The sequence below is a fragment of the Argiope bruennichi genome, chromosome 8 (genome assembly GCF_947563725.1).
Source record: "Argiope bruennichi chromosome 8, qqArgBrue1.1, whole genome shotgun sequence".
Lineage (NCBI taxonomy): Eukaryota > Metazoa > Arthropoda > Arachnida > Araneae > Araneidae > Argiope > Argiope bruennichi.
The window spans coordinates 110,261,993-110,406,171 of NC_079158.1; the positions used below are offsets into that span (position 1 = coordinate 110,261,993).

The 144,179-nt window shown below is 29.8% G+C and overlaps 3 protein-coding genes across 3 annotated transcripts; all 3 read right to left on the reverse strand.

The window, feature by feature from the left end:
- Positions 1 to 4,013: 4,013 nt before the first annotated feature.
- Positions 4,014 to 39,180, reverse strand: LOC129981154 (nose resistant to fluoxetine protein 6-like). Its single transcript, XM_056091857.1, has 15 exons — positions 37,473 to 39,180; positions 36,514 to 36,686; positions 35,061 to 35,151; positions 33,056 to 33,161; positions 31,480 to 31,691; positions 29,570 to 29,746; positions 26,548 to 26,641; positions 25,971 to 26,063; positions 21,639 to 21,801; positions 19,045 to 19,124; positions 14,290 to 14,436; positions 13,553 to 13,679; positions 6,727 to 6,901; positions 5,451 to 5,593; positions 4,014 to 4,231 (listed from the first exon to the last, which is right to left on the reverse strand). The coding sequence occupies exons 1-15, from the start codon at positions 37,867 to 37,869 to the stop codon at positions 4,112 to 4,114; spliced, it is 2,298 nt and encodes a 765-aa protein (XP_055947832.1). The 5' UTR covers positions 37,870 to 39,180; the 3' UTR covers positions 4,014 to 4,111.
- Positions 39,181 to 40,054: 874 nt separating this feature from the next.
- On the reverse strand, positions 40,055 to 74,097 carry LOC129981156 (nose resistant to fluoxetine protein 6-like). The gene is made up of 15 exons (XM_056091859.1): positions 73,629 to 74,097; positions 68,195 to 68,367; positions 67,996 to 68,080; positions 64,189 to 64,294; positions 61,219 to 61,355; positions 57,833 to 58,009; positions 56,166 to 56,259; positions 53,991 to 54,083; positions 52,585 to 52,750; positions 51,636 to 51,715; positions 51,322 to 51,465; positions 49,562 to 49,688; positions 45,887 to 46,064; positions 43,294 to 43,436; positions 40,055 to 40,232 (listed from the first exon to the last, which is right to left on the reverse strand). Exons 1-15 carry the CDS (start codon positions 73,957 to 73,959, stop codon positions 40,113 to 40,115), a joined length of 2,154 nt encoding a protein of 717 aa, XP_055947834.1. The 5' UTR covers positions 73,960 to 74,097; the 3' UTR covers positions 40,055 to 40,112.
- A 13,273-nt stretch (positions 74,098 to 87,370) lies between these two features.
- Positions 87,371 to 110,378, reverse strand: LOC129981155 (nose resistant to fluoxetine protein 6-like). Its single transcript, XM_056091858.1, has 15 exons — positions 109,730 to 110,378; positions 108,235 to 108,407; positions 108,067 to 108,157; positions 105,030 to 105,135; positions 104,212 to 104,420; positions 103,227 to 103,403; positions 102,380 to 102,473; positions 101,684 to 101,776; positions 99,563 to 99,725; positions 98,591 to 98,670; positions 98,321 to 98,467; positions 97,121 to 97,247; positions 95,700 to 95,874; positions 94,039 to 94,181; positions 87,371 to 88,750 (listed from the first exon to the last, which is right to left on the reverse strand). Exons 1-15 carry the CDS (start codon positions 110,049 to 110,051, stop codon positions 88,616 to 88,618), a joined length of 2,235 nt encoding a protein of 744 aa, XP_055947833.1. The 5' UTR covers positions 110,052 to 110,378; the 3' UTR covers positions 87,371 to 88,615.
- Positions 110,379 to 144,179: the final 33,801 nt, after the last annotated feature.

Below are 144,179 nucleotides of genomic sequence, written 5' to 3' on the forward strand. Positions count from 1 at the left end.
ATTAAAGTAGGAATTGCATTAAATTATTAAAATTTGAACGAATATTAAAATTGGCGAACCGGCTGGTCACCAACGGCGGCTAGTATATTATAAAGTAAGAATAGTAAAACAGAATTATTTTTAGATGAAATGAATGCAATGAAACGAATCCATCAGGATAAATTAATCTGCCCATATTATCTTTTAACCAAATGCTCATTGTCTGAAACTGTATAGTGATATAATTCATGCATTATATACGACAAAGTGTATAGAGATCTATAAAGGAAATTGGCGTTTCCGCATCTGTTAATTTTGTTATAAACTTGATACAGATCAATATTTTAGATTCAAAATAATTCTAAAAATGTGTTTTCTGGCCTCAGGAAGGTTTGAAATGTGGATATTCATCAAAAACTTGTGTTATAATCTTTTACTGATTATAGCACATTTTCTTCGTATTGTTACGAAATTTCCGGGGTCCGTTTGGATAGTGGGAGTTATATGGTGTGAAGAACGCTCAATCACCAGGCAGCAGTAGAAAATAAAACAATGATGTTTATTTACACAAAGACACACTGGACAGCACAAAGAGGACAACTATATACAGCACAGAAGACTATTATCTTCAGCCGAGACGTGCAGCATACAACAGCATACACAGCAGCATACAGCAGACTCTACTGCAGACAGTAGAACCCAGCTTAGTTCAGCACTAGCTTCACTCCGTCGCTGCTCCGCTTTTCTTTACCATCGTTTCCGACTACTCTTCAACTCCACTGATCCACGACTCATTTCACCACTACTCTGGTTCACTCTACTCTGCTCTGCTCTGCCGCTTCCGACTTCTCCTCAGTTCACCGCTCGACTCATCACTGCCCGGCAGCTGTGGGTGCTTCCTTTTATAGGTCTCAGGAGGCGGGGCTAGAAGCCTCTCAACCAATCACGAACGTTCGAGGCGTATCTCCGTTCCTACTGGACGGTTCGGGAAAATTCTCGGTGTTTCGGGTATAATCTATTTTGGCGCCAAAATCGCCAAATTCGTCGCCAAGTCGCCAAATGGTCGCCAAGATCTGTGACCTCCTATGGAATTAGCTATGCTGGAAAGCCGCATCACAGGTTCGTAACAGTATACTTCGTACACGTGAAAGTAAGGAATGAAGGCCAAGATGTTAATTAATGTATTTACAGAATCAGTTTTTTTTTTTTTTTTTTTTTTTGTAAAGAGGAAGAAGACCACTGCTCACTTCCTGGGATAGATATGAAAACCTACTTTGCAGGAATAATTCCAATCAAAAGGGGGGAGAGCGAGGATTTGAAAAATTATTGAACCGCGCCTTTTATTCCTGAGATTTAATTGAATTCTACTCTATGAATTTGAGATGGACGATATTTGAAGAAAGAAGAAGTGAAATCACTGGCAATAAGGAATAGCCAGGGCATCATAATATGTTTATATTATCCAATCTTTACAACATATCTAAAATTTACCAAATAAAGTTAAATGTTATTAAAACAATTGGTTTTAACTTTTAAACATGAATGAGCTCAGTAATTTCATAATCAGTAAAACAGACGATAAATTTGTTTTATAACTGATATCCGATAACTGTAAAGATAAGGCATTTTTTACTTTCCCCCTTTTTCGTGAAATTTTAAAGAAATCTTTCACTTTCTGCTTATAGTACCGCTTTTACATTCAAGAATTTTTCTCGAAAAATCATCTTTTAATAAATTTAGAATGCCACAAAATTGTAATTTTGCTTTTGAAATAAGAGTTTCAGCCACCTATTTAATACAGAGACTTGTAGCGGATTGGTATGAGCGGGAATAGAAACTGGAACTTTTTTGTTTGCAGCATAGTAACATGACCACGATACAAGATCAATTGCTCGAGTAGCGCAGCTGTTAACTTGCTTATAAGCTTTCACCACAGACTCCCCCTCCAGTGAGCCGAACGATATGGCTATTGAGTGGTGATGTATTATTAGCTGTTGATTCTAATGCCCCAGTACCCAATTGAGTAGCGCCAAGCTGCATCAAGTGAGTCCGACAACTTCGTGTTGCTGCTGCCTTTTTGTGTTGCAAGGTCAAGTGAATCTAACGACTTCGGGTTGCTACGTCAAGTGAGTCTGCCGACTTTGGTTACGCGTAGTTGGCGCCACAACAGTTGTGCGAAGGTTGAAGATTCATCGTCCGAGGTCACCAATGTGGCGGATTGGTATGGGCGAGGATAGAACCTGGGACCTTGTGGCTCGCAACCGAGTAATATGACCACGATACAAGAGCAATTGCTCGGGTAGTATAGCTGTTAACTGACTTATAAGCTTTCACCACAGACTCTTTAATTGCACACATAAAAACAACCCATCATGGGCGATACTAGCAGGCTTCTTGTTCTTTAGCTCGGTGGCTTAGGTGAACCTTAACGGTGCTCCTTGCATGTGATGTTTAAATTTGAATGAATCTCTTAGCTACAAATGATTCATAGCTTTCTCTTAGCTACAAATGACTGCAATTGTTTTATGATTCACAGTAAGAGAATTTATTATTTACTTCTTCCTATTCGCCTTAGTCTTGATTTCCGAATGCAGCGGTTCTCTCGGAAGTTCAGCTTTTCGATGCTAAACAATATATAATTTGAAAAAATGTAGCAATGTAATATATACCTCAATTTTTAAAATAAATTCTTAAAATTAATGCGACAGCAAAGTAAAAATTCTCATTCCAACTGAGGATGCAATGTAATAGACTAAAAGCATAATGAGATTTTTAAAGTTACACAGTAATCTTTTGTACGATTCAAAATGATTTTAAAATAATTTTATTAAAATATATAAAAGCCAGATGTTTAAAATTTTATATTATAAACATGACTTATTGTGTACAGCCGACCACCCCGCCACTACTGAACGTAACTGTATCGACAGGATTTGTTGTGGCCGACTGCTTTCTTTAGTAATGTCCATCCTTACACTTACCGATTCATCAAACTGACATTCTCTTCGAGGTAATTGGCCCCAAGCCACAAAATAGTGAATTACTGACATTCCTCCTCATCTTCCTATTAAAAAAAGAACAGGCCATCCCTAAAAGAAAATCTCTGCGAAATTTTAAATATTTCTCCAAATTCTCGTTTCACAGCAACAGAAATCCGAACACTTTCAAACTTTCAAACATTTGGTTAAAAACTAACAATTTGTAACATCATGTCCTTCAGAGTTTTAAGATTATCTAGTACCATCAGTACTGTACTTAAGGAATAATTTTCAACTTTCAGATACTTTCTTAATTCCGAGATTTCTAAACATTCCTTTAAATAATGTTCCGATTCTTCCACAGATGCATTTATTTTCCTGCATTCTTCCAAATATTTGAAAATATGCGGGACACCTCCCATGAAGTGGTATAGTTTGGATTACCAGTGGATGGTTTCTTCTTATTTTTATTTCTGGATTAGGAATAAAGTCGTAAGTTACTCTTCCTTTTTTGGACATAGTATACCATATGTCAAAACGTTGTAGCTTTATTTCTTCTCTTAATTCCCATTTTAAGACATTATTTGATTTGAGGACAATAATATCAACACTACCGCCAACTTTGCACGTTTTGTCACCTTTTCATTACCGTATATCCCAATATGGGCCTTAACCCAATTCAACTCCATCCACTTGTTAATTATAAACATGACTAAAGGAAATCTGGAGTGAAAAAACATTATGAAAACAGATTTTTCTCACATGACAAATTTCTTTGGAAGTGATATACAGGCAGTTTTATAATTATTTTTCTTATTCTGGATGTATAATTGCAAACTTACATTACATTTATAAATATCTGAAATAAAAGCTTTGAACTTCCATGTAAGGAATAAATGAAATATGAAAGGGCATTGACTCTTTTTTCTAACACTTTCAACTATGGAAAATTAATTATAATTTTTTCTATAAAAAAAATCGGTTGCATGTATGTAATAAATATTATTAAAACTATGTTATTTTTTAACATATATTAAATAAATTTTTATTAGAAAATACAGTAAAATAAAGATATGATATTTATTCTTGGAGGCAATATATTTCACTACATTGTTTCATTTACACAATTTCACATCCTAATATTTGATACTTCGTCACGACGCTAGTTTATTTCTGATAAGTCTTTCCAATCTTATCACCGGCGATTCAAACAACAAAGATGTTGCCACGGCAGCGCCATAAGTTATAACAAGCATACCTAGATATAGCAAGACCTGAAAGAAAAAAGTAATAAATATAAATTGTATGAATTATAAAATATTGGAATAATATTAATATTTTATCGAATATAATTGATCAGATTCTTATTCGTTTCTTTATATTATATTTTCATTAAAATTTTTATAAACACCAAAAATCTTCAATAATATTGGATACAAACGTGGATACCGAGAAGCATTGAAATGTTATTTAATACATAAAAAAAAACATTCTCACGAATGTAATAAAATAGAAAATTAATCTAAAATAAATTCTTAAATTTTAAAAATACTTTGAAAGACGAAGCTAAACTGGCCAGTTAATTAAAAGATCACCGTCTAGAACCAAAAAATATCTAAATTCATCACTGCGAAGAAGCATACAAAAAAGTACTCATATTACTGACTCTCCGACCCGCCCGAAGGCACACGATTAAAAATTCTGAATGACCTGACAGCGGCAACAGTAACACTGGCGGGAATTGTGGTTCAGTCTTAACGGCCATCACCGGCCTCTGAACAACCCTTCCCTAAGGAAGTACGTCCCGTCATCGATGGGAGGAGTCAGACCCCCACCAACCCACCACCTTTTCGAGTACCCTCCAGGGTGGCAAGATCCAACCACCATGTTTGAAGCATCTCATCCTCATTTCGAGGTGCCAGCCCGGGTGTTCACATACAAAAAATAGAAGAAAACACTTATCACACCTAATATCAAATATAAAAAAAAAATTCAAAGCAAATTCCAAGGAGAAAATTTTTTAAAAAAATTAATAAAAGAAATTAAATAAAGAAGATTCGAGTTTCATAATTGAATCAGGAAAAAATTTTATAAATCGTTCAAAATAGAATGCAACAGTTTACTCGAATAATAAACATAACTAAGTAAATAAAACTTTTAAATGATATAAATTAATATTGCTTTTTGCTCAATATAATTTTTTTCTCCAGTTATCTTTAATATAATTCAAATATTATATGCATTTATTAAAATAACAAAAATGAAAAATAGAACTAAAAACAGTGATAGTGCCTAGGAAAGGCGTTTAAGAAAAAAATTTGTCTCAGACTTTTGTAAGCTTATAGCGTTCTATATATATATATATAAAGAATGACAGTTTAATTCATACATATATTAATTTTGATGTTTTAAAGCTAAGTTAAAAGTATTTTAATCAGTGCGAGTTATAAAAGTCAAATAAATGCATGGTAAAAAGAAAACGATCATACATACAGCATTAATATGGCTAAAGTTAGTTAAGGTCCTGACTGATGTAAAATATGTTAACACAACAATCAAATGAACAAGATAAGCGCAGTAAGTTAAACGGCTCAGTGGTATCAAAGCCTTCCATGATAGAATACTGTTCACAACTCCTGAAAAAAATAGAATTTAATTTATATTATGCTTTTAAAGATGATGTAAAATGCTATAAGATGCTTTTAAAGATGTAAAATATGTAAAGAAAATAATGTATAAATTATCTTATACAGAAAAAATTAAATCCAGTTTCATTTATATAATTATAATAATGATAATTTTTATTTTTAGATTCACTTGTTTCAGAACGAAACAATGATCTTAAGAAACTTTGCACTTTCTTAAAATATATTGAAATATTTTTTTTTTGTCAAATTGCTTAGCACTTTGCAATAATTGAAAATAATGACTCATTTTAATTATTAATACAATATTATTTTCAATATTACAATATTTGTAATTAAATCAATTATTATTTCCAATAATTGAAATATAGATCATTATGAATATTTGCTTATTACTTTATAATTATATATTAAATTAAAATAAACATGAAAATTCAGGGAAAATAAAAAATTCAGATTTAATATATATGGTTAGATTGAAATATATTCATGTTTCTTATCTCATTTAATATATTTTGATTTCCATTTTATAATAAAAGAAATTGAACGGAGCAATTAAAAAGCATTTATAAAGAAAAAAGGAGCTATGTTTAACATTTTTAAAGCACATGCCATTTGGAAAGCCGATAATAAATTACAGGTAAGGTCTGAGACGCTTTTATAAATTTATTGTATAAACCTGGCCTTCATTCACAAACTGTAGTTTGGTTTCAAGCGGGGTAAAGATTCTACTCTTTTTCACAAAAACACACAAGATAAGAATTCTCTCAGACAATCAGCAAAAAAATTCTCTGTCATAACGTATAAATTTATTTTAAAATGTATTAAATAAAGTATGTTAAAAACTGGTTCAGCGCAATGGTAACATTATAAAATATTATCCCAAACCTGCGAAGTTTAAAATTTTTGCAGAATTACCTCTGCGCTCTCAGCTTAAATAATTTATAAATTATTTATTTTAAATCGAGTTAACTTTGGCTGATAGTAACTATCAAATTTAGAATCTTTTCTACTTTAAACATTTTATGATCTTTTTATATAATATTTAATATGTAATACCTATATTTTTATTTAAAGTATAATTAAATGATTCTAAGAAAAACAATACCAAATAGTTAACTCACCTCCTTGTCCAATGACACACACAAAAATGACCCAACCTAATCCTAATGCAAAACCGGTTCGACTGAGAGCATTGTAGAAACATGCTTCCAATGTGGTGAGATCTAAATGATACAGACCAAACTGGCAAGTCAATGTTATGCCAGATGCAACGATCCAACCCACTGCTAAAGTTACCTGAAGAAGGAATAGGAAAAGTTAATATTAAAAGCTGACAATATCTGCTTATTTTAATGTAAATGTCTGCTACAATGTATAGGTGTGTTTCTCTTTCTAAAAAATTGATGCTCAAATAATTTTTTAAGTAGAGGGTGTGGTCTCTTTAATTAAGGTGTTATCCCTTTCCAGCAGAATAAAATTGTGGCTCTTAGGTAAGGCCCAGAAGGCAGTGCATGGCTTTGGCGAACAATGATTACAAAATATTGATCTTTGACATGAATTTAGCATTTTTACTGAATCTATCATGTGACCCTTTTCAATTTTATGATTATTAATCCCTGATATTTAACAATAGTAGGTGTCTAAAAACAGAATATGTGTGTGAAACGCGTTGTTTCCAATAAATTAGAACCAAAATTTGAGACGAACGTACAATTGTAATCATAAATTCACATACCAAATTTCATATATTTAAGTCATTGCGTTATAGAGTTATCCCATTTATATGCCATTGGAAGCACAGACATAAAAATAATCAATCTACCGATGAATTTGGTCAAAAATTCAAAATTTGTGTACTAAATTTCACTCATTTAGCTCTCTTAATTTTATAGCCTGGAAATATGTATTCGATCGATCGAAATTTGACAGAAATCTACTACACCCCAACTGAAAACGTTTTTGTATTATCCTTGTCACAGATAGACAAATATTAAAATATATGTTTTCAATTCAGGAAAATCAAACGTGAAAATTAGTTAAAAAGTCTAGTTTGAATTTCTTTGGCAATTGATATATTTTTTGCATACTTCATATACAAGAAAGTAAGAATATAAAAATTATTTAGTTTTAAGGGTCTTCTAGCTCACAGAGTAATTTTTCGGGCTTAAAAGTCTTGAAATTATTTTGAAGTATTTACGCATATTTAAAATTCTTCTCTTCCATATTCAATTACTTGGCCGATTTTGTCAATTTTTATTTATAATATATGACATATCATCAATAGTCGCTTGTTCTCCAACATCCCTCATCTCCGAAAGAAATCTCAAAATTACAACTTCGTTGTATATTTTTCTATGAAATAAAAAACCCCACACCAGATTTCACTAATCCCAGTTACTGACTTAATTTCAATAAATGTTGGTTTATATGAAAACTCATGGTCTTTAGGTTCGTTATTATTGGTAATCATAGGTACAACACCATCCATTTTTGAAAAATATCGCGAGATGAAACTTTGGAAGACTCCAATTTCAGCGACTGAATCCTTCTCAGCAATTCATTTCATCATTTTTCAAGCAGAGCTAAGCAATCAGAATTATCTATATTTGTTAAACTACTTTTTTTTAAAGGCTTTAATTCGTTATGATCAGATTTAGTTTATTAAAATTAGCTAATATCAATAAATCAAACTATAAATATGGAGGAACTGGTCTCGAATGGTATAAATGTTTTAAATTAATAAAATGACGTTTATTATTTGCTAAAGAGAGAAAAACTATATTAGAAATATAATGACAAGTATTCTTTATGTGCAATGGGATATAAAAATGTTCATTGGCTGATGGCATTACAAACGGTTTTAAAATAATAGCTTTACTTAAAATTTCTAAAGTATCTTGTTAAAAATCCCAGTAAAATGATTTTGTACAAATTATCATTTCTTATTTATTTGATAAGTACAAATTATTAATTCAAGTTTATAGTGGTTCTTTATCTACCTATACTCCCTACACCATATATACGTAATCCTTTCACCAACAAACATTTTCCATGTGAGAACTTGCAAGAACTCTGGAGCTTTGACAGTTTAGGTATCTGTTTTGAAGCAGAGGGTTTTAGGTTCGAAACTCGCTTCCCCCGAAACCTAGCTGGGTTCCATGACCATAGATGCCCAAGTACGAATACTGGAAGTTCAAGTAATAAGATATGGAAACAAAGCGTAAGTGGGTCGGATAAATAAGATGTTCGTTGGAGTCACATATCTTCTCAATGGAGAGGATGATTCAGGTCTCGTACTTTTCGTCTGATCGCTGTTCAAAATAATGAGGTCTGTCCGGGATAACTCTTGCGATGGTTTAAAGAGGGTACAAATAGAACGAAACTAAGCAGGATGCAGAATGGAAGTTGAGGTTTGGAAATTCCATAAAATTATTTTTGTTCCAAGCAACATATGTTTTATTCTGTGCTACTATCTACGTAGTAATTATGCTGATAAATAAAGGATTTTTTTTTCAATGAGTATATTTTTATATATATTAGCATATTACAATGGGTAAATATTTTGTACAACATTTTCTTCACCACAGACTGCAATAATGCTATCAAATAAGAGTTTTTTTGTACTTATTATTGTACTTTTAATGTTACGTTATCAGATTCTATATAATAACCTATGCTATTTTCACTCACTGAATGTGATTTGCGATTTTTTCTCTTGATGTCCATTGCCCCTATAGCCACTTCAAGAGAATAACTCCAACAACCCGCTGTATAAAAGAACACCATCGACAATCAATGCCCCTGCTACCAAAAAGAGGTAGCAGCTTATAAAAAATCAAGGGACTATTATTAGTATGGACAGTATTAATTTTGAAAATTCTTCCTTTCCCTTTAACATCGCGACAGCCTCTACTCAAGACCCACTAAAAATACTCCAAATAAATTTAGCTAGAGCCAAAGCATCTACCAACCAGCTTCATTTGACAGCAAGCACGATTAAACCGGATATCATCCTAGTGCAAGAACAATACCACTATAACAACGAAATCCCTGGAATTCCAAATTCATGGAAAACGTTTAGTTCCACTAACCAGAAAACTGCAATTCTCATCCCGTCAGCCCAAATAAAACCTGCTCTATTGGCAACAAAAGTCAACGTGGTAGCTGTAAAAATTCAAACATCCTCCTATCCCATCACAATAATTTCTGCCTACTCCTCACCAGCACAACTCTCCAAGAAATCCAAGAGATCATTACCCGGAGGAAAAGATTATCATCGGCGCTGATCTCAATGGGCACAACACCCTTTGGGGGTACAGATCCAATGACAACAGAGGCAATAAAGTCTTGGATTTTATCTTAGCAAATAATTTATACATCTTAAATAAATCAGAGTCTCCACCAACTTTCCAAAGAAATAACAACATTGGCTGGCCAGATCTGACATTATGTTCCCAATCAATTATAGACTCTTCCATTAACTGGGAGGTTCTGGATGATATTTCCTTAAGTGATCATAGATATATACAAACAACAATAGCATCTACTATAGCTAACCAGTTCTACAAAAGATACAAGACACGCCATGGGAATCATCCTAGATTTCTCAATATACTTGGTAAAGATATTTATTATCTAGAAAATAAAATAGCAACAGCAAGAAATTCCAGAGAGCTAAATGACGCTGCAATAGTTCTTCAAAACTCTATTATTAATGCCTGCTACAAAACCTTTAAGATCAAAAAACAGCTTTTGTTAACGAAACCAAACTGGTGGACAGAAAAATTGGAAATTCATAAAAAGAAAGTAAGAGCACTAAGAAAGAGAGCACAGAGGGCACCAGAAATTGAAAAGCAGTGGAGATACCAGATCTTCAAGAAAGAAAAAACAGAGTACAAAAAACATATTAAAAAAGCAAAAAACATGGGCTGGAGAAATTTCTGCAGTTCAGCCTCCAACCCATATGGAAGCATTAAAAAGCCGCCTTCCGGAAATCTGTTTTCCCATCTCAAATCCCATACGTGATGAACAGTGACCCAAAAGGAAGTCTGAAGGAAGCAACGCAAACCATCTTGGACCAGATTTTCCCATCTCCTGCTATTTCAACTAACTATAATTTAAACACTTCAACGCAGCCACTTGACCCTCCATTTTCCCTCCAAGAAATTTTAATGATTATAGACAACCTTCCGTCAGGTAAGCTCCCGGTATTGATGGAATTGACAACCTCCTTCTTAAAATTATACACAAGCGCTTTCATAATATCTTCCCAACTCTCTTTAATAAGTGCATAGAATTAAGTTGCTTCCCAGATTCCTTGAAAATAGGAAATATTATTTTATTCCAAAAACAAGGAAAAGATCAGAGACTGGCATCTTCATATCGACCCATTTCTCTCCTGCCAACAATCGGTAAGGTGCTAGAGAAATTAATGACCCAAAGGTTAACTTATCATCTTGAGACCACTAATAGCCTCAGCGAGCGTCAACATGGGTTTAGGGAAGGTAAATCAGTAGACACAGCCATCCATGAGCTGATAAACAAAATTCAAGCTGCAAGAAGAGAGGGCAAGCATGTCTTAGTGCTCTCTATTGATATAAAAGGAGCCTTTGACAACTTGCAACACAAAGAAATTCTCAAAAGTCTGGATGAAAGTCCCTGTCCTTTAAACATCAATCGCCTCTTTCACAGTCTTCTCCAAAACAGGAAAGTGACCCCAATGACTCCATAAGGTAGGGCCATGAAAGATCAGAAACAAGGCTGCCCTCAAGGATCCTGCAGTGGTCCCGCTCTCTGGAATCTCGTAGCCAACGAAATTCTCAAGCAGGTCTGGCCAGAAAATGTACACATCCAAGCCTTTGCAGATGATTTTGTACTGGTTATCGAAGCGGACACAAAAAATGGCCTGGAAAGAGAAACTGAACTTGCAATAGCCAAATTTAACTCCTGGTGCTCAAATAATAAACTTTCCATCTCCACGGAAAAAACAACCCATATTTTATTCAGCAAAATTGCGAGAGGCCCCAGAATCATGTGGAATGGAGACATCATTAAGAGAAATAAATCTATTAAATATCTAGGAGTCCACATTGATGACCAATTAAACTGGCTAGAACACATAGGAAAACAAGGAGAAAAGGCCATTAAAATGCACCAAAACCTCAAAAGAATCGCTGGAAGCACAAAAGAGTTCTTTACAAGACAGTAGTTGAGAGAATGCTCGCCCATGGTTCATCAGCGTGGTGTCTAAACCCAACATATAGAATGAAGAGGAAGCTCTCCACCATTCAGAGACCATTTCTTCTCTATATTTCAGGTGCTTACCGTACAACTCCAACAGCAGCGCTACAAACCATTCTCGGCATTCCACCCCTGCACCTGCAATTACAGTTTGAAGCCAGACTAATGACAATATATCGCCTAAGAATCCCTCTTCCTCATAATATAACAGAGATACAACCAGAAGATCTAGAGAAGAAAGCAACTGGTTGGTCTACTCACCCTTCACAGCATCTCAATCCCAACCAAATTTCATTGGAAGATGAAGGAATAAATTTATCTCAAATAAATAATATCAATATCTTCACAGATGGCTCAAAAACAGAACATGGAGTTGGAGCTGCGTTTTGTGTTCTGTTCAATGATACCTGGTCCTACCACTGGTCTGCCAAATTGAATGACAACAATACCGTTTTCCAAGCTGAACTCACCGCACTTCATGAAGCAGTAAAATATACATCTCAGTTTTCAAACAACAATACTTTTAAAATACATGTTGACAATAGAGCTAGTATCATGGCATCTTCAAATCCAAAGAGCACAAACCAAAAAGCAAGAGAAATTTTTGGTGTCCTGCTTTCAAAACCAACAATAAAAATTTCATGGGTTAAAGCACATGCGGGTAATATAGGCAACGAAAAAGCAGATCAACTGGCAAAGGACGCAACGCAAAATGGGCAATTTTATATGCAAACAAAGATACCAAAACCACATATAAAAGCCCTCCTTCGGAAAGACATGCTTGAGGAATGGCAAGGATATTGGAGCAATGGTGTCACAGGCAGAAAAATTTTTAATATCCTACTTTCAGTCAACCTTAATCCCACTAACTGGAACAGAGAGGAAATTATTTTCTTCTCAGAACACGGCCCTTTTCCTGCCTACCTCAAAAGGTTCAATCTGTCTGAAAGTGACCAGTGCAGTTGAGGTGGGATAGGCACCGCACTTCATTATGCTAGGAATGCCTCCTTACAATCTCCTGGCATATGAAAAAACCATCACCAAGCCATGAACAGGAATGGCTGAAAAGAGTCGCCGGCAACTTCCTTTCCAGGCAAAAAATCCACAGTATAATTAAATTTATAAGTGGAAATAGAGATCTATTCTTGCCTCCATAGCACTCAACATCAAGTCTCATACCAAAAAAGACTAAGGGAAAAAACAAGCACAGCAGTCTCCTGTCACACATTTCAATCAAACAGAGATTGTCTTCATTTCCATTTCTCAAATCATTTTCCATCTGATTTTTTTTAACTGCATCCTGATCTACTATAACATCAAAAAATGTGAACACAGATTATATGTATATTTTTACAAATTTTATCTCTCAATCTGCATTATATTTCTAAGTTAATTACTACAAATTATATTTCTAAGTTGAAAAATTATTAAAACGGTCTCATCATAATATAATTTCTTATATAATTGTAAATTTTGTAAATAGTTATTTTTGTTTCGTTTTCCTACTGTAAATATTTTGTTAATTAAATAAAATTCCCATAACATGCCCACCAAACCGTTCAGTGACCAGAATGGTCACGGATACGGGGGTATGAGACGGCGTTCTGTTCTGTATAAAAGAACATCGACAGAGAGTAGAAACTTCTTAATATGAATGCCATTCTCACAGTTGTTGCACAATTTTCTTGGGTTAGTAAGCTGACTTACCCAATTAAGGCTAGGTGACTTGTTCCATTTCCTTTTGCATATATAATATGCCAAAAACAGTCCCACTAAGTAAGGTCCTATTCTTGTATAAGGCTTGTAATAAATCTTATCAAAGGCACCGTTGATTCTGAAATCAGAACGATAAATTTATATAATCTGAAACGAATAATTGATATTATTTCTATGAATATCTCTTATAAATAAACCACTTAAACTAATCATCTTTAAAAAAAATATTTATTTAATATCCGCTGCTATAGCAGAAATACAATAGTCCCTGCTTTTGTTACAATTTTGGATATTTTCAATTAAATTTTGATTACCTTACACAATTAAAGATAACATTTTTAATCTTATGTGATGATCAAAACTGGTTCTGAGAATTTACTGCCATTTGTATTTTATTAACTCCCAACTTTTATTAAACTATTTTATTAACGAGAATGAATGTAAATCATGCTCAGAGAGACAGCTCACGCCTTAAAGATAGTTAATACAGAAATTAGAATGAGGTCTTTAAATATCATTTACAGCACTGTTTATTAATAAACTGACAAACGATTTACATGGATAATGATTGTAATTACCGGATCTTATTATAAAAAAACCATTACAAAACTTACATGTAATGGTTCAACTGTTTTTGAATAAAAAAGACTTTACATCTGTATTTAAGATTTTCTTTTAAAAAATAATTTCAATAAAATAAAATAAATTATCTGTTAAAAACCTCTTACCTGTTTATAACATTCGCAGCATCCTTGGATAACAGATTAATATTCCCGAACCCTGCGATTATGTCATATTCGTAAGTGAGAACAAAATTGCATGCAAATGTAATCGAAAAGAACAGTCCTAGCAATGAATATCCGATTTTTGGCCACCTGAATGAATGAAACACATTTATATTGCTTTATTTATAGAGCAAATAGCTCAGGTTGACAAATTTTAATAATACTTAACTATATAAGATGATTATAAAAGAATTCTTCAGTTTTACGAGTGTATATATATATATGTAATAATACAAATTAAAATGACATTGTATAATTGTAGTGAGCGAGATATTTTCGAAATTTCAGTTTTCGGAGCAAGACGTTACAAGAAGCGTTCTTCGTCATCAAATTCACTTCAAATTTTGATTAGTTTCATTATATTTATAATGTTACAAATCTGTAATTTTGCTACCCGACGCGAATAGTGTCATCGTGGAAAAACCATTGTAAGATCTGTTCTGTGCGTGCTGAGCTTGTCGACCATTTGGCGACGGATTTGGCGAGTGTGGTGACTAAATGGATCATACTGGAAAATTCGAGAAGTTTCAAGATCCATCCAGTAGGAAACGAGATACACCCAGAGACGTCTTGATTGATCTGGAAGATTCTAGCTCCGCCTCCCGGAACTATAAAAGACAGGCACTCTGAAACTGCAGTGAAGTCGTGTGTATCGTCAGAAATCGTCTGTGAGAGCAGTCGGAGTAGCCGACAAGTAACAGGATTTTGGTGGATTAGACAGCAAGCAAGCTGCTGAACTAGCGATTAAATGCGCTGCGTCATTACGATTGATTGGCGGTATTTGTAGAAGAAAATTTTGTAACAATATGCTACTTTGAGACAACATGGAGCATCTTAAGACGGATCTTGAATCACGCTCACATGATGAGAAAGCCACCTAAAACATCAGCTTTCTTCTACGTTTCTGCACTATACTGGTACTGCTACTTCAGTAGAAATGAATTTCAAATATATATATATATATATATATATATATATATATATAAAGAAGATATTTATCATTTTTTCTCAAAGTTGAAAGTTGAAAAATGTAGAGTTCTCCAAAAATTTTCTGCCAAACCTCATATTGATAATCGCCAGACATTCAAGGCAGCTTGTCATCCTTTTCGTTCCTGGTGTAATTTTTTCGTTCATTTCTGTTCCTGCAAACCCTTCCTTCACATACATTCAAGGTAGTGAGCATTAACAAAATTAAATTATTTAATGCCAGTAATCACTCACTCTCTTCTCCGTTTCTACAATAGTTGTTTCCAATATTTCTTATCCTATATTGTCGCAAAAGAGGGGTCCGTAGATAGTCATCGTGGCTCGGTGGTAATGCACGCGCTTGCAACGCACAAGATCAAGGGCTCGAATCCTAGCCAAGTCGCATTAATTAAATTGTTGAACATTAATCTGAAATTCTTATTATTCTTTTGTTAATATTCTAGAACTTTCTATAACTTTCTTTATGATTCTAGATTATTCTGTAAAAGTATAAATTCTGAGTTTCACAAGCAGTGGGGTCAGTTCTTCGCCGCCGCGTAACGAGTTGCTAAAAGCTAATAAATTTGATTTAGTGTTACTTTGTGACCTGTTATTCTTTGCATATTCGTGACAAGTTTGGTGGAGGCGCCGGGTAAAAACCGTTTAACCGTGGATTCTGGTAATAGTGCTCGTTTAAGAGAATTTGGACTGTATTTTCCCGAATAAAGAAAACAACAATGCCCGAAGAAGTGATACAAACCCAACCAACAGTATTTACGCCCTTATACCAACAACTCAGAAGCCGTCAGTATTTCGGGGATAATTTGGAAAAGATCCTAGCAAATGGCTCAAAAAATATGATACAGTGGCTAAATTTAACAAATACGACGACATGATGTGTTTAGTAAATGTTTACTTCTTCCTGGACGGCACAGCAAAGCAGTGGTTTGTTAATTATGAGGATGCCTTGAATTTTTAGGAAGCATTTAAAACTGGACTAGCTCAACTTTTCGCTGATCGGCAGAAATATAAGAAGAAAACCAAGGAACGATTAAAATATCGAGCTCAACGAGTAGATGAGAGTACACAGTCCTACACACAAAACATCTTAGGACTTTGTCGAGAGGTAAATCCTCTGATGCCAGAGAACGAAAAGGTATCACACCTGATGAAAGGAGTGGCTGAAGATATTTATCAGGCACTACTATCAAGAAAGATCGCAACGACAGCAGATTTTGTAAAACGATGCGACTACATCGAGGACATGAAGCAAAAAAGGGTTGGAAGACGAAAATTCGAAACACGTCCCAACATGGTACCAATGGCCGCTAAGGACGAAGAACTCAATCTAGTATCTCTAATGCGCAGGATTATGCAGGAAGAAGTCCAGTGGATGATTAGACCAACTGAGAAACCTTCGGATGTACATCCACAATCATTGGAAGAGCTAGTACAAGAGGAAGTTGAAAAAGTTTTGGCACCTGTTTCTGCAAGACCAACGGAACGCAGCCAACACGTCAGTCAACGCCGAGCTTAACCCTGCTATAGAGCAAAATCCTCGGTCCATTCCATCGATACAACCTAGAAAAAAAGACTTATGGAGAACTACTGACAACAGACCAGTTTACTTCCATTGTAGATGTCCAGGACATGTTGTACGTTATTGCAGGGAGCTATTTTCAATAATTATAGCGCCCTCCGAAGAATTCATTGACTATGGAGCGAATCGATAGAATCCCACAGAATTTCACCCACTTTCCCGAAGAAGGTTACAGATGTCAATCCTCACCCAGTCCATCTCGATGTCGATCTCCGACACGTAGCTCAAGATCACCGTCGCCCTATCGCCCATTGAGTTAATTTCCTAGTCGTAGAAACGAGGAAAACTGAGCGAGGTGACTTACATGTGAGGTGAGACCGCATACGATGAAAATCCTCATCTGCCGCCAAAATGTTTGGAAACCACCTCGATATAATGATAGATAATGAGCGTACACTTACTCTTGTGGATTCTGGAGCGTCTTTCTCAGTCATTTCAAATAAGTATCGCCAACATTTAAAAGTTATGTTCTCTGATGACAAAAATGTCGTTCTTAAAGTCGCCAATGGAAGTTTTGTACATCCAATAGGAAAATGCGTCCTACGAATTGCCATAAACAACCTAGAATTGCCGTTCGAATTTGTAGTTTTTCAGCCATGATGTTATACTTGGACGGGACTTTCTAGAAGTCTCGCAAGCAGTCATAGACGGTGTGGTCAAAGATAGCTGTTTTTTGAAGACGTCTGTCAAAAACGCTCAGTGCTAGATACTTGGAAGTTGTATGCCATAAAGGACTGAATTTTGGTTCCACTGTTTTTAACTAGAGTATCAGTATCGGCAGCACATATTGGTAAAGACTTCAACATACTTATAGAAGGCAACAGAAATTTACTATTCGCAAAGAATATTGCCGTACGTACTACAATCATCTTTCACCATAATACTAGAAGAAAAATCCGCCATGAGAAATGGTTGCATTGCAAGAATTTCACCCTTGTGTTCACAAGAGTTTGTCAAAAAGAACAATTGTGCTGATAGTTAATCGTCCCTTCAAAAGCTCTTGTGATTTTCTAGGCGTTCTAATCATTTCTGGGAGAATGCCAAACACATCTGGTATTCGGGTGTACAAGAGAATCAGATTGCTGATCAGTTAGACAGACAGAATCAATTTACCCAAATATCGCACTAAGAAAAATCTAAAAATGTGCTTCCTTAAAATTTGGCACAATAGAAAAAATCTTTCGAAGACAACACAGGAGACTGTTCTATTTGTATTCTATATTAATATTGACTGAGCTTCTTTCAGCTCAAAGATTAATCAATTTATCACAATAATGGGACATTTAGGACTCTTGGTTAACCGGTCTCGCTTATGTTCACATGATAATGGCGTCTGTGGAGGCAACGGTTATCCAGATCCAGACATTACACGCTGCCCTGTAACAAAAATTTCTCATTTCATCAAGCCCAGTGAAGACACCTTATCACCCTCAAGCCAGAATATTGTCCACAACAAAAGATCTATGGGATTAATAGGGTGATTATGAAGATTCTACAAGAAAAGAGATTTAATATCATTGGCAAAGAATAACTTTAATTATATCCATTAATCGTAAAACGATTCCATGTGATATATTAAGTTACCACATTTTATATTTTACCACAGACCACGTTTTATTTGTATTTCTCTTTTATCGATGATTTTTCTTTATTGTGAGATAGTGCAGTTTAATTGCAAACTTTACCAAAATAGATTTCCTCTTGGTAATTCAATGGTAATAATATCGAGAGTTTAGAAGGTCATGACAGCCGTTAGTTTCGACATAATCCACGTACGTGTAATTTTTTTTTCTGGAGATACGTAAAACATCTTTTTTATCATTATTTATTTTCAATTTGATTGCTACACGCTAAAATTGGAGAATTGGAAAGGAAAAAGAAACTTTACTGACGTTAAAAAATCTTAGACAAGTTGAAATATTGAATGAATATCATCCAGGCGTCTTGCAATAACCCACTTTTATGATAACAGCGGGATATTTATAATTATGAAATGCTAATTTTGAATCGAATGATCAGACCAAATTTTTATTCTTTTCGATTTCAAAATACAGTTGGAGTCTTTTTTGTAACGTTCTAATATTGACAAAAATAATTCTGAGCTTTTAAAATGAATGAAAATTGCTACGTACCTCCACAAACTGATCAGGAACAATGGACTGATTACATAAAATTGCATGTCATTAGCTAGGTACCAAGACCATCCCATGCACTGTAAAATGCAATTTTTTTAAAAAAATAAATAAGAATTAACATATTAACTGAACATTGCTGAATATCTTTAAAATTCCATTTAAAGTTTAGAAATGACATTAGGATTTCCATTCCATAATGTTCCTTAAACTTGATTAAAATAATACATATTTAGAGTTTATGCTGTATTAAATTTAATTAAAAATAACTATTTATAATTGAATACTTAAGCAAAGTATGAAATATCTTATTCATTTTAAAATCTTACTATATTCCTTGAAATTGATATGGTTCGATATTTTCAACTTCAAGTGATTGAATGAACAGATGATTAAAGTAGAATTCAAAATGCTATTTCTTTTTATTTTCAGCTTTCGATTGCAAGTTTGTTTCCTCTTCTAATTTTCAACACGTTAATTTCTCTCTAATTTTTTTTAGTATTCAATATTTAATTCACTATTTATTTACTATATTTGTGTACTTATTAGGGTTTATGGGCATATGATTCTTTTGTATGAATTGATGCAACTTTATACAAAATTCTAATGAGGTTACTTCTTTTACTTCTTTTTAATATAATATTTTTCTGTCAGGCATAATATTGGTAAATTACCGGACGAAAATATTTCGAAAATGTTGCAGAAAATATTCTCTTAAAAAAAGTACAAAAAGGAAGGGAGAATTTATTATTGTAAAAGATTGCTACAGCTCGACAGATATATATTCTTCCTTGAACAGCGAGACATTTAAATTGTAATTCACAAATTACAAAGATGGACTGAATCAAAGCTGACGAAGCTAAGAAAACAAATCCATCATTATCATTTTATAGTATTTTGAACTAAAGATTCAAAATAGTTTATATATATATTGGAACAGAAAATTTATCTGAAAGAAACGCTAAAATATATAAAAAAGACAATATAACTGAGTTCTCTTTTTTTTACCATCGCAGGGTTACTTTTATAACGTTTTTTCAAATGGACATAGCTTGCTTTCTCTTTCCAATAAAGTTCTTTTTCACTGGAGAACTTCATGATTCTAGAGACAAATCTTTACATTGGTGTTAAAATCTTTTTTTTTAGTGAAAAGAAGCTCAAGGCTCTTCTCTTTCTCTGTCTAGAAAAAAATCAAGCATATTTGTTTTTCCTGTAGTTTCAGACTTATTTATAAAAGTCTTATTTTTCTGAAAAAAAAACTACTGAAAAAAACAAGAGACGCATTCTTGGCTTAAAATCACTGACTTCTAAAGTCAGTGGGCTTCTCTATGACAAGTGCCATTATAAACAAGAACAATGGCGAAGTATATATGTTTTCAGAAAGAGCCAAGCTTCCAAAAAGAATCAGATATTTCATTAAGGGCCAATCAAATAAATATATATATCATAGTACTTCTTCCGAAAACTATTAAAAAGAAAAATAATCTTTGTACCGAAATATCCTATATTTCCAAAAGATAAAAACTTTAAATGTAATATAAGGAAACTGTCGGAAATTAAATGACGCAGCTAGTTGATCGTCAATCTGGTCAATTTAGTTCGCCAAGAAAGCATATAATGAATAAATATGAATGTAAAATTATAAAAATTGTAGACGGCAGCTCGTTGATCTTTCTATTTATTCATGCTTAGGTTTAGTCGCGCTTGGATAATCCATTCAATTTAAGCATAAAAAAGCACGTCTCAGTTGCTAGGTGCTAAAACAGGCAATAACGCAGTTAAAAAAAATGCGGGTTTATTTTCACCCTCTCTTAACCGTTACACATGGCACTAGAAAACTATATAGATAACTAATAAGTTAAAAATGCACTTGATAAAGAATACAAAACAATTTTAAAGGAATGCAAATTTACGAAAATATAATTGCCTAAAAAACATCACATTAAATCATAAACAAAAAGATAGACATATCAGCAGGAAGCAAGCAATAACGAGAATGAATCTTTTCAATTTAAAAGTGCTGGAATTAATTGTTGTCAGAAATTATAAAAACTTCATCTGGGATTTATAACATTGCGCTGTTGTGTGTTTGTAATTTTACATTCCACTGCCTCTCAACTGATTTTCTTTTACTTAATTTAACGATAAAGTACTTCCTGCAGCTGTCTCTTTTCATATTTGCAGTATCTATACTTTGTAATAAAAATGATTTTCTTCTTGACGCGTGAACCACTTTTATAGCTAAACGTCTTTTAAACCCTCCTGAATACAAACACGAACAGCAAAACATTTGTTCTGACTGCACGAAAAGAGCATTTTGTTGTTGCCTTTGATAGCAGTTAGATTAATTTTATTTTTGTTTTCAAATTTTGTGAAAAGTTTTAATAATAAATTTAAAAATACTCATCAAGAAAAGCAATTTCATTTTAAATAAACTAGTTTAAATGAAATCAATTAAACACTTCCCTCTTAATTTTAGCACATTATGAATTCGTCAGAAATTAAAATTCCTCTTAGTATTACAGATGGCTGTGGAGGATTATATATACTTTTTAAGTATATACAGTCGTCTACTCTGAACTGATTATACTTACATACAAATTGTCGGACTGGAAATTGTTGATGTAAAGAATATTCCACCACCAGTTATTTTTGCATTCCACAACGACATCATAGTCAGGCCAAAGGGGACCAGAACCCAAAAATGGACTAAGAGTTGTATAAAACGCTAGAACTATCATATATACTGGCGTAAGCCTACAGAGTAAAAAAAAAAATTAATAACTAACTATTCTTTTATCAATCAATTAACACTGAATATATTTAAAATATACTATTTTAGACATAACATGAATTTAAAAAAGAGTCTGAAATACAAATTTATTTAGTATAATTTTTTTACATTTCCAATAAACGCATACATATTATTATGGATGCATTGTAAGATATTTTAAATTTGATATGTTTAGTTGGAAAAAGGGGAAAATATGTGCTACAATTTTTTTGGAAATCATGTGAAAGATTAAGAATTGTTTAAAACAGTCGTTGCTAATGTCTTTTTAAAGAGCCACTGGAATAAGTTCACAACGATTTTCGTGACGGAGATATACCATGTAATGCGGACTAGTTAGAAAACTATATCCCTCGCTGTGTAAAGTACGAGTTTGATTTAGTAAAGAACCTATTAGCTGTGAATCTGAATATAAATCCGAGAAACTTTTCGCTGTACTTATGAAAGGAGAATTTAAACTGGGTAGACTGACTAGAAAGAGACTACTATTGCTGTTGGTAAACTCTATGAAAAAAAATTTACATTGTATGTTACTTAAGGTATCCGACTAGGTTCAGAGTGAAAGTTTTAAAAAATGATGCATAAACATTTTTTATTGTATCAGATAGTTAAAACATACTTTAAAGATCATTATTAGAAGAAAAAAATACACTCATTGCCGTTAGATTTTGGGAAAAAAGTGCTTATTTAACGAATATTTAGCAAAATTGTCAATGTTAAGAAAAACAAAATAAGGTAAAAAATAATGGAAATATTTAATTTTTATTTTTTCTATATATATATAGCTCAAACTATATAAAATGTAACAGACCTCAAGATAAAAATTATTTTAATAAATAAAAAGTTTATGAGCATTTGAAGTCGCCGTTAATGATTTTTTATCAACTTTTTTCTATGATTCGAACTTAAAGTGTCTGTAAAATATGTCTAAATAAAGCCATCGTAAAATTCGCAGTGTATTACAACCCTAAAAAGTTTGGATACACGCATATTAAATTTCATGAAATTTTATTGAATTGATTTTGAGATATTATTGAATATAATATGAGTATAAGATGAAATATTATGAGATATCCGTGAATCAATCACAGTCTTCAGAAAATTCGTCTACATATTGTACTTATAAAAAAGTTCACGCGAATGTGCTGAAAACAAATGAAATTTTCACTCTTTTTTTTAACATAAACGTTAAAAATAAGCAAACTACGGCTAAGTAGGCAGAGAATTAATATAAACATATCAAATATTATTTTTGAGAATTTTACGGTAAAAATAAAATAAATTACTCATTTTCGTTTAAAAATACCACTGTTTCCGATTTCATTTTTATTTATTGTGTATTATTGAAACTACTGTATCTATAATTCTATCTTACATATATTAAAAATAAAGTCTGTTTTAGAATCTACGAAGTTTGGACTTAATTTTCAGATCATAAAAAATTACAAATTTTTCGATAAAAGTTCGATAAAATAACTATAAAGTTATTTTAAAAAAATATTTGTTTATTTTTTTACTACAATTATCCTATATTTGTTTGTTTTATTTACAATTATAACGTTACTTTAATTTTATAAAAAAATTATTTAATTATTTCTTTTAACAATTTTAAAAAAAATTACAAAAAAAAAACATATTTTTTATTTTATTTTTAAAGGAAACGAAACAAAATATACTAATCAGGTTTTAAGTTGATTTCTTTTTTTATAGGTGTGAAAACATATCTTCAATTTACTCGCCCGAGTTATCTCGAGCAGATGAAAAAAGTTTTATATTATTCTATTATATTTAAAGTCCCCACCTTCATATTCATTAACTGAAATATCTTTTGCACTGCACATTTTGTTATCATATGACAATCGCAATTTTTATTATTCTTTTTTCTCAGCTGTCACAAAGACTATTGACTAAAACATCTGCCGTCCAGTCGCATCATCCAAAAACAAAATTCTCCAACAAAACTTTGTGAACTTCCAATAAAAGCAGAATATTTCCTTTCTTTTTGAGCTACAGGCTCTAAGGCCCGAGTTTTTGCGTGATAATAATTAATTACAATGTATAGGAACCTGAAATGACTCGGACTAATCAGGGGAGTGGTTAACAAAGTTCCACCTTAAGTTAAGTTCTAACATGGAACCGACACTTGCACTTGCATATAAAGGATGTCAAATGTTAAGTATTCTGCGTGAATGAATTCTGTTTATTCCAACTATATTTTTATCGTAGTTATTATCGACGAGATTAAAATTATTAACTACATTGTATGAAATGTTTGTGTTTTGCCGCGTGTGTGTGCCGTGCGAATTTACTTTTTGCCGCGTGTGTTAAATTAAAAATGGAAACAGCAGGAACATTTAAAGGATATGATTCCTATTTGAAGTTTTAACAACAGTGACACAAAGAGCTTATTATCATACATTTGCATTTCTATTATTCTCTTTTTCAGTATTTACATGATTACATCAAAAAAAATTTATCTTTTTTAAGATGATATTCTGTGTTAAATTTTCATTAGTAATTAATATGTAACGTGACTTTAATATCTGTTACTGTATCTGTTTCTGTTTGAATTTAGCCATTTTCAGATAATTCTCATTTTGATCTCAACTTTGTAAACTACAGTTTTTTTTTTTTCTTTTCTTTTTTGCGTTGCTTTATACATTGAATTTTCGATGTTGTTGTTGCGTATGGTTTACTGGCGCAAGAGCCGTATTTGGCTATACTGCGCCAAGCATACGGTAAAATCAGAAGAGACATTTAAAACAACACATTTTAAAAACAAGTGCCAGTAATTAAAATCACGTAAAATGCGTCGACACAAATATTAAAAAACTGTTTTAATGTAAGACAATGATTAACGTAAATTTAAAATAATCCTATAAAAAATGCATTTAACATAAAAGGAAGAACAAACAGATGAAAAAGGTGTTATATGTAGTTGATGAAACCAATAGCTCTTAAAAACTTAAAAATATTTGGGTGGTATTTTTCACCCAAGTCTTGCAAGTTCAGGGAAGACGAGTTCAGGGCAGAAACGAGAAACGAGAAATCAGGGCATTCAATTAAAATATGTTTCACACTAAAAGCAATATCACAAGTGGGACAAATTAGCACCCTTTCACCCAATATAAGATGACGATGAGTAAAACGGGTGTGTCCTATACGGAGGCGAGTCATTTTCACATCAAGCTCTCTTATCGGATGGACAGGATATAAAACCAATCTTAGGCTTGACGGAATGAAGTTTATTCTCGGTCTTCGGATCCCATGCCATTTGCAATGTTGAGTAAATATGTTTAATGAAAAATCTCTTAATGTCACAATATGAAAGTCTATGGGACAATAGAGAGTCTGCAGATTTTGATATGCTTACATGACTCGGGATCCAACTAAATAGAATATGGAAACCTTCATTTTGCAGAGGACGCCAAGTAAGATTTTCGAATATTATTTATAATATTTTTTTAATTCCGTTACAAATAATTGTAATTTATAACGTGTAAATTAGTCTAATTTACGTACTTCTTAGACACTGTTTTTAAAATTAATACTAACAACAAATGAAAAGAGAATTAACATACCTAATTGTATGTATTAAAGATAGACAATTATAGGTATCCTAAAAATGACGAAGTATTTATGGGCTCGTTATTTTGACACAAAAAAATAAATATTTTCATACACGTATGAATGAAATATACCTTTCGTGACACCTTTAATATAAATTTCGTGAAATATACCTTTCGTGACAAGTCGCATTTGTGACTTGAATAATTTATAACTTTAATTAAATACAGTGGACCTTTTTATTATATAAATTAACAATGTTTTTTTTTAAACTAAAGATTCAAAGTAACAGTTATTTTTCTACAAGAGGGTAAAAAGCGTGTCACCAACTTTCCGTAAGAATTACCTTTCCATAAAATGTAGAAATTTTTTTTGTAGGAACTAAATCATTGTTTTGCTGATTGACGCATGAAGTAGTTTTCGCACGAACTGAACAAAACATACAAACTGTATAAATGAGTCAAGGGATTTATTCCTCTACTATAATATAAAAATAAATTTGAAATCTACCAATTTTTTTTACAATATACATTACATTTTTTGCATGAATTCTTAATTAAAATCATACCTTATATATCGATGGATGTAAAAATAAAGCCATGGAATTTTTCCATCGGTTTTCTTTGCTTGTTGAAAGTATAAATACCCAGTTAAGAATCCACTGGAAAATAAATTATTTTGAGATAAAAAAAAGTAATTTCATGCCATTTAAAAAATTGATCTGATGTAAGACTTAAGACGTGTAGTCGTAAAATACGAATTATGGGTAAAATAACAAAATAAGATTTTTTAAAGTTTAAATTGAATAAAAAAATTCGTACAATTTGATTTAAACGGCGACCGCGATAAGTCGCCATATCAGGTAAAAAAAACAGCTAAAAGTAGCCAAACTGTGAGCAACCATAAACGGTTTCACTTTGGCGTTATTCTTGGCGTGGTTTAAATAGCCGTGGAAATCAAGACGTACGAAATATTCAATAAAGATTTAAAAAAAAAAAAAAGAGAACAAATTATTTTTTTAAAAAAAATTCAACTTTAAGAATATTTTAAGAATCTATATAATTACAAAATTTAAAATTATCTTTTAAACGAAAATAATAATGGATTTAAATAGCTTTATGGAAGTGACAGTCATAACTTCTCACCTGAGAACAAAAAAGGAATCTACAGAAAAGAAGCCATTGAGAATTACTTGAAATGTCCATCGATCAATTAAACCGATGGCATCAGCACTATCATCTGCAAAAAGAATCGGAACCAAAAATGAATTAAAACTATGGTTATTTCTAGCATAATAATTATTAAATATTATATTTTTCTTATTTCAACGTGAATGTTATTTTATCGAATCAAGATAATAAATTCAACATTATCCTTAATGAAAAAAAAAAATTATTCTACCTTTCTCACTTATTACAGGTATGTAAATTTGGAGAATAACTAGGCCTTTTATTTCAAATCATATCTGAAGTTCAGTTTCATTAATCTAATGCTTTTGATAAAGGAGGAGACTAATATAAACATATCTTAAAATACAATACTATTAAAGTATTAGATGTGGTTAGTTTAATCATTTTCCATAGTTTAGTTTTTAATTTCTAATTCATTTCTTTCAATATTAAGAATTTTTGAAATTTATTTATTTAATTCATTACCAGGGGATTGAACTAGTTTGTAATTGTGATTTATTTAAAATTATTGAATTAACTCAAAATGTTTCTGAAAATATGAAATTTAGTATACTGCTATCAAAAACACACGTATGTTGAATTCCAAACGATCAAACAAGTCAGGAAATGTTTGCAGAATTGATTCTAAAATTCCATCTTTACAAAATAATTCATTAAAAATAATTCCATTTTCTGAAATAATTCATTTTAAATAAAAGCTATTAAAAACAAGTCTTGTTCCCTGAAATATGAGCAAATTTAGGATACATTTTCGTCTTTCGGTAATTATTATTAACTCAACTAAAGAAGATTATAAAGAAAACATATGGAAGAAATTCTTTAACTTTTCATAAATTAGAGAAAATTATGAACTATTTAAAAGGAAGCAAATAATTTTGTACATTCTAGGCAGAGATTATTCTATAAAGAAAAAATATTATAAAGAAAGCTTTAAATATATAAGCTAAAGAAAGTATACGACTATAAGAAATCATAAGACTATATGAAATAAAGCAAATTTAGGATACATTTTCGTCTTTCGGTAATTGTTATTAACTCAACTGAAGAAGTTTATAAAGAAAACGTATGGAAGAAATTCTTTAATTTTGTACATGCTAGGCAGAGATTATTCTATAAAGAAAAAATATTATAAAGAAAGCTTTAAATATATAAGCTAAAGAAAGTATACGACTATAAGAAATCATAAGACTATATGAAATAAAGCAAATTTAGGATACATTTTCGTCTTTCGGTAATTGTTATTAACTCAACTGAAGAAGTTTATAAAGAAAACGTATGGAAGAAATTCTTTAATTTTGTACATGCTAGGCAGAGATTATTCTATAAAGAAAAAATATTATAAAGAAAGCTTTAAATATATAAGCTAAAGAAAGTATACGACTATAAGAAATCATAAGACTATATGAAATAAAGCAAATTTAGGATACATTTTCGTCTTTCGGTAATTGTTATTAACTCAACTGAAGAAGTTTATAAAGAAAACGTATGGAAGAAATTCTTTAATTTTGTACATGCTAGGCAGAGATTATTCTATAAAGAAAAAATATTATAAAGAAAGCTCTAAATATATAAGCTAAAGAAAGTATACGACTACAAGAAATCATACGACTATATGAAATAAAGCATATAACTATGCATATGCTACAGAAAGTAAATGACAATAAAGAGAGCCATAATAAAGAAAGCACAATAATGACGATTATAAAGAAAATACAATTTTGTAAACGTTAGAAATATGATACATGATTATGTAAACGAAAACATATGACAATGTGTAAGCAAAATAAAGTTTTATGACTATAAAGAAAGGTAATTATAGCTAGAAAATGCATTCATAATTTAAGTAATTTTATCAGTAAAATGGGGATGAGTGCGTTCTTATGAAATACGAATGAAAAATAAACTCACTACTGAAATAATATGAAAATTTTAAAACTATTAGTGCTCATAGATGAAAAATAAATTAAATTCAAATATTATTATAAATTCAGTTGTTTTGGGAACATTAGCCATTAAAATAATATGCATATAAAAACATCAGACATACTGGAGGTTATATGTAGCAGGAAAAAAAAGAAGAATACGATAGTTTCTATGATCTAGCGTATTTAGTTAAATCCATATGCCAAAAATAAATGGGAAATCCGATTGCTTTCATTCATCAAAACAGTTCGGAACATCTTAGTAACTTCGGCGATAGATGAACATTTATGTTTCGTTTAGAAGGAAATTTCCAAGAGCCTGCCAAATAGCAAAAAGTAGTCGCTGCTGAAACAAACAAAGGTCAGTCAGTGTTTGGATAAGGTTGATCAGAAGTACAGTCAAGCTTTCTTCATGCAGTTCATGTCCATAATCTTGTCACACTTTACCGCACTATGCCATTTCCGAGCACAATGCAAATATTTGAGGTTCTAACTCGCAACGTTAGGGTTCATAGCCGAGTAACAAGACCACTAGACAAAAGTGCACACGCGTGTTCGGCAGTTGTTATCTGGCTTATGTAGTTACCCCTGCATGTCAATAAACTTTTACTTGATAATCACTATTTATCCTGATCTATTATTTTGTTTCACTTCAATTCTATTTTATAATTTTTGTTTATGGGTTTTCTAAGTAATGGATTTCACTCATCCTCGAGAAAAATGTGCAAGGATGCATGAACTTTATGCCCTGCTGCACTTCAGCCGTCCGGGGCCTCCAAGGAAGCAATAAAATCATTCTACGGGATGTATTTTCATCGCGTGGCCTGGGCCGATACACCTTGCAGCATTTCGATAGGATGTGTTGCAGAAAAACGAGAAATGGTGCCCTTTTCAAGCATTATAATTATGATTATTATAATTTCTTTATACCACGCATAAGAGAAAGTAAAAATGTTACTTTATATGAATTTTTCCTATCCTTAAACTTTCGACATTATTTATATTTCTTAAAATTCAGGAAAAAAAATTGAAGAATAAAAAAAAATGATACTTACTTACAATGGAAGACATAGACGCATACGTGTGGCCGAGAATGACCCAGGTCATACTCAGAAAACGAATGCCGTGGAGGGAAGGTAACTGCCCTTCAGCACTAGCGGTATTTAGTATTTTTTGGCCATTGGTGAAAATACAAAAACAGTTGAAAAATGGCTTGCTTTTCTCTATACCAGCTGAAATAATTTTAATAAAAACACTTAAGAAAACATTTTTATAAAATAGGTTATTTTTCTGTTCTCCATTCCATAATTTCTTCTTTTTTTTATTTTATTTTATATTTAGCACCTAATTTTCTATTATGAGTATTATCAAATCTTAACACAATTTTTTCTCAAATTCCTCGCATAGATTTGAAGTTTAATTAAAAATAACTGATTAACTGTTTATTAAGGTCTAAAAAGATTTATATGCTACATTCTTACCAAAACACATACTTGTGCAAAATTTAAGGTCTCGAATATATTTAGAAGGAAGCGCCGAATTGATAACAAAATAATCTTTCTAAACATGAAATATGTAAAGATAAATAAAAGTATGTAAAATGGAAGCCGAATTCTTCATTGCTTTCACTCTAATATTTTCAAAAAAAGGAGTTTTAGGAAAAATTTAACTATAAATTAGTAATATTAAAATTTAACTATCTCTATGAATTGCAGCTTTTCTTAGATATTGCACCTTTGCTAATGAGGTGATTTCATAAATTTATGGAATCAATGATTAAATCTGTATTAGCATTCATATTTATTTAGTTATGAATTTGTTTACTTTGGTTTTGAAAGGCATTATTAAAATCTATACAATTATATTTGTTTCGAACTTCCTTGTAAAGCAAACTTTCTAAAAAAGCATTAATTAGATTAATAATTAAAATAATACAAATAATATAAAATTTAATAAATTTTTTTATAATAATTACATTAAAAAATTGTTACATTATTTTTCTCTTTCTAAACTATTCAGTTTGAAATAATTAATGGGATTTTAGATCATAAAAAAATAATTGAAGTTCGTTACTTTTATATAATATTCAGTTCCATGATTTTCTCATTTTGAAAACTAAATAGAAAGCATTCTGTGTATTATCTCAGCATTTTGCATGACGTATAAGAAAATGAAGTTACAATATTGCACTGTTGTGATTTTAAAAATGTTGATGGGAGATTTTGATGTTGATTTTCTTTTTCCAATTCTTGATGTAACGTTTATTTTGATGCGAGCAATTAAACTCACAGAGAAATACATTCTAATTTATCTAGAATTCTAACAGCGTCTTTTCAGTTTCTTTTTTCCTTCACCTCAACTGCTAAATGTTTCTTATTAATTTCCCTCCTTGGAAACTATAAATGCTGCTTAAATTATTTTTTAAGGTTTTTAGACAACAATTTCACCAGTAATTTGTAGTTGTAATTTGTTAATTATTAATGATTAACTAATTGAATAATAAATAATAATATAGTAATGAATGTCATTTATTAACCATTAATGATTAATGATGCCATTATAATTTGGATTGTATTTTTTTATACTACAGCTGCTCATGTAGTTTCCATTAACCTACAATCGCATCTCCATGCAGGGCTTTATCACAGCGATCTTAGAAAATCTTGTGAAATGTGTTCTCTTTGTCGGTCATCGTTATATCTCAAAAGTAAGTGAGATTCCTCATTTTGTAGCATTAAAAAAGCTACGGGACTGAGAATGATCTAAGGAAGTAATTACTACCACGGGTGGAGTAATTTGCGTTGACCTTGAATCGTGTCTTCATGCATGACGTTATTCTAACGGTCTCAGAATATTTTTGAAAGTATGTTCCCTTTATTTTATACATCAAAAGGTAAGTGCAATTTCCTGTTTGTAGCACTAAGTAATACAAGAATGAGATATATCTTGGTAAATAGTTACTAACCAGGCAATACTCTTTTCTCCTCTGTACCAACAAGCGTAACATCGTCAGTCTCCCCTTGAGATACATTTTCGACATCAGAAGAATTAACCATCTTGCCAAGATCACTGGAATCACGCTCACATGTCTTAGAAAGCTTAGCCTTCAAATAATATTCCAATGCAGTTATGGAACTTCCTATCAAAGCCAGAAGAGCAAATACGGAGAGAAGACATCTGAGTAAATAAGAAAAATACAGATTGACCAAAATATTGTTAGCAATCAATAAATGTACAGCATTTAATACAAATATATTGTACAACAACTATCTCAAAATATTTAAAATGCCATTTAGAGTACAATAATTGTGTAGGAATCACAAATTGACTACACCGATCCACCCTAAGGCATAATGATTAATTTGAATCACTGGATCGCAGCTACAGCATTTGGGACATCATAAGGACCATCACCGGACACGGTACAACTCTACACATGGAAGGTACATCCCACCATCAGTAGGAAGTAGCCGATAATATAACATTTCTGGACCCACCGGGCGGCGAGACACATCGGAAACTTTTCATCCTCATATATGAGGTGCCCCTGGTGGGTAATAATTGTGTGAAAATTTTACATTTTGTCATAAAACCATTTGTAGCTCCAATAAATATGATGACATGTAACCACAAGGAAATATCAACATCCTGCTTTATTATCTGGAGTAATTTGAATCACTGAATCGCCACGAAAATTAAAAAAGAAAAAGTGTTAAATGCTTTATATAACAATTATATATGGCTTAAGCATACCAAACTCATATAGAAATAGGAACAGCCACCGGAGGGGTGAGGGTATTAATCCTCACATCATTTTGATCAAGAGAAACGACAACCAACGACCATATTGGTAACTTTTCATTCCTATGCCTGAGATGCCTTCCAAAGGGATTATGAAGCTGTATTGCTCAAATTACTACCAACGAAATAATATTCTATAGCAGTAAATACGAAGTAGTTTAATCCACCAAATAGGTAAAAATAGTTTAAAAAAGAAGAGCAATGTGACTTACAGGCTTTTTTTTTATGGGGAACTTAATAATAATTACAAATCATGTTTAAAATTGCAGACTGCACTTAAAATTTGTAAAATTGATTGGTATATATCTCTTTAAAAAGATTAAAAGAAGATTTATTGGAAATGAAACATTTTTTTTCTAAAGGTTTTTGTTGCTGGGATTGTTTTAATCATTATATCATGTAAAAAGCTAAACATATCATAAACTTTATATTTTGATTTTTATTTATTTCCAGTTACGATTTCTATTCAGTATTTTATTACAGAAATATTTATGGTTAATAAATAGTTTCTTTGAGAGAAAAGTTCTTTTTTACCCATAATTGCAGACTGAATTATAAATCCATCAATTCATATACTTGATAGGATTCCCATTCTATTGTTTACAATACATTATTCTTTTTTAAAAAGTATTTACACTTTTTACAAATTATAATAAAGTTGTGAATTAAAATATTATAAAATAATTTTGTAATTTAATCAAATTATATACACACTTAAAAAAAAATGAATAATTAATTACATGACAGCAATGGCTCCTGTAGTTAATTTCTTCGGCGGAACTTTGCAGGTCAATGTTGCGTTACTCAATATTGACTCCAATCTTTCTTCAAAAATCGAAAATGAGTCTGAAATATTAAGAGGATTAAGAAATATTTTCCATTATTCTATAAAAACACATTAGCTTAATAATTTTAAAACTAACACAAATATTTCTAATATTTAAATATTTATAAAAGTTAAAAACAATCTGATGCAGCAAATATTTAAACAAGAAAAATAATGATTTACAGGAAATTCAACATTTCTATTCACATATTACTTAGAATTTTTGCAAATAATTAATGAATAAAAGGATGCAAGGCAGGACAGGCAAGAAACCCAGTAATAAACAAAAAAAGTATAAAATAGATTTATTAAAATGTAACTCTTTTATTTACAACAGCATAAAATTGCAATACAATGAACATTTAAAAAATGCATTGCTCTTGTTCATAAAAGCATAGAATACAATATCTGCAACTCTATGTCAATAGCAGAACAGGAATAGAAAATCAGAGCGATATCGCGAGTAATATACACTAAGCAGCCAAATTATTATGACCATCTCCTCCATACAATGTTGGGCCACCTTCTGTACTTAATATTGCATACATTATTATTGGCATGAACTCTATGCTATGTCAGCAAGTAATTTGAGGAATTTGAGACCATATTGGATGAACTACACTTTCCAATTCCTTAAGATTTGATGGTCGTGGATTCAGTTGCCTGATAAACCCTTTGATCTCATCCCATATAGTTTCAATTGGATTGAAATCTGATAATTGTACGGGCCAACTGATCGAGGTAAAGTCAATGTTATGCTCTTTCAACCATCTGCTGATAACTCTAGATTTATGACAGGGAACATTGTTTTGCTAGAAGAATTCCACCCCCTGCATGGAGCATCGTTACCATAACATGATGTAACATAACAGGATGCAATTCATTTCCAATAACTCCTAAATACCTTTCGGCATTCAGATATTTTTAACAATTTTCAAATGCCCCCATACAATGTCAATTAAACCTCCTTCAAACTATAATATTGTCTCTACCAGTTTGAAATGTTGTAGCAATGCAGTTGGGAGTCCATGATTTTTTGCTATTTTCTCCATGTTCACATCATACCATCTAAATCTCAGGTGTAATTGGTGTAATCATCATCATACCAGGTGTAATTGAAAACGCGATTCATCGGATCACATGCCCCTTTTCCAATCATCTACTGCCCTATTCTTTGTGTTCCTTTGCGAACTGAAAACGTTCAAGGCAGACAGTAGAGGTTTTCGAACAGATCCTCAGCTTTCATCGCCTATACGGTGAAATGTGCAATGAACAGGTCGTTTCAAGATCTTAGCAGTTGCTCCTGGATTTAAATTCCTCGCAATGTGACGTGTTGTAGCTAACTGGATAACTCTCGTCAATTTCCTTTCAGATCGAGGATTCAGTAGCCTGCGATGACCACAAGTCTGATGCTGAGACAAAGTTTTCTGCTTGATAGTCCACTCTATGTAAATATTAATAACTGCTCTCGAACGCATTCCTAGTGTAATCAATTTACGGATACTGGTTCCAGTGCTTTGAACGCCTACAATCATTCCACTTTCAAGCTCAACTTAATAGTTTTTTCCCATTTCTTCGCGAGCAACACAAAGTAATTGGTGCTTCACTTGTCCTGCTACTGGTAACAATTTGAAAGTATGGCGGATCTGCGTATCAAGGGGGCATAATAATTTGTCCACTCAGTGTATATTTCAATATTACCATATTAATCTCAATGTAGAGTTCGAAGTGATAATCATATTTAAAGTTCTGATCATATGAAAGTTCAATTATGAAAGTTCTTAATCATAATTGAATGTTCTGATTTCTCAAGTACCCTATCTTTCACATTACAAGTTGACAATTTCCAAAAAAAATATTTAAAAAAAACCCTTTATATATGAAATATAATTTAGCATTTTTTTACAGTCTGTACTTACCATTACTTTTATAATTTTGTAATATGCTAGAGACAGTTCCATTCGGATTGCAAGAATCGGGTAAACACACAGCTGTAGATATAGGAATAGACTGGAAGGAAATAATAAAAAATATCGGATGATTACAATACAACATTCTAATATTTATTAATTTATAAATAATACCATGCTTTCATTCCGAAAAATAAACAAACCGACTTAAAGAATCTGTTTATAAACGATATGCTGAAAAAAGAAACTGTATTATTTGATTTTGCATATTTTAGTCAATAGTCTTCCGGAGAAATTTCGAGTGCAGTTTAATTATATTAACGTCCTATTCGGAAACAACACGATGGCTATTTTGGAAGGGAGCTCGAGATTTTGAACCATGGTCAGATGACGAGGCTGACACCAGAACTGGCATCTCCCTCTCCAAACTTCTCCACCACACGAACTGGAGAATATTTGGCTCATAGATATCTTACTTAATGTGTGCCGGGTCCGTGTGCACGATGGATCTTCAGTGCATTCGAGTCTCGAAAGTAGAACCCTCCGGAGCGGAGTCCGAGTTTTCACCACTGCTCCTGGAAAATTTTCGAAGTTTCTATATTTATAAATTCAACCTAATCCTATTTATGTCATTATAAAAACAATCGTTGAAATGCTAATATTTTATTCTTTTCACATTATGGCAATAAATACATCAAGTCTGAAGCTTGCTATGCAGCAGGTTTGATGCATGATAACGATGATGATGCTGTGACCAATAAATCTGTCATAAACATTACAGCGATCACTTTTTAGACTTCGCTCTTGGCTACATTACAGATTTGTCCACCGTCTACTGAAATACGCAGGTTCCATTAATTTATTTTTTATAAAAATAGAATGTTAAATTTTAATGTTTTTAAAAGAATGTTTTAATTAAATTTTATTGTTTTCAAAAGAATGTTTTAATTAAATTTTATTGTTTTCAAAAGAATGTTTTAATTAAATTTTATTGTTTTCAAAAGAATGTTTTAATTAAATTTTATGGTTTTCAAAAGAATGTTTTAATTAATTTTTTTTTCAAAAGAATGTTTTAATTAAATTTTATTGTTTTCAAAAGAATGTTTTAATTAAATTTTATTGTTTTCAAAAGAATGTTTTAATTAAATTTTATTGTTTTCAAAAGAATGTTTTAATTAAATCTGATTTTTCGAATAGAGAAAAGTCTTCTGATAATTAATTGCTATTCTGCTCAAGTGCCTGAGCTTAATAAATAAAACCTGCCAAAATTGCCAAATATGTTGTAAAGAATATACATGTAAAGAAAGCATGCAGAAAACTCAAGGATAGATATTTATAAACGTAAGGCATTTATCAAAAGTAATATTTACTTTTATAGTATTGTCATACAGAGACAGAAATGAAATAGTAATTATAAAGAAGTATCAATATTCTAAGAAATCAGAATACATTAACAACTTACCACATTTCCTAAATTTAAAGGAACTTGGAGAGTGCAGTACTTCCCACGGAAATTTCCCACGCTTGCATTTTTCTGGGGCACAGATTGAATACCAACACATTCGTCATATGTCCCAAGCCATTTTATGTTCCCTGCTAAAATACCACTCTCCGGTTTGCCATAAGAATCCAGCACTTAAAAATTGAATAAAAAGATTTGAGTATAATTTTCAAATTTTTATATGACACAAATTGAAAAGATAATTAATAAATTTTGATATAAATTAAAGTTGCAATCAACAACAAATACTAAAAATTACTCATATGCATGCATTAAATTCTGAATGAGAAATTTTTGAATGACTGTAAATTACAAAGAAATGCCGCACTATTTGGCCATGGAGAAACAAAATACTTTGCTTTCAAAGCTGCAGAAAACATTATGTAATAAATAATTAAAGCAAGCGAAAGAAATTTGCATTATTTATTTTAGGGAACCCTAGGATTTCTATATGCAATTTCAATATTTTCGATTACATACTAAGGATTAAGGATTACATGCAATTTCAATACTTTGGATTACATTGCATGCTAATATTTACCTTATATAATAAATTAGAATATCAGCTTAGAAGTATTTATTTATATGCATATAAACATAAAAAAAGATTATATATATGCATTAGAACATGAAACAAGACATAAAGTTTTTATATTTAGATATTAATATGTAATGCACTTAGATTAATTTTGATAATAAAATAATTTCATTAATCAAATGGTTAATAAAAATAATAAATCCATTGTTTGTTTTTTATATAAATTCAATTCATACCAATTACAAATAAAATGCAAATAAAATAAAATATTCAGTAAAAATACTAAATCCAATGTTTTTTATATAAATTCAATTTATATCAATTACAAATAAAATATAAAATAAATTTTAGAAATATAAATGTACGGTATAGATATATTTACTTTTAAGTGCCCAGTCTCCAGGAGACCGAATGTTTTCATACAGATATTTCAAATCTTCAGTGCACTTATTTGAGGTAACATCAGAAAACGAATCCGACAAGAATTCTGGTTTAAAGGATTCCGAAAGAGACTTTTCGAATTCTTTTAGGAAATCCTTATCCTCCACAGAAATTGATTTCAAACTTTGAGATATATGGACATGTTCTGCAGATTTCTTAATTAATTTTAGTAAATCATAATTATGAAATAAATCTTGATTTCTTCGATTTTGGTAACTGTCAGCAAGCGAACTATGAATATTAAGAACAAGGAAAGTAAATATTTCATAAATAACGAACTTCATCTTCCAAAACGTCCGAATTTTCAATCGGAACACTTTTTCTTTTCTCAACACCATAAACAAAAGAAATGAGTTATGTTTTTGTAATTTAATAAATAATGAGAATTTATAAAGCAACGATAAGATATCGCATTAAAAGATAGAAAAACTGGAGTTGCTATCAAAGCGACTAACGCCCCAAGATATTAAGCATGTGATTGCTTGAAATATAATCTTGAAACAGAATTTCCTTTTGTTGTTTCACGTATTCGTATCATAAAAAAGATAACAATTGGAATAAAAATAACAAAGAAAAAAATGAGTTTTACTGGCGATGTTCTTCTCTTTTTTTTCTTTTTCAATAACACGCACGCAGATTTTATTCACATTTAAATTGCACCACTGGCTGAAATCAACTGAGATGACTCAAGCTATGTAATTCCATCCAGTAGTCGAGGATATAACCTTGAATTTGCCTTTTATTTTCTGTTTACTTAATTGAATTTCTAACTTCCCCTAAACATTTATCCTTTTTAGTACTTCTAAATACTCCTTTTTATCTTATTTTATACTACCGCCTTTGGCGACCAGCTGGCTCGCCAATCTTAATGCACGCTAAAATTTTAATAATTAATTATTCTATGGAATTCCCATTTTAATTGCTTCTTCATTAAAATATTTTAAAACTTTAATTTTTATATTCATTTAAGTCACTCATATTATTATAAAGGCCTTCAGCCGTAAGTAACATGTGTCTCTCTAATTTTCTGTTAGCTTCGGTAGAATTTATGCTTTAAATTAAAGTGGAACGGATTAAACTGCAATTAATATAATAATATTTTTTTACTGAAACGAAGCATTTTTTTTAAATATGAGTACTGAAAACAGAGTCGCTGAGAATTTAAACCTTATGGGCACTAAAGAATATTTTTAATTTATATAATATCTCCTCCATTTTTTCCTCTTTGCTATTTGTTTCGATCCCATTTTTATGATTAATTTTGATTTAAGTATTCGTGAATTTTTTTAATTAGTAGAATTCAGGACCTTTATTGTTTAAAGTTAATGTTACTGTACTTTTTTTATATCTAAATCACGTAACAAATTATATATTTTTTACTTTATTTTTGAAAAACTCTGCCAATGTGCATGAGATTTTCTACAACAACTTTCGTTAGTTCATCAGGGACGATCAAATCTAAGGTATTGTTAACAGGATGACAGCTCGTCCAAACGTGTACCTCTTCTAATATAAAAAGAAAAGCACGATTTAAAAATACTTGGTACTCGAAGTTCAAAAGAGCCAAACAGATATGGATTCTAATTAATTCAAAGATTCTGTCATCAGAACTAATATGACATTCACACGTCAATGTATAATTTCAAATAAGATATATTTTATTCATGAAAGTTTTTATTGCTTTTCTTGTTTCCTAGATTTTGAAAGCGGCATTTTTGCTTTTTAAAGCTCTACTGGGGAGGGGGGGTCAATACATAATTTTGTACACAGTATTAAAAAAAATGCAATGCACGACAATACGTGCTCAGTTCACCCTCGTAAGAACGTAGCTCGAAATTATGAAGTCATGTTTTGTCGACAAAAAGTCAGACCTCTCACAGAAAAAAATCCGCAATAAAATATTATTATCGCAAATAAATAAACAAGTCCCTTTTTTATTTCATTAATTTCGTAATTTTAGATGGAATATTCATGATATTCAAAAGTGAATATCCAACTTTGCAACGCAAAGCAAAGTATTAAAAAAAAACTCTGTTGTCTGTCAGTAATCAAAAATAACGACTGAAGGTTTAAAATTAACTGCGGGCCTCTCCCAAAATAGGAACAATATCAAGACAGTACGGTAACTGATTCAACACTTTTTTATATGTCTGGTGCTTAAATTAAAGCTTAAATCAATCTCAAACGAAGATGACCTTTCTAATGCTTCAGATTTGTGAACAACATTTACAATGCTAATGTAATAAATATTTATCTTATGGAGAAAATTAGCCACCAATGATTTAAAAATCGTTTGTTTAAATTGTATGCTAATTTTAATTAAAAGCAAACGATGATGATTTTGTATATAATTATAATTTGTACAAAAACAATTTTTATGAACAAAATAGTTTACATGAAATTATTTTAATTCAGAACAACGCTTTTTATATACACAAGTAATTATAATTTATGAAATAAATTTCTGTAACTTTAAAAAGTGAGTCAAAAATGTACAGTATTAAAATAAATAGATGAGACAAATTATAAAAACGAAACGTTCATTTGTTCGTTTTTACAAAGTTGATATTTAATATTTTTCTCATGATGCAAATTTATTTCTTATGAGTCTTTCTAATCTTATCACAGGCGATTCAAACAACAAAGATGTCATCAAAGCGGCCACATAGGTAACGACAAGAAAGCCAAGGAACATCATGACCTAAAAGAAAAAAAACTTTTGTGAATGATAAAAGTAAAAAAAAACTAATAGAATAAATCTTCACAGTTATTCATGTTTATAAGCTATGCATAATTTAATTAAAATATTTAACCAACGATGATTCATTTTATTAAAAAGAGGTGCAAACTAGTTTGTTCCAAATTTTTCGTTTTTGCAATTCTAAAAGAGTAACTAGAATATTTGGTATAGTAATGATTTGGGATAGTAGCGGATGAAATTATAAAATTAATCTCTTAACAGCAGTGTATAAGCAATTTGATTCTTGCATTTCTAAAAGAGTTGCTGGAGCATTTGAAATAATTGAATTAGTGTAGATGAAATTATTTAGAGAATCTCTTAACAGTGTTTAAACAATCAGTTAGACACCAAAAAAAAATACCAAAATAATTATGCTAATTAATTCATTTTGTGTCATAAAAAATAATCTTTAATGTATTATAAAGTAAGAATAGTAAAACAGAATTATTTTTAGACGAAATGAATACAATGAAATGAATCCATCAGGACAAATTAATCTGCGCATATAATCTTTTAACCAAATGCTCATTGTCTGAAACTGTATAGTTATATAATTCATGGATTATCTACTACAAAGTGTACAAAGAACTCTTAATGAAATTGTCGTTTCCGCATCTGCTAAGCATAGCGCAAACATAAAGTGATTCTGTTAAATTTTATAAAATTGGGATCAAAAATAAATTTAAATGGATTTAGTTATTTGATTTCACGAACTTTTCAATCTATATAGAGTGGAACACATTATATTTATCTGACTTTTATTTTTACAACCATTTGTTATAGACACACACAAAAAAAAACTTTCAGATGTGTTAAGAAACAGTCATGTTATAAACTTTTTGAAAATAAAAAATAAAATCAATTTTATGAAAATTATAAATTTAACTTTTTATACGGTCTTCTGTTCTCAATATTTTAATAAGTATTATACTTTTCTTAAAGAATATAACACAAAAAGTTTGACTACTGTTGGACAAAAATTGACTGAGATTTTTCATTTTAAAATTCGGACAAAGTATATTAATAGTTGCGAAATTGTGATTTCCGAAATATTCTTACACCTGATTTGTAAATGCATTGTATGCATAATATAAGTTCTTCGTGGGCATTTTTCATTTTCAGTGTAGATTAACTATTTAATTTGAAGCATTCAATACATATAATGCAATCTAATGTCCGAATTCTCATTTGAACAGAATTAAAATTTTGATTTTTCTCATAAGAATCAGTTCAAATTTTAAGATGAAATTATCTATATCTCTATTTATCTATAAAAATTGACTGAGATTTTTCATTTTAAAATTTGGACAAAGTATATTAATAGTTGCGAAATTGTGATTTCCGAAATATTCTTACACCTGATTTGTAAATGCATTGTATGCATAATATAAGTTCTTCGTGGGTATTTTTCATTTTCAGTGTAGATTAACTATTTAATTTGAAGCATTCAATACATATAATGCAATCTAATGTCCGAATTCTCATTTGAACAGAATTAAAATTTTGAATTTTCTCATAAGAATCAGTTCAAATTTTAAGATGAAATATCTCTATCTATATTTGCTCTACAGATGATAAAATTTTTCTTTTATATTCTTTAAGACACATGTAAGCTTTTAATACATATTAGCCGCCTTTGGCGACCAGCTGGTTAGCGGATGATGTTTATGGTTGTGTTTAATGTTATTTAAATCATTTAGATACAATTAAATATCTATGATTTTACCAAACTGTCAGACATTAGAACCGTGTTACTTTAATTGTCTAACATAAATTTTGTTCATTGTATACATTAATATTTTCGATGAAAACATTCATGTAACATTCTACGGCATGGATTAAGAATGCATATGCCCGCTATATCTGTCTCTTAAATTTCTCGGTAATGTAATATCATTCTTTTATCAGTTAGTGCGTCTGAAAACGGTTGTTCAAATAAGCAAACAAACTAGACAAATGAAATTTGATACGAGTTCTTCACATTAGATTGTTAAATTTTTCGGAATTTCAAAAAAAATTTTAGTTCCAAAATGTTCACTAGAGGGCGCCTTTTCCGGAAAAATATTAAATTCAACCCAATAAATGACCAAAACGGAATACAGAAACAATATTAACAATCCAGAACCGGAATTATGAGTAATAAAATGAAAAACCGGAAAAAGTTGGCAGTTCTAGAAAAAAAAAGGCGAGATTTGCATGTTTGCGAAAAAGAGAAAGTTTTATGCAAAAAAGGTTAGGGTATGAAACGTTTGCAGACGTTGTCATGTTTTATGACCTTGCAATTTCTGGTTATGGGGTCACTTAAAATGTCTGATGTATCGTGCAGGTGTTGCGACGTTGAATGACTTAAAGAACTCCATAACGCTTCATGTGCGAAGCATCACAACTGATCAGTTACGACCTGCTGTTGAACATACTGTTCAACAATTTGAAATTTTGCAGGTGAATGAGGATGGTCACATGGAGCACCTTTCCCTACAGCCTCCTAAACACGATTAACAACTGCTCCTCTTGTGCAATGTCGTCCTAATCTCTTCTTGTTTTTGCAAACTAAACTGTTTTTTCTCCTCAAACAGCGTACTGTTATTTTTTCCCATACCTTTACTTAATGTGGTTCGATGTCAAGGTGATCAGAAACTAGTTAATAAGTGTTAATATTGTCTCTGTATTTTGTTTTCATCGTTTATTGTGTTCAATTTAATTTTTTTCCAAAAACGGCGCCCTCTGGTGGGTACTTTGGAACTAATTTTTTTTTTTTTTTTCAAACTTCCGTGAGCGAATTTCGAGTATAATTTATACACCAAATTTCGTTTCAATCCGTTCATTCGTTTGCGTAGTAGAATGCTGTCTATAGGGAAAGTTTAATTATAACCACTCTGTACTTTATTGCGGAAATCATGCATATCAATTTATGCATGAGATTTAACGAAACACAGCCTATACCACTGGCAGATTTGCTGGTCTCTAAAGACGTTAAGACATATTCATTTATATTGATATAATTTTAAAACATTATACGTACCACATTAACGTGACTAAAAGTTAACATTGTCCTCAATGAAAAAGCATAAGAGGTCTGAACGAGAGCATGAACAAGATAAGCACAATACGTAAGGCGGCTCAGAGGAATCCATGCTTTCCAGGAAAGAAAAGCATTCACAAAACCTGAAAAAAATAAGCGTATGTTATATTCCATGAAATTCTTCAAAACAAAACTGCAAGAAAAGTGAAATAATTCTAGTAATCATATAAATTTCTTGAAAGATCTAACATAATGCTACAAATCTGTAATTCTGTTTTCCAGCACGGTTAGTTCTATCACTGGCAGGGCCGTTTTACGATCAGCTCTGTTGGATGCTGATCGGATGTCTTATCAGTGATCAAAGGGCTTGGCGACAAATTTGGTGACTATTTGGTGACTTGGCGGCAACTTTGGCAACAAAACAAATATTACTTGAAATTTCGACATTTTATTAATCAAGCCAATAAGAATCGAGATACGCCTGATTGGTCAAGAAACTTCTCGGCCACCTCTCAGGAACTATAAAAGGCCGCAGTCTCAAGCTGAAGGCAGTTTGTTCTGAGTTCAACTCTGGTTAATAGTTGAATGAGCTCTCTCCCTGAGTGCTTCGAACACCTTACCTTTGTTGTGCGTTCTTCTGTGTGTTGATTGTGTGCGTCTCCGGCCGTGAATTTGTCTGTGTATCAGTGACTTCGTGTTAATAAAGTCGTCGTTTACCACCGAGGCCTATTGACTGTGCGTTTCCATACATCCACTACACGAATCCGTTAACTTTAAAGACTTACAGGTGAAAGCTCCGTAACAATATTAACTCGTAATTAATATCAGCAAGAGTGTAATCAAGAGGATTTTAATTTCAATTTTTTACTTTCTCATATATACAGTATAAAAAAAAAATATACTAATCGTTAAAAATTTGAACTCGAGATTTTGACGAATCTCCATTTTTTAGAGGTACCTGAGTTTGAAAAACCCATTTTTGGAAAATGTCTATCTGTTGGGACAAAGATAACTCAAAAACACTTTGAGATAGATCGTTGAAATTTGGTACACGGTCTTTACACCAAATTTACAGATTTCTATCAACAGAGAAAGTCTGTCTGTCCGAATATAATTGAACACGATATTTATAAAATGAAGAGAGACAGATCAAATATTTAACATCTATAGTACAGAAAGCTGTCAAATATTGGACCAAATTCCAAAATTTTGAGGTGACCATTTCCACTCACACAAATAATTTCAACACAGCACATTTTAAGGATGGAAAAATTTTCAATTACTATTTATTAATATTACTTGATTAGGTTAAAAAAATTTTGACAGATTTTTTTTCTTAGCTGCTCAAAGTTGTTTCGACTGGAAAATCTTGAAATATTTAATCAAACGCAATATGTGTATTTAAAATAATGAAACATTTTTTCACAATGTTTCCCCACTTTCTATTTTATAAACTTTTTTTTATTTTTAATGATTCATTTATGACATTTAAAATTTTTTCTTGATTAATGAATTCTATTAAACTGTTTAAAATCATGAGTAAATTCTTTATTATCCATGGGAATATGCCTAATTTTATGTAGCATAAATGTGAAATAGTGTTCTCAAAGGTTTCGAAGTTTTACTAGACAAAAATTATTTTTTATCCTCGATTTTCTCAATAGATTCTTTCACATAAAATTTTATGTAACTTAAAATCGCGAAAATATAAATTATTGTAAAAAATATTGAAAGACACTTATTCTTTTTATCTTTAATTATTGATGATAGTACTATTACTTTTTCTCTTTTTAAATGAGAAAATTCTCAATTTTTAATCGCATAATAGAAAAAGTTATTCAAAATATAATAATCTGAACCATGTATAAATATTTATATCAGATGCATAGATATATTCTATATACACGGAGTCTTCAAATGTAAAGGTACGAAATGACACTGTGGGTATAAATAAATACTTTACTCAAAGTATACACCATAGGCTTGAGCTCAACGATCCCATTGATTAACGAGCCGAAAGATTCCTTGTTCCAGAATTCCTGTGGCCCTGACGAGACCCAGTCCTTCAAAGCATCCTTGAGTTCGTCGTCCGAGGTAAGCGATTCCCTTTCAGATGTTTTTCAGGGGACCAAGCACATGAAAATCGCAGGGCGATATGCCCGAGCTGTAGGGCGGATAGTCGAGCTGCTACCACTTGAACTTGGTCAGTTCCGCGTGTGTGACCCTGGAGACATGCGGACGCGCGTTATTATGGAGCAGAACCACATCCTCCGTGAGTAGCCACGGCCTTTTGTTGTTGATGGACCTGCGTAGTTTTCGCAGGTCCTCACAGTACACGTCGGAATTAATGGTTTTGTGCTCGAGGAATTCAGGACCTTGGAAGTAGAACTCGAGGACGCTGTGAAGGACTGGGTCTTATCACGGCCACAAGAATTCCGAGAACAAGGAATCCTTCTGCTCGTTAATCAATGGGATCGTTGTGATCAGGCCTATGCCGTATACTTTGAATAAAGTCTTCATTTATACCCACGGTATCGTTTCGTACCTTTCCATTTGAACACCCCTGACGTATGCATTATATGTAGGAACTCACCTCCTTGTCCTGTGACACATATAAAAATAACCCACGCTAATGCTAGAGAATAGGCTATTCGACTCAGAGCATTATAGAAACAGGCTGCCACGAGTGATAAAACTGGCTTATGGTAAAGACCAAACTGGCAAGTCAGTGCTATGGTCGATGCAACTATCCAGCCAATTGATACAGTTTTCTACAGATAAAGAAAGATACAAAGTTAAAGTAAATATTCACCATATTTACAGCTTTTTAATGATAAAATTCCATATAAAAGATGAAATTCAAAAACACTTTTCAACAGAATTAAATTTCACTGTTCCCCATTTTGAAGATTACTTTGATATGATTTATGAAAGTTTTTTTGTTTTAATTTAATTCTTTCAAGGGAATAAAATCCAAAAATATATTGCCATAGGAGAGTTAATAATTTCTTATGAAATGTAAAAAGTAAAGAATCCAAACATGTTGAAATCCATACAGATTTGAATATTTCAATAAAATTTCACATTAAAACAAAATTATTCACAAACTTAGGAATAAATCAAAGAAAAATTCTTTCTAGTTTAATAATTTCTAATAATAATTCATTGATAATTTTTAATTTTTCTAATAATAATTCATTGATAATTTTTAATGTTTCTAATAATAATTCATTGATAATTTTTAATATTTCTAATAATAATTCATTGATAATTGCCAATTCTAATTAATAATTCTTCTCATTTCTAAATTTAATAATTTAGAAATGAGTTAATTAATAACAGTTCTTTCAGACTGGAATATATGATATGTAACTTTTCAAAATATCGAAGTAATTCGTGGCTTTATAATAGTCTATTTATAATAAAATTTAACGATATGCTCAAAGTGATATAGATGAATGCTTAATTAAACATTCTACGGGGTTTGTAGCCAATGAAAATCTTGGCACGTCCCCCCCCACTTCCCCCGAAAGTTTCAAAATAAAATATTATTCATCGATTTTAATTTATACCAATATTTTAATAAGAAAGTTTTAGCCTAAATTAAATAGCAATAGAATTAATTGCAGATCAATTTCTAAAAATCTGCTTTCAATATATTGCATATAAAAAATTGACAACTGAAATTTAGAAAATAATTCTAAGCAAAATAGCAAAAAAATGGAGTTTCCTATCATAGAATTTAAATAATATTTAATAATAGAATCTGACATTTAGTGTTATTTAAAATATCCTCTAAAACAAATTTAAAATTACTTGATATAAATTTGAATAAGTTCGATTTCAAGGCTTTTCTAATTAAATAAAAGCAGAAAATAAAATAAGTTTAAAAAAAACTCTGGAAAATCTGGAAACTCCCCCTAAACTACTGAGGTTTCTAATCAATTGCCTATTTAATAATTCGGCCCTTGTAAATATGAAATCATTCTAATTATCAAATCTGAAAGCGATAAAATTTGGAGGACGAGAATGTAAACCTTATAGAGAATTTTTTTAGTTTTAATTAATTGAAAATTAAATGCAAATTTGGAATTTACATTTAGTGACTTCTGAAAATATCACATGAAAAAGATTTTTACATTACCTTAAGGTTTTTAAAAATTATCTTTAAAATGATACAGATTTAAATGTCGTAAATTTTAAAAAATTATTTTTAAAAAGAATTATGCAGTTTTTACAGCATAGCTTTTTATTGTTGCAATGAAATTTGAATCATTTTCTTTGTTTCGCCAAATATTTAATTGTATGTTATCTCCCTCAGCCGAAATCTAAAAAAAGGAAAATTCTGACAAATTCAATGACACTTTATTATTGAAACCATCTTGAACACTCTTGTAATAATATGTATATAGAAAATGGCTTCCCGAAATTCAGCAATTGAGAATTATTTAATTTTTTTTTCTAGTTTTAAAATAATTCTACACAAACAGCTAATTAAAAAACAGCGGTAGTGGTCTACCCAAAACGTTCTCGCATATTTTCTAATAAAGTTTTTATCTTAATTCATTCGAATAAAATAGAAGACATTCAGTAAAGCATGGTATTGGCTAATAATAGCAATGAAAAAAGTATGAATCCAGCGAAAATGTATCGAAAATGCAATGTGCTAAGATGTATTTTAGAAATCTTTTTACTGGCTGATTGAAATCAACATCTGACATGGAACTATGGGTTAGTCACTAGATAACACACCAAATTTTATTCATTTAAGTCATTACATAAATAAATTATTGCAATTATATGCATACAAAAAAAAACAGTCCAACAGACGGTAAATCTTTTGACTGATTTGGTTCAAAATTTGATAAAATTCTACATTTTAGATGTTATACCTATGTACCAAATTTTATTTGCCTTTCTCTTTTTGTTTTGTAATTATCGAGTTCACTTAGACAAGAACACCTACACAGACAGAATGGTATGGATTTCGTTCAAAATTTGAAACATATTTACATATTCGGTCGTTAGTCTATATAACAAATTTCATCCGTATACTTCAAAGCTTTTTTGAGTCATCGTGTTCACAAAGAAACGGACGAACAGACAGACAAATACCAAAAATTGTATGGAATGGATTTTGTTCAAAATTTGGTGGTAAAACAATATAACAAATTTCATCCGTATACTTCAAAGCTTTTTGGAGTCATCGTGTTTACAAAGAAATGGACGAACAGACAGACAAATGCCAAAAATTGTATTGAATGGATTTCGTTCAAAATTTGGTCGTAAGACAATGTAACAAATTCCATCCGTATACTTCAAAGCTTTTTGGAGTCATCGTGTTCACAAAGAAACGGACGAACAGACAGACAAATGCCAAAAATTGTATTGAATGGATTTTGTTCGAAATTTGGTCGTAAGACAATGTAACAAATTTCATCCGTATACTTCAAAGCTTTTTGGAATCATCGTGTTTACAAAGAAACGGACGAACAGACAGACAAATGCCAAAAATTGTATTGAATGGATTTTGTTCGAAATTTGGTCGTAAGACAATGTAACAAGTTTCATCCGTATACTTCAAAGCTTTTGGGAGTCATCGTGTTCACAAAGAAACGGACGAACAGACAGACAAATGCCAAAAATTGCATTGAATGGATTTCGTTCAAAATTTGGTCGTAAGACAATGTAACAAGTTTCATCCGTATACTTCAAAGCTTTTTGGAGTCATCGTGTTCACAAAGAAACGGACGAACAGACAGACAAATGCCAAAAATTGTATTGAATGGATTTCGTTCAAAATTTGCTCGTAAGACAATGTAACAAATTTCATCCGTATACTTCAAAGCTTTTTGGAGTCATCGTGTTCACAAAGAAACGGACGAACAGACAGACAAATGCCAAAAATTGTATTGAATGGATTTCGTTCAAAATTTGGTCGTAAGACAATGTAATAAGTTTCATTCGTATACTTCAAAGCTTTTTTGAGTCATCGAGTTTACAAAGAAACGGACGAACAGACAGACATATACCAAAAATTGTATTTTTCGAATGCAGAAGAATTTGGAAGTTGGAGATTCATCAAAATCTCGATAATAAGAGTGAGTAAAATAAAAGTTTTGCAAATAAAATATTACGTAAATATTTTTCATTTTATGACAAATAAATGAAATATGATCTCAAATTTCTCATCTGGATAAGATGGCATCAATTCAATTTTAAAAAATGCAATGCAAGTCACAATACATTACAATAAAATGCAACTCACCAAATTCAGCTTTCCCGAATCATTCTGTTTTCTCTTGTACAAATAGTACGCCAACCCGAGTCCAACCAAATACGATCCTATTCTTGTATAAGGTTTAATATAAATCATGTCAAAGAAATTATCCATTCTGAAAACGGAAAAATTAAAATTAACCATAAAATTAGTTATTTGAAAGCTGAAAGTTATTTTAAAAAAATAATTTAATGAAATCAATTGTGCTATAATTAACATTAAGACTTCTTTATTTTAAAAGAAGGAATTTGGATTAAAAATGTAAGTTCAGAGTTAGGCCAAACGTTTCTTTTGATTAAGACAATCAGTAACCAACCACAAGAATCACAACTATAACATTTTATATCACCAAAAGAGCATGCTATTAAAGCCTTAAAAATTATTATGAATATCACAGAAAAGTGAAGGAAAACGTTTATATAGAAGCTCTAGGTTTATGTGTTAGTAGCGATTTAGATTTGTTTTATGATTGTAACAAGCTAAAAACAAATCAAAAGAATATAAAAAAATTTATATTCTTTTAAAAAATACACTTTTATTAATTCATAAAATTGTAGGATTCCTTTCTTAATAATTTTCTACTTTTTCATCGCTAATTTATAAATAATTTTTTTCTACATATTAGGGAATCTGGAAATCAAAACTTTTTTTTAATTCACTACAAACTGGCACCATTGATATGAAATCATACTTTATTTAAAATATTAGATTAGTTGATAATTAAACTTCGAAAATATTAAAATATTACTTTATCACTGAAAACATATAAGCATACAAAAACATCTTAAGAACGAGGAAAAGAATGAAAATCTACAAAAAAATTTCACCTTTACAAACATAAAATTAGTAAATTTGAGAAAAGTGTTGAAAATTGAAAATTATTTTTGTCTTGGTTCTTCCTTTTTTTTCTTTATTTTTGCTGTTGTTATTTGTTTGGTATAAATAAATCATTTCCACAATAATTCTTTTTTTAAATATCTCAGCAAAAATAATTTCACATTCAATAGATGATTTCTAGTAAAATTATATAGTCCAAAACCCAATCAAAACTCATGTTTTGCTCTCTAATATGTATTTCAAACAAAGATATACATTCAATGTTTATTAATAAATTTGAATAAAAGATTAAAAATATTTCAGGTAATAAATTTTATTGCTATAATTGAGTTCGTCTTTTAATTTTACAAAACAATATGAATCTACTTAATGCTTTTGAATTTTACTTCATTTATTTCCTATTCAATAACTACTTTACCTAAATAAAATAGATTTAACTAAAAATTTAACTCTAACATGCTTTTTATTAGCGTAAAAAACAGCAAAGTTTTAATTGTTTCTACTTTTTTAATCATAATTGCCATCTTAAAAGTGTTTCTTAAACTTATTTCCAGCTTATGGCACTTGTACGGAGACAAAATTTAAATTAATCGATTAATCGAAAATTAACTACTTAAATTAGTGCATGCTAGCATTACAATTTAGAACTGATATTTACAGAAAATAAATTAATTAATATTCAACTGATGATTAAATTCTGAAAAACTTTAAAATCAGTCATTTAGTTTTTTTTTTTTTTTTTTTTTTTTTTTTTTCTAATAGAATACACGGATATACAAGATTTCAAACCTCTATCAAAACAAGCAGTAAGGGAAAAATCGATTACAAAGTTTATTTCTAAAAACATGAAAATCAAATCATATAATAATAATTTAAAGTATAAATAAATTTCAATATAAAATATTTCTTACTGTTTATTATACTTCTGCTGTTCGGGCTGTCCCAAAATATTGCCGGAAGTTACGACTAATTCGTTTACATACGTAATAGCAAAATTTGCAATAAATGTCATGCAAAAGAATGCTCCTAATATCGAATATCCAATTTTTGGCCATCTGTAAAAATAATATATTTTACAATTGCCAAAATTAAAATTTTAAAAATTAACTACTTAAATTAGTGCATGCTAGCATTACGATTTAGAACTGATATTTACAGAAAATAAATAAATTAAGAGCAAAAAAATAATAATAAAGTCAGAATACATTTAAAAGGTTGTTCATACCTCCACAAAGTAATTAGAAACAAAGGACAGATGACATAAAATTGCATATCATTAGCCAAGTACCAACCCCAGTTCATACACTGCAGAATTTTAAAAAGAAATTAGATCCTTATAAAAATTAATTCTTCATAATTGTTAAGTAAATATAAAATGTTTTATTTTTTAAATATATTAAGCATATTTCTTAATATTAAAAAGTAATTAGTGAAGAGGAGTGATTAACTTAGATTAATTAAATTTATAGTGAAAGGCAAACTTCTCTTTTTAAGAACGGAAACGATGATACAATTAGATGACTAATGTCACAGAGAATTTCGTGTAAGTGTGGTGAACCTTATAAGCCAGATAACAGCTACGACACACGAGTAACTACTTTTGTTTGTGGTCTTGTTACATGGCTGCGAACCACAAGATCCCAGGTTCTATCCTCACTCATAACAATTCGCTACATTGGTGACCTCGAACGATGAACCTTCAGCTTATGTGGCGCTATCTGCCCACAGCAACCCAAAGTCGTCAGACTCACTTGACGCAACAGCAACCACTCACCCACACACGCTCGCCGCAACGCTTGGCGCTACTCAAATGCTCAAATGGGTACAGGCGCATTAGACTCAACAGCTAATACATCACCACTCAACAGCCATATCGTTCGTCTCACCCCCGACTCACTGGAGGATGAGTACTGTGGTGAACCTTATAAGCCAGATAACAACTACGAAACACGAGTAATTTCTTTTGTCTTGTGGTCTTGTTACTCGGCTGCTAACCGCAAGGTCCCAGGTTCTATCCTCACTCGTAACAATCCACTACATAAGTATTAAGTTCAGGCCTTATTTTTATTGTATAAAAATGAATATAGAGTCAATCTGCTTATTTAGGGATTTCTTCTTAGTGATTAATATACTAATAATACATTATACTAATTTATAATATGATTTTATTTTACCTCCTCTGTATTCATGGATAAGAAATTGTTGATATAAAGCACATTCCACCACCAGTTATCTTTGCAAGCTTTAACAACGGTGTAATCAGGCCACATGGGACCAGAGCCCAAATATGGGCTGACGGCTGCGAAGAATGCCATTACCAACATATACACTGGAGTCAGTCTGGAATTTGAAAAAAATTATAAATTATTAGAAAATTATTTAAATCTGTCAAATAGCAGAACATTTTACAATAAAGGAAACTGAAATCTAACTTGTTTAAAGACTGAATTTTATAAATTTAATTGTTTTTAAATTAACATTAGTATTGGTGAAAAAATGATTGAATTAAACCTTATACTCGTTTAAACCTAGATATCAAGTTTTTAACTAGTTCGCATATCTCTAATGTAACTTAATGCTTTTAAATTGTAGTTTCGTATTTTTTTTTTTTTTTTTTTGTTAAATTATAAGGTTGATAATCTTATTCCTTCTTCTCATTTCCCTTTAATCTTATTCCTTAAATTATAAGGTTGATGCATTTTCCTTTCGTTTATTCATTAGAATTCAACGTAGAATAACTTTATAAAACGTTTGCTTCAGTTAACCTTATGTTGAACAATTTCTAATTTTTCTGCACAATTGTGTCAAATCGCTTGAAAGAGCTTGAACTTTTTATGTAAAAAAGTCAAGGAAAAAATTATTTCAGAACCTAGTTTTCAATTTAGTTTTTTTAAAAATAATTTGATTAATTGGAATCATTAAATGCTTGTTAATTTGTTTCCAAGAAAAAAAAATTGTGATGTTAAAAATACAGTATATAAAAATTTTTAATAATCAATTACTAAATTATCTAAAATTCAAAGAATATAAATGTGCGTTGTTGTGACTTATGGCACTTTACAAGTCCGACGACAGTTATCTGTCAGCGATTTAAGCCAAGTGAGCGTCTCTTATTTTCTCAGTACCTCCAAATAGGGCCAAGAGTACGACTTAGCTACTCCATGCGCAAGCACAGCCCCTTTTTGCAGGAGGCCATATTCACACACCTCAGAGATAAAACACGGAAGAAGAACAACCTTGCCCGAACCGGGATGCCTAGATCACAAGAAAGACGCACTACCCCTATGGCAGGACGCCGGCAACATACATGTAATAATACAAAAAAAAAAAATCACAACCGTATTTTTGTCGTAAAAATTCCGTTGATATCCTAAACATTAACTAAACAATTAGAGATAGAATTGTCTCTAATTTCAAAAACGCGTTTTTTGACGGAAGTCTGAAACGTATATTCATCAAAATGTAGAGTTTAAATTTTGAAACTTATAAGAATTCTTCTTTATATACTTCATATACGGGAAAGTAAAGAAAAAATATATAAAAACCTGTTAACCTAGTATAAATTCACGTAATATCTTACCTTATATAACGATGAACGTAGAAATAAACCCATGGGATTTTACCATCAGTTTTATCAGCTTGTTTGAAATATACGTAGGCAACTAAGAAACCGCTGAAAAATATTTATTGAGAGATGAAAAAACATTACTACAGGGATTTAATATACTCATTTATCAATTTCTAGAAGAATTAAAATTTAAATTAAGGAATAATACGAAAACTATTACAATCTTAAACATAAATAAAATAGATATTATAAGAAATAAAATATACAAAAATATAAAGCTTGATTTCTCAAAATAAACACCAATTTGGAATTCGGCCGCTGCAGAACTTCGACTGCATTTCCATGCAAGCACATTAAATCTTGCATCTACTGAGTAGTCACAGATGAAATTACAGAAGAATCGACCATTTTTATGTCTGTTCTATATACATTGCCGCATTGAAAAGAGGCAGTCGACTTGCCATGGCCGACTGGTCATGGTACTGATCTCATAATCAAGAGGTCGTAAGTTCGAATTCCACTAGAGACAATGCGATTCACAGTTTGTGCAAATTTTTAATTTCTTGATTTTATGTTTCCTTTTATTTCATGTTCCAGAAGATTCTGGACATTCCTTTAGTTTACCAGACAAGTGTTCTGGACATTTCTTTAGTTTACCAGACAAGTGTTCTGGACTTTTTTTTAATTTACCAGACAAGTGTTCTGGACTTTTCTTTAGTTTACCAGGCAAGTGTTCTGGACTTTTCTTTAATTTACCAGACAAGTGTTCTGGACATTTCTTTAGTTTACCAGATAAGTGTTCTGGACTTTTCTTTAATTTACCAGACAAGTGTTCTGGACTTTTCTTACTGTCTCCAGAAAAGTATTCTGGAACTTTCCCTGCTAGTATAAAAGCAGAAGACATGTCAGTCACTGTGTTTTGAGTACTTCTTGTGTGTGTCATTGAGTTCCATACTAAAGTACCTACGTGACAATATATATATCATATTCACTTTTTTGTGCGTGTAGCAGAATTTTAATAATCTCACAGTATTCTAATACAATCTCACAATATTTTATTGATAAACCTATCGTCATTTTAATTTTATAATAATTCTCACTCCCATTTGGCCGACCCCAAAAGTGTAAGAAGCCTTTGGATGCTAAGTGCGGGAAAAAAAATACAATCTGCTCGTTAACACTTCCACTCTTTATGGTATACGGAAATGATCATATTTAGAATACATAAGCCCGATTTTATTGGTGGTTCTATATAAACATATTGTTACGGAAAATACGAAGTCCGGAAGGTGGGAAATTAACCAGTCAATTACTATGGATGAATAGGTTCAATAACAAAGAACGAGCTCTATTGAACACGAAAGCGAACATACAGAAGACAAAACATAGTCGAAGCGTGTACAGGAACATTACTTATAGTAAGCTGCAGCACAAAGCGCTGACAATGGCGTTAGAGAACTTCAGAATGCATGAATACCTGCAGTAGTATTTTGATCCGCTACTGTCAACAATTGTTTAATGGACCCATACTTCAAGAGTGGAAGTTGAATGAAATGATCTATTGATTATTTCGAGAATGGGCTACTCATGAAGTTTTGTCAGAATATTCAAATGTACAAGTCAAAAAAAAATTGAATAGGTTATGAAATGTGGTTCAAGCACCAGAAGGCCTTAACTCAAAACGGTCATGAAATTCGTTAAATCATCATTTAACAATTGTAGAAAGAATTTGGCCTCCTATATAGTAACTTATACAATCATTCACACTATTCTGTTCTGATTATTTTTTTCCTAAAATCACTTGAACACTTTCCCGTCGATTTCTTTATGATTTATAATCGTTTTGCAACCATAAAAAGTTACTCAGATCCGCCCGAAAGCACACAGAAATACCGAATAATTGGAACGCCGCTACAGCATAGGCGAGATCTATGAATGAGTCTTGAGGGCCATCACCGGCCATGGTACAGCTTCTCCCATACGAGGCAAGTCCCGTTATCGGAAGGGCGTAGATGACCATCATATCAGAAGCTTTTCATTTCCATGTCTGAGGTGCTCCCGGGGGCAGATTCGTTTTGTAATATTATGTTTCTTCCAGAATTTATAAAGCGGAAGTGAAACACATTGTAATCTGGGCAATATATTATAAGAATTAAAGAGCCATGAATAAAAGCCTGAAATTCTTACCTAAGCACAAAAAAGGCATCGACAGAATAGTAACCGTTGAGTACTACTTGAAATGTCCAATGATCAATAATGCTGACAGCTTGAAGGCCATTATCTGTAAAGTAAAGCACATTGGAATCGAAAACAATTATTACTATATTTAGATGACATTTAACTCGATTCCATTCAAAGAAATTTACTAATTTCATGTAAAAGTGACCTACAAAACTTCATTCTTGTAGCTTAAAATACTTTTGAATTATCACCTTTAATGCAACTTTTTCTCACGGACAATAAAGAGAAGGTTCTTATTGTCTGTAGACTACCATATAATGACCCATAATGTGCCAGAGAATATCCCATATACTATATATACACGCAATCGAAAGGACATGCTAAATATTAATCGCTTGACAAAATTGATGTAAAATGAATTGAAAATTTACATTTTAGATTCTAAAACTTGGTAGTTAATTTCCTTTGTTCTAGTCTTCGTAGTTTTGAGTCCTCAAGTTTGTAGGCATTTGAAAGTACTGTAGTGAATAGCATACAAGCCAGTTAACAACTACGCAACCCGAGCAATTGCTTTTGTATCGTGCTCATGTTTCTGGACTGCGAACCACAAGGTCCCAGGTTCTATCCTCGCTCATCACAATCCGCAAAAGTACAGATTGAGAGACATATATCAACCCCTTAATAGATTTGATTCAAAATTTAAGACAAATCTACATTTTTGATGATAAATCTTCGAAACAAATTTTAGTCCTCTAGTCTTTTACATTTTGTAATTAACGAGCTCAATCGAATTCACCTGCACTCTCGAATAATCAAACGAACAGATTTCCTGGAAACGAATTTCGTCCAATATTTGACAGAAATCTACACATGAAGTGTGAAGTTCTGCATAGCAAATTTTATCTATCTAATTGAAAACGTTTTTAAATTATAGTGTTGACAGACAGACAAACATAATTCCAAAGATGTATTTTTAGGAAAAGTAGAGATTCGTCAAAGTCTTGAATAATTTTTGTACACTTCATATACCATAAAATGGCCCAAACCTGATTGCCTTCTGAGAAGGAAAACATGTTTTTATTTCTTTTTATGAGGACAATTAAGTGTTTCCAATCAATAAATGCTTCGAAATCCCTTTTTATCTGCTGTTTGATAAACATTTGTAGGAAAAATCGATATATGGCAATAGTGGTACTAGAATGAAACTGGAGATTTGGGAAAATACCAAAATGGCTGTTGTATGAATAGTTCTACCATAAAAAAAATAATCAAAATATTTTTTATTTTCTAAAAAATATATTTGTAAAAAGGAATTTTTATTTTTATCGCAGAATTTTATACCACGTGACTTGTATCACTAGAATATTCTTTAATGTAAATATTCTTAACATTCTAATTTTTTTTATTTCAAGAAAAAATGCTTTAAATTTAAATGAATAATTTTCTAAATTACATGCAGTTATTCAAAATACATATGTTATATTTATAAAAAAAACAAGAAGTCATGCATTCTGTGGTAACATAATAAAACATTTATAATACAGCTTTTAATCGAGATATTAATGTGCAAAATAATCAATTCTTGCAACATGATGGTAATGGTCCCAGTACGAAATCAAATTAAAAACTGCCTTAAAATAAGTTTAAAACTGTGAAGGTATCAGAAAACTTACTTGAGAAAGAAGCCGCAACGCCATAGCCATGGCACAGAATGACCCAAGACATACTCAAGAAACGAAAGCCGTGAAGGCAAGGAAGCTGACCTTCAGCTCCGGAGGTATCCAGTATCTTTTCACCATTGGTGAAAATACAAAAACAGTTGAAAAATGGTTTAATTTTTTCTAACCAGTCTGGAAAAGCAATTGCGAAATTACAAATCTCACGCACAAATAAACATAAAAAATGTCGAATAAGAGGATTTTCTAAATTAATATAGTACTTATGTATTAAAAAGATAATTGCTTATTTGAGAGATTAGTTTGGGCTTCAAAACTAAGAAACTTAAGGTTTTGAGATCAGATTCTTTTAAATGTTTTCCCTTCAAAGAATTTTAGTGAGCACTGAATTTGTTATTAGGAGGAAAAGATCATTACGCCAGATGGATAATTCTTCGCTCTTATCGCCCTGACTGATCAAGTACAAAACTGCAAGATCCTTCCTCAATAGCTTTAGTGTAGTTTCAACGAGATATTCTAGCAGCTTTCATTTTTTAATAAACCTATATAATGTTTATTCAAATAGGATACCATGTGAAGCATATAGATATTTTCCATGAATGTGGTTTCTATTTTCTTTATGACACACTTACTGATTTTCTTTCTTTAAATTTTAATTTGCTTATACGTGACAATCTATGATGATTCAAATCTTTTAACATAAAAAATCTATAGCAACCATATTATTGATTCCGCCATTAAAATCAATGAGATATAAAAATATTTCTTTGCTATTTTTCTGTAATAATATGAAAGATATTTTTTGATGAATAATAATTACAAACCTTAGTTATGTTTAGATCGGATAAACTGTCAAATATGATATTTAACGATTATTTGGCTTTGAATTAGAATCTTTGTTCTTCGGATATAGAATTCTATACCATACACAGTTACAAGATCTTATTTATTTTCATATTTTACTTGAAACTTTGAAAATACACAATTTTACATATTAAAAATGCAATTTTAATTAATTTATTATATTAGTATTTCATTATGAAGCTACAGTAATTTTTATAAAGGATGGGTCACTTAATTTCGAAGCATGGCAAATTGACAAAAATAAAACCATCAAAACATCACCTCTCCGAATCCCATTAAGATATTGATAGGAAGATATTTGTCCCTAATGAATTTAATATGTAACAAGGAGAAAGCTTAAAGTGAATCATTAGAAGCAAATATGCCGCAATTCTTGACAAAACTGTAAAGTTGTAAAATCTAAACAATTCTAATTTAATAGTACAAATATATATATAATTTATTCCCAAATTCTACTTTTCTTATCAAAGTGTTGAGAAATACAGAAATAAATTCAACGTAAAAAAATTGATGTGCAAATAACTACAATGATTTTAAATTGAAATTTACATAAAAGAACTAAACGATGAATTTAAATTGAAACGCAAGACATTAACCTACTCTACAGAAATATTTCTTCTAATTATATTTTTATACTAATCACAATAAATTATTTGATGAAAAAATAAATTAAAGAAATGCCAATTTCTTTCTTCGAATATGTTGAGGTCATTTTCTTTCTTGCATTTAAAGCATTTGTAAGTCAAGACGCTTTCTCGAAAACATGGCAGCTATTTATGAATTAGAAATTCATAAATTATGGATTCCATAACTGTATGATTTATGCACACAGCTTGACCACCAAGCAATAAATCATGTTCTCAAAATACTGTTATTATAATATGATGTTAATTTTACTAAGAGTACAAAATATATATAATACTGTTACAAAATTTTTCTATACAGCAAAATACCGTCGATCAATCGTAATGCATTTAATCTCTAATAGTTCAGCAACTTGCTTGCTTGCTAATCCTCCAATTTCTCTTATTTGTTGGCGACTCCTACTCCTCTCTCACACACACAACTTTTGACGATACACACGACTTCTTACGATTCAGATTGCCTGTCTTTTATAGTTCCGGGAGGCGGGGCTGGAATCTTCAGACCAATCAGGGCGTACCTGGCTGTATCTCGGGTCTTACTGGATGGATCGTGAAGCTTCTCGAACTTTCCGGTATTATCCATTTAGTCGCCAAACTCGCCAAATGGTCGCCAAGCTCAGCACGCACAGTACAGATCTTACAAAGATTTTGATGGTTTTTCCAGGATGACACTATTTATGCCGGGTAGCAAAATTACAGATTTGTAACAATATTATATGCAAACGGTAATATGATATGCATTCTGCATATCATATTACCGTGTAAATAAACAATATGGCAACTAACATGTGTGTGTGTGTGTGTGTGTGTGTGTGTGTGTGTGTGTGTGTGTGTGTGTGTGTGTGTGTGTGTGTGTGTGTGTGTGTGTGTGTGTGTGTACACATACATTTTTTAGCAGCTTCGCGGCTGAAGAGAGAATATACTTTCTAGTTTTTTTAAACTTCACTTTATTCCATCCCAAGAGGCATAATTTATGTACAAGAAGGAAGCGATGATACGTCAATCTACAGCGCGACGCAAGAGAGAAAGTGCGACAGAAATATTTTTCCTTGATGATTTTATACTATGAGATTCTGATAGGGATTTCTTTGAATGTGTCGATTTAGGTAAGGGAATTATAGGTATCTTTTAAAAGAATTTGTTTAGCTTGACAGATTTTTATCCCTTTACTCGGAGTGTGGGAATCGCTGATTTAAGCATTTTGGCAGAGCTCGTGCAGCATTAATGAAATAAAAAAAGTAGAATTGGATCAGGAAATAAGAGAAGATTTTAGAAAAATTAATATGGGTTGAATGAAGAAAAGAATTAGGAAATTAATTAGGATTTAATTTAGATTTAGTGATATCATCACACACACACAAGACATATACACATTGAGGATCAAACACTAAACTTTAAACATATGAAATCAGCATTATAAATAATTTTTTGAGATGGTTGTAGGAACAAACCCCTTGCTTGTTAGAACATCAACTGAACAAGTGAATGAAAATACCACCTTCATTAATCTCAAAACCAGAAGGAAAGATTTCAGATGTGTTTATTACAGTACAGTGATAGAGATGAAAAGTAAACATTTGCATGACTGTGTTTCCATTAGTTCACACTTATTCTAAAAGAACCGGCAAAACTGGAAAAAAAAATAGCTCATAAAAAGTAAAGAAGTCACAGTCACAATGTTCTTTTGGATTATACCTAAGATAGTTATAGACTGATTTACAATGACGGAATAATTCTTTTTTTTTATCTTCTTTGCATAATACATTGATACATAATGCATACTTGACGTATAATACATTGATTGTATCAGAAAAAACGATAGCTTAAAATTATAGGGAAATAAAATAAATTATTAATAAATACACAAACGATTACCAGGCGACGCTATTTTCTTCCCTGAGATCACTTCTACCTTATCATCTTGAGATGTAGTTTCTGCGCCAATAAAATATTCAAATGAAGTAATGGAGCTTCCGATCAAAGCCAGGAGAACAAATATAGATAGAAGAAATCTAAATAAATACAATGAAGAAATAAAACCATATGAATCGAATCGAGTATTGGCTATTAAAAATAAATTTAAAATCGTTTATAACCAACAAGTAATAGAAAATACAATTTTCATTGATAAATTAAGCGCAAAGCCTATTTTGGCATACTTTCGCCCTAATCCGTGATATTTGATTTCTTTGATATGCTACAGCCAGAGATCCAAGTAAAATTGAGATACGACAACATGCATTAGGTGCATTATTTTGTGAATTTCCGATTAAAATTTATTAAGAGAATATTTTTTAATGTATAGGGTGCGGAAAAAAAATTTTTTTGACAAAGTTATTGTATCATAGAAGGGAAGTAACTGATTTCTTTTTAATTTGTGTTCATTTCTTTTTGTCTATCACTTCAATTATAAATTATTTTATAATATAATCTTAGTTTACATATTGTTTTTTTTTTCTTTATTACAATGTCAAGCAAAATAGCTGTAATTTAAGAGTTGTTTGAGCAAGTAAAACGACGACAGTTTGAAAACGTTAGTTTGCTTCATGTGCCTCAGAAAATAACGTCTGATGCAACCCATCATTTCAAAGCGATTGGCAATGATGGTCGATGTCCAGTAAGTAAACGAAAACGTACGGTGAATACTTTCAATAATATGTTCAATGAAATCCAAGGGTTTCCATAAGAAAGATCGCTTGTGAAATGAAAATGAGAGACCGATCATTACGACGAATGGCAAAAACAGAAATTGTACTGAATAGAGATGCATAATCCACGATTTTTTGAATAACAAATAATTGTTATTGCTATTGTTATTTTTAAATATTTGTTCCAAATGTTATTTCAATCATATTATTAATTAAAAATTATTATTTAATGTTAAATATAAAATTTATTAATTGTAATTAATACTTAATTTCCAAATTTAAGTAACGTGTGATTGAATTAACTTATCTGTTTCAGCTTACTTCTTAAATTTGAATTTTTTTTCAAAACTATTGATTTAATTTCTTTATTGGAGCAAACCATTTTCTGAAAAATTTGAATTAAATATATATGTCATTTCTTTAAATTGTTTACTTTAGTTCTATATGCTACCAACCGATGGCGCCAGCAGTAAATGGAATATATGCAAAGTCAAGTCACAACCAATTAAAAAGGATTTGTATGGAATAGGGCATCATCAAATGCGAATATCTGATGGTCAAGATCACTCTCATCAAGTGGAGCGGCGACTTCACACTTTCCAGTAAAGTCACCGCTCCGATAAATTTCAGTGATATGCAATTCAATGATACGATAATTCCAATAACCGGTCCGTTCACTTTTCAATCCATTCACAGATTTTTCCTTTTTTGTTTTGTTCGGGAACTTCCATTGGACAGATCGTATCGATTGTTACTTTCCAGTGAAGTCACCGCTCCGGTAAATTTCAGTGATATCGTATCGATTGTTACTTTCCAGTGAAGTCACCGCTCCGGTAAATTTCAGTGATATCGTATCGATTGTTACTTTCTATCGTGATCCAAAACCTGTAATCGAAATATCACCAGTAAGATCGTATCAAGGATTTGAATCACACCCCACATTGAAAAGTATTGATCACTGGTATTTGTGCCTTTTTGATATTGCTTACATTATAACCGCTCGTAAAATATTCGTCATCCCTAGTACTGAAGCCTTACAAGTTCAGCTTCTCACTGAAGAAAACAAATTCGTGCGCCTCCAACGATGCCGAAAACTTTTGAGACGCCACAAGTCAGCACTGGAAGAGATTCCTTTTCACTTATAAGAAACTCTTTATTGCCTAACAAGCTCACAACTCCCTGAACGATAGGATCTGGTCTGTGGACGCTCTAAACATCTCAGCAATTGTTGAACATCGCCAACATCCAAAATCGGTCATGGTCTGGCGCGAAACTTTCACAAGCGGCAAAAAAAAACTCTGGCTGGTGTGGATGAGGGTGTTAAAATAGATCAAAAAGTATACCAGCGGGACATTCTAGAAGCTGTTGTACTTCCGTGGACCAAAATATACTTCAGCAAATGTAAAGTGGTTGTTTCAAGGCCAAAAAGACACAAGGGTCGTGCAAGGCGCAGTTTCTGGACGTGATATCATCTGGAAAGTGGCACCAATACTCGTTGAATCTCAATCCCATGGATTACAGTGTATAGTCCATTTTGGAGTTTAGGACTTGCACTCAAATACACAACAGTTTGGACTTTCTAAAGCAATCGCTTCAGCAGGAATGGGATAGATTAAAGGTAGAAGACTTACGGCCCATTGCTGATAATTTCAATAAGCGTTTGCGCCTCTGAAGCGTTGCAAAAGCCGGTCACTTTGCAACCACTTAAATTTATTTATTAATAAAAGTCTACTCTTATTATTATTTGTTATATCTTGTTAATTTATTTTTAATAAAATATTAAAAATTGTTTTCCGGGTTTTCTGCCGCACCCTGTATATCGTAAGACAACAGTGAATAACGCAGCCAGAAAGAAAACTATAATACCAATTTGACAATTAACCACGCAATAGTGCCAAGATATACAGAGCACAATCAGCAAAGAGATAATCAGGCATTTATGCTTACAAGAAAAATGTAACATCGCGAAATTTGTTTCTATTAAAAAGTTTAATGAGCAGAACAAACGGAAGAGGTGTAATATTTATGTAAAACACAGCTTTGATGGCACTCATAATATGATTTTTAAGAACATTTTGTTGATGGAATAATGAACCTCAAGTTTGGTATAAGAGATTTGATTAAAATAAAACATAAACAACATTCCAAATGAAATAGTTGGTCGCCAAAGATGGCTAGTAATAAGTAATTTTCTTACATTGTAATAATGGCGCCTGCAGTCCATTTTTTTGACGTAGCTTTACAAGACAGTGTTGCATCTGAGAGAAATGGTCCAATTCTTTGGTCAAAACCTGATAGTATGCCTAAAATAATGAAAGTGCGCTGGAATTTTATTATATAGATGATGTTAATGACAACCAGATAGTTTATATATATATTTCAAGCGAAGGTAGGAAATTACGAGAAATTGATACACATTACATAACTTCGTACCACAAATTTTATTTTAAAAAAATTCAATAATTTGTTATTTCTTAATTACAATACAGATAATGAAGTCAACAATATTTAGGATAATATTTAGTGAAATAATCAAATTATTTAAATGCATCCTGTTTTTCAGAAGAATCAAAAATTTTTATTATTTTGGGAAATGAAATTATTTTGGGAATTACTGCCTCATATTCATTAATCAAGTTTGCATGAAATTGCATCTTTTCAAAATAAAGTAAAAGCTTCTTAAATTTAAAAAATTGTAGTTTAATTCAGTCATTTTAGGTATTTTTGATAAAAATGGGAGGCATTTTGGGACTAATGTAATAATTTGGAGCAGCGATAGGGCGACGAGAACAACACCTGAGTCGGAAAATCACTCTTTATAAACTCTTGCGATATTTCAAAAATTTATATTACTTCTAATGAAAAGTTGAAGTAAATCTCATTAACTAAGAAATATTTTAATATAGCTGTTTATTTTCAAAATTTGTGGATTTGACGATTTTCGGATTATAGTAAAAATGCTTAAATAATGGTTTATTTGGCGATTTTCAAATTGCACAAAGATTACCATGTTCTGTAATGTATAACTTGCCAATATTACAAGATCTCTGCTTTACCTGACGATTTTTAGGCTAAAATAAGATTAAATTGCATTAATTCTTTCGGTTCACATTCATTGGTAATTTATAGCAGGTCAGTGGAAATAAACGAGTACATTTAATTTATTCTTATAATTTGTTCCTTTAATTTATTCTTTTTTTATTTATTTTTACAAATAAACTCTCTGAAAATCATGTTTAAACGCGTGAAATTAGAAAACTTTTCAGAGAAAAAAAAATATATAAAAAGTCTTGAGCATCGGAAAGACACCTGGCACTCTTGAAATAAAACTAAGCTATGTTAACTTATACGACGGTTTTCTGGTGGGATTGAATGCGGGACAGTTCTGCTCTAAAAACGAGACCTTACTGTTTATCCAATGCAGCTTTCTTTTAAAAAAAATGGCATTTTGAAACGACTTAGAAATTATAAATCAAATAAAATCTTTTGATATATTCGATAAAATTAGAAATAGTATCTAATTGTACATAAATATAAATAATCAAAATCCTGTTCTTTACTGATTTTGGAACAGACTTTTCTGTAAATTCATAAGTATTTAATTATCTAATTTAGAAAATCCAAGCATATAAATGTAGAATAATGTCCATTATCGAAAGTACTTATGAGAAAAAGTAATCCGTCATGAAAAAAAAAGAAGAAAAAGTTTATCTGTTTTTAATTCTCCGAATTATTGACGCTTTGAAAATAATCATTGCGAAAAAGATATCCAAGAGGTGCGAAAGTGGATTGATAAAAGATGTCAAGTGTCGAGAGAAAAAGAGTTTTACTCTTTCGATATAAATCGAAATTGATACTTTGTTCATCCATTTAAACTTGAACTTTGTTTATATTGCCTCTTATACGAAACAAAGTATTGTAATCGTCAAAAAAAAAAAAAAAAAAAAAAAAAACGAGAGCAAAATGTTGAAGAATCTCCACGCTTTAAAATCTCTCTGATTTCGAAAAACACATTTTTGGCATTATATCTATCGATCACTCGGCTGGTCTATCTGTGACAAAGATCATTCAAAAGCGCTTTTGGCTAGACTAATTCGATTTGATATATGAACTTTAAATCAAATTTATAGATTTCTAACAATTTTTGAGCGAAATTCATTCAGAAAAAATCTATCTGTCCAGCTGTTCGAATATATATTAATACGTTAACTACAAAAAGGGGAGATTTAACTGGATAAATTTCCGTGCACAGAATTAACACCGATCAAATTCGGAACCACATTCGCAAAGAAGCTGACACTAATGACAAGCTGACACTGTACATTTACATGCAATGGAAACACGATAACTCAAAAAAGAATAATTTAAATACAGGATGCCTGTAATTTTACTTTCCTATAAACAGCATCCAACAATGCAAACGGGTGAACGGATTGCAACGAAATTTCGTATATAGTCTACACATGAAATGCGCTCACGGAATTTCGAAAAAAAAAAATTAGTTACAAAATGTTTACCAGAGGGCGCCTTTTCCGGAAAAATATTAATTTTCGCACAATAAATGACCAAAACGGAATACAGAAACAATATTAACATTTATTGACTATTTTCTGATCATCTTGTCATCAAACCGTATTAAGTAATAGTAAGGAAAAAATAACGGTACTGTGCTTGAGAGAATTAAAAAGTTCAGTTTGAAGAAACAAGAACAGATTAGGATGAAATTGCACAAGAGGTGCAGTTGTGAATTGCGTCCAAGACGATGTAGGGAAAGGTGCTCCATGTGACCACCCTCATTCTCCTGCAGAATTTCAAGTCGATGAACAGTGTGTTCAACACCAGATCGTAACTGATCAGTTGTGATACTTCGCACATGAAGCGTTATGGAGTTCCCAGCTTTTCTCGGTTTTTCCATTTTATTACTTATAATTCTTGTTCTGGATTGTTAATATTGCTTCTGTATTTCGTTTTGGTCGTTTATTGTGTTAACTTTAATATTTTTTCGGAAAAAGTGCCCTCTGGTGGACATTTTGGAACTTTTTTCTTTTTCGAAATTCCATGAGCTCATTTCATGTATAGTTTGTATACCAAATAAAGTTGCAATCCATTCACCCGTTTGCGTTGTAAGATGCTGTTTATAGGGGAAGTTCAATTATAACCACTCTGTATATAAAATTTGATATTTGATTTTGGGACTACTATAGTAGTGCGTGTCATATTTTCGATTCAATAAATTGGAAACAACGAGTCTAAAACACGAATTCGATATTCTGATACCTACTGCAAAAACGACATTGAAGCAGGAATTAATCGCCAAAACAACGCCAAGGATGACCCAATAGATTCAGTAATAATGCTAAATTCATGCCAAAGATCAATATTTCGTAGCTATTGGATGCCAATGGCACGCAAGACATTCTCAGCCTTACCCAATGTCCACAATTTTATGTATGGAAGGAGAGTGATGACTTTATTAGAAAATATGCGAGAAAGAGTTCTGAAGACAGCTGGTTTGGTTAATGAATTTTTCTTTCTGATAGTATTATTTAAATTACTATTATGAACGAAACATGCTAGGAATTTTATTTCTAATCTCTTCAGTTATTACTCTTATACAATTTTGGATATTTTCTATTTATTCATTTTTTCAATACAAATTTTGAATATTTTACATTTATTCATTTTTTTTCAAGAAAGAGTTTGAATATTTTCTATTTATTCATTTTTAAAAGAAAGTTTGAATATTTTTTATTTATTCATTTTTTTACTTCAAGTCAAAATATGACTATTTTCTGTTTATTCATTTTTTGAAGAGAAATTGTGAATATTTTCTATTTAATCATTCTTTTCAAGACAAATTGTGAATATTTTACAATCATTCATTTTTTTCAAAGGCAAATTTTGAATATTTTATAATCATTCATTTTTTTTATTACAAATTTTGAAAAAGCCTTCAACAGACATAAAAAATTAACAAAAAAAATGCCTTAGAACAAATACTTGCCATCCATATTAGCATCTCGAAGTAGTACTGTTCCATTTGGACTGCACGAATCAGGCAGACACACAGCCATAGATACAGGAAGGGACTGAAAACAAATAACACAAATATTAACACTAAACTAAAGGTTGGCAGTCAAATTTATTGTACATTAGCATTTACAACATCAGTAACTTACTAGTAGCAAACTTTAGTAACTTACCAAAGCTCCCAATTTCAAGGGAATTTGAAGACTGCAATACTTCCCCCGAAAGTTCCCTACATCGGTATTTTCTTTAGGAGGAGCTCGAATATCGAGACATTCGTCGTAGTCTCCGAGCCATCTCACATTCCCTTGCAAAATTCCACTTCCAGGCTTTCCATACGAGTCCAGCACTTAAAATTCAAAAATCAAAGGATCAAAAGGTTGGCTTATACAGTACAATCGAACTGTCATGAAAAGTACCAAAATATGGAAAAAGATACGTCATTGTATTTTATTGCTTTGAACTGCTGTATTAACCATCAAAAATATGTCACTATATTTATATATATATTGTACGCTGGTGTCCTGGCATTAGGAGTAGCACGTCTTCCCCATGATCTGGACGTCCCGGGTTCTTGCTGCTCTTATTTTGTGTTTTATCTGTAAAAAGGAGTTATGCAAGCGAATGTGACGCATGAAGTAGCTAAGTCGTACTCTTGGCTCTATTTGGCGCTACTGAAAAAACAAGAGACGTTCACTTAGCTTAAATCTCTGAGAGATAACTGCCAGCTGTAAAAAGGAGTTATGCAAGCGAATGTGACGCATGAAGTAGCTAAGTCGTACTCTTGGCCCTATTTGGCGCTACTGAAAAAACAAGAGACGTTCACTTGGCTTAAATCTCTGAGAGATAACTGCCAGCTGTAAAAAGGAGTTATGCAAGCGAATGTGACGCATGAAGTAGCTAAGTCGTACTCTTGGCCCTATTTGGGGCTACTGAAAAAAACAAAAGACGTTCACTTAGCTTAAATCTCTGAGAGATAACTGCCAGCTGTAAAAAGGAGTTATGCAAGCGAATGTGACGCATGAAGTAGCTAAGTCGTACTCCTGGCCCTATTTGGGGCTACTGAAAAAAACAAAAGACGTTCACTTAGCTTAAATCTCTGAGAGATAACTGCCAGCTGTAAAAAGGAGTTATGCAAGCGAATGTGACGCATGAAGTAGCTAAGTCGTACTCTTGGCCCTATTTGGGGCTACTGAAAAAAACAAAAGACGTTCACTTAGCTTAAATCTCTGAGCGATAACTGCCAGCTGTAAAAAGGAGTTATGCAAGCGAATGTGACGCATGAAGTAGCTAAGTCGTACTCTTGGCCCTATTTGGGGCTACTGAAAAAAACAAAAGACGTTCACTTAGCTTAAATCTCTGAGCGATAACTGCCAGCTGTAAAAAGGAGTTATGCAAGCGAATGTGACGCATGAAGTAGCTAAGTCGTACTCTTGGCCCTATTTGGGGCTACTGAAAAAAACAAAAGACGTTCACTTAGCTTAAATCTCTGAGCGATAACTGCCAGCTGTAAAAAGGAGTTATGCAAGCGAATGTGACGCATGAAGTAGCTAAGTCGTACTCTTGGCTCTATTTGGCGCTACTGAAAAAACAAGAGACGCTCACTCGACTTAAATCGCTGAGAGATGACTGTCAGAGGGCTAGTACAGTACCATAAGTCACATCAACAACAACTGTTGGGATTCCAGGCGTAACATTAATTGCATGTAATCTTTTAGCGCATGCGCACTGGTGACATCAGGAAAAAATTCCCCATGATCCCACAGAGCAACAGATGTATGTTGAGGTTTGAGTTTGGTTGATGAAGTGTATGATGGAACCAAAGATGGTTGTGTGTTTTATAAAGAATTAGTGCACACAAAATGAAATATGTAAATATTTGCATATAATTATCTGTGCCTGTGTCATCGTCCTGCAAATAAAAGGGATGAAAAAAGTGAGAATACTTGGATTAATAATTTCGATGTTTATGTGATCTAATTCACCTTGGAATTCCTCGATTCTATCTCATTTAAAAGATACCGGAATGGCAAGGTAAGAGTGAATTTTTCTCTTACATTTCGATAAATTTGAATTTGGGGCCTAGAAATCCCAAAAATAACATTGTACATATATTTCCGTCTCTATATATTTATCAGTATTAAAAAATATCGTTATATAACACAAATAATATAGTGATGAGAGGGAAAGAGGGAAAAGGAATACTGAAATAGTAACTTTTCATGTTTGAATATAAGACAATTTAAGACAATAGAAGTCATCAGCAGCAAAATTAGCAATGTTGCAAGAAATATTTATCAAGAGATTACTATATCTTTTTAGAAAAAAAAAGCTATTTTACCTGTAAGTAGCATAAATTTTAATTTTCAATACTATCTCTGATTTAGATCCAATGACATCAATTTCTTGTAATTTATCTAAGGAAGATTATGTAAATGTTGATGTGATAATTTAGCAGATAAAATTATCAGTCTTCCTTCGCTGCACATTTACATAATCGCTTAATCAGTTCGCTAGTACTCGTCCGAAAATAAATATCGAATAAGTTACAAAATTTTATCTTCTACGCTCATTGATTTTGCATGTCATAAAATTTTTTATCATAATAATATGTCAGAAGAGTAAACTCTAACAAAGAAAAAAGAATTCAACTGTGTTTCTGTCGAGGCAACAGAATCGAAACCGAAACTCATAAACAATCAGAGAGAAAAAAAAGGGGGCGAGATATGAGAACGGAAGCGAAATTTAGGAGTTAAAAAATAATAATAGGAAGAAAAAGTAAGGGATATATTAATTGGTTCTCTCCAATCCAGTTGTATACCTTCAGCATCTCTCGCTCTTCTAAGCTCAAACAATGGAAGAAAGGGTTTGGATGATTTTTTCAACAGGTGTGCGCAGTGGCTTTCATGGGCTGCAAGACAGATAGCTCTGCCCTGCATTGCTCTTGCTTGGTGAATCATTTGCTATTTTATTTTTACAAGTTTTTATATATTTTTTTATTTATTTATATACCTTTTTCATAGATTTTTCGGATCCTTATTGTGAGAAAATAAAGATTTTCTTTAAAAAACAAAAATGTATCTTTTAATAACCATTTCAAGGGGTTCTGCAGCTGTTCCACCCTAATGGTCGAACTGTTACTGTTTCATTTAGACAGAGACAATTGAATTAAAATAAATTTCTGATACTGAATAATCATTCTAAAAAGTTTCACGGAACTCGGAAGTGCTTTCTATATTTTTAAATTAATGAATGAATTTGTATGTAATATCCTTCAATAACCCATAATAATCTTTCTGTCAACCCTTCCAAGAAATTACATGTAGATAAGGGAATTTATCAACAGGGTAATTGCAATTTCAACAAATGAGCTCTATAAAGAGGAGAACTTGCATCATTCAGATCCAGAGCACTAGTTCTTTAAATACAAAAAAAAAAAAAAAAAAAAAAAAACATTTGGAACAAAATTTGCACAGAACATAATGAAAATTTTAACTTTGAACAAATGTATTTCATCAATAATTCCTGACGTATTTTCGCTAGGTAAAATGAAAAGACACGAAGAAAAAGATAAGCACATAAATTAAATATTTTATTTAATTAAACTATTTTTTATTCTTGAAGTATATAAATAATGCATTGATATCGTATATTTATACAATACTGTACAATTCAAGATCGATTTTCCATATCAAGATAAATTCAGGTGTGTGTTTGTGCGTGCGTGCGTGCGTGAATGTGTGTGTGAGAGAGAGAAAGTGTGTTGCCGCTCTATAAGCCAGACTATTTGATCTAGAGCCTACTAAACCTGACACGTATACTTTAGAAGGTATAAATAAGCCCCTCCGAGCATTTTTTAAAGTTAAATTCAAATTCTAATTAGTTAAAAATTCATCGAAATTTTGAAGTTTTCCTACTCTAATTTCCGAAATTATATTATGCTTCAAAAATAATTTTTACATAATCTCAAAATTCAGAAATTACCTACCTTTTTGACGATATAATTGAATATTCAAGTACGTTTTTTCAGAATTTTGATAGTTTTTTAAAAATATTTTTCCTTTAATTCCAATTACAGATGACGTTGTTACCCTGAACTTCAAACCATTTTCATTCTTTCATCAAATATTTAATTGGGAGATTTTCATTCATTCCTTGAAGCTAAAGAAGAAATGTTTAATATTCGAATACTTTACACGAAAAATAAAAAATTGCAGTTACAATACCGCAGAAATTAAAAGATAATTTAACCATGCCTTCACATTTTTAACAGCACTCTGAAGCCATGGGTAAACTTCCATTAGAAAAAATTCACAAGCACAATGAACAGATCTAAGATAATGTAAATAACATGGCTATTTATGTTTAGAAATTTAACTGAATAATGATAACTGAACGAAATGCATGGAAATATAGCTAAATAATTTAACTGGAATTAAATCTAACGAATATCCCCGGCGAACCAATTGGTCACTAAATGCGATTAATATGTACACAAAAGGAAAATATCTTAATCGTCCCAGAAATTTGACCCCTACATTTTAATAAAGAAGTTTGGACGCCTTAAATAGGAAAAAATACATGTTTGTTATTGGCATATTAATCATTATAATAACTCAAAAACGCGATAACAAAGCTAGAAATTTACTATAAAATCTATTACTTCTACCGACTTATTATTAATCGATGGGTCTATCTGTCTGGTAATCCGTATGCAAATGAATAAAATAATTCAACAACGCAGTGAGCTAGATCGATGAGTTTTGGGATATATATATATTACTAGAATTGTAGAGCTATATTTACACATGAAACTTCCAACCCAGTCATTAAAGTGCTGAATGGCTGTCTATCTGTATATGCGAAAACTGAAAAACTTAATAAATAAGTATAGGAATTTCCTCACATTGTCTTGTCACCAAAACTGTAAATTTCCATCAAATTGTATTACAAATATTATGAAATTTTGAAATGATTGTTTGCTTTAATCCATTACCAGATGGCGCTATTGGTATAACATAAACACATAATTGTAAAAATCAGTTAATTGATCATTTAGATATGAAGATATTAAAAGAGAATACTGCCATTAAAAATAAACAAATATGCAAAATTACAAAACTCCACCTTATCAGACACGTGCAAACTCAGTCACAAAATTAGAATTTACTAAACATGAAACAAGTTACATTAAATAAAAGAATTTAAAATTTATGTAATAGATTATGCAAAACTGTAAATTCGTATTAAATTTTATTACAGATATTATAGAATTTTGAAATGATTGTTCATTTATTCTACCAGATGGCACTACTTGTATAAAATAAAAATATAATTGTGTTAAGGAATTAATTGATCACTGAGTTCGGAAAATATTAAATGAGGATATCGTCATTAAGAGCCACTAATGAGCAAAGTTATAAAATTATAACTTATCAGACGCTGAGTGCAAACTCGATCATAGAATTTCAAATTAATAAACATGAAAAAAACCATATTAAATAAAAGAATTTAAAACATGACTATATGTTTTCGACTAATACAAATGACACGCAATTTCTTTCATAAATGAATTTTTTTAATCAATATTAATGTTTTCTACATACTTACTTTTCATTCCCCAAGGAGTGGTGTAACTTTCTTGCATATATTCCAAATCTCGATTACATTTGTCTGAAGCCGAATGGGACAGCAAATTTAGCAACATTGGCTGGATCGAATTCGGAAGCACTTTTTCGATGCCATGTATAATTTCTAAATCTTCTTTGGAAAACAATTTTAAGCTTTCAGATATATTATTAAATTCCACCGCCTTCTCAATTAATTTACGGAAATCATAATTATGACCGAAATCGGATTCAACTTCTTGACAGTCAGCAGGAAAAACATTATAAACAATAAAGAAAAGTAAAGCAACTATTTTCCGAATATTCAAATTCATTTTTCTGAATTCAAATAGATGTTTAGATATATGTCATCATCTTCATAAACATGCAAAGTAATTTATTATTACTATTATTTAAAAGCTATTAAAGCTACGAAAAAATGATAAGCCAACGTTGCATCCCATAAATCTAAATAATATTGTTATCATTACTACTGTGTTTCAAATTATCAGATGAATTTAACTCCCCGAAAAACATAATGTGTCTGGCCTTGAAATAATCTGTCTTCTGTCGGAATCTAAGTTCATTGTGTTATACTTATAAAATGTGATAACAATTTAAACAAAAATATGAAATGAATTAGTTCGTCTAGATAATAGATGCATTTGTCTAATTATGATGCTGCTAGAAAAGACAACGTTTATCTTCTTTGCATAACTGATTGAAAAAAAGTTGTAATTGATTCTTACATTTCAGAAAGTATTTGTAAGTATCACGCTATTAGAAAAGACAAGGTATATTCTATGTTTATTTAGTTGATTGAAATAAACAAGACCAACTCTTACAACTCATGTAAGACTTGCTTTTTACTCATTACATAATTGTAATTAGGATATTTTCATTGATAAAATAATTATATCTTGTAACATTTGTATCATCTGAATAGTATATTTTTGTAGAATTTGTGTCATTTAAATAGTGATTTGGAATTCTAAAAGTAACAGTAATAATATAATAATTCAAATTGTAATTATCTAAATTTTCAATAATAAAAAAGATGAGAGGATGAGTATGCATTTGTCTTTATATTTCGGCATTTATGATTTGAGATAACTCTTATGAAAATCTTTTTAACTGAATTGTTTCAATATGAAAAATACATTAACCCTTAACTGGGGAGGTGAAATTTTAGGACTTAACTGGGGAGGTGCGGTCTACGAGACCACATTTCATTTACGCTCAAATTAAATTTTCTAGAGAATATATTAGTATGAAAAACTGCCAATATATTTTGCAGATATTTTTCTATATAGATCTGCATTTTTGATATATAGATATGTTTTAGAAATTTTTAAAAATATATTATCATTGAAAAAAGTAAATGCATGGGAACATACATTTTCTTCTCAAATTACATGTTACAATAAATAATATTCTTGAAAAAACATATTACCTTTTATTTTTTTAAATTATATTTATTTTTACAGTATATGAAGGTATATCGAAGACAATATAATTCAAAATTCAACAATTATATGAAAAATTTAAAAAAATGACAATGGGTAAAATTGGCCTTATTTTTTTTATCGGCTTGTGTGACTTTCATAGCACGGATTTCTAGAGCATTTTAGACATACAGGTTAAGAACTTGTATAAAAATCAACCTATAAATTCTGTATATATATATATATATATATATATATATATATATATATATATATATATATATATATATATATATATATATATATATATATATATATATATATATATATATATATATATATATATATATATATATATATATATATATATATATACAAAAGTATTAGAATCAAGTTAATAGGAAAAACAAAAATCAAATAAAAATTAAACCAAAAAAATTATTAAAAAATATTAAAAAAGAATCCGGCCTGAAGACTTTTTCAAGGGTCACCCTCAGGCAGGGATTCAAATAAAGGGATTTTTTCTGTGAGGACATACAGACATTAAGTCTAATAATGATTCCTCGTGACCCGAAAATCCCCCGAAATTATGCTCAAGAGATATACCATTTTAACAGAAAGGAAATACAAAATAACAAATTAGAAAAAACCACAAAGTAAAAATACAATAATATTTTTTAATAATTTTTTTGGTTTAATTTTTATTTGATTTTTGTTTTTCCTATTAACTTGATTCTAATACTTTTGTATCAATTCATCTGTGTTTTAGAAGTAGCTGCAATTGCGCTCTCTAAATACTATGAAGTTCCTTTTTGGTTTTAGTTTAAATAGTTTATAAATTTTAGTTGCGATTTCGAAACTGTTTTGTTTCGTTTTCATTTTAGTTTCGTTTTCAAACTTTTTCTTACTTTAGATTGGTTACTCGTTCTTGCATTTGGTTGGAATTTAGCTGCAGGTGCGCTGTTCCACGAACTGCAAAATTTTTAAATAAAATATTTTTAATAGTTTTTTTTGGTGGTGGTGGGGGGTTCAATAGGTTTTTTGGTGTATTGCCTAAAAAATTTAAGAATTTTCAGATCATTTTTCCTGATTTTACTTTTTCGAGAATTCCTTGTTTTTGGCGTTTAGGAGATATATTTTCATTTTAATAAATAAATTAAACTATGCAAAAAGTTAATAACGAATTTATCATAGCGCATGGCCCGTCGCGCGCTCTACCAAGGGGCACTGTGGATAGCTTTGTGTCAGGAGCATTCAAGGAGAAAGAATTACTGACACAATTGTTTTGTTTAAAAAATCTTAAAAATACAAAAAAAATATAAAATTTGTGGAAACGGAAAGTGTAGGACATGTCCTTTGGCAGATAAGGAACAGATCAAAAATGAAAACTCAAAATTACAAACATTCTGTAAAAACAAAAATTTGATTTATCTCCTTAATTGTTCAGAATGTAATTTAAAATATATTGGCCAAACTAGCACCGAGCTTAATTTAAGAATTAACAATCACAGATCCGATATAAAAAACTTCATAAAAAATAGGACCACTGACTTCGAACTGGAGCATTTTCAAAACCATAACTTTAACAATATTAATATCTACATTCTAGAAGACAATATTAACGAATTAAACAAAAGATTAGATCTGGAAAACATTTATATTTGCAACCTGAAAACTTTATTTCCTTATGGTCTCAATAGTAAATTAAATGGGGAAGGTTATGCAGATTTAAACAATAATTGCATTTATAACAAATTTAACATTTTTAAAAATTTTCTAAATAAAGATAACTTTTCTAAAAGATTTAAAAGAGGTAAAGGGAAAGGAGGCAATTTTCAAATTATATTTGAGGAATTTCAAAATTACTGTAATCTGGAACACAATAGTGAAAACATTCACAGAATTAGGAAATACATTTTTGGTCTTAGAAATAATAAAATGAAATGGTTTTTAAATAATAAATTCGGGGAATTAGAGTTTAAAAATTCGTACACTAAATGTATTATTCTAGATCTTATTAAATGTAAACTTAACATTGGAAAAAACGATTTACTTTTTAATAATAAAAATAATGTTTACAAAGAATACTGTGTGATTAAATTCTTGGATATTTACTTCGAATATCTAAAATTACCCAAAATTATACATAATAATAATATATTTTTTCCTCTTGCAGATAAAACTAATGTATCAATAGCGTTTAGTTACACTTCAACTTTAAAGAAAAAAATTTGTAATTATAATTACTATAGCAAAAATTTAGATAAAATAAATAAAACCGATTGTTACTGTAACAAGGAAAAATATAAAGATTTTATAGATATTGATAAAGGTCATATTATTACAGGTAATTTAAAAATTATTGAATCCAACTCTTTAAGAGATTTGATGGGAAGAGGAACAAAATTTAGATTAAGAGAAAAAATAAACCATAACAAAATTTTGATTTCTATTGGTAATGATTTGGATGTTTTTATTGCCAAATTATCTAGAAAATACCACTGGCCTGCGGAAGGTTTCGGGGAATGGAAAGTGAGAATTTTAAAGGAAATTAAAATAAAATTGAATACTGATTTTGACAGATCTAAAGAACGTGGGATTTATTTTAGTAAAACATTAAAAAATGAAATAAAAAATTTAAAAGAAAAATTTGTCATTACAGTAATAGATAAATCAGCAAATAATTTCTGTTTAATTTGTAAATATTATTATAAAGAACTTTTAATTAATGAATATAACTCTAATGCAACTTATATGTTAAAGAACACCGGGAAAAAGGAATTAGATAAAAGAATGCTAGCTTTCGCAAAAAAAACCAAAACTAAGACTTGCTCTCTTAACTATCCTTATTTATTCCCAACAGTTAAATTTCATAAAAATCCATTAAAATTCAGATTCGTAACCTGTAGCACTGGTAGTTATAATTACTATACGGGTAAACATTTCTTTAAATACTTAAAAATTATCCTGGACAAAATAAAAAATGAAGACAACTTTATTATTTCTAGTAACAAAGAAGTATTGGATTTTCTTAAAGATAACAACATTAATAAACTTAATACTTTTGATTTCGAAAATTTATACACTAATCTACCTCATGAAAAATTAATAAAGGTCTGCACTTTTATATATGACGAATATTTAAATGAAAATATCATTCCTAAAAATAACTGGCTTGAGTTATGTAATTTTAATATTACTGAAAATTACGTGTTTAATGGTATTAATTTTTATAAACAAGTCAAGGGCATTCCAATGGGGACAGCTTTCTCAAGTGCTTTAGCTAATATTTTCCTGCATTACTATGAGAAAAAAATAATTAAATATAATTTAATAAACGGGTGGAGATATATTGATGACCTACTTTTGATTAACTTCGACAATACTAATATTATTACTAATTGGTATCCAAAAGATTTAATTCTAAAAGATACAAATATAAATCAACTTGAGGCTACCTTTCTGGATTTAAAAATCGAAATTGCTAATGATAAAACAATAGTTGGTATATACGATAAAAGGGATGATTTCAACTTTAAAATAACAAAACTATGTAACTACCATTCCAATCTAAACTCTAAAATTTTCAAAAATCTAATTTTCTCACAAGTTAACAGGATCAAAAGGGTTTGCAATAATAAAAATTCTTATATTGAAGCATCAAATATCCTCCTTAAAAATTTAATTAAAAATGATTTTCCTAGAAATTACTGTAATGTCAATTTTTTAATTAAACAAGGTATGGTTTGGGATTAATCTTTTGGCTTAAATAAAAATAGAAATTTACTTACATATTGGATCACTCAATAGATGGCGCTGGGTGCCTACCTCTGTTTACATAATTTACCGTTAACTTTCAAAAACAGGAAATCACAATCGATTGTTTAAAGTTTCATTCACTGTTGGATGGTATGTTCTGGCCTTTTCGTTTTTAATTTTAATTTTAATTTTAATGCTGTTTTTGTTTTTATTGTTATTGTTTTTATTGTATTTTTACTTTGTGGTTTTTTCTAATTTGTTATTTTGTATTTCCTTTCTGTTAAAATGGTATATCTCTTGAGCATAATTTCGGGGGATTTTCGGGTCACGAGGAATCATTATTAGACTTAATGTCTGTATGTCCTCACAGAAAAAAATCCCTTTATTTGAATCCCTGCCTGAGGGTGACCCTTGAAAAAGTCTTCAGGCCGGATTCTTTTTTAATATTTTTTAATAATTTTTTTGGTTTAATTTTTATTTGATTTTTGTTTTTCCTATTAACTTGATTCTAATACTTTTGTATCAATTCATCTGTGTTTTAGAAGTAGCTGCAATTGCGCTCTCTAAATACTATGAAGTTCCTTTTTGGTTTTAGTTTAAATAGTTTATAAATTTTAGTTGCGATTTCGAAACTGTTTTGTTTCGTTTTCATTTTAGTTTCGTTTTCAAACTTTTTCTTACTTTAGATTGGTTATATATATATATATATATATATATATATATATATATATATATATATATATATATATATATATATATATATATATCTTGGTATATTAAAATATTTTATAAATTTTTCAAAATACATTATCACTAGAAAAATTTAATTATGTTTGAACATACATATCAGAATCAATTGAATGCGAACTTTCACCGAAAAACTCTTCTGTACAATTATCCTTATCACTAAAATCACTTTCTGCTTCATTTAAAAGTGTCTGGAGCACTGCTTCTAACAGAATCAGTAATTTGGATGATATTTCGGGGCCCAAGTTTTAGCGTCATCTGCTAAGCCTTGTTTATCATTGGGACACTAACAGGGAGGTGCGGTCTTAGAGACCTCGCTCAAAGAAATAACTGAATTGTCTTAAAAAACATCCGCTGAAATCGGTTGAAAAAGGGCATGTGTATGGAAGATCACAAAACAGGAAGCTACAAGGTCAATCCATTCAAGTGATCTAAAAATAGAATAAGGGTGAACGAAAATCCATCGCTAGCGGTCTCACAAACCGCTCGTCCCCAGTTAAGGGTTAACGGCTACGTTGCAGAAAGGTCAACAAACAATTCTTCTAAGCTCTTAGTTGGGGAGTCTAAGGTACTGAGTGCACTAATCAGTTTTTTCAGACACACCTGCCCTGAGTATTTTTCATCTGCCCGGAAATATTTCTTGTCCGATCTGTAGAAATTACCTGGACAAAACAACACACGATTCCAGAACATTTTGCAATGAGTGATCTGAAAGAAATTCAAAATATCTCAATTGTTACGTCGCTGTATACGAAATAAAGCAGAAATATTATAATTATCATAAAAACTCGAATTCGATATTTTGACAAATCACCACCTGTCAGACTTTCCTGAATACGAAAAACACATTTTGGTATTATATCTGTCTACCCATCAGCGAACAGGAATCTCAGAAACTTTGACAAAATTTGGTATATGGTCTTTACACCAAACTTGTAGATTTCTTTCAAATTTCGTGAGAAATTCATTCAGAGGAAGTCTGTCTGTCCGATAACCCGAATATGCATTAACACGATAATAACAAAAGAAAAGAGCTACATTGAAAAAAAAATCGATGCACGTATTTAGCGTCTAAAATATAAATACATATCATATTTTGAACAAAATCCATCAAACTGTTGACTGCCTGCCAGTCTTTACTTTAGCATGCATATAAACGCAATCTATACTTATAATAAAGCCTCAATAGGTGTGTGTGTTGGCGCTCTACAGGCCAGATCGTTCTACCTACAGCTACCAAATTTGGAACATATATAGTTTGGAGGCCTGAAATGTTCACGCGAGCGATTTTTTTTAATTTTTAATTAAAATTTTAATTAATTAAAAATAAAGCTAAATTTTGGCATTTTTCCGCTATAACTTCCGAAAATATTACAGCACAAAATTGATCTTTACATCATGTTGAAGATCAAAAAATAATCGTTTCGACGATACTAACATTTTAATAAACAACTTAAATTTCCATTTTTAATGAATTTTTAAAAAATAATTTAATCTCTTTTTTTAACAATGTATTTCGCGCAAAATAAAAATAAAATTTCAGCTGTACGAGCACGTTGCACGTTAATAGGGGGGAAAAAAGTTTTATCAATGCATTGCCATCATATTGACAAAAGCTCAAATTAAAAAAATAAGCTAACTATCATTCTATCAAATATATAAAATTGTAATTTCCAGCACGTGCCCGTATTAAATTAAATAAACATGAAATATGATTTTTTTTTTAAGTAACTGCAAGGAAACGTTTTTATGACATTTCACAATATTTATATTACTAATTTAATTAAACTTTTTAATTAAGGCAAATATGGTTTAATATGTACCAGATATCTACAGCCTAACAACTAATTTGTAAACCTTTATTAACAGACGTACATCTGTTAACAAATGGTATAAATGAAATAAATAATTATATTTTATATAATTTGAGTCAATAAATTACTGATGAATTACGAATTTAAAATTTTTATATATATCCTATCTGTACCCTCTGAATCATATTGAACAAAATATTCTTAAGACGCTAATGCTTTAAATAAAAAGAGTTGAACTCCAATCAACTAAATCATTCACTAAAGTTGACCGACTTATGAAAATTTCAATATCACTATTCTTTAAAAACGGGCGATTTTAGATCACTTCATCGACCGTCGCAAAGAAGCCAATCATCTCCCAGGGTTTCTCAAGAGTGATTGGCGCTCTAAATTATGAAAATGTTGATTGTTCTAATATTGTAATATTCAAAACTTAATAAATTGGTCAGATTTGAAAGCAGAAAATAGAAAGTTTATTTATTTATTTAAAAGTTGGAGAGTCAAGAATATTTCGCAGAATATTTCTTAAGACAAAAGAATTGTTTTAAATTTAAACTTCATAATTTTTAGAAATATATTTATAAAACGAAAAAGATAAAATATTATTATTGGCAGCGTTTATATCCTTTTAAAAATAAAACTGAAAACTGAATTTTTCATTGAATCCGTGAAACTTTTGTTGAGTAATTCTTTGAGATATTATAAATTATGAAAATTATTCTGTAGTGCACATAAGACCGAACGACTGCTTCCAGTTCTCATATTTTTTTTAAACATGTTGAGATTTACTAAAATGCATCTTTATATTAATTGTGGTTTCATTATTTCCTCTTTAAATTAAAATTGAATTTTTACGGGAATTATTGAAAATTAGAAAGAGACTCGTAATACAACGAACAGAATGGCTTAAGGCCTACATAATAGTGTAAGTGAATAATATGACTATCAAAATTTAACTCTTAAAATTATTTTGCTGAAAATCCTATTATGAGAACAAGTTACATAAAATATTAATTGAACATTTTAGCGAATATGAGTACTGGCGAACCGGATGGTCGCCAAAGGTGCAGTGGCGACCATCCGACCCGCCGCACAGGCGTTGGTGGGAGTCGCCTCATGGCTTGAAACCTGTGGGGGTCCTCAAAATCTATATCGTAGTGCAATTGGCAGTGATTTTTTTCCGTTGCAGATTCGCACACAATTTATCCCTCCCCTTCTTTTACTCAGAAAAAAAAGATAGTCAATTAAAATGATGAGTCAAACAAAACATAGCGGGAAATACCTATGAATGAAAAAATGAATAATTGCAAAAGTAGTGATATTCGGGAAATTTCAAATATATATAAAAAAAACTATAAAATATTGAAAAAAAACCGAAATATCAAAACCATTTGTTCTAAATCAATTGCAATATGATTAGCAAAATCATATGATTTCAATATTATTAACAACTGAAAGATATATGGCCTACCTAAATGCTTTCTTTTTTTTTTTTTTTCGGAAATAAATGAGCAATTGTGTTTTATTTATTTGATTTACAAGAACAGTGTAATCGTATGCATTATAACTAAAATGAACTTTCTATCAAATTTCAAAATATTTCTCCAAGAGTTTATTTATTTCAAATTTGTTAGCAGATTTTTTGAGATCCATCTTTTTTTTTTTTTTTTTTTTTTTTTTCGTTGGCTAACTGACTCACAAGTCAACAATTCACAGCTAACATAAGATAAAGGGGGAAAAAAGAGACCCCTCTTACAAGAAATGCCAATGCCATTCCCTGCACCGACAAAAGGGTGTGACATTGATTTCACCCTTGACCTTAGGCAGAGGGGACGACATTGTTTTGTAGAGATTTCTGTGCATTTTCGTTTCCTATCGCCTTTATTTCCAAAGCGTTTTATTTTCACAACATTTTCTTTTTGCTGGATTTTTCAAGATGCCAGCTTCTGTACACATTTTTACGTGTAGAGATAAACAAAGCTGCAGTTTTTAAAAATTAAAAATACAATTTTGCTCAGCTATTATAAATATTTGTTTATTGCCATTTTTTAATGATTCAAAGATGGTTCGTGTTATAGTTTTCTGTATGTGTCAATTTTTTTAAAACTTGAACGCAATTTATATATAAAAAAAATGGAATGATAATTTTAATTTTATGGCTTTCCATTTTTTTATTATTATTATTAATTAAATATTTTATATTAATTAAATATTAATTGATATTATTATTAATTAAATAATTAAATATTAAATATTTAAATCCAAAACGAACGAACATCGAAATTAAGAAGCTTCTCAAAAATATAAAGAACACAGTTCATAGAATATCGAATCTGAATTTGCTAATAAAAATAGTAATTTTAAATTCTACAAATCGCAATTTGTCGAAATAAACGAAAAATTGCAAAGAATTTTTATAGACTGATTTATGGTAATAAGGTACAATAAACTTTCTCGAATGCAATGGCTGAGTTGAAAATTTACAAATGCTTAAAGGTCAGAAATGCAAGCAGTTTCACAATAAAGTTGCTGAAAAACTGTTGTAGTTTGTCAATAATTCAAGAATGCCAGAATTTCATAGCTATCATGGCCAATGAATATGATGCATGTAAAACTTAGATTACCAAGATAGTTTAAAACAAATTGAGGTAAGCTACAACATGAGGCTGTGCATAGTAAAACAATAAAAGATATAAATATAAAATATGATTTTTTATAATTCTATAACATAATGTTGTTTTTAATTTCAAAAATATCCAATCGTATAAGTAAAGAGTGTTTAAGTAATGTTACCAGGTTTTGGCACCTTTTTTCTAAATAACATATTTCGACTTTGGTATCTTTACTAAAATTTAAAGTTTTGGCACCTTTACTAAAATAAAATATTTCGATTTATTCTGACATTTTTTTTTTACTTAAAAATTCTTAATGAAAAATTTTTAAGTCAACAATTTTTAAATAATTAATTTTAAATTATTATTTTTAATAATAATGAATTTATTAACTTAATTTTAAACTTTAGTATTAACTAATTAAAGCAAGATAATAATATTAATTTAATTATTTTAATATGCATTTTTACTAAAGAAAATAAGATACAGCCATACTGTAGAATGAAAAATACCATTCAGTTCATAGGAAAAAGAACGGTTGCACTGTTTATTCCACTTCAAATGGAATATAAATAGGAATATTTTCCCACAACAGTTCTCGGTTAATAATATAACTCGTAATAGTTAATGAAAAAAAAATGGGGATTTATGAACTCAAACCTTTTTTTTAATTGAAAAGATTGCATTTTTTTTTAAAGCTTAAATAAATAAAAACTAAACTAATGTATTTGTCAAGAATAATTTTTCAGTCTCAAACTTTGAATGCTTGAACACTGTTATGATCATCCCAATCGTCTTTAATTTTGTTAAGACCTTCATTTCCTAACGCAGGAATAATTTGCTCTTATGATGTATGTGCTAAATCATGCACAGTTCTATTTTTGGAATTTTTTATTCTGCTTATATGATCCATAAGCACAGAGTCGTATTTACTTAATAATTCGATTAAACTTAAGAAGTTTTCATTATTAAGCATTCATATTATTTCATGGTTTCCACAAAATGAAATATTATTAAATGCTAAAAAGAGAATCATATCTACAATTCTTTGAAATAGTAATTTAAGTTGTGCCCTTTCCTTACTTATCTTAACTTGATTTGTTTTATCAATAGTCGAACATAAATTTAGTCGCTTTAATAATTCTTTCCAACCAATAAACGAATTGTGTGACAAATAGAACGCCCATGATCTTGAATTACAGTTGATAGCTTACTCCATTTATTATAGACACCTATAAATCGTGCAGATATTTTTCATTTCCTCCAGAAAATAATGTACAACAAAAATAAAATACCGAGCTTTGCGTTTTTGAATAAATCAACCAGCTGCAAATCAGCGTTTTACCCTTTGGCAATTTTTTGAAAACGCAGTAAATAGTGGAAAATGGTCTATCTTCAGTACTCTTTTCAAAAACTCCTTTATGTTGTATAGGTCTGTTTTTAAGAAAAAACGTTTTAAATTTATCGGTTATAATGCTTGGTTATTAACCTGAATCACTTATATGCTTGATCACATTTGTTATTGTCATTTTCATTCGTTATTTTCTGATTTAATCATATTTGTATAAACATATGGTTCTTCAAAGATTTTCACAGTTTCTATACTTTCATTGCAAGATTGTGCAGTTTGTTCGGAACTTTCTTCGCCAGTTGAAGTTTAAATTGTAACTTCTGAAGTCGAAGCAATTTCATTGTCAGAATTACTTCGTAATCAAGAAAACAGATATACTCATGATTTTCTGAAATTTAGCTGTTCTTTTTTCTTTCCTGCTAATTTTCTTTTTTTAAACCGAGTCTTGACACCCAGAGGGATATTTCCTTGGCATGGACATGATTATATCTAACAATATTAAACATTTTATATAATGGATTATCAAAGTAATACATGCAATTTAACCTTGTAGGTGAAATAAATGACCGTACTTTATAATACGTTGCACACTCGCAGTAAACTGTAATATATCTGCAAACTTCGTATATTTCAAAATCCATCAATATTTCCAGTTAAATTTCTGCCTCTCTTCTTTCCATCCCGCCATTACCGTTCAGAACATTATTTTAGCTTTTGCTCATATTGAGAGCCCCTCAATCGTGGGGCCTCGGTGCATAGCATACGCCGCACCCCTTAGATGGCCAGCCCTGAATATCTGTGTAGTTTACAAAGCAAATAAAAAAGGCCCGAATTTATGTTTTTAACAGCACTATGATGTTAAGAGACTGTCTGTGTTAGAAAAGTTCATCACAATATACAGATCAAGTAAGATAATTTATGTAAAACAAATAACACGACTTTAATTTCAAAGTAGTTGGTGGAATCATAAAGTTATATCTAAATGATTCATCTAAAAACAAATATATTCCTTTGAATTAGCTGGTCGCCTGAAGTGTCTTCAAAATAAAACTAAACGATTTTTAAATTTAATAATTAATGTTTGTGACTTGTAATTAACCTTCTAATAATTAATGAATTCTTTAAATTTAATCATTAAATTCGTAGGATATTTTTTCATGTTTTCAAATTTACTTGCAGATCATTTTTTTTTTTCTTTTGTTTACTTGTCAGTTTCACTAATCAAAAGAGTGGATAAGCTTTGTATTTGAATATTTGTTGCAGGTCAGTTAAAAATACTTTAAAAATTTTTAACACCCATTTTTTAAGATGAATTTTAAAATAATCTTTTAACTTTCAAATTTAATTTTTTTATACATGATACTAAAACCAATACCCTAGAATATTGATAGCAATTAAATGTATTGTTATCTCAGTATATTGTAATATTTATTATTTAAAAACTGCTTATCTAGAAATTAAAACAAAACACAAAAAAAATGGTTTCTAAGGGGAAAAAAAAAAACTTGAACTGAAAAAGGATTACAATAGTTCTTAAACAAGCCTTGATCAAATCTTTGGTGGAATCAGTTGTGAACATGGTTTCTTTCAAAAACCAAGACTAGCTTAATGCCCACACACTTTCTTGAACTTGAACAAAGATTTCTATTTCTTAAATTTTCATAACATGTAATTGAAAACTACCCTTTCCTTCAAAATCAGAAAATTATCATCAATGAATTGAATTTTGGAACATGTTTTATTTGCTCCTAAATATTGCTGTAATTTTAAAAAATAAATATATACTCTGAATTTTTAGAAAACACTGCTTTTTCACATATAAAGCTTTTCTGATGTTAGCTTTAAATATAGAAACTAATTTTGTTTTTAATGAACGATATTAAAAAGGATTTCAAAATAAGAACAAGCAAACAACTTCTTTTCAATAACTTAGAAAATATTTATTTACATTTTATTTTCAAAATATATCCCATTTACAAACTGACAATATATTAGACAGTGTCGTACAACAATTTTTATGAAAAATTAATACATTAATAAGAAATTCATAGGTGCAAAATTTGGCACAGAAAAAATAAAAGCAATAAACATAGAAAATATAAACACATTCATCATTATTTACTTGCAATTCAGTATTCAATTATTTGATAATATCTACTAGGAGGTAAATAGAAATGACTGGCCATATAGAAGGAAAAAAAAATATATTATATAAAATAATTTAATTTTATTGAATCTAACAATTGAAATGGATCAAAAATACAAATTATCGAAACAAACTAGTAACATAATGACAATATTGGATATAATTTATAAGATTCTACCGTAAAACATAATTATCAGACTGAAAATTATGTTTATTGCAATGATTTTTCTAACTATAATATATAAACTAAAAAAAAAAAAAATGATATGTAACACAGAAATACTGTCTTGAACCAGTTTAAAATGATATCATTGTGACAAGCATTTCTAGCATTAAAAAGGTTCAAAGTTACATGACCTTAACATGAATTAGAAAATTTCGAAAAATAAATGCCTAGACAGAAATAATTTTTACCTCTAAATAACTGCATGTCGAAAAACAGAACCATGTAAATAAATAAGAAAAACAAATGCTTTATTATTAAATGAATGGTGTAAAAAATAAGTATAGAGAATAAAAGATTTATATAAAGTAAACAATAATCATGTCTCCTTAGAAAAATAACAAAATTTTCATGTGTGCAATGGAGAAATATTAATTATTTAAAATCTTTTATTATTGTTATTGCAAGAAGAAAAAAAACATTGTACCAGACATGAGGTTTTTCTTCTATAGATTCAAAATATCTATTAAATTTCTTCTAATACAAATACCAACATTTATAAATAACATATATATTAAATCAACATATGTACAATGCTATCTAAAATTATCTATATATGAAAATATTAAAGTGATATGTAAACATTAGACTTAAAACAATCAAAAGACAACCATTAATTAGAATAAGAGATACGGTCACTAAATAATAAAAAAAGAATTAAATAGTTTAAATGCTATTCTTCAAACTGTTGCATAGATTTACAACAATCTGAAAACAAAACAAAAAAAATGCTGAACAAATGTTCATAGATTTTTTTTCCTTCCTAAAAGTTATTATTAACTATTAACTTAAATTATGAACTAATTTAATAATAACCAACATACAAAATATTCAATCAAATAAGAAATCAATGTAATTTAAAATAAACTATTTCTCATTTCCTTTCTGTAAGTTTCATGAAGTATGTCTTCTGGAATTTAACTTATCCCTTAGTAGTCTTTCTAATCTTATCACAGGTGATTCAAATAACAATGATGCTATCCCAGCAGCACTGTAGGAAACTATTAGAAAACCTAAATAAAACATTACCTGAAAAAAGAAAGAGATACATGTAAGAAAAAGGTGCCTGAAACACCTTTTGAGTGGTTAAGACGGTAAAATGAGAGGGATTCTAATTTCAATAGTTTCAAGGTCATTGGTTCATATTCATTTAGTTTTCAATTAAATTTATTTAAAGTTTAGTTGCAATGTTATGGAGGGAGGCGGAAGCAGACATTCTTAGATACTTGTTGTAACACTTTGAAAGTAGTCACACAGTCAAATAAAAATAACTTCCTATAAAGAATTCAACAATAGCTCGATCAGTGCATAAATGAAAGATAATTTTGGTAATTAATTAATATTCTTAACCTTTTGTTAGCAAATTGCCAACATGGAAAAAAATACAAGGCAAAAGATTCTTAAACAATCTGTAGAGATCAAGATAAATCAAGAATTGCACATGTCCTTCTATCATTTATATCAGGCCAACATTGCCACTCAAGAGAATCAAATATTGCCAAGTGCATGATATCAAGTGAATGGCATAGCTGAATAGATCCGATTGTTGTTAAAAACAGTTACAATAAACTAGTGAAAAGAAATTGAAAATGATTCTTCAAATAAAACAGCTTGATTGTTACTATGTTTTCAACATGTAAAAGACCAATTTATGGATGAAAAAAAGATGAAGCAGTAATAGCATAACTGATACTAACAAATGAATTCGTTTCTCCAACTGGTCAACAATAGATCTTCCACACAGAATATTATATGTATTCATTTCAACAATGAGCAAGAAAAACTTAAATGCTAAAATGTATTACAATTCACTTAAAAGGGTATTCTCAGATGGAAATTGGTATACCAAAAATGCAATCCTTCTGATGTTCTTATAAATTAATTTTATTAGTTATTAAAAGATTTGCAATTGTCCTAACATTTTATGCCTGCCTATGCAGGCATAAAATGTTGGGTATTGGGTCAATTGAGTCTTAAAAACTTATTTATCATTTTTATGCATCAGATACATTTTCTCAAAATTAAAGTAATCAAACAGTTTTTAATCAGTTTCTAAATAATTGAATAAAACCTACCTGCAATCATGATTGATCAATTTCTAATTAAAAATTTTTGAATTGTTATGCAATGAATAAAAAATATACTGTGACATAGATTTTAACATGTAATATTAAAGGTATTATTTAAGATAAAAAATGTCAATAAAAAAGATTGCATTGTAATTCAACTTTACAAGTAAAATATTTTTTTACTAATTAATTTTTATTTTATTTTGAAGTTTATATCCTCTAAATAAGTTGTAAAGGCAGGATTTTTCAAATAGAAAAAGTGATAACTATGACACTATCAGTAACACTATGACACTATCCCGCTTAGACAGTGGCATAATATAAAACACATGCCAAACAAAAATACAGAAGAATGAGATCAATTATTAGATTCACAGAAATGATAGCAATATGAAATGAATTAAAATATTAAACATGTCTTTGACTGCATTTTACTATACTAGTAAAACACAGTACTAAAAGAAGATGAGTTGTATATATTATATAGTCACTCATTAGATATATTTATTTCTGAACTTTCATTAGATGTATTCATTTCTGAAGGTTGGAAATTGTAATGATATATTAGCTTATTGGCATATATCTCTATTTGGCATTTTGATTTAAATGCAGACCTTTATTTATCAATTCATCTAAAGGGCACAAAATATCTATTGTTTCAAATAATATATGGAGTATAAGAATATAAATTTCTAATGATGAATTTAAAAAAAAATTGAACAATTAGTTTTGCAAATTAGAAAGTAATTTTTAATTCGCAAAGAGATGGTAGGCTATGCATTGCAAAAAGAGATGAAAACAAAGTTATATTTGGTAACAATTAGTACCATGTGACCATTGTCATATCATAATTGTAATGTACAAAAATATCGTTTTTTTTTTTCTTCAAGACTTGAAAAAAACTTGAACAAAAACAAACTTAGTAATGATTCTCAAATTGACCAAAAAAAGGAAGCACAAAAGTTTTACTTATATCTAAAATATTGAAGATTTCTTCTTATAATGAAAAAACAAGCTTTTAGTAGCTCTTTTTTTAAGATCTGGAATGCAATGCCGATTGAAAGTCAAACTTCAAATGCATGAAATGGATGGCAGTACATGGTACCAGAAGGTGACAGCAAGGGTCCATAAATGTCTAAGGTGTCAGTCTTAGGGAAAAGGTAAGGTGACAAAATTTTATATATATATATAACACTAGTTCAAACTAAATATGATGTGGAAGTCGGTAACAAAAAAAACTGACCTGAGTATCTGGGCATTTATATTTCCAAAATCACTAATTCATTCAAATTATTTTCTATAACAATCAAACTGCTCTTGGGGAGACTTAAGACAGTATATTTTGTTTAAATAACATCTGATAATAACAGAAATTAACAGAAATCTATTTAGATTATTTAAATCCATGCTAAATGAAATTGATGTGAAATGCATGTAATATTAGAGATTGTGTTCCTGGTAAGCAAACCCAAAATAAATGCATAGAATCCAGTTATAGCATTTCAATAGCTGTACCATAAAGACTATAATAAGTATCTACATAAGATTATTGTAGATGATTAAATGTGATTTGGTCATTTCATACTGATACCAAGCAGAAATCAAATGGAAGAAAACAAAAAATAAAATCAATATATGAAATATAAAATACTCTTTATAAGTATTGTTTTGAACTGCCATGATATTTGCCCAGAGGCAAAACAATAAATAAAATCAAAAGATGAAGTGTATTGTATTGATCTCCCATAATGGTTGCTCACAGGTAGGTGGTAAGCAGTATAGCAATCATTTCAAGTGATGTTGTTAGAAGAAGATCAAATTCCTTAAAAAAAAATATTATCCATTTCAAAAATCCCTTTCAATAAATATAAAAATTGCAAACATTATTTAAACTAAACAAAGAGAATGCATTTAATTCATAATATTTAAAATGGACTGGCTAAAACTTAAGAGAAAATCTTTTTATTTAAAGAAACGGAACTTATAAATATATATGTATTTAGAAGAAATCAAACTAAATAAATTCTTCAAAGACTGACTACCTACTCAATAAAGAATGCTCTAAAAAATTTTTAATTCATTGATTCAAAAATAATCTAGATGTTTAAATAAATCTGACGATAAACTTCAAAATTTTACAATCATTACCCATTGCTGTGCCTAGTAAATAAAGTATTTTTCAAATTAAATTTAACTAAATACTATTTGAGATTCACTTTGTCTTAAAAATATTTAGATGGACTTACAATGATTTCAGAAGAACTAGAAATTTTGAATTCCATCAATAATAATATCTCTGGCCAGCTTTATAATTAAAATTAAGAAAATAAGTTTCTTTTTAATTAAAAAATTTCCTTTTTTAATTTCATAATCGTTTTCAAAACTTCAGGCAAAAACATAGTTCATGTGTATTTTTTTTTAATTAATAAGCATCATTTTTAATCTATTCTTTTTTATTTTATTATTTTTTGGAGGACTACATGTTACAGAAAGGGATGCCAGAATAGAAATTTATTTTAAGGAATACAATTTCTATAACTTTAGAATTTAATTTTAAAATAATTAAACTTAGTAACTACCATTCTAATTTAAACTCTAAAATTTTCAAAAATTTGATATTTTCACAATTTAACAGGATTAAAAAAATTTGCAATAATAAAAGCTCTTATATTTTAGCAACAAACAATCTCATTAAAAATTTAACTATTAACGAATTTCCCAAAAACTTTTGCAATATAGAAGTTTTGATAAGAGAGGGTCTGTTTAATTTCTGACTTCCTCCGGTTTGTTAGCTTTGAGTTTTAATTCAATAGATGGCGCTTCAAGTTTGATGACGATGCATTATGACGAAACGTGGTAAGCGGATATAGCTTAAAACGTGGAAAAATTAAATTTTAGTTTAATTTAACGAAATGCATCTACAATAGCACATTTTAACCTCAAGTAGTTTTCTTCAGAATTGTACTTTCAATTTGTAAGTATTTTGCCTTGTGTTTATATTACTTTTTTGGTTCTATTTTCATGTATTTTGTGGTTTGATTTGTCGTGGTCTTATTTGGATTGTTTTTTTGCTAGTGTTTTTACTTGTTTTAATCTTGCGATACTAATTTATCTCCAAAACCTCAATTTTCTGGGATTTTCGAGTCACGAGGGGTCAGTTTGTTGGACGAAAGTCAGACCCCTCACAGAAAAAATCCCTGGTTTGAATCCTTGCCTGAGGGTGACAATTGAGAAAGTCTTCGGGCCGGATTCATTTAATCTTTCTTTTTGATTCTTTGGCTGTTAACTTAATATTTATTTCTGATTTTGTTAAGTTCATTTGTGTTTTAGTTGTAGCAGCATTAGCGCTCTCTAAATACAATGTATATTTTATATTTTATTATATAGATTAAGAAAAATTATATAGGTGTTTTTGCACATTGTTTGTTTATGGATTGATAGTTTCTTAGATGGACTTACAATGATTTCAGAAGAACTAGAAATTTTGAATTCCATCAATAATAATATCTCTGGCTAGCTTTATAATTAAAATTAAGAAAATAAGTTTCTTTTTAATTAAAAAATTTCCTTTTTTAATTTCATAATCGTTTTCAAAACTTCAGGCAAAAACATAGTTCATGCGTATTTTTTTTTAATTAATAAGCATCATTTTTAGTCTATTCTTTTTTATTTTATTATTTTTTGGAGGACTACATGTTACAGAAAGGGATGCCAGAATAGAAATTTATTTTAAGGAATACAATTTCTATAACTTACTCTGCTTTTTCAAATAACTTAACACTTTTTCTTTTACTCATCTTGCACAGCAATTACCATATGTTTATACATTTGTAAGAATTGCTCCCCAATTAGCTATTTCAAAATGGTGGTGATGCTGATAGCTTTAACATATCAGTTCATATTTAATGGATGAGTTCTATAACACAAGAATACAAACATTGATCTCATGGTTCTAATTCCAGAGATGATGAAAATGTTGAAAAGTAAATTAACAACAATTACATTTGCCTTATTAAATATTCTGTAATTTCATGCATTCTTTCTGTTCATGATCTTTGAGAAAATTACCTTATGGATAAATTCTGTATTTAGAATACATTTCTTTGAACCTTTTTCAAAAATAAGATTCAAATACAGACAAAAACTAAAACATAACTTGCAATATATACAGAAATAATGACAAAAAATGCAAGGAAAAGAAATCATAATTAAAATGGAATTGAGGTTCAATTTAAAAATCATACAAACCATGTTAATATGATTGAATTCAACCAATCGCTTCACAGAACTATAATATCCAAATAACACAATTGGATGAATAAGGTAAGCACAATAAGTCAGACGACTCAGAGGAATCCATGCTTTCCATGAAAGGATGCTATTTATTACACCTGAAAGAACAAATCTAAATTTGTATTATATTGAATTTTTTATGTACAGTACATGAAACAAGATATTATAAGTGAAAACTAGTGAACATGAAAAGGAGGAATTTTCATAATATTTACTCCTCTGTAAAAATACTTTTACATACTCTTATTATTTATGCTTCCTTAATATTTTGTATATAATATTAGGTACAATGGAAAATATAGCATTTAAAAAAATTACAAATCTATGCATGTTTCACGAGAAAATGAAGAAAAAAATAATAATAAAGAAAAAACCAGTTTCAAGAAGTAATGCAATAAAGTATCATACTAGCCTTATTGGTACAGTGTATCTGAATGATTTAACCATTTGTTTTGCACAGTTGCTCAGAAGCAATGTTTTTCATTGATTCTTATGGGAGATCTATAAATGCTTTACTTGTGTGTCATAAAGATATCTTTATACACAGATTTCTGGATAATAATTAAAATAAGTTTTTAAGAATTAATTTTCAAAAAATTCTAAGAAATGTAAATATATTACACATGTCTTATTTATTTAGTATGAACACCAAAAAGTATTTTACAGCTTCTAAATATTTGCCAATTAAAGGCCTAGGTTGCAACAAAAAGTAATAAGATATTGCAGTCAGATGAAAGTTACTACTTGTACCATCCCTTCCAAAAGAGTTATTCTATCATCAGCAACTTATTAGTATAAATGTAACCAAACATTGCTAGGAAAAGGGATAATTAGCTTATTGAGTAGCCACTATTCATGCCACATTCAAGATGTCATATGGGGGGATGTAAGGGCTAGAATAAAGTTTATTAAAAAAATTTAATTCTTGAGTACTCTTTGCATGGCTATAGTTAAAACTGTCCTATCCACACACTTTTGAAAGATATATTTTTCATGTTTTCTATGAAAACTTTCAAAAATATTTCAATAAGAATAAATATTTTTCCACTCTTTAGTTATATTATCTTTTGGCTACTTTCTATGATTTGCATTTACTTTTATATTTCAAAAGGAATAAGGTTTTCATCTCCTTCAAATTATATTATCTTTCATCTACTAGAGGATTTATTTAAAAATTTAAGCAATTGCCTTAATTTTCCAAATAATAAGGAGAGTTTCAATTCTTTTTCTTCTCATTTTAGACATTCAAAAAATAAACTTGAATTCAAATCAACATTTTGAATTATCATAATACATATGAAGACCAAAATACTTTAACCAATTCAAAGCTTTATTACAGATTTTTTTTTCAATACAGATTGTATATAATATACATCTGTATTGGAAAAAAAAAAGTTAATTGGATACACAAAATTCAATGAGAAACTTTAAGTATTAATTAACATATACAGAGCTTATTTTTTAAATATTATTTCAATCAATGGTTGTTTAAATTTTAATTTATCACTCAATAAAAAATCAATTTAGATCGGCCTGATAAGTGTAGTAACATTTAGTACCATTCTATTAGCAAAATAAAATATATTCAAATGAATTGGTTTTTATCATAAACATACCTGCCTGACCAATAATGCATACAAAAATAACCCATGCCAATCCCAATGCAAACCCTACATGGCTTAAGGCATTGTAAAATGAAGATCCCACCAGGGTGAGTTTTTGATGATAAAGGCCAAACACACAGGCTAATGTAATACCAGATGCAATCATCCACCCAACTAATAAGGTTATCTAAATATGAGACAAAAAAAAAGATATTGAAGTTTAGAGCAATATAATTATCATAAATAAATTTTTTTCAAAAATATTAAAATTAAATAAACATGGAATAGTGAGAATTTTAACTACTGGTTAAACAAGTTAAAAAACAGAAAGACTTAAAAACTACTTGGGTTCCTGACATGAGAACAGCCGATTCAAAAATATAGAGAATTTCATCCAATAAAAAAAATACTTATTTTTTAGTTTACAAGTATACAAATCTTTGTACAAAATTAGTATTGATCATTTTTTTAAAAAAACTTTTAAAATGCTATATTTTTTATTACATATTCATTAGTCATAGAACAGAAGTAATAATAAAATAAATAATAAAATCTAAATATAAATATTTCTCTATAAATATTTTTTTTTACCCATCTACCCTCAACCCCACATTAATGTTTCTCCAAACATTTACAATTTCTTTTCAATTTATGATTGATTATTTCTTATTTTAACATTTAAAATAGTTTTATATGTTTAAAAAATTCTTTTTTTAAATGTCTTTTTAAAGAGTTTTTTTTTTCTAGTTAATTTTGTAAAGTTGAAACAAATATGATATCTGAAGCTATTTGACATCATACAGTACATAATTTAAAGCAAATATATTAAAATAGGTTGCAAGTAAATCATTCAAGATATTTTATTCTTACATTTCATTACAAAATGTCTGTTGTTAACTGTTAAAGAAGTAAACTAATTAATTATTTTATCAAGATTAGTTTTAGGTTTGGTTTTATATTTTTATTTAAATGAAAATTAACCTTATTTGATTTATAATTTATATACTGAAAAGTGAAAAAATTTCTACCATTAGAAAAGTTTAATCATAAATTTGTTATAAGATTTTATCAGAGTAATGTCAATATTAAAAATTTTTTATTCTTATTTGATATATTTTTTTCCTCTTCCTGAGCTCAGGGAATAAGGTACTACCCTGGTAAAAAAAGTGTAATCTTGCTTTTGTGTTTCATTTAAAATTACCTGTTGATAGGCGGAAAATGAGTAGTACCATTCTTTACATAAAAATTTAAAATTATAATCTGCAGTTTTGTTTTTTAAAATATCAGAGGAACTTTTATTTGAAAAATAAAAATGTAATTAACCCTTTTAATAATGAATACCTTTACAAAGAAAAAGCAGAAACATTTTACTTGAAACTAAAAATTATTATTGAATACATTATACATATTTATTTAACTCTCAAGAAACTTACCAAGTTCAGCTTGGTGGCATTGTATTGTTTTCTTTTATGCAAATAATAAGCCAAGAGAATTCCTATTAAGTAGGGACCCACTCTAGTATAGGGTTTAATATAAAGTTTATCAAAAAAATTTGTCCACCTGAAATGCATACACATTAAACACATTAAATAAATTATTTTAAAAGAAGTTAATTGTAAAATAACTGCTTTAGGGCATCTTAAAATAACAAAAATTATCACAAATTCAATAAAAGACAATACATTAAAAAATTGCAAGTAAAAAAATGAGAATGAAGCAAAAAAAAATAACAGCATACTATATTATATTCAGTAATACAGAACAATGAATTTTGTGAATTGATTTCATGATGAAAATAATTTATTTACAGCAACATGTACATATAGAAGCTAAAGGTTATATGATATTATTAAAGGTCTAAATCATGATTTCATATTTTTTTTCTCTATGACATATATTAAATAGAAAGCAAAGTGATTTAATTGTTAGGAAAAGAGCTTATCAATTTAATGCATGCAGATTAACAGCCAATAGCAACTTATTAGGATGATATATTAGCTTTAATAAAAGGAAAGAAGAAAATGTGCATTAAATCCTAAAATACCCTACATGTTTTTAAAAATAATTTGTTACATTCATTTAACTATTTATTTACCAATAGTACTTAAAAGTACTATTTCAAGCTGATATCTTTGTAAAATGACATTTTTTTATTTATTTATTTTTTATCATAGTGTTCAAAAGAACACAAAGAATGCTGCTGATACAGCAAACAGCAGATATCTACTAAAGGCAGAAACTAAAAATATTTAATTATTAAATAAAATTAAGTTAATTTGTTAATTTTTAAAGCCTTTTTTCCTCTTTTTTGGTCTTATTCTGCATTGAAATTTAACTAATGGTACAAAAAAGTAAGCTAAAAAATTTCATAGTAAAAAAATTTGGTAAAAAAAATTTAAATAATGAAACTCAATCACAGACAAGAATATAACTTATAAAATGTTATGCAAAGTGGATATTGTGTCAAATAACATAGAATGTGTTGAAAAAATAATAAAATTAAATTCTTTTACACAATATTTTAAAAATATATGCTGCACTTTACATTAAAAAAAAAACGATTGATACATATATTTAAAGAATTTGTTCGTACTTGCTGCCTTTAAACCTTAATACTTAGAAATATTACATACCGCTCCATATAGTCTGCACCCTTTTTTGCTTCATCAACAATATTCTCTAAGCCAGGTATCAAATTGTATTCATAGGAGATAACAAAACTTGATATAAGCGTTATGCTAAATAACAGCCCTAATATTGAATATCCAATCTTGGGCCATCTGAGAAAATAAGACATATTATAAGTAACTTATCCAAAAAAAGAAATAACGATAATTTACTGTTTTATCTATATCTATATAAAAGCAATAAAAATGTTCAATATTAAAAAAAAATTACCATACCTCCATAAAGTAACTAATAACAAAGGGCTGATGATATAAAACTGCATATCATTTGCCAAATACCAAGACCACCCCATACACTGTAAAATATGAAAAATGTTAAAATGTTTTATAACTACAAAAAATTTTAATTATATTAAGTTAATTTCACTGAAACATATATTTGCATAAACGGCTGAGCAGGAGAAGCAGATACTAATTTTAAAAAAATAAAAATAAATGACAAAATACTTTTCTCTAGTTCTGAAAAAGTTCTTCAAGAAAGAACTTTCCAAACTTCTAATTATACTAAATAAAAAATTTAAAAAAAAAATCTCTAATATATAATAATGACTGTTGAAAATGGATAATTGTATGAAGTAATAAAATTCATAATTAACATAGAATTTAATGTACTTGCAATAAATAAACTGAATATGAAACAATATAGAACTCAACATGTACAATAATTGAAATAGAATCATGTTATATAAATGTAATAAGCATTGGAGATAAAAACTTTGAACTTTTTTAGAAAGCTAAGAAAATTTATATTTAAATTTATCTTACTTATCTTATATTTAAATTTATCTTAAATACTAATAATTATTAGCTATTACAAGAGTAACTTTGAATTTCCCTGCATATATGTATCCACAAAATATTAACTAATAAAAAAAATAGAAGAAACTATTATTCTCATATAAAGACATATAAAAAAATAACAAATGTTTTTCTTTTTCTTTCACCACCTTTCCTGAAGAATCAAAACTTCATTACTTTGCAAAATTTATTACTATTCTTTCATTTGCAAGTTCTTAATACAACAATTTCTTTCATCGAAATGTAAACAAAAACAGTTTGACCATAATATCAATATATAAAAACTGGAAGCAAAACTATGATCTTAATATTTTGAATCAAATACATGCTTAAAAAAAAACTTTAAAACTTTTCAATGTTTTGAATTTGATCTCATTTTAGATATCTTACCTGATCAGCTGTCGACTGGAAATTGTTGATGTAAAGTAAATTCCACCACCAATTAGTTTTGCAGTTGTAATCAATATCAACATCAAGTGATAGAGGACCAGAGCTTAAATATGGATAAATAGTGGTCCAAAATGCTATAATCATCATGTATGCTGGTGTTAGCCTGATAATGAAATAAATTGCATTTGATTAAAGAGAGCTTTGCTATAAGACTACAATATCAACTTTAGATAAAAACATTAATTACAAATTAGTTGCATGAAATTTGGATTAAAGTTATTTTGAGAATTCCTCCCTATTTTACGGCATTTGTATTAGCTATGAATTTTAAATTTTAGCAACTGCATGTTTTTGTTCAGTATTTGACAAAATATTTTCAAGCGCATACAATAGTTATTTTCTTATTTCTAATTAATCAACAGATTTATTAGAATTGAAATTTATTTTTTGACGAATTTATTGTATATCAAAAATAAATTCATCTGACAATTCAAATTATCAATACAAATCAATTTCTTTGTATTTTAGAAATCTGGAATCTATCACCGAATAAATAGTATCCTAAATTTACTATCATTTTTATCAACAAAGTGTCCAGTAATCTTAAACACACAAAAAAACAAACAGGTACAATTTTGAGGATGTAAACAAATATAATCTTCTTTATCTTAGATCTTACCTTAGATCTTTATCTTATCTGTTATTAAATGTTTTGTTCAAGCCTGTTAACTGAAAATTTGATTGTGCTCTATTTCAATAAAATTTCTAATGCCCAACTTTAATGTTTCCTGCAACAAAATAATTTTAAGCATCCAATTCATTAGTTATTAAAGTTATGTCATTTTAATAGCTTTATATCAATTCTTTTTATAGTGATTAAAACCCTCCCTAATGCAAATATTGCACTGACATTAAAAATATAATACTCCAAATAATCTATTTCTAAATTACACACTGTCTTTTGAGTAAATATAATTTCACTTTCTTAATATATATTTATACACATTCTGCTTGTTTTACTAATAAAATGCAAGGTGGCTATTCCAACTATAGTCCAAAAGCTAATTTCAAACCCTGTTATAGACATGCATTTAATATCACTAGAAAAATGTTTTATATGACATCCAGAATTATACTTTTTAAACTCATAAATGTACTGCTGAAAAAATTATAGAGTCTAAATTTTTGAGAGTCACTCAATCCTATTAGGAATATTCAGTAAAATATACCTGTTACATTAAAAATTTAAACTATTCTATGATCGAAATTGGCTGAATTATGAAACTTTGAATACCATTATTTTAGGCAATTTCAATGTCTTCTTTAAAAAAGATCCATTAACCAATGACAGATTTGAAAATTAGATGATTGCTGATTGGCTTAAAATAATGATTATCATAATTTGGTCAGCTTTAGATGCAGGAAAATTGTTTTGTTTAAAGTATGTTAAGAATATTTTAATATGTCTAGTAGGATCAGTATACTGTATAAAAATTATCATCCTGTGACACCTTCTTTCAGTTGATAAATTTATTATCAGCTGTCTGGAACCTAAAAACATCCAGAATTTGAATCCAAAATATTTTTTATCCACCATTTAGGTAAAATTTAACCTTCCTATAAAATTGTGGAAAATAATTCTAAAATATTATTTAAAAGTATAAATGCCGAGTTTCAAAAGTTGTAAACAAGTTCTCTGTTCTATTATGTATCAAACTACTTGAGCTGATAAATTTATTGTTAAATTGCATTCTTTGATTCTTTGCACCTTTATGATAATATCTTCAAAAATTCATTTAAAAATCAAAAATTAAAAATAAAAATTAATTTAATGCTAAACAACTTATTTGCTAATAACTCAATCAATCAATCAATAGAAAGATTCATTTTACCATTGGTTTGGAAGAATTTCATTAACATTTAAAAACAGCTATTTTGCATTAAAGCTGTATCAGATAAGAAAATTGTTCAGCTAATGATATTCAAGTACTAATAACATTAGTCACAACAGCTGTGAGTTTACAAGTTACTAAGAAGTAACATTTGACACATTTCACTTTTCTATGAATAATTTTAATTGTTTAAAGTTCAACAACATTTCATATATGCAATTACACATACCTTATATAACGATGCACATAGAAATAAAACCATGGTATTTTGCCATCATTTTTAGGCACTTGTTGAAAGAATATATATGCAACTAAAAACCCACTGAAAAAATAAAATAGCCTTTTATTTCATAAAAGATGAAGGATAACTATATTTATTCACTTTGCACTTACAATGAAGTTATCTAAGAGTTTGAGTAAATGTATAAATAAATGTATAAATTGCACTTAATTAAATACATCTCAGCTAATATTTAAATAAACAGATTTTTAAGGGGGAAATAATTTTAAAAAATTGAAAAAATACAAAAAAACAAAACAAAAAAAACATAGGTGATGAACATAGAAATAACTCAGAAAACAGCAATAAGCAAATAATAATATCAGTACATTTTAATAAATTGCAATAAATCAATGTATATAAATTTTAATTCAGATGTCTGCCCTATGAAGTAAAACTTCGAAAATATTAAAGAAAAATGACCTCAAATTTAAAAATTTTTCCTCCTCATTTATCCATGACTATACTTATAAATCAAGATTATGAATCATGTTTATAAAAAAGACAGGAAATTAAATATGTATAATAAAAGATATAAATAGCAGTAAATTTAGCAACATACAAGCACATTAAAGTTATCTAAAAATGAACCAGTTTATACATTTAAAGAATGGTATTTCTACAACAGTAATAGCAAGTTCTCACCTGAGTAAAAAGAAAGAATCAACAGAATAAAAACCATTCAGAATTATTTGAAACAGCCAGTGGTCAACATAATCAATAGTCTCAGCCAAATTTCCTATAAAAATAATCAATAGTCTCAGTCAAATTACTCATTAAAAACAATCAATAAAAAAATTAATGAGATTAAAGTTTTCATAACTTGCATCAAATATGCATCAGATAAAAAAAAAAATGGGAAAGAAAAAAGAATGAGCATCCCACTTACTTTAAAAATATTAAAAATATTAATGAATAAAATTGCATAATATTTATTCTTTAATAGTTTCTTTATAATAAAATTTGACACAAATCATTCAATAACGAAAAGTACTAATAAAAGTTTTATTTTATAAAACTAGCATGATAGATCAAAATGAAAATCGCATCTGATTATAATGTAAACATCGATTTAATATTTATTCAATTTCTGATGATAATTTTTGTTAAAACTTGAAATAAACACATAATATCCAATAAGACATTTTTAATAATAAATTATACGAAGAAATATTTTCCATTTCAAAGGTCAACTTATTATCATCTTATTTTCATTTATAATGCTTCAACACATATATCTTTATATGTCTCTCATAACAGGCATGGAATTTATATAATGGATTTTAGATGGAATATTTTATTGTTTACATTGCATAACAGAATTATTGCAGGAATTTTAATACAAAAAAAAATCATTTGAATAGAGTTCCTCCTTATTTAATGAACACTTATGGAAGCTTCTTATTTTCAAAATGAAGACAATATAGTGTAATACAAATGATTTATTATTTTATTTCATGAAAATAAAAAAGTTAGAATTTAATATACTTACTAACAACAAGAAAAACAAATGCATAAGAATGGCAAACGATAATCCAAGTCATACTCAAGAAACGAATTCCATGCAGACAAGGAAGCTGTCCTTCAGCTCTAGAAGTGTTTAATATTTTCTCTCCATTAGTAAATATGCAAAAGCAATTGAGAAAAGGCTTGCATTTTTCTACACAGTCTGAAAAAAATTTCATATATAATATCCACTAATAGAGAGCAAAAAAACTAACTAGAAACGTTCTTGTTTACAATTTTAGTTTTACATTGTAATTACTGCTTATAATTTAATAAAGGTAGAATTTATAAAATCCAAATTTATTATATATTTAAACCATTTTCCGAAATATCACAAAAATTGTCCCTTTTTGTATTGTACTTATTAATTTTGTTTAACAATAGAATTTATTACTAACAATGATGCAACAATTAATTTTTAAATTTTTATAGAAATACCTTTAATGAAAAACTTATTCTTCAATAATTAAATGTACTTTATTAAAAACATTTGTATAGGAATGAAATGCAGATTCTAAATAAAATTAAAAAAAAGCAGTACTGTAAGATAAAATTAGATCACGAAAAATTACTTTTGCTATGTCTAGCTAACGAAAAAAAAATCCAGCTATAATATCAAAAAAAATGTCATTTAGAATCACTTTTCAACATTTGTTCAAAAATCATTTTAATATAGGTTTTATGGAAATGTTTCTTTTTTTTTCCTCAAATTTAGCAAAAATTTGTGTAAGATAATTTTAGTATTTCAACTTTTTTACATTTTTTTCTGGCTATTTTATTTCAACTTTAAGGAATTAAGTTCATTTATTAAAATTCAGTTTTCAAATACAAAATATTAAAATTTATAAACCCATCACATGAAATTAATGAGAGTAAATAAATTGATCAAAGGGGTTTGAAAGTCTGTTCCTTTATTTATCCTAATTAACTTTTACCCATTAAAAAGAATAAATAATAAAAGAAAGATTTACATGGTAATGTAACTAAGCTTCCAGTATCAACCAAAAATACATCAGAATCTGCAGTAGAAGTACTCTCGATATCTCCATTTATTGAAAGTTTGTCAGTATCATCTGTTCTAAAAATGGTAAACTTGGTAGTATTTTCTTTTGCATAGTATTCAAAAACTGTTATAGAGCTACCTATTATAGCCAGAAGAAGAAATAAGGACATCAAAGATCTGAAAAACAAGAAGAAACGGAACACAGTCTAGAAACAAAGCACTTAAAAAAGGCTGGTAGTTTACACAATTGCAACAATAACATTCAAAAGAAAAAATAAACATTTACAAAGCATTTTGTTCTCTTTTATATAGACAATAAAATTAATGGATCATCTTAAAGTGAATTATTAAAAATCAAAAGTATTGTGGTTTTCAAAAAATTTTATTGTATACAATAAATTGTATTTTTTTTTAATGATAAAATCAATTATGTACTTTTTTTAACTGAAACTACAAGGAAAAAATAGCTTAGAATAGATTACTGATCATACTTTTTCTAAATTTTTTCTCAATAATACAAATAAAAATATAAAATGATTAATTTACAGACAGAAATGTGCACAAACTGTCTTCATTATCTATTTGTTGCATATTAATGGTAAACTGCTGACTTTTTAATATATATTCTTTTATTTTAAGTGTTTTTTCCTCATTTAATTTGAAATAAATTTAATTTTAATAAAATTATATTGATACAGATTTTTTTAAAAAAATATTTATGTATTGCAAGGCATATGTGAATTTTTAGAAAATAAATAATTCAACAGAAAAAATAATAAAAATTACATCACAACGATGGCAGCAGTAGTTAATTTCTTTGATGAAGGTTTGCAGGTCAGAGTAGTATTACTCAGTGCACTGTCTATTCTATCATCAAAATTTGGGAGAGAACCTAAAATAATAAATTGGTCAACACTAGCATAAGATTACAAATTTCATAAAACATATCTAGATATGAATATTCCATAATTGTTACATTCAGTAGAATTAAATGATCTTAAAAAGAAAAGCAATAATATTCGTAACATTTTAAATAACATTCTACAGTTATGAAATAAATTACAACCATTTCATAATTAAACAGCAAAACTTAAGTAGCAATAAAATTAATAGCTTTTATTAATTAGTATTGTAATAATGTCTTAAATATTAATACAACAATTTGTAATGAAAGTACTACATATATATGTAATGATATTTTAAAATCTAATTTAAATCTCAATTTCCTAATTTTTATCTTAATTTAGCCCATATTAACTTAATTCTAAAATGTTCTCTTATTTCCTGATCTAATTCTCATTTTTTTTATTTAATGAATTCTATGTGCATTTTATAAAATTGCTCACTTCAGCATTTTCTCATGCTCCAAATGAAGGAATAAAAATCACTAATGTTCAACATTTTTTTAAAGATACTTAAATTTCCCTTTCCTCTACATGTGTCAAAGTCTATACATGTCAAAGAAATCCTTATCAAAATCTCACAGTATAACCACTGAAGGAAATTTTTTCTCTTTTTTGCACTCATATAGCAATGCAAATGAGCATCAGTTTTATCAGCACTTCTCGAGCATAATATGTCTCTTGTGGAAAAAATATATCTAAGTTTTAAAATTTTTAAAAATTTCTTTTTCTTAACCATGCATCAGTTAAAATATATTTTCATATATCTAATTATATAAAAAAATTTTAATGATATTTGTTGCAAAACATTCACAGAATTAAAATAGTCAAATTCAGGATTTAAAAAGAAGAAAATAAGAAGAGAAAAACAGAATATTGGACTGTTACATAAAATTTTAATAAAATGAGAAAAAAAAGTGAAATGTGATTTTAGATGCATATACATAATAACTTAATGCAAATGAAGAGCAATTGCTCAAATAATTAACTGAATGTTCGGCTCTCAACAACATTCATTTAACGTAAAATAATGGTGATTAAAGCAATTTACAATTTCTTCCATTATAGATTAAATATGTAACTCTATATATTCATGATGCAAAACTAAACATGAAAAAATGTATCATATAAGACATATTGAGTAGAAATTTGAATGTTTCATATAATAATTTAGACATAATGCATATAATTAACCCTCTATTAAAAACACAGGCATTCTCTTAAATCACTTGTATATATTTTATGCTTATTCTAGATATCTATAGCTACTTATCTCCAGTCATTTCCCATAAAAAAAGTGTGGAACAATAAAGTTTTCATGTGTGTCAACCATCATTAAACACAAGAATACTATTTGATTTGTTAAATCTCTATTCTTAAAGTCACAAGTTTTCCACTTAATCTTTTTATTTCTTATTGCACATTATGATAACTATTTACAAGAAAATTTATTTACCAAGAAAATGATTTTTTTTTTCTAGAAAATTATGCAAGACAGTCAAATTATACTCTTTTTTCTCCTCATTTTACAATGATGCAAATGTTGATCATATCTGAATTGCAAATTTGTTGTTCATTCAGGTTACATGTATAATTCATGCAGAAAATGAAATAAGTAGAAAGTGAATAACATTACTTTGATGATCAACCTAATGGGTCTATACTGAATATAGTTATAATGTCTATTGTATCTTTGTATCTACTTATGCTTCTTTCAAGCATATATCAGTTGTAAAGTGGCTTTCTCTGAAGTGGTTTTGGTGATACCTAGTTAGATCATATTAATCAGAGGACATAGCAAGATGTTCTGTCAAAGATTATTGAAACTTGATATGTGCAAACTGAACATATATATAAAAGCAAGCACAAAGTCAGTATTTAAAAGAAAGTACATTTGAATCCATTATGATTAAATTGTATTTATTAGTTATAAAAACAGAACAAAAATCTGAGTTTTTCTGCATTCATAGGCTGATTATTGTTGATAGAACACTTGAAAAAGCCCACTAAAATAGACCATTTTCCATCATATTAAGCTTAAAAAATATCATAATTTAAAAGAGATTCCCCTTCTTATTTCTATGAGAAGTATGCTGACTTACTAAAGGTACAGAAAAAATAAAGCTAAAGAAGTTACTTGTGGTGACTGCAGTATTTATATATGTTTAAAACATATAAAAAAACATTGGCAAAGAATAATCTCTTACAGAAACTATAGATTTGAGAACTTTCTACACTTAATTAAATATATTTAATGTTATTTTTATTCTTTCAATTACAAATCTAGATGTAATTTTTTTTTTTTAAAAAAAAAGTGAATTGTGAAGTGAAAAAGAAACTATAGATTTGAGAACTTTCTACACTTAATTAAATATATTTAATGTTATTTTTATTCTTTCAATTTCAAATCTAGATGTAATTTAAAAAAAAAAAAGTGAATTGTTTCTTAATTTGTAATTATTTTAATATTCTGTGTACAATTTACATAACATTTTAATTACAATTGTTTCTCCCTCCTCTTTTTTGCTTATTTTTGCAATAATTTGTTTCTTAAATTCCCATAAAATTAAATAATATACCTGAAAACTTTTTTAAGTAATAAATTATTAAAATTGATATTTTATATTAAAAAAAGACATATGCAACCCAAGATACATATCACTGTGTTTAATCGTGATTTAGATAGTCAAATTTGTTTACTTTAATTAATAAATTATAAATAGACATATATTTAAATATTAGGAATGTAAAATTAAGTACAGAATTAACCAGGCAAATTTATCAATATATTGAACAAACATTAAAAAGTTTAAGTCTTAAATGTAACTTCTAAAATATTGGAAATTGCAAAAAAATAATAACTCAAAAGGTAGACTTTTTTTTCTGTAATAATTCATAATATTAATGAGCCCAGTGCTTACCATTCAATTTCAAATTTGTTACACTACTCAAGATGCGTCCATTTGGATTACAGGATTCAGGCAAACATACAGCTATAACTAGAGGCAAGGGCTGAAATCGTACAGAATTATTATAAAAAATATTCAAATAAGTTCTTAATTCACAAAAAAAAATTAATCAAAATTTACCATATCTCCCTGCTTCAGAGGAACTTGAAGTGTACAATATTTTCCATGATAATTTCCTACAGTAGTATTTTTCTTTGGAGGTGCAAAACTACTTAGACATTCATCATATTCTCCAATCCATTTTAAATTGCCTAATAAAATTCCACTTTCTGGTTTCCCATAAGCATCCAACACTAGAATTGAGATAAAAATATTTGTGCATATTGGGCAATACTTATATCATATATGCAAGTAGGAAATTTTCAATACTAAGACAGTCTGTTATCATTAGAACAAAAAAAAATTATTCAAAAATTTAATGATATAAATACAAACTTTAAATTTCCTGTTAGGAGGTATTAATTATTAAAACATATTTAAAAAATTATAAATTGTAGTATCCAAAAGATTAATTTTAAATAATAATAACAAAAATGTAAAACAGAATAAATTTGAGTTAAACTATTTTTAAAGTTGATAATTTTTATAATCCTATTATTATTCCATTTAAAGAAACCATGATCGCAATGTACGTCATTTTAATAGAGCAAATGAAACATTTTCAAGAATACTTATATTTTGACTTTTGAATTTAGACTGAAAAATAAATAATAAACAAAGGTTATATCATATTCTAACTATTTTAGACTTTTGGTACTGGATTATAAATTTTATTTTTCCCCTCAACATAAAATATTAATAGAAAAAATGTTTAAATATTCTTTTTAAATTATATATAATGTATGTACCGATTGAAGACAGTAAATAAATATAGTTAATTAATGTTTTGTTTGTTTGTTTTTGCTAGATTTTTTGGTGCAAGAGCCATTTTATTGACTATACACATTATATTTACTGACTAATAAATGTATGAATACTGACAATAAATTAAAGTATACAATAAAATAAACAATCATGCTTTTCTTTCTATCATAATATATAATTCCGGATTACCATAATAAAAAAAATTTCTCCACACTTCATTGGCATAACATGAACAGAGAGAAAAAATTTCTTAATAGATATCATATGACTAAAATTTTAATATTAGAATGCCTTATTTGAATTAATAATATAACTGAAAAATTATTCTAGAAATTAGTTATATTATCCCATTTAGCAAAAACTAATTTATCAAGCAACTAAACATAAATTAAGTTTCCACAATACATGAAAAAAATGGTGTGCAATCACAGATTAGCAATTTCTTCCTAAAATATTTATTATAAAAAATATTAATTAGAATACAGAAGCTGATTAAACACTAATTTATAGAAATAAAGTATTATTTTAAAAGAGAAAGAATTTCATTAAATTTAATGCAAATATTTTTAATTTTGATGTCCATCAATGAAAATATGTTATAATTTATCACTGAAAAATTAGATTTATAAATCGAATAGTCCGTACGCGTGAACTGATATAACATGTAATTAGACTGACATAAAACATGCACAGTTTTCATAAAATATATACCAATGAAAAAAAAAAAGAACATTTTAAGTCATATATTCACTTTTTAGGGACCAGCCATCAGGAGATTTAATATTTTCAAAAAGGTATATCAAGTCTCGCCAACATTTGATCGAGGTTTTTGCAAACAAATCTATTAATATTGGATAAATGTTCTTTGGGACTGAAGCTTCGAATTCTTTTAAAATATTTTTATCCTCTTCAGAAGCTAATTTTAAATTTTCCAACACATGAATGTGTTCTGCTGATTTTTGAATTATTTTAGTGAACTGAAAATCTGTCTCACTTCCTTCGTTATAAGCAAACGCAAAATTATTTAAATAAAGTATAAGCAAAATAATTAACGTTTTAGTGTCCAAATACATTTTTGAGCAATATATTAAAGATTGACAACAATATGCAAGGCCTATATTAACGTCAGAAAACGGTCTAATTACTGCGCCACACAACAAATGACATTGTTATTTATCTTTCTTATAAATGATTGTGAAAGAAGTTGCTCAATCCGATTACTTAAGATACGGAAATATAGAAAAATTCGTTTCAACTGTATTATTACAAAAAAGTAATTCTAATAAAAATAGTTTAAATTCCCTTTTGTATCTGACCGAAACAGACAAGTGTAATAATTTTGTTCACTCTGGGTTAAGCACAATAGCAGACGATTTTGAGAAAATCGAAACACAGCGCACTACAACACTGAGGCCAGATTGCATATGATAAATTGGATTGTAATCTAATTCAAACAAACAAAAAAAACTTTCGTAACTTTTAAATTAATTTTTCTCTTAATTTCTGGAAAAAAGTTCAATAATATTGTTGAATTAAATAACTAGAAAGGTAGCAAAATAAGGCTATAATCATCTAATATAATAAACAGTGTTGATTCAAGATGTATAGCGAAGAAATCTGGTTTAAAAATAACATCTAAATTATTCTTACTCTCATTAGAGATTCAGTCAAGAAAATATTATTTTGTTTCAGAAAATCAATATTTTGTTATTCTTGAAGTTTATAAACTTATCCAAGTTTCTTGGAAGGGAAAAAAAGTTATGACGTCACATTATGACGGTGTGGGGAAAATAATGCTAAAAAGTACGTGCGCTCGCACGTGACTGATTTAGAGAATAGAGGGGAAGATACAAAGTTATGTCACAATCAATATAATTATTCAAGTCATCTAATTACCCAATTACGGCATCAAGTAAGAAATCAAGTATTTTGCATATTAAAACAGTGTAAGGTAAAACACTTTTGTCATACTTTGACTTCCGAAATAAGCTTTTTACACACATAAAAAAAACTTACTTTTGTGTATCTTGATTATTTCTTTTGCTAATACAATTATATTTACTTTGAGATCCGAGCACAAGATTGTTTGGTTAAAAAATTATCATCTATAGAATTAGTGCGGTTTGTAGAGCGATATTGGCTGATTATAACAGTGGAATGCGTCTTAAGAAATTAGCTCGATGAAAAGAAAATGTTTCTATATGTAATTCTGATTGCTCATCTTAGTCAATTTATATATATATTTTATATATCTAATTTCGAATTAGAAGGAAATTTGAAGTAAAAGAAGGAATGGTTTTTAGCTGATAACTAAGATTTGTTACAGGTACTAATTTTATAAATTATGTTCATATGTAATTGTTTGGAGAATCTTCTCAATGTCCCCTATTTCTATTATTTCTCCAACACTATTTATCATTTAATGTCTGATTTAGCTCATGAACCTTAAAATATAAACATTAAGGTAAAGGTAAAAGGAAATTTTTTGCAAAATTCGGATCTTCGTAGCTCTTGCTAGTAGTTCACTTAAACGAATATTTTATCACGTTTTATATACAGTGGCTCCCAAAAGTGTTCGTACACTAAAGAAATTTGCAGAAATTGTGTTCTATACTTCTTAATAAAGAATTTTATTAGATGGTTTTTTTAGTTAGCATCTTTAAATAGTTCTTAAAAAACTGAACAAATATTTTTATAAAAAATCAAGTAGTATTGTTCTAAAAAATAAATGAATAAAAAATGTCACAAAATTAGAACACAAAAGTCTTCGTACATCCAAACATTATTTATTTAAATTCATCATAAAAATATCTTTTGCGGCTTATTTTTCTTCTAATTGAAAAATACACTAAAATCGTTTGATTTCAATATTTAATATCACAATTATTTATTCTATTTACTTTATTCTTAGATATGACGCGCATTCGTAAAGAAACGAGTTTAGACGTACGAAAATTAATTATATTTCATTTTAAAGCTGGAAAATCAATTAGAGGCATTGCAACAATAACTAATCTACCTCATTCAACAGTGCAAAGCATAATAAAACGTTACAGAGAGGGAAAAAGGATTGCAAACAAGCCTCGTAATGATCGCCCTCAAATTCTGTCAGCTAGAAGTCAAAGAAATATTGTGAATAAATTTCTAAAAAATCCACGTCTGAGTGCAATAAAGTTTACTTCACAATATAATGAATCAAACGGAACTTCTATTTCCTGTGAAACTATTCGTAGAATTCTTCGGAATGCTGGTATACATGGCCGCTCTGCACGAAGAAAAGTCTTTGTAAGTCAGAACAGAATTGCTAGGCTTAAATTTGCCAAATCTATGATAAACCAGCCAGAGAGCTATTGGAATCGTCTCTTATTTGCAGATGAAAGTAAGTTTATCATCTTTGGGTCGGATGGGAGAATCATTGTATGGAGAAAAGAAAACGAAGAACTTAATCCCAAGAATTTAGTTGGAACAGTAAAACATGGCGGTGGAGGTGTCATGGTTTGGGGGTGTATGTCAGCGGCTGGAGTAGGCAATTTAGTATTCATTGATGGTATAATGGATCATAGAGTTTATATAAATATTCTCAATAATAATTTAAAAGTGTCAGCACAAAAATTGGGCATTTTAAACAACTTTCTGTATTACCAAGACAACGATCCTAAGCACACGGCCATGAATGTTCGTCTTTTTTGCCTCTATCATTGCCCTCAAACCCTTAAAACATCAACTCAATCACCGTATTTAAATCCTATAGAACATATTTGGAAAGAATTAGAGGTGCGAATAAGAAGTCACGACATTAAATCGAAAATTCAACTGAAAGCAGTAATGATCGAAGAATGGAACAAGATCGGTGCAGAAGTAACCGACCGTTTAGTTAAATCTATGCCCAAACATTTAAAAGCTGTTATAAAGAATAAAGGATATCCTACTAAATACTAAACATTTAGAAAAAATTAGAAAATTTCATATTTAGTGATGTTTTTTTAAAGTGTATGATCACTTTTGTGTCCTATTTTTGTGCTATTTTATTTACTGTCATTTTTAAAAAAATAATTTGCATCGTAATTCAAATTTATTCTTCACTGCTTTATTAAGTACTGTAAAAATATGCTATGAAAAAATTTTCATGTAAAAATAAGAATATATAATGGTAAATAATGAGGTTTTTAATTGATTCTTGTTGGTGTACGAACACTTTTGGGAGCCACTGTATAGTAAAAATTCTAATAAAGGAATTTCCAAAAATAAAATTTTTATAATTATTTATAATTAATTTTATCAACTAACATTAATCTTTACTTTAAATAATTGAATAAAGGAAATTCGAGAGTATTTTATTAAATACTTAAAGTCTTTAAGACTAGAACAATGGATAAAAACTGTTGAATTCTAAACGATGTTCAGTTGTCGCTAACACATATCGGAAATACCTCATTTTTAAATAAAACTTTTACTTATAATATCTCCAAAGAATGTCTTTACATTGAATTAATATTTGTTCCTCTGTAAGACAACAAGAGACGTCCAAATTAATAAGATTTTCATAAAAGAAAACTAATTGTTTTTAAAACATATGTAATAAAAGATTAATACACAGAATGAATTTTGTAAATAAGAAGAAATTAGCAAAGCTTGCTCATCGTTATCCATAGTATAGTGTATGTAAGCAAAATCCTATCTATAGTAACATCGAAATAAAATTATTTGAAACAAAGTCAAAATAACAATAACAAAGAGAAAACCAGCATAAATTTTCCAAATTTATTTTTCTTCGTAAATGATACTACGCGTGAATAAGAATCTAAATGACTGATAATTAAAGTATGTTGAAAAAAATGGCATTGAAATTAGAAAGTTTAATGCATACAAATACTAGTAGAAATTTTTGAAAAAACAATTTAACTTAATCGTTTTTTTATAAGCCAAGATGTAGGCACTTCTATGAACCAAGAAAATCTCTACTTATAATAAAAATGAATGTGTGTGTGTTGGCGCTGTACATGCCAGAGCGTTTGACCTAGAGCTACCCAGTTTGGCCCAGACGAATTTTAGAAGTTGGGAATGTACACATAGGAGAGCTTTGTTGAAATTTTTATTAGAATTTTAATTAATTAAAAAATAAATTAGATTTTGATATTTTTCGCGTTAAAATATTTCCGTTCAAAAATGATTTTACGCGGTTTTGAAATACACACACACACACACACACACACACAAAAAAAAAAAAAAAAATTGTTTTTTAATGATACTAATTAAATTTCTGTAAAACTCTTTAATCTAGATTTAATTAATTTTTAAACGTGTTTGTATATATATATATATATATATATAAATTACGTGTCACGTTGTTTGTCCGCGATGGACTCCTAAACTACTTAACCGATTTTAATCAAATTTGCACACCGTGTGCAGTTTGATCTAACTTAAAAGATAGGATAGCCCTTTTTTTGAATTTTTAATTAGAATTTTAATTATTAATTAAAAACTAACTTTCCCGCCAAAAAAATCTTTAAATCGCCAAATGAGTACGGCATCAATTTTTTTTTCCCAACAGTCATGAGGCTAGGCTTATGATTTTTCGGCTGATTATTTGAAACGATTCTATTTATTTTCTTAATGTTTGATGCATTTAAAATTAAACATTGTTAATGAATCGATCTTTCAGATTCATTCTTAAGTACTTTTGAATTAAAATAAAACAGAATAAAGGAAATTAAAAATTTCTAATCTGCATAGCGTTACCCCAACTGGCGTAGAAAAAATCACGCATTTGCGTTCCGCAACTGGCGTTGAAAATTCACGCATGCGCATTGTATTATGATTGTTTACATTTCAACGGAAGCGGACTCGATTTAAATTATTTTTAGGTTCGTTGCATGTTTTTGTAATTAAATTGTATTTAAGTTAGTTATATATTTTTTGTATACGCTTATAGTTTTAAGTACATCGTTTTTAAGTAGTTTTTTTAACCTGTTTTCAACCGATTATTTTAAACGATTCGTTTTATTTTCTTAATGTTTGATGCATTTAAAATTAAACATTGTTAATGAATCGTTCTGGTCATGATGAATCTGAGAATATTTTGTTGACAAATTCTTGAAATATTACATAAATTAGGAAAGATATTCTTTAGTGCCCATAAAGTTTAAATGCTCAGTGACTCTTTTCAGTAATCATATTACAAAAAAATACTTTGTTTCAGTAAAAAATATTATTATATTAATTGCAGATTAATCCTTTCCACTTTAATATATAGTATAAATTCTACGGGAACTAACAGAAAATTAGAGAGATACATATTACGTTGTGACTGAAGGCATTTATAATATTATGAGTGAATTATATATCAAAATTTGAAGTTTTAAAATATTTTGATGAAGAAGTTATTAAAGTAGGAATTGCATAAAATATTTAATTATTAAAATTTTAACGAACATTAAGATGGGCGAACCGGCTGGTCGCCAAAGGCGGCTAGTATATATATATATATATATATATTACAAAAATATTTCCATTACTGCGAATGAAATCGGCATCTTTTTCTTTATTTCGCCAAATATTTGATCTTGTTATTTTCTTCCATTGTTGGAAATTAAAAAAGAATTCTTCTTAGTATCTATATAATTTACAGAACGAATAAAAAAAAGTAAAGATTACATTATTGTAAAAAATAAATAAATAACGCTAATATGTCATAGAACTGGTTTAATGTCTGATAATTTGACATGAAATTTAAATAAACGATTTAATGGAAATTAAATATAAGCAATATTCTCAATGAACCATCTGATCACTAAAGGTCACTAGTATTAAAAAAAGAAACAAAACCGAATTGTGTTTCAAATTATGTCAAAAGGACCAATACACAAAAGACATTCAAAGTAATTAGTAACCTAATTATTAACATAAAGTTCATATACTATATCCAAGATCAATCTAAAATAACGAAATGTTCAGGTTGATGGTTTTAAACTTTGAAATATCCTTATGTAAATAAGAAATGTGAAACCTTTTTCAGTTTCATCTGACGATTCCTAATAAATATATGCATGTAAACATTTTTTTTTTTTTTAATTTTTCTCAAATGGCAATCGGTTACATTGTTAAGTGTTTAGTTTACCATGTAAGAATTATTTTCTACTTCGCTCACAACAATATGTAAGGTATAATTAAAGATATCTTCTTTTTAAGTGATTGCTCAATGCAAATCTTGGCAACATGCAAGATTTCTTTAATTCAATTGCATAGCGTAAATCCATGATCGATTCTAAGTACTTACTCTCCACTTCAGGCGCTTTTTCCTTCTCCTTTTATCCTGTACTTCTCGCTAACTTACCAAGAAGACAGTATTTCGATATCTTGCTACCGAATTTAAAAATACAAACCTTTCTCGCTTTTGAAGATCAATGACAAAAATCTTTGAATTTATTATGGAAACAATTTAAAAGAATCAATAACAAAGTTATTTCTAACTTATATGTTTTCGTTTAGTAAAAAACGTTCGAATAATGATTTCAAAACATTTTTAAAAAATAACTAAATTAAAATGTCAAATTCCAAAAATTTTGTTTCAATTCTTAAAAATTTTCAAACAAAATGACCATTTTTAAAAATTTATTAAATTATGTTAAAATTCTGAATTGGATGTCCTAATGTTTTAATGCAAATGAAAACGTAAGAAAGAAAAATATTCTGAGGAAACTGATGATAATTCTTTACTCTCAAAGAGTCGATTACAACCAAATGTCGAAATGTAAAATTAAAGCAAATGTTTATAAACAGATTAGACAACATACTTTTATTAAATTATTTAACCAACGAAAAAAAAAGAAGACAGTAAAAAATAAATTTTAATCAAATCAACTTTTTGATGCATGGAGAATTTGTGTCAATAAGTAAATCAGGAATTTAATCTGAACTATTGCCACCTTTATTATAGTACTTACATTTGATTATACCTTTATGCTGATATCTATAGGCAAAATGATCAGTATTTTTAATAGTTGAATTTCATATTATGATAATTATATAATTAAATGAGTAAATATATTTAAAGAACAAAATTTCGATTAAATACGATAATTTTAAATAATACTAAGAATTGACTTAAAAATTATAAAAAGAATAGAAATTTAATATGGATATTTTTATTATTCATTTATTATTAAAATTGGGTAATTTTGTAATTTTTAATTACAAAAGTGCAATGTTTTACATTCCTTTTAACATTAAGAAATTTTTTTTTCAATAGCAATATCATAGATGTAGCAAAGAAGGCATTTGTGGCACACAAATATGAAAATAAAGCAAAGAAGGAATTCGTTAAAATGATCTTGATTTTCGGTCTTTCAACAAAAAAGTAAAAACAATTCATTATGTTTGTAGGGTTGACATTTGAAAGAAAAAATAGTATTTGAGAAGCCACACATATTATCTTGCCAAAGTTGTTGCCGCTACCATAAGTGTTTGTCATTTTTAATGTTTGAAGATTTCGGTTTCATATAAAATTCTTTAATATCAATTCCTGAAATTTTTTATCCATTGTCATAAATTGAATATTTCTGGCTAACTTTGCAGTGAATTGTGAATCCATTCTAGCTAGTAACAGAAACTTTAAAAAATTTTGTTTACCTTTAGGAGTAATTTCTAATTTAAATGCAGAATGCATTGTATTACTAATTTAATTTCAAAAAAAGAAAGCAATGACAACAAAAGGTATTTAAATTTAAAGTTATTCTAAACAAATGAGAAAAAAAAGACTAAAAAAGAGATTATTTTTAAATCAATAACAACTATAAAATCAGAAAAAAAAATATTTTTTTTATATTTGTTTGTGTAATGAGTTTTTTTAAAAATTATATTTATTAAATTTTTTTGAAGGCAAACCAGAATGATAAAAAACAAAAAGATGGCTCTATTGAAAGCAAAAATAATAAACTGTAAGCATGTTTACTGTTGCACATTTATGTTTCAGGGAATGGCAGCATATGAATACATTGAACGCAAGTTCTATTTCAGCAATAAATAGAACATGAAATTTTTTAAAAAGACCATAGAATTGTATTGAAAAGAAAACAGTCGAATCAAATTTATTTTTGTTGAATCATTGAACAAAGAACATAAAGATGAATAAAATGAATAATTAAGATTTTAACAATAGACAAAAAACTGATTTCTCTCATAGTTATTTTCATGTTATCTGATATTGAATGTTAACAATTTTAGTATTACTTTTATTCCTTAATGATCCTTTTAAAAAATAAGAAATTATTAATGATTCAAAAAATGTAATAAAAAAGCTTCGAATTGAATATAATATCGAAAAACAACAAAAAGAAATTTGTGTATAGCAATACTTCAATCAAACTCTAGATTTATTAAAACTCAAAACATAATGGTAATCATGGCACAGGCCAACAAACAAAATATTTTTAAAAAAATAATCAAATCGCTATAAAATGCAAAGAATGTTTGTATAAGAAAGAAAGCTGATAACAGAATCGGCGTCGTTTTTTTGTCATAATTACTACATACGCAATTCTGCCTGCGTTTTTAATAGTGACCTTTATAAAGAATTCGGTAAATCTATTTGAGTTTTAAAAATACAACAAATAGTATATATTCAGCAATATGTACGGCAAACAAAAGAAAACATACTTTAAGAATAGAAAAAGGACTTTTCTAGGTGAAACCAGAAGAAATTCTATTCCATTTAGAAATAAGAAAAACAGAACTTTGAACTGCATGACACTTAAAGAAAATCGAACAGAAAAAAATTCGCTTGTGAAAGAATTTAGACAATTTTTTGCTCTTTTTCAAGTTTTTGGGATTGAAATAATCAAAAGTTTGAGACAAAGAAAGAGTCATTTAACTGGAAATCAAAATAATCAACATATTTATTCTAAAACGATGCATTGGAGAAAGTACTTACTATTTATGATTTTTTGCGGAAAAATCTTCTTTCACATTTTTCAGCTTGTATTCTCTTCTGACATTAAGAGTGAACTCACAAATTTATTTTTAATGTTGATACTTCAACTGTTCTATTTTTCAGCCTACAGAAAAAGATCATCGTTATTTCGAATGGTCCAAAATTTGAATCAAACATACAAAATGTGTACAGCATTTAACTTTAAAAAGTTAAAACTTTTTTTACTCGTTTATTTCAACTGTAATCAAACTTTAATACTTGTCGGAAACATACTCCGTTGTTTCATGGTTAAAAAATCCAATCCTGTGAACGATATCATCTTCGAAAAATTTCTGAACAGGATTTCTTATTGGGTTTTGGTAGCAGGTATTTTTGAAATATTATTCTATTTTGTAACCGGTTCAGTACTTCTTCTTTTTATTATTTATCACAGTTTTTTATGTATATATCTACGAACTTTATATAAATATATTGGCATTCGAATTAACCATTGTTGTTCTATCGAAGACCTCAAGAGAACTCTTCAGATTTACGAAGGATGTGAGAGATGCATGTCTTATTTGGAAAGGGAATTTTCATTTTCTGGTTTTGTTTCTATATTTTTTGCTATGATGTCAGTATTCTGGTGTGGGTATAACATCGGTTTTCCTAAAGGGAAGTCAAATATTTATTTTTTCGGCTGGTGTACATCAGGTATTTCGTCCCTATGCTTGTTAATGTTCTTTTTAGTGCCTGCCTGCGTCACAAATGAAACGGCAAAAGCAACTAGAAAAGTGCTACAACGTGTTCTATTCAAAGACTCGAAACATTACAAGGAAATGAAACTTATTTTAAAAAAGAATTTTTTGCAAGAGAACAGTCTTACTTTATGGAATGTTTATGTTATAAATAGATCTCTCATAATAGCTTGCATTGGCACTTTGATAACTTACGGCATTCTGTTTGCCACTTTAGGAAAATAAAACCTGACACTTTATTTCTATCTGAAACATCTTCCATTTGCCACTTTATGATATTTTTGTTTCATTTAAAGGCTATCATTGTATTTGTTTTATTACATTAATCGTTTGTAGGATACCAAAGGTTTCAACAATAGTATGTCAACCAATATTTAGTTGATAATTCTACCGATATTTAAAAATTATTGTTGATTTTTGATAGACTATTTGCCCACCAGAAAAGATGGAAGTCGGATGTAGCTGCAATATTACTGCAGACCAATACCTACCAAAAAGAATGGAAGCCTATTACAGTAACAATATTACTACAGATAAATTACCTACCAGAAAAAGTGGAAGTTTGACATAGCTACAATATTACAATAGATAATTTATCTACCAAAAACAGGGGGAGCTTGATGTAGTTACAATATTACTATAAACCAATTACCCGCCATAAAAGATGGAAGTCTTACATAGTAACAATATCAATACATTCCAATTACCCATCAAAAAAAAAGAAATTTCAGGTACACAAAATTACTGTAGACCAATTACTCACTAGAAAAGGTAGAAGTCTGATATTCTTACAGTATTTCTATAAATCAATTGCCAACGAATAAAGATAGAAGCCTGACCTACAACAATATTATTAAGACCAATTACCCACCAGAAAGGATGAAAGTCTGGTATAGCTACAATATTACTACAAACCATTTACGTCATAAAAGGTTGAGGTTTGGCGTAGTTACTATATTTATAAAGCGTAGATTGCCTTCCTATACATCCAGCGAAAACCAATTCACAATATTCTTTAGCTTGATGATAAGCCAAAAATGGGGCTTAGCAAAACAACCAATTCATTACATCGCATGTCCCATGCACCATGCTTTGAACAGTTATAGATAAGATAATAAGATAGATAACAGATAGATAAGTGTAATAAGTTTAATCAGATGATAAACCCATTACACTCTTCTATAATTTAATGCTTCTTAGCCATGACATACCTCTGAACCAACGAAGTTACAATGGATCCTAAAGTATGTATAACTATAACATTATATTTAAAGTTTAAAGCATATGGACTGCTATTTACATGTCAGAGAACTGCTGTTCACATATTTGCTGACATGCTATGGAATAATTAAAAGCAAGATGGAAATGATTGAAAATGTTTAATCCTCTTCAAATTACATATATATGATGAAACATCTTGGACATGAGTTGGGGCTCTACAGGCCAGATAATTTAATATGCAGCTACCAAATTTTGCGTATATATAATTTGCAAGGCGGGAAAGTGCAATAGCAGTGATTCTTTTTGAAGCTTCAATTAATTAAAAAATAAGCAAATTTTTGTCATTTTTCTACGATAACTTCTCAAAATATCACTGCGCAAAAATAAGCTTTACACATTTTTCAAATTTTAAAATATTGCCTTTTTAATGATATTAATTTAATTGTTGTACAAATTTTTACCTGAGTTTTGGCAATTTTTTAAATGTATTTCTTTTCCTTACATTCTAACAGCAGATTACGATGTTGTCCTGAAACTCAAACCGTTTTCATTGTTTCACCAAATGTTTAACGGCGAGATTTATTCCATCCATTGTGGAAAGCTAAAGAAGAAGGATTCTGACTATATTTGTGAAGTTTACTAATAAAAACGTGATGTTACAATACCGCAAATTTTAGAAAATGAGAGATCTGCACATTTATGTTTTTGCTGTAATTTTATAGGATTGTTCTTCATAAGAAAAGTCCAAGTATAGATTGAACAGAAAATATATAACACGTCTTTAATATCTAATAATTTGCCGTTATCATGGAAATTTCTAAATATTTAAGATATATCTAGACGATATTACTGAAACTAATATAATCAATATTCCCAGTCACTGCATGCGATTAGTATGTAATAAATAGAAATGTATAATAGACAATTAACACACTTAGTAAAATGATAGATTTTTAAAAATCCAAATAGTTTTTGTTTCGGATGACAAATTAAAATTTAAAAAAATTAAAAATCATTGTAAATTATTAATTATTTTTAACTTGAGTTTTTAAGATAAAGTGATTTAACAAATTCAAAGTGGTAAAATAAACAACCAACAAATAATTAAATAACAAAAATAAGAAGAAATAAACAAATTGAAGGGAAATAAAAAAATCATTTCTCATACATGTACTAAATATACTTCGAATTACATCTTTCTTCATGTTTCTTGGACAAATGAGTTTACTTTAAGGAATGGCCAACTTTAATATATTCATACAGTAGAAGAAATTCTACGTTATTCTGTAGGGCTGAACATCATAGTATCATTTAGTCTGAACATTTAACGGTACAGTATCGATTAAATATGTCTAAATTAATATAAAATAATTAATTTAAAGGTACAATATCGACGCTGACTTCAATATGTTGAAAATTTAGGATACTATAATTAGAATACTTTAGAAAAATTCTTATTTCATGCACTTAATGAAAGAATTTTTTTCATCAAAGTCGTGCACAATCATGGGTAATGTAAGTTTATGTTTTTAATTGTAATAAAAAAATTCAAAAACTTTTTTAATTATAAAAAATATTGTGCAAAATTTAAAACCAACTTAATTATATTGATAATGACGATGAATGCATATGTGTATGCTAACGCACTTCATGCCAGATTATTTGTTCAAGAGTTAATAAACTTTTCACACACCGGGTGCGGCATAAATTCGTGCAAACTTCAAAAAAAATCATAATAAAAAAAAGTAATGCTCAAAAAAAATTGAGGTTTGCGGGAGTATGTTCAGAGAACCTTTGGATTTCGTTATTTCCATTAAAAAATGTATTTAAAAATGACCGATAGATGGAGCTCACACGGACATACCGAACGGTTTATGCAAATCAGGAAAACAGAGCACAATAACATTATAGTACATTTTATTTTAAAGCAAAAGATGCTCAACATGACCGCCACCACAAGGTATTAAACAAGTGAGGCGCGTAACTACGCCTATTATAGCTACGCGTAACATATCGGTATCGATGCCACTAACGGCCAATTGAATGGCATCTTTCAGTTCCATCAAAGAGGCAGGTGAGCCCCGGTAGACACGAGACTTCAGGTATCCCCACAACCAAAAGTCCCCTGGAGAAAGATCTGGCGATCATGACGGCCACTCATTCTTACATCCTCCGCTTATCACTCTGTCCTCAGTGAATGTGTCTAGGAAGAACGTCTTAACAGAACTAGCAAAATGGGGCATGGCACCATCCTGCATAAAGGGGACGGAAGATAATGCACGTCTCTGCTGCAAAGCAGGCATAATGTGGTTACGCAAAAGCCTAAGAGCGTCCTGCAGTGCCAGAACAGGTTTTCCAACTGGATACAGGAACTTTTCAGAGAGCCTGGAACTGGAACATTTAAAAAAAAGGGGGCCTAGAATGAAGGACGCAGTCAAACCGCACGAAACAGTCACATGCGGAGAATGTAGTTGTTTGGTCGTGTACGCACGAGAGTTTGATGTCGCCCAGATAAGACTGATTTGCGTATTGTCGTCACCATGCAATGAAAAGTGGGATTCATCTGTCCACATGATGTTCAATAACCATTGGGGGTCACGTTCCATTTGTGCGAGCACCCATGTTGCAAAGGCTTGACTTTTCTCACAATCTGCTGGTAACAACTGGTGAAATGACTCTATCTTGTACGGATGCAGCTTCAAGATTTCGTGCAGAATGCGTCGGATTGACCTTTCCGGAATTCCTGTTATTTTACCTGCTTCATGTGCACTGGAACTCCCCGTTGAAGTTTCGGTTGCCACATTTCTCATGACCCTTTGGACAACAGGGCGCTGACGGATGGTCTGCCATTTCGTGGAAGATCCTCTAATCTTTCCGTTTCCTCAAAACGGCGAACTAAATTCAATATCCCATTCAATGAAATTGGGTTCTTTCTTCGTCTTAATTCCTTTCACCATCCGTAACTGTCGCAATGCTATAGTAGCGGATTCACCGTTCTTGTAGAACAGTTTCACCACTAATGCTCGATCCGGTAGCGATAGCACACTACTGGGGTCGAATGACAGATCCATTTCTAGCCTTGTGTTTTATAGCTATACAGATTTGCATAAACAGCCTCGGTATGACGTGTGAGCTCCATCCATCGGTCATTTTTAAATACCTTTTTTTAATGGAAATAACAAAATCCAAAGGCTCTCTGAACATATTCTCTCCAACTGCAATTTTTTTCGAGCATTACTTTTTTCATTATGATTTTTTGAAGTTTGCGCGAATTTGTGCCGCCCCCGGAATATAGTTTGTTGAGTAGGAATGCACTCTTGGGAAAGATTTCTTTTGAAATTTTAGTTAGATTTTTAATGAAAAATTAATCAGAATTTTGGCACTTTTGGCTATAGTTTGCGAAAATATTATTGCCCAAAAATAAATTTTAGACCACCAAAAAACTTTCATTTTTAACAATATAAAGACAACTAACTTCTTTTATCAGAATCATAATAGCAAATACGTCTACCAGCAGATAATTCATCAATTTCAAGAGATGTTTTAGCGTTATAAACTGTAAATAATCCATTTGATTGAATGAAACCCTTTTTATAAATCAAATCTGTCGTCTTTAGTTGAAATTTTTGATTTCATCATCAATGACTTATTGAAAGAAATTTAAATTTCTTGTGATAGAGTTTTAATGTCTAATGTATCTTATAATAATGTTAGCGATGCTTTAAATTTGAATCTATTCTGTTTTGCAAAACCTTATTGAATTGGAGGATATCTTTTTAGATATGCTTATAATTTGAGGTTTCTTATTAAACATTAAATAAAGCAAGTTCAGTAAAAAAAGAAGCTACATCCACTTTATCAAAGGAAAAATAACAATCAACGTCTTGCGTAATTTCATGGAATTGTAGCTAAAAGTTATTAAAGATGCGACATAGAAAAGTAAAAGATAAATGCTGTAAAATTCTTCATACAGGGTGATTATAAAATATCTATCCCGATATATGTACCCCCAAGTTATCATATCTTCATAGAAACTGAAGGAAATTTTGGTTAATGGCATTTTGAGGGAGAAACATAAAAAAAATAACTCTAAATGTTGCAGTGAAAAATTTTTGGATTTTTTTTTATTAGAAGGTGACCTCCATATTGAAAAGCCTTGAATAATATTTGAGCGATATTTGTAGCATGAAACTCACAAGTTCTAGACAGTTAAGATGAAAGAGAAAACAATGTGGCACTCACCAGATTATTACTTTTTTTCTAATTGTGATATATTTTACACTGTATTCTTCGGTTTTGATTCAGTTTACTGAATTTCAATTGGAATGAGAAGAAGAGACCAGAGCACAAAGATTTGCTAGTTTGGCTTACGATATCATTATAACTGACGTTATCTCACTAGAAGAAAGATAAGACAGTGAGAAATGTGTGTCTCTTATCTTGCTTTCTTAGACTTTGTAGAATGTGCTATTTACAGAGCAAGAAACGTGAATAAATTGTAAAAATTAATTACTTGAACAAACAAAATGATGGAAAGGCATTGTGTGTCTGCTGAAAAAAACCATGAGCTCTGCTGTTAGCTTGTGTACTTTAAAAACTGTATGTATTTGAAGGGAACATTTTAAGAAACTATTTATACATTCCTTCCATCTCAGCTTGAACAATCAATCTTCCGTTTCTATCGAAGTTGTTGCAAAAGTCCATGGGACTAGTTCGTTTGAGAGTTCTATGTTCTGCAAGACTTGCGCTTTTTTTCTTCACGTGTTTCCGTATCGTTTCCAGCATATGCAGATGTTGGAGATGAATTATAGCTAACATCTTGTAGATTTTTAATGGATCCCTTATTCAGTATGAAGATGATAATAATTAGCTTACACAATCTGTGGACGATAGAGGTCCTTTTCTTTTGACAGGTCGAAGAACTGCGTGCATAGAGCAGGAAATGACTCTCGTGATTTGACTAGGCTTCCGCTACATGAAAAAATATAATACATGTGTTATGTGGTTTAACAGGTACCTTCATACTCAAACCTTTTTATTTTGAAGTGGCTACTGATATAAGTCTACAAACGGGTACTGTAACTACTGGACGTTAGTTAAAAATACCTAGACTAGACGCTTACATAATGCCCGAATTAAAACAATGAAATACTCTATTTGATGTCATGTGCATGCAAGATAATTCTCCCACACACGTGTGTGTGGGGGGGGAGCTTCTGCCAAACAATTCTCTAGCACAACAGTTTTATGACAGAGTTATGTCCCCCCATTTCACATTTCTGTGGCCTCCAATGTCATTCGAGTTCACTTCATTGGATTTCTGTTGTTGAACTAAATGAAATCTATGCGTATTTAATTCGAAAACTGCATATAATTTGAAAGATGCAATCAGATGTCCAATCAATAGATTCTTCTTGCCTTGGTATGTGCTGCAAGGCTAACCATCTGCCAAATGCAAAGTGTCATTGTTTATGTAGGAGGTAACATTGAAAATTTGTTAAACACAATAAAATATTTTGCTTTTTATTGCTTCTCTGTTCTTATCGGTTATTTTTACTTTTTTTTTTCTTGGCCTGTCTAGTGTCGATGATTTCATGCTGCAGTTAATTAGGAAGAAATGTTGCGAAAAAGTTAGGTAACCTCGTCATACCAAAGAGTTTCAAAAAACAATACATGGTATAAGATCTTTTGTCATTTATCACAACTTTGATGGCGATACTTCATTAACTTACAAAAATACTACTCAGTAGTTAACATTCCGATTCTATGAAATTCATGGCCAAATTGACAACCGAAACAAACAAGATGGATAGATTCACGAGAAATTCCTCACTTTAATTGTTGGCATAATTGTTAGCGTTATTAGACATTGGGAATAAGTTCTTTTTTTTTATTAAGTATGAATGATCTTCATTGGATAGAATATATTTTTCTTCCTTAGTTCTTCAAAAGTTTAAAAGATTTCAGCTACGCATATTTTTTTTTTTTTTTTTTGTACAATTTTTTAGCACTTTTTTTATTCCAATGTTGTTTTTGCATATTTTATTTTTCCATAGCCTACAATTCTTTAGTGCTCTAATACCATTTTTAATCCGTTGCTGTTATTTTTATTAATTAATTAATTGAGCATTATTATATTTAAAAAGTTTTCCACTTAACTTTGCCCGCAATGAATCAATGATACTTAATTTTTACTAATAACAATCGCATTTTGAGATCGCAATAATATTTTATTTTTAATTTTAGTTGGCCAAATCTAATAGTAGTATAGTCTGCACGATTTCGCTTCACATCACATTAAAACACAACATGAAGTCATCTCAGCGGGGACAAAAACAGAGAGCCGATAAAACACCGCGCGAAGAAAGCGATGATTAAAACACCTAATTATGAGTCTGTGATTGAAGCATTATTAGCCCAATTGATTGCACCGCGGGAATCAATCTGAGTTAATAATGTTTTTTTGGTTCCAAAGGTTGTCAGTTCTATTCCCGTTCAAAGAAATGTGGGGGCGAGAATTAAAAAAAAATAGGACTGAGATAGAATAACAAATTTAATTGCTGCGGTGAAAGTAAGGCGTAATTCATTTCTCCCAAGGCGAAAGTGGAAAGCTGAAACACACGCCGCCAGAAAGAAGACACGTGGGGGGGGGGGGGGGGCTCTACTTAGATACATTTCGTTCAGAGCTTTCTCTCTACTTGCTTCATTAGTTTTAGTTTTAAAATTTTCCAGAAAGCTTTGATTCCTCCAGTGCTAAAAAAAGAAAATTCCATGTTGATTTGTCAAAGGAAACTGAAACCACGTCGAGTAAAATAACAACTCCCTATTCCGTATATATAGGCAAAGGAGTATGCCTAGAGCTCAAGGATTTTAGGAAGGCATTGTATCTTGGCTTCATAAAAACAAACGAGAAAGGAGAAGTGAAGAATCGCTTCAACTTCCATGTTGATCAAATCCCTGTTCTTCTAGAAGGGATAGCACACATTCAGGAACACCTAAAGTCAATGTAAATTTTTTACGTAGGAGTAGGGAGATATCCAAACTTTCCCCCGATTCCTAAGTCGGCTTAACTTTCAAAAAAGTGTGCACGTTTAAATTTTTTCTAACTGACGGAAACAAACACAATGATCTTTACAAGATTTAATTCATCGTTTCGCGGTGCAGTGCAAAGTTGGCGAGCAGAAATTCATTCCTCTGATTTGGAGAGCGTTTTCGATAGAAGTCGCACCGCTCTTCATGATCTTTTGAGCAGAGCCGAAGGACCTGTCTTACGATTGCGATTTATATTATGCTTCAGCATAATTTTTCGAAAAATTGTTGATGAGGACATATTGGAGCAAAGTTTTTATTTCTGCAGCGATGCAGCTAGACTTTTGGCGGTTTCACAAATCATACCGCACATCGGTCGAGCGTTTACCAAAATTCAGAATTCAACAGATGCCTTCATCCACAACGGTAATGGTTGGGTTTTGAATGAGGTGGAATTCCTCGACGTTCATGAGGGTAACTTTCGGGAAATAGCAGGAGGAGGTTCAAATGCGAAACTCCCTTCGAATCTAAAAAACAAACGCGCATTACTGAATCTGCATTGCTCTAATAATCAATGTTTCCTTTACGCCATTTTAGCTACGCTTTTTCCCCAGCGTGCAAACGCTCACAGAGTATCGAAATACAAACCATTTCTGAATTCGATAAATTACTCAATGTTAAATTTCCCTGTAACACTTTTAAATGTGAAACCTTTCGAAAAGGCTAACAATCTTAGAGTTAACATATTCGGCTATGCTGACAATCTCGTGTATCCAATGTATATTGGCAAACCAAATCAGCGCGAAGTCAACTTATTCTTCTATGACGATCACTATTTTCCGATTAGAAATTTCAATAAATTGTTGCGACCGAAAACAAACGAAAATCATTTCTGTGTCAATTGCTTAAGCGGCTTCACCCGAAAAACAACTTTAGAGTTGCATCAACAGCTCTGCTTACACAACAAACCGCAACGGTTATCAATGCCTTCCGATTTGTCTTTAAAATTTAACCACTTCAACAAATGTGTGGAGCATCGCTATGTGGTATATGCTGACTTTGAATGCTTGTTATTGAAAATATCAACCACCCGCCCTGATTCGAATAGATCTTTCACATCGCCTATCGAAAAACATATTCCTGTAAGCTATGCTTTTATAATCGTGGCTAATGAAAATGATTTAATATATCATTCCTATTATGCTGGAGAAAAAGTAATTGAGAAATTTTTTTCTGAGCTCATGGCAATTACTAGCAAACTTATTGATGATATGAAGCGAGTCAGTAAAATTGAAGTAAATGATACCACTTCTTACAGTGAATATCGATGCGTGTTTTGCCGTGAATTTTTTGACGTAAATTCCATTCGAGTGCGACATCATTCTCATGATTCTAACCATGTCATTGGATTGGCTCATCAGCTTTGCAACTTGTTACACAAAAAAACTTTTTTCATTCCTGTTGTCATTCATAATTCGCGTAATTATGACACACACTTATTGTTAAAAAACATGCCAATGAATATCGCCAGAGACATTAATATCATACCAATAAACATGGAAAGATTTACTATGTTTACTCTCGACCACTTGAAATTTCTTGACTCCTATCAATTCTTAGACGCTTCGTTGGACGCTTTAGTTCATAATTTAAACATTTCGAAACATTCCTTTAAAATTTTTGACGCATTTTTTGCAGACGATGACAACCGTAATTTGCTTAAACGCAAAGGTGTTTTCCCCTACTCTTTTTTGGACGATATTTCAAAACTGGATGCTAAAACTTTTCCTTCAAAGGATAAATTTTTTAATGTGCTCACTCAAAAACATATCAGTGATGATGATTATTCGCATGCTAAATTAGTATACAATACCTTTGGCTGTGCTAGATTTGAAGACTATTTGAAATTATACCAGTTAAGCGATTGCGTTTTGCTCTCAGAAGTTTTTACTAACTTTCGAAAATTAAGTTTAAATCACTACGGACTCGATCCTGTTCACTATATATCACTTAGCGAACTTACATTTGATGCTGGGCTCAAAAAATGTAAAATAGAGCTAAAGTTGCTTTCTAATGTTAATGATTATTTATTTTTCGAAAACCAGATGAGAGGTGGAATTTGCTTGGTGGGGAAACGATATGCAAAGGCTAATAACCCATACATGTCTGATAGTTACGATAGCTCTGTCAATCATAGCTATATTTTAGCTTTAGACTGTGTTAATCTCTATGGCTTTGCCATGAGTATGCCGTTGCCATACGCCAATTTTTCTTGGATGACACCCGATGAAATCCAAAGCTTTGATATATTCGGAACAACACCTGATTCGCCTCAAGGCTACATACTTGAGGTTGATTTGGAAATTCCTACTTCTCTCCACGACGAACACAATGATTTGCCCATGGCACCAGAGCATTTAAATATTACCTACGATCTGCTTTCGCCTTATTCTAAACCCTTATGCCATCAATACCAGTTAAAAAACACTTTACATGCAAAAAAGCTCACGCCTAATTTTTTTAATAAAAAAAATTATGTTGTGCATTATTTAAATTTAAGTTTTTACCTTCAACAGGGTTTGGTGTTAAGTAAAATCCACCGGATTCTGGTTTTCTCCCAAAAACCATGGTTAAGGGAATATATAGATTTCAATAACCAAAAACGTAACGAAAGTAGCGCAGTGACAGAAAAATTATTCTTTAAGAAATTAAATAACGCATTTTTCGGTAAAACAATGCAAAATGTTCGGAAGAGAATTAATGTGCGTGGAGCTCTAACACGGGACACGAATCAAAGGCTTCTTTCCAGCCCCAGTTTGGATTATTTTGAACCCATTAACGAGAATTTCACGTTATTTAAAATGCGCAAGCCAAATTTGTATTTGGATAAACCAATATACATCGGTTTCTGTGTTTTGGAGTTGTCCAAACTTAGGATGTACGATCTATATTATACTCATTTTAAATCCTTTTACAAGAGTTCATGTGATTTATTATACATGGATACGGATTCATTGTACTTGCATATACATACTAATGATGTATATTTTGACCTTCGAAAGCATTTTGCTCATGTTTTGGATTTAAGTAATTTTCCTGCAGATCACTTTTTGTTTGATGAAACAAGTCGGGGGAAACTTGGAACATTGAAAAACGAAATTTGTCGACCCATTCGCGAATTTATTGGCATAAAACCTAAAATGTATTCCGTGCTGTATGGCGAGAATGAATGCAAAAAGGCAGCAAAAGGCGTTCGATCAAGTACACTGGCTAACATCACGCATATGACCTATAAATCCGTTTTGATGGAAGAATCAAAACTACGACATATGCAGTATTGCATTCTTTCAAACAAACATATTTTGGAAACTGTCGTTTAAAATAAAGTGTCTTTTACTGCCTATTACGATAAGAAATTTGTTTGTGAAGATGGCATACATACATTGTCTTATGGTCACAAAGATATTTAATATTGTTTTCAATATTGGGTGGGGGGGTAATTTTAACTCAATTTGTATACATATTTCTACTATAATATATTATTATCTCCCTACTCCTATGCTTTGCTTTCAGTCGCTGCTTTTTTTTTTAAATCGTATATGTGTTTGTATATTCGACTTTAATATTCTCTTAATTATTAAAACTTTCAAAAAACCCTCTCCCCGGATTGAACAGTTTAAAAAAAATATTTCTTTCATTAATACATGTCTTCATCTTGTTTGTTGTTTTTTAATGCTTTTGTTTCATATTTTCTCTTCGTAAAACTTAAAATGTTCAATTCGGTGGAAGGACGGAAAAAAAATCTATCTTATGTACTGTGAAAAGTTTGTCGATATGTCTAATAATTAACTGATTTGTGCTCATTTTTAGTATGCATTTTTGTCTTTCATGTCTTCCTTTTCCTTAATTCCCTCAGGTCATAGTTTTTTTTTTTTATTCGGCGTTGGCTAAAGAACCGTACGTTTGTCTACTATATATATGTGTCATAGGTTTTTTTTTTCTTTCTCGACGTAGCCTAGAGCACGCGAGTTTTTGTCAACTATGTCTACGTATGTCGGTATTCAAATCTCACCTCAAACGTCTCGGGAGGGTGGGGGACTTTAGTCAACTACCAATACAACTTTTTCTAATTTCTTGTGAAATCAAAGACATGAAAGACGAAAACACTAATCAGTTAGTTGCTGCTTTGCATTAGCTAGTCTTATTTGTTTTTCTATGCCTAACATTTTTAGAGGATTAGGACAAATCATATTCAAATCGTTTTTTTTTTTTTTTTTTTTTTTGCATATGGTTCTGTGAAACCTCTGTTAACCACTTAACAGTTACATTTACTTAGAAATGTTTCTTGTACATTGTCATCTAAATAAAGTCGCAATGCATATTTGTAAAAAGCAATGTTCATTAAAAATACCTTTTGCCATTCATTTGAATTTGAGTTTGGTTTAGTGGCGCAAGAACCATAATTTGACCATGCTGCGCCAAACTATGGTGTTTGCTATTAAAAAGGCTTTTGTATACTTTTTAAAATAGTACTCATGATTGCTGATTCTGATTAATAAAATCAATTTAAATACAAAAGTGCAAGTAAAAATGCACTAATTTTGGATACAAAATGATATAATAAAAACTGTTAAGTGGTTATATAATAAAAAAAACGAAGGTCAGATCCGCATGCCTCATGGCGGCCTTGGAAGTGCGGACAAAGCTTCACTAATTTTCCTTCGCCTCACTCCCTTTACATTTCGCATTTTAAAGCTTGACACAGTGACTTCGAGCATTTCGGCTTCGCAAGGTGTGTTCTCCTTGCAAGAACAAGTCCCGTGCACTTTCTTCGAAGAGGTGTATCATACGCATCTGTTTTCATTAGCACGATTTCGTGATCCTCGCTTGTCATTATGGGCTTTCCTGCAAGGCGCGAGAGATTTTCCGGGTTGGATTCGTTTTGCGCTCTGCCCTTGACGTTCATCGCTTTCCAGGTTGTGGCTTGTTTCACCTCTCTGCTTTGCAATGTAAACCCGTTGACTCGTTTTCTCCGCAGTGCTTTCTGTTCTTGCTCTGATTGAAGTCGTTTCGCGCGGTGTTTTATCGGCTCTCTGTTTTTGTCCCCGCTGAGATGACTTCATGTTGTGTTTTAATGTGATGTGAAGCTAAATCGTGCAGACTATACTACTTATATACGGAATAGGGAGTTGTTATTTTACTCGACTTGGTTTCATTTTCCTTTGACAAATCAACATGGAATTTTCTTTTTTTAGCACTGGAGGAATCAAAGCTTTCTGGAAAATTTTAAAACGAAAACGAATGAAGCAAGTAGAGAGAAAGCTCTGAACGAAATGTATCTAAGTAGAGGGCCCCCCACGTGTCTTCTTTCTGGCGGCGTGTGTTTCAGCTTTCCACTTTCGCCTTGGGAGAAATGAATTACGCCTTACTTTCACCGCAGCAATTAAATTTGTTATTCTATCTCAGTCCTATTTTTTTTTTAATTCTCGCCCCCACATTTCTTTGAACGGGAATAGAACTGACAACCTTTGGAACCAAAAAAACATTATTAACTCAGATTGATTCCCGCGGTGCAATCAATTGGGCTAATAATGCTTCAATCACAGACTCATAATTAGGTGTTTTAATCATCGCTTTCTTCGCGCGGTGTTTTATCGGCTCTCTGTTTTTGTCCCCGCTGAGATGACTTCATGTTGTGTTTTAATGTGATGTGAAGCGAAATCGTACAGACTATACTACTTATATACGGAATAGGGAGTTGTTATTTTACTCGACGTGGTTTCATTTTCCTTTGACAAATCAACATGGAATTTTCTTTTTTTAGCACTGGAGGAATCAAAGCTTTCTGGAAAATTTTAAAACGAAAACGAATGAAGCAAGTAGAGAGAAAGCTCTGAACGAAATGTATCTAAGTAGAGGGCCCCCCACGTGTCTTCTTTCTGGCGGCGTGTGTTTTAGCTTTCCACTTTCGTTTTGGGAGAAATGAATTACGCCTTACTTTCACCGCAGCAATTAAATTTGTTATTCTATCTCAGTCCTATTTTTTTTTTAATTCTCGCCCCCACATTTCTTTGAACGGGAATAGAACTGACAACCTTTGGAACCAAAAAAACATTATTAACTCAGATTGATTCCCGCGGTGCAATCAATTGGGCTAATAATGCTTCAATCACAGACTCATAATTAGGTGTTTTAATCATCGCTTTCTTCGCGCGGTGTTTTATCGGCTCTCTGTTTTTGTCCCCGCTGAGATGACTTCATGTTGTGTTTTAATGTGATGTGAAGCGAAATCGTACAGACTATACTACTTATATACGGAATAGGGAGTTGTTATTTTACTCGACGTGGTTTCAGTTTCCTTTGACAAATCAACATGGAATTTTCTTTTTTTAGCACTGGAGGAATCAAAGCTTTCTGGAAAATTTTAAAACGAAAACGAATGAAGCAAGTAGAGAGAAAGCTCTGAACGAAATGTATCTAAGTAGAGGGCCCCCCACGTGTCTTCTTTCTGGCGGCGTGTGTTTTAGCTTTCCACTTTCGTTTTGGGAGAAATGAATTACGCCTTACTTTCACCGCAGCAATTAAATTTGTTATTCTATCTCAGTCCTATTTTTTTTTAATTCACGCCCCCACATTTCTTTGAACGGGAATAGAACTGACAACCTTTGGAACCAAAAAAACATTATTAACTCAGATTGATTCCCGCGGTGCAATCAATTGGGCTAATAATGCTTCAATCACAGACTCATAATTAGGTGTTTTAATCATCACTTTCTTCGCGCGGTGTTTTATCGGCTCTCTGCTTTTGTCCCCGCTGAGATGACTTCATGTTGTGTTTTAATGTGATGTGAAGCGAAATCGTGCAGACTATACTACTTATATACGGAATAGGGAGTTGTTATTTTACTCGACGTGGTTTCATTTTCCTTTGACAAATCAACATGGAATTTTCTTTTTTTAGCACTGGAGGAATCAAAGCTTTCTGGAAAATTTTAAAACGAAAACTAATGAAGCAAGTAGAGAGAAAGCTCTGAACGAAATGTATCTAAGTAGAGGGCCCCCCCACGTGTCTTCTTTCTGGCGGCGTGTGTTTCAGCTTTCCACTTTCGCCTTGGGAGAAATGAATTACGCCTTACTTTCACCGCAGCAATTAAATTTGTTATTCTATCTCAGTCCTATTTTTTTTTTTTTAATTCTCGCCCCCACATTTCTTTGAACGGGAATAGAACTGACAACCTTTGGAACCAAAAAAACATTATTAACTCAGATTGATTCCCGCGGTGCAATCAATTGGGCTAATAATGCTTCAATCACAAACTCATAATTAGGTGTTTTAATCATCGCTTTCTTCGCGCGGTGTTTTATCGGCTCTCTGTTTTTGTCCCCGCTGAGATGACTTCATGTTGTGTTTTAATGTGATGTGAAGCGAAATCGTGCAGACTATACTACTTCTAATATTTGACGCAATTCAATTCTTCCTACACTGAAGCAGACTTGATTTCAAAAATTTCATTACCAATATTTACTTTAAGATTATATGGGAGATCAATAAAATATAAATATGCTATTATGTTTTAATAAACCGAGTCTTTACACGAAATAATTTTAAAAATTAAAAGACTTTTAGAAAATAGGCTCTACAATTTAAGCAATAGATGCTTTTCCGAGCTAAACTAAATAGAATAGAAAATAACGCAAATAGCTAAAATGTACTTCAGAAAAATAACATCATCGACAGAGGCTGCCAAAATAATTTATATCGATCAAAGTTATCGACATCAATTATCTTGATGAAAAAGATCATGATTTCAATCATTTTGTTCAGAACCGTCATCATATTACATATTGTCAACATTTTCGAACCCTTAAAGAATGTTAAAAAAGAGATAAATGAATTCATTTAATTCATAATATTTATTTTATCGGCTACAGTTACTATATACATGTTTTCGTTCCTATTTCTCAAAATAAGAGAAAAGTGCCTTTTTTTTCAATTTTAAATGAAAGGCTTGCGTTTCTATTGATACATAAAAATGAAGGTAAGGGAGCCTTCATTTGACGATTTTGCTTCTTTATACATTATTTTGTTTGCCATTAAAATAGATACACTAGCCATGAATTACGGTCAAATTTGAAACAGTTTGGAAACGTATCTTCAAAATGCGGCTTTTCTATTATTTGATTAATGGGTAAGGGTTATGTTTAATACATGTATAGATTACAAGACGGACAAAAATACCACAGAATTTATAATATGGATGAACTACGCATTTGGATTTTTAGTACTGCCATTATTTTACGTTTTAATAGTTTCATATATACAATGAGCAGGGCATATGTAAGACAAATAAATAACATGCCTTTAAAGTTTGGCAATTTCAAGGTATCATGGATACGAAGTTATATCTAAGCGATTTAACTGAAATTAAAGTTAGTATATAAACTAAAATTAATATATTTGTATGCTTAGATTTGAAAAGAAGCTATGCTTTTTTTTAATTTTTGAAATGATGATCTTTAAAGAAAAGGGCTTTAAGCTTAATAATTATTGTTTTACTTTTAAAGCAAGCATTGATCCTTTGATGAATGCAATTTGTAATGAAATATTCCTTAGTTTTAAATCGAGTTCATATAAAGTAAATTTTTATTAAAATCTAATTCAAACAAATAATACAAACTGGTTACTCTCCGTCACTACCGTCCAAAATACCCGTTCCATTCTTATAATCTCTTTGTCTCCGAGACAATTATAAATATTGCTGTAACTGAGGCTTGTTAATTAATGAATACATCTGAAAAAAGCATTGCTTAATGAGTGATCTAGAATAAAATTATTCATTTACACAAATTAGAGGCCTATTTTCATCTCATATGCTCATTTTAAATCGAAGAATAGGACGGAGTTTGCAAAATTCCTTCCCAATTACTTTGATTGATCTTAGACAAATTACCGAAACCAGAATGAAAACAAAGACTCTATTTGTTTAAAAAAAATAACCTATATTTTGATGTGATGTAACTATTGTATTTGAAATTTTTTTACACTTTGGCTGAATTTACCATACACGACCTCTTTGTGAAATTAAAATTGTTACCTAGAAAATTGAATCTTTTAATTAATTTATATTATTAATTAGTTAGTTTGAATTAATTTATTTTATTAATTAATTTAATTTAATGAATTTATATGAAACCCTATTTAAAATTAAATAATTAATTAATTTAATTAATTAATTAACTTTGTCTATTTATAATTTTTAAACATATAAAGTTTTAGGGATATTAAATTCCATTGAAATTGAATATGAGTAAAACGACCTATGTTCTTATCAAAGTAATTACTCCAAAATCAATTTCAAAGACTTAAAGTATGTAACTACGTTCTGAGTGAATTTTTTTGAAAAACGCTCTAAGATAGTTTTAGAAAGACTCTCTTCTTATAGAGAAGATTTTTAATCTTTTCTATAAAAAGATCGAAAAAATATGTACCAAACCACTGAAACCAAAATATACCAGTTTAATGATAAACGTTTTTTTTTTTTTTTTTTTTTTTTAAATGAGAAAACAAAGTGTCTTTTTGGTTTAGAAAGAGGTGTAAAGCCAAAATCTTTTAGTTAAGAAGTTTATCAAGGGGTTTGCTTAAAATTTTGCAGATAGCTTAAGAAGAATACCTAGTTCCTAAAATAAAAAATAAGCTATACTATTATCCTCTCTTTAAACATTAAGGTTCTATTGATAAATAACATGAATTTTTCAATTTTTTGTTCACATTAGGAAGTGCTAAAACAATTATATAATATTTCTAAATGATTAATTACTTATTCTCTAGAACAGAAACTGCCGAACCTAGTGTGAAATTGTTCTACAAAATTTGAACAAAAAATATGTTTTAGATTTTAATTTATGAGGTTTTTCGTAAGAAAAATCTAAGATTAGAATTTGAGGAAATAACATATAAATATGTAAAATAGCATTAAAGCGCATATAAATACAAATATATAACTTTCCAAAAAAAAGGGGACTTAGAAATAAAATTCAAATGCTTTACAAAGAAAGCAGTTCAAACATTAAAAATATTAAATTTTTAAAAAAATTCAGATTGTTGCAAAACGATACAAAACAAAACAAAAAGACTTTTTAAAATAGTCATCTACCTAAAAACGAAAACTTGTTAGTAAAACATTGTACAAAATATGAATTACCAAAACAAATTGACAATCACAGATTCTTATCTGCTATGGGAACACTATATGATAGATTTCTTTTTGTAAAGTAGTTTTATATCATTTGATGTTACGACTAAAGAAAGTTCATCAAAAAAGAAATGATTGCAATTATAATTTATAAGTAGCGCTTTCATTTCGACACTGTGAGATTTTATTGCATTTGGCGAAGATTAAAAAGCAAAAGCTTTCACAAAATTGCATCTGTTAAATTAGCTGATCATTTTAATCATTTTAAAAGCCACATCGAAAAAGACGTTTGGATAAATATTTGAAACCACTTAAATTCTTTATACACATCATTAAAAAGAAAATGGGTGAGATAGAAATATATAAATGAATTATAAATTAAAAAAAGGAGACTTTATTGCAAAATCATCGGTAAAAAAACTCTCGAGAAATTGCTTTTTTCCATGAAAAACATTTGTAAAACAAAAAATTGTATACTAAATTTTTAAAAAAGTTTGTAAACTAAAAAACTTGCCGTTGCACTAAATATTTTCGATTTCATTTCACTCACATTGATTAGAATCGATGATAATAATTTTATTTTGTTTGATATATTTGCGATTAGCTCTGAATGACATATGCCGTTTACTGCTTGTCTTTTATTGATTGTCAGTTAACAGTTTTAAAATATTGTTGAATAATATAAATGTATGAAATGATCTGTTTGCAAATTTTATCGCGTTCAAAATGAATGCTAATAATTGTACTATAACCTTCGCTTAAGTGCAAGCAGTAAGTTGACAAAGTTTTATCGCAATCAGATGAAGGTAAGGCAGCGCATAAAGTACGAACAAACAAAGATTCATCTGTATATATTAGATGAGGAACATTATTCCGAAGAATTTTTTCCAAGGTAAGACAATGTTCAACTTCTAGTGCAGAAAAAAGATTCATAAAATCACATAAGATAAAGTAACAATGAATGAACAGAAACTTCCCAAGGATTCTACTCTCAGCAATTTTAACTTGCTGCTAGTTTTCTTTCAAATTTTTGGGATAAAAATAACAAACAAGTTTAATAAAATTGATTGCAACTCAGCAAATAGCATGATGATTCAGTTCAAATTGAGCATGTACAGTAAATATTTTATAGTTGGCATTTTATTAGCAGAACTGGTTATGGCATTAATATTATTGTTAATTTTTCCTGACAAAAAAGATCTATTTACAAAACTAATTATAATATTCTTAATCATTCTTCTTTTCTATCTGATGAACAATGTGCATAAAGCATTTGTGAGAATTACAAGCTCCATAAATCAGACATTCAAAATGTTTCCAACATCAAGTTTTCATGAAACAAAAAATTGGTTTTTCAAGTATTTTTACATATTTCAGGCTTTGTTTTGTGTCGTTAACGTTACACTCTGTTTCACACAAAATGGGTGCAAAATTCAAGATAGGTTAAATAAATTAAATGAAGCGATGAAAATTCAACTTAACTCCTTACATTTTTTGTGGCTTCTTCGAGTATTGTGTGGAGCATCCTTTTTCGTCTCAAGTTCTCATTGGTTCCTATTTATGAACTTTTATTGTTTAATTTGTAAGCACATATCAACACTTCAAAAGCATCTACTCGAACAAATTAATTTTAAATATTCATCGAATGAAATTAAGGATTTGCTTTTATTGTATAGAAGAATAGAGAATCACATAGAAGAAGTGGATGACAACTTTTCACGTCTTCTTTTTGTTGCTATTGTAAATAGTATGGTTACAGCTTTCTGGAGCGCATATAAAGCTGCATTTGATGAAAATATTTCTCTCGGGTATTTCTCGAGCTTGTTGATTTTAGGTGGATTTTGTATATTTCTTCAGATTTTGGCAATTATGCATGGAAGTGAAACAAATGAATTAGCAGAAAAAGTTAGAAGCTCTGTTGAGAGTTTGCCTTATCGTTATCCCACATACCGACAAGAACTGAAATTACTGATTAAGAAGAATTTCAAGGGCAAGAACAGGTTAACTGTGTGGAAATTCTATGTTCTTAAAAGACCACTGATTATTGCATCCTTAGGAACTTTGTTGACTTACGGGATTTTATTAGGCACATTGGGAAAACAATAAACGTGAAATGTATTCATTATATGTTAATGACTAACCATTTTTTTTTCATTTATTACCATTTGAATTTTAAAAAAAATAAGATTATGTAAAGTAACAGATTGTATCTTATTCCTTGGATGATTTGCAGGAATTGCAAACAAGCGATGAATATCTGCCGTGTGCACCTGCTTTTGAATAAGTAGCATTGAATTTTTAGGATTTCTCTTTTTACCATTCATGTCGTAAACAACTTTTCCTTGAATTTGCTGTAAATACACTGCTCAAAACAGTTAGTGGATGTTATAATTTTGGACATAAGCTGCGGATGAGGAAATATTTTTGTGACTAATTTATTATGTACAGATGTTGTAAGGTATGAGAAAAGGGAAATGAACAATGGACAAAGAATAATTAAATTTTATTGATGATGTTTAGCATTAAAATAAAAAAGGCACAATTCATACATTAAATACAAATAAACAAAGTGATTTCTTGCATAGAAATGAATCTTAATAAGGGATGGGGTTTCCCCTGACCGAAAGCAATGTCACATACCTACAAGGCATCGAATCAATGATGTTATTAATGAAAGACTTTGGCATTAACTCCCATTCTTTTCCAGCTCCTGTATTTTTTCTGGAAGTGATAAGTGACTAGCAACCCTTCTCCACAGAATGTCCCAAATGTGTTCTATTCGGCTTATATCTAGAGAATACATTAGCCAATCCAATCGAAGAATTCTTTCGTCGCAAAGGAAATTGTCCAGAACAACAAGTCCTTGGATTTCATCCCTATATCGTTTAGCCGTTAGTGTTCCATTTCTGATAATGTACCAATCGGTTCGGACATTGATACAAATACTGGTCTAGGCCATCACTCCGCCTTCACAGAATTTGGACACTTTCATGCACAAATGCAGGATTATTCCGAGTTCCAGATTCTCTCCATGTGAGAATCCGTCTATTGTCAGGCTGTACACTAATATAACAATATACAATAATTGTCGAATATCATAGAAATAACCGGTCTTTAAGGGACATATCAAGTGAGTTAAATATTCCAAAATCGACAGTGGTTTTTGTGATTAAGAAGTGAAAGGTGAGTGGCGACTGTTCAGAATGTGCTTCGACCGGTAGACCCACGAAACTAAGAGACAGAGACCGACGAGTGTGGTCCAAAGAAATTCGGAAATAACGCCCCAAACCGATGGCGCACATACTCCAGGAGTTCCAACAAGCATGCCGAACTGTTGTTTTGATAAATACTATTCGCAAGGGGGCATATTTGCTTAGTTTCCATGATCGTGATGCCATCCATAAGCCTTTGATTACAAAATCCAATCACGCTGTTCGGTTGAGATGGTGCAAGGAACGTTGAAATTGGACCATAGATTTTCCATTCATCTATGGTCCTGGTCTGGCTTAAAATCCAGATTCCATTTGATAAAATAACGACGGACCAGTGTTGCCTTTTTCTAAATTATTTATTGACATCACACAAGACAACACAAAACATTAATATAAATGACAGTAAATTTTGTTATTGTGGGTTTCGATTCATACTTTAGCACAGTGATTACCCACGTCCGTTATTGCCGAAATCCTGTCGGCGTCTCCCCGGGTTTCCCCTTGTTTTAACTCATGATCACATGACCGGTTGGGAGCACGCATGCGCCAACAGGTCCAATCTATTCATCTACGGTCGGGAAAGGTTCTCTAGAGTGAAGAATCAAATTCCAATCTCTACCAGTCGAATGGCAGAGTCTGGGTTTATCGTAAGCATGCAGAACGCCTTTAGAAGGAGTGCAGCGTGCCTGCAGTAAAGTTTGGCTGAGGTAAATTATAGTCTGAATATATTTCTCGTAGTATGGACCTGATTTCTTGATCCCAATTCATGGCAAGCTCAACGTCAACTCCTATTCCACTATTCTAGACAACCCATGCTGTGGCAATTTTACGGGTTGGATCATTGTTATTTCCAAGATGACAACACCATCTGTCATGGTACGAGGTCCACCATCGATTGGTATGATGACAATGGGGTGAACCGACTGATCTGACCTACCCTGAGTCCAGACTTGAATCTTATATTAATCCTCTGGACGAGTTGGATCGCCAAATTAAGGGGTGCAGCAACCATCCAAAATTGATGAAAGAACTATGTCTTCTCCAAGCCTCAAGTGAAAGAAAATACCAATGTCCATTATAAAACACTTGTGGAAAGCATGCCCTAGAGGGTTAAAGCTATAATTGTCTCAGGTGGAGGCTCTACCAACTATTAAAAATAAATAAATTGTGCTTACCTCTTTTATCATAGGTTTCCAATTAATTATTCTCAGATAGTGTAGTTGTTTCATACTGAACTCATAAAATCCCCTAATTGTTTTGAACAGTTTATGTCACTTAAAATTATGTGAAATGAATGAAATTTTTGAAAAACGTTCGAAAATTGTTATATTTTTGAATATTTGCATAAAGAAGATCCAAAAACGTCTATGAAACTTAAATATACCAGTTAAGGGTCAAAAAGTTTTTGAAAATTGGAAAAAAAAAATCTTTGTTTTGGCTAAAAAAGATATATAAAGTAAAAATCTTCTAGTTTAAAAGTTTATCAAATGATTTGCTTAACATTTTGCAGGTATCTTTAAAAGAATATTATCTAGTTTTTGAACTGAAAAATAAGCTATACTTCAATCCATTCTTTAAATAGGAGGACTTCAAATGATAAAAAATATAAAATTTCCATTCTTTTACATTGTAAAGCACTGAAACATTTATAAAATATTTCTAAATGAATAGATTGCTTATTCTCTACTGCAGAACATATTAAGAAATTATTATACCAAATTTGAACAAAAAATATACATTAGATTTTAATTTATGCGGTTTTCCGTAAGAAAATTCCATTAAAGATTAGAATTTCAGAAAATAGCACCTAAAAATGTAAAATAGCATTAAAGCATACGCAAATGCAAATATAAAAATGAGCTTAACTTTCCAAAAAAAAAAGGACTTAGAAACGAAATATTAAGGGTTTTATGAAGAAATCTGTTCAAACATTAAAAATATTAAATAAAAAATTCATAATTTCGAAAAAAAAATTGGAATTTTAACGCCGTTACGATTTTTTGTTCAAACAAACACCACATTTTCAGATGTATGAATAGTATGGATGAAATGTTATTATCTTTAGCATTCACACATAAGGAAGTATTAATAATACAGCATGCGCTGGGAGGCAAACTTTGAATTTACAAAATTTAGAAAATTAATCATTAATTAATGTTGGAAAATATAAAGGTAAGAACTGCCAGCAGAACTTCTCTGTCGAGAAGCATGCTTGCAAATATGTAAATGAAATATTGTTATGGTCTGACTCCATGCCTTTATAAGTAAATTCATTCAATAATCGTACTGATTTTATTACATAGGATTTACTATATTTATTTTGTATCGTCATTCCTGACAATTAACTGCAGTTTGGACAGTTTAAAATATATCTCTTATAAATCATTTAATGTTTAGGATTCTTCAACCAAGCAAAATTAATATCAGTATACATTTTTAACTTCTCACACGTAGTATAGAGAATGTGTAGTAACCGTCATACAATTCGAACTCGAGCTTTTGATGAATATCCACCCTTTAGTCCTCCCGGGGCTCGAAAAACACATTTTTGGAAAATTTCTGTCTGTCTGTCAAAGATAACTGAAAAACGCTTTGAGCTAAACGATTTAAATTTTGTGTACAGTCTTTACACCAAATTTTCAGTAAAATCTCTTCCTATAACCGTCTGTACAATATAAGATAACAATATAACTATAAAACAAAGAGAGCTAGATAAATAAGATTCGTCCCATATATTTAATATCTGTGATGAAAACACCATTCAAAGTTTGAGACAAAAACCAACTACGGGTTTACCATCTGTCGGTCTGTACTTTCAGAAACATGTAAACGAGTGAATTCAAAGACGCAGTGACTTAAATATATAAAATTAGATATG

Coding starts and splice junctions, on each gene's coding strand:
- LOC129981155 (XM_056091858.1), bottom strand. CDS start 110,051: ATGTATTTGGACACTAAAACGTTAATTATTTTGCTTATACTTTATTTA. Junction 105,136..108,066: donor AACAAATTTGAAATTGAATG/GTAAGCACTGGG, acceptor TTATTATTTTAG/GTTCTCTCCCAAATTTTGAT. Junction 88,751..94,038: donor AATTCAATCATATTAACATG/GTTTGTATGATT, acceptor TTCTTTTTTCAG/GTAATGTTTTATTTAGGTTT.
- LOC129981156 (XM_056091859.1), bottom strand. CDS start 73,959: ATGAATTTGAATATTCGGAAAATAGTTGCTTTACTTTTCTTTATTGTT. Junction 56,260..57,832: donor CGTTGCGGCTTCTTTCTCAA/GTAAGTTTTCTG, acceptor TTTACTTTACAG/ATAATGGCCTTCAAGCTGTC. Junction 54,084..56,165: donor GATGCCTTTTTTGTGCTTAG/GTAAGAATTTCA, acceptor AATATTTTTCAG/CGGTTTCTTAGTTGCCTACG.
- LOC129981154 (XM_056091857.1), bottom strand. CDS start 37,869: ATGGTGTTGAGAAAAGAAAAAGTGTTCCGATTGAAAATTCGGACGTTT. Junction 19,125..21,638: donor TCCAGTCCGACAATTTGTAT/GTAAGTATAATC, acceptor TGCATTTTACAG/TGCATGGGATGGTCTTGGTA. Junction 4,232..5,450: donor ACTTTAGCCATATTAATGCT/GTATGTATGATC, acceptor TTTTTCTTTCAG/GTCTTGCTATATCTAGGTAT.